This window comes from Apodemus sylvaticus, chromosome 6, assembly GCF_947179515.1.
Source record: "Apodemus sylvaticus chromosome 6, mApoSyl1.1, whole genome shotgun sequence".
Classification (NCBI taxonomy): Eukaryota; Metazoa; Chordata; class Mammalia; order Rodentia; family Muridae; genus Apodemus; species Apodemus sylvaticus.
The window spans coordinates 9,257,554-9,401,732 of NC_067477.1; the positions used below are offsets into that span (position 1 = coordinate 9,257,554).

General features: G+C 47.0%; 1 protein-coding gene, 3 long non-coding RNA genes, 1 other non-coding gene, 1 pseudogene and 5 gene segments (V, D, J or C); 9 read left to right on the forward strand and 2 right to left on the reverse strand.

Moving 5' to 3' along the window:
* The first annotated feature begins 13,559 nt into the window (after positions 1-13,559).
* On the forward strand, positions 13,560-21,705 carry LOC127686877 (uncharacterized). Of its 4 annotated transcripts, XR_007978255.1 has the most exons (4): positions 13,560-21,134; positions 21,170-21,321; positions 21,394-21,426; positions 21,656-21,705. It is a non-coding gene; the product is annotated as an uncharacterized LOC127686877 (long non-coding RNA). The 4 variants fall into 4 exon arrangements; XR_007978252.1 differs by having other exon boundaries at positions 21,170-21,612; positions 21,656-21,700; XR_007978254.1 differs by having other exon boundaries at positions 13,561-21,134; positions 21,170-21,426; positions 21,656-21,673.
* Positions 21,706-22,298: 593 nt separating this feature from the next.
* On the forward strand, positions 22,299-27,415 carry LOC127687801 (immunoglobulin heavy constant mu-like). The segment is given in 7 exon segments: positions 22,299-22,358; positions 23,255-23,648; positions 23,752-24,090; positions 24,348-24,665; positions 24,772-25,104; positions 26,904-27,019; positions 27,138-27,415. Coding segments are annotated over 7 exon segments (1,569 nt in total).
* A 2,080-nt stretch (positions 27,416-29,495) lies between these two features.
* On the forward strand, positions 29,496-40,058 carry LOC127686866 (Ig delta chain C region membrane-bound form-like). The segment is given in 5 exon segments: positions 29,496-29,814; positions 30,173-30,277; positions 31,895-32,215; positions 38,663-38,826; positions 39,081-40,058. Coding segments are annotated over 5 exon segments (861 nt in total).
* Positions 40,059-56,482: 16,424 nt separating this feature from the next.
* Positions 56,483-56,973, forward strand: LOC127686872 (transmembrane protein 60-like; annotated as a pseudogene).
* Positions 56,974-62,432: 5,459 nt separating this feature from the next.
* Positions 62,433-66,034, reverse strand: LOC127686880 (uncharacterized). The gene is made up of 2 exons (XR_007978260.1): positions 63,004-66,034; positions 62,433-62,832 (listed from the first exon to the last, which is right to left on the reverse strand). It is a non-coding gene; the product is annotated as an uncharacterized LOC127686880 (long non-coding RNA).
* A 1,371-nt stretch (positions 66,035-67,405) lies between these two features.
* Positions 67,406-78,910, forward strand: LOC127686864 (Ig gamma-3 chain C region-like). The segment is given in 7 exon segments: positions 67,406-67,747; positions 73,892-74,182; positions 74,546-74,593; positions 74,697-75,026; positions 75,139-75,453; positions 76,952-77,082; positions 77,608-78,910. Coding segments are annotated over 7 exon segments (1,365 nt in total).
* A 12,809-nt stretch (positions 78,911-91,719) lies between these two features.
* Positions 91,720-92,151, forward strand: LOC127686876 (HIG1 domain family member 1A, mitochondrial-like). The gene has a single exon (XM_052184863.1). It carries the CDS (start codon positions 91,781-91,783, stop codon positions 92,066-92,068), a length of 288 nt encoding a protein of 95 aa, XP_052040823.1. The 5' UTR covers positions 91,720-91,780; the 3' UTR covers positions 92,069-92,151.
* Positions 92,152-98,920: 6,769 nt separating this feature from the next.
* On the forward strand, positions 98,921-106,703 carry LOC127687802 (Ig gamma-1 chain C region secreted form-like). The segment is given in 5 exon segments: positions 98,921-99,026; positions 105,059-105,349; positions 105,689-105,733; positions 105,850-106,170; positions 106,287-106,703. Coding segments are annotated over 5 exon segments (1,086 nt in total).
* Positions 106,704-117,756: 11,053 nt separating this feature from the next.
* LOC127687803 (Ig gamma-2A chain C region, membrane-bound form-like) lies at positions 117,757-131,724 on the forward strand. The segment is given in 8 exon segments: positions 117,757-118,054; positions 120,218-120,529; positions 126,763-127,053; positions 127,374-127,433; positions 127,542-127,871; positions 127,984-128,286; positions 129,650-129,780; positions 130,272-131,724. Coding segments are annotated over 8 exon segments (1,809 nt in total).
* LOC127686879 (uncharacterized) lies at positions 122,785-124,749 on the reverse strand. 3 transcript variants are annotated; one of them, XR_007978258.1, is made up of 5 exons: positions 123,906-124,343; positions 123,466-123,856; positions 123,222-123,318; positions 122,929-123,026; positions 122,785-122,879 (listed from the first exon to the last, which is right to left on the reverse strand). It is a non-coding gene; the product is annotated as an uncharacterized LOC127686879 (long non-coding RNA). The 3 variants fall into 3 exon arrangements; XR_007978259.1 differs by lacking the exon at positions 122,785-122,879 and adding an exon at positions 124,350-124,749 and having other exon boundaries at positions 122,905-123,026; positions 123,906-124,149; XR_007978257.1 differs by lacking the exon at positions 122,785-122,879 and having other exon boundaries at positions 122,905-123,026.
* LOC127688259 (small nucleolar RNA SNORA40) lies at positions 125,558-125,683 on the forward strand. The gene has a single exon (XR_007978654.1). It is a non-coding gene; the product is annotated as a small nucleolar RNA SNORA40 (small nucleolar RNA).
* Positions 131,725-144,179: the final 12,455 nt, after the last annotated feature.

Here is a 144,179-nt window from a genome sequence, read left to right on the forward strand (position 1 = left end):
CATCTAAAGAGTATTTGGCAGGGGCCTTAACTCTAAGATGGTAAGCCAACACAGGCTACAGCCTGGGGTACACAACCAGCTTGCAATGTAGAGAGACCTTTAGTGCTGAACCCTCAAACCCTGAGTTCTGTGCTGGCCTATGATGGTTAGCATCAGAAACCCCTTTCCCAGCCGGTGCTGCTGTCCCTAGTCAGCTGACTGAACTGTTCTTTTGCTCCACCTATGTAGAAATCATGTGTCAGCAGGAAGCTTTGCAAATGTTGACCTCTGGTAGCTTTCTTCTCACCCTTCACCTGACAGTGAGCAACCGCAGGCAGACAGAAGCAGCGGTAAGTGGGACCCTGAACTGCGCCAGTCGCCATACAGATCTCAAAGATGGAGGCCCCTATGTGTTGCTGGTGGTCCAACTCTCACCATGGAATCAGAGATCCTTGACCTTGAAAACTAGAACTCTTGTAGCAACCAGGGACTGCAGCATTTTATCACCTCTCCTGTTTTCCATGCCATCTCTGCCTCCACTTCCCTTCTTCTTGCTCTGCCACTCTCAACTGTTCAGCTGCTCATTCAGCTGGCAGTGGCTGTTTCAAGGACTCGGGGTATCTGCATCTGTTAGAACAGGTTTAAGGATCCCGGGCACCCAGAAGGCTATCCAGGACCTGAGCACTAAGTGCAGCTAGGATCACTCAGGTGCAAGCAACCCCTCCCAGCTTGCAATCCAGCAATTGTGGTGAGTGTCCAACTGCTCTAGCAAATCCATCTGAAGAGGGTGTGGCAGGAGCCTTAAAGCTGGTGAGTCATCACAGCATGGGATATTCATGTGGGATCCAAGTTACCTCGTGTGGTTCTGGGGATTCAGGTGGGTATGTACTGGCTGTGGGCAGGCCCAAGGCCTTCACATAGAACCACTTCTTCAGCTGTGAAGTACAGGTTTCCAGGGCTTTGTGCTAAGAAACCAAGACCCAGGGCTTAGGACCAGAGAGGCTAATTGTAAGCAGGGATGTCCATGATCCCAGTACCAGGTATTAGAAAACACATACTTTTTGCAATTGAAGGCCAGCACCAGGGATTGAATATTGATGCTGGGACCTTCAAGAGCCCATCAGCACATAAGGTTGGTGGTATTGTGTAAGCAGGAAGTGTCAAGTTCCACGGAACCTTCAGCTGTCAAACTGTCCACTTCAATTCTCCCTGTTGCTTGCTATTAATTTTTTATGATTCCGGCTTACCTGCACTACTTATTGAAAGTAATGGGGACATGAGGGAGGTCCATAAAGAGAAGTTTTATTTGACCTGATGTTGTAACACTAGAAGAGATAACTCAGGCATGTCTTCTGGCCAAGTAGGGGAGCTGGAGTGGCCTATTTACATAGCCCAAGAAGGAATGTTTGGCCAATCACAGCATTCTTTTTGGATCAGCCACAGTCATTAAGGTTTGGTTCATCAATTGTAGTTTGCTGCCAGTTATGGTAGGCTTTTCAACACAGTGCTCTCTTTGGGCTGAGGTTTAAGAGGTTCATAGGAAAGACTTGGTACAAAGTGTGATGTTTAGTATTGTCAAGTTGACAAAATCTAAAATTTCTGGAAGATGTATTTGCAGGTGACTTTTATGATTGTCTTGATTACTCCAACTAATGTTAAAGTTAGACATATCTTACCTCCAGGTGGGACCATTTCCTGGGCAGAGAATTCTGAATTATGTGAAGTAGAGAAAGCAAGGTGAGCACCACTATGCATTCATTTCTGCTGCATGGTGTGTGGCTTGGGTCCTGGAACCCGGCCATGGCAGGTGGTGGGGGAGCGAGGAATAAAGAAAAGACAAACACTCATACACTGAAACTGAGATAAAGCTGAGTTCTTCAACCACTACTGCCATCGAGTGGGACCTCTGTGTGTTTGTAAGCATAGCAAGAAGGGCTTAGCTAGTCTCAATTGAAGGTATCTATAGTTAAGCAGTCTCTGGTTGTACAAATCTGACATGGGAAAGAGGCAGCTGTTAGTCTTTGCACGCATTGATCAATCATCAATAAAAACTCATACTCAGATTCTCAAAGAGAACTTTGCCACCCTGCTTCAGCCTGGTCCATATGTGTAATGGCTTTGCCAGTTTCCCATGGGTCCAAGACCTTGGAGTTCTCAATATGTTTGTGCTATGTCAACAATACACATTCACTCAGGATTTCACACTCTGGCTGCCTCCAATCCCTGAATATTTTGCTTCTTACTGCAGACATAATGTGACCAGTTACTTCAAGCTCCTGCTGTCTTGTCTTCCTCACCATTAGAGATAGTGCTTGGAACTGCTAGCAGAAATCAGCCTATCCTTCCTCAAGGTGCTTTTGTTAGGGCATTTTGTCAGAGCTACAAAAGAGTAATGGAGACAAATATTGGTACCAAGAATTAGGGGAGTCGTTGCAAGGATGAACCTGATATTGTTGTTCTTAGGGTACCAAAAATGTTTCTGTGGGAGGAATTTGGAGCTTTCGGTTTGAAAAGGCCTTGAATGCTGTAAGCAGAACTTAATTGTTTCTTCTTCTGGAAGCTTGGAATGCAAAAATAATTAGAAAAATTCGGACAATGGTCCCCCAGCTCACAAAGTAACAGAGATGAATAAGAAGTCCATCAGGACTCCCATAGGGACCATTTGTGTGATCTTTTAGCCAAGAGTTGGCCTTCATTCTGCTGTGTCCTGAGAACTTATGTAACACTAAATTTAAAGATCATAGATGAATTTATGTAGCAGAGCAAATTTTAAGCCAGGAGAGTATTCAGACTGGTGCCGGGAAAGCAGCTATAACTGTTAAAGAGATAATGTCACTGAAAAGAAGCCTCCTTAAGGAAGGTGTGCTGAGCATCTTATGAAGATGACAGATGACAGAAGATGAACTTCTAAATGTCATCCACATGGTAGTGGTTTTGGAATTATGAAAGATGCGAGACTGAGGAGGGTCACAGAGGCTTACTCCCTGTTTTCAAGAGTGACTCATGGTAAACAATGTGTGTCAGAGTCCATTCAAAGTGCTCCTGAGAGGTCACTGTGTGAGTCTGTGAGGGGGAAGCCCTCTCACTGCTTGTTGTCTTGTCTTACCCTCTTGCTCCAGTGCTGCTGATGCTGATTCCTTTGCTGACAATAGATCCAGAGTTTGCAAGTTTTTGTCATGGACTAAAGACCAGCTGCTATACAGAAACTTCAAGTGCTCCAGATTTAGATTTCTAAGGCATTCCTTCCTTTACACTGAATGCCTATTGGTCTTTGTGCCTCAGTGAGAAACAGCTATTCTGGGACTACTCTAGCTCTTGAGACTCCCATTCTCAAGGACAAAGTACCTGGTTCTCAGCATCTCAGGTGCACTTTGGCCATTGTTGCTGTTTGTGATAGTTTTATAAGAATAGTCTGCATAGGCTCCTATATTTGAATGTTTAGTTACCAGCACTATTTGAAAGGATTAGAAGGATTAAGGGGTATGGCCTTGTTGGAGGAAGTGTGTCACTGAGCTGAGCTTTGAGGTTTCAAGAGCCAAGGCCAAGCCCAGAGTCAGCCTATATATATATATATATATATATATATATGTGTGTGTGTGTGTGTGTGTGTGTGTGTGTGTGTGTCTAGGGATCAGGATGTAGATCTCTCAGCACTATTCCAGCACTCTGTGTGCTACCATGCTCCCTTCCATTAAGAAAATGTTCTAGAAACAGCCTCGGCCACCGTGCTTCATCTCCAGACAGTGCAGGAGGCCAGCTGTGCACCCAGAGGCCAGCTGTGAGGAGGCACCTTGCACTGGTGAGTCCGGCCCTGCAGAGCAGAGGATCCAGTACAGAGGCCTCTGGCAAGAGCCTTCTGGTCTCCGCCTTGGGATCGGGAACAACCTCAGCCACCACACCCCATCTCCAGGCAGTGCAGGAGGCCAACTGTGCACCCAGAGGCCAGCAAGAAAGAGGCAGCTTGCACTGGTGAGTCCAGCATTGGCAACAAGACCAACTAACACCAGTGAGACCTAGATAGCAAAAGGCAAATGCAGGAACGTTACTAACAGAAATCAAAGCAATATGGCAGCATCTGAACCCAATTCTCCATTAACAGCATGTCCTGGATACCCCAACACACAAGAAAAACAAGATTTGGATTTAAAATCACTGGTCATGATGCTGTTACAGGAACACATGAAGGACATAAATAAATCTCTTAAAGAAATTCAGGAGAAAATGGATCCAAAGTTAGAAGCCCTTACAAGGAAAACAAAAAAATCATTGAAAGAAATTCAGGAGAATACGGGTCAAAAGATAGAAGCCAATAAGGAGGAAACGCAAAAATCACTTAAAGAAATACAGGAGAACTTTGGTCAACAGGCTGAGGTCATGAAAGAGGAAACACAAAAATCTCTTAAAGAATTACAGGAAAACACAAACAAGCAAGTGAAGGAGCTGAGCAAAACCATCCAGGATCTAAAAACAGAAGTAGAAACAACTAAAAAATCGCAAAGGGAGACAACTTTGGAGATATAAAACATTGGGAAGAAATCAGGGGCCATAGATGCAAATATCAACAACAGAATACAAGAAATAGAAGAAAGAATGCAGATGTCGAAGATACCATAGAAACCATGGACTCAACAGTCAAAGAAAATGCAAAATGCAAATAGCTTGTAACCTAAAACATCCAGGAAATACAAAACACAATGAGAAGGCCAAACCTAAGGATTATAGGCATAGATGAGAGTGAAAATTTACAACTTAAAGGGCCAGCAAATATTTTCAATAAAATTATGGAAGAAAACTTCCCTAACCTAAAAAGATGCCCATGAATATACAAGAAGCCTACAGAACTCCAAACAGACTGGTCCAAAACAGAAATACCTCCTGTCACATCATAATCAAAGTCCCAAATGTACTAAACAAAGAATATTAAAGGCAGTAAGAGGAAAAAGGCCAAGTAACATATAAAGGAAGACCTATTAGAATCACACCAGATTTCTCACCAGAGACTATGAAAGCTAGAAGATCCTGGGCAGATCTCATGCAGACTCTAAGAGAACACAAATGCCAGCCAAAACTAATATACCAGCAAAACTCTCAATTACAATAGATGAAGAAACCAAGATATTCCATGGCAAAACCAAGTTCACCCAATATCTTTCCACAAACCCAGCCCTACAAAGGATAATAGGAGGAAAACACCAATACAAGGAGGGAAACTTCACCCTGGAAAAAGCAAGACACTAACCTTCTTTCGTCAAACCCAAAAGAAGATAACCAATCAAATATAAAAAATAACATCAAAAATGACAGGAAGTAATAATCACTATTCCTTAATATGTCTTAACATCAATGGACTCAAACCCCAATAAAAAGATATAGACTAACAGACTGGATACATAAACAGGACCCTACATTTTGCTGCATACAGGAAACACACCTCACTGTCAAAGACAAAAACCACCTTAGAGTAAAAGGCTGGAAGACAATTTTACAAAGAAAAGGTCTCAGGAAACAAGCTGGGAGTAGCCATTCTAATATCAGATAAAATTGACTTTCAACCAAAAGTCATCAAAAGAGACACTGAGGGCCACTTCTTGCTGGTCAAAGGAAAATACACCAAGAAGAACTCTCAATCCTGAACATCTATGTTCCAAATTCAAGAGCACCCTCATTCATAAAAGAAACTTTATTAAAGCTCAAAGCACACATTGCACCTAACACAATAATTGTGGGTGACTTCAACACTGCCCTTTCCTCAATGGACCGATCAGGAAAACAGAAACTAAACAGGGACACAGTGAAACTAACTTTGCTTTGGACCAATTAGATATAACAGATATATATAGAACATTTCATCCAAAAGCAAAAGAATATACTTTTTTCTCAGTACCTCATGGTACCTTCTCCAAAATTGATCATATAATTGGCCACAAGACGGACCTCAACAAATATAAGAAGATCGAAATAATCCCTTGCCTCTGATCAGATCACTATGGGGTAAAAGTGGTCTTCAATAGCAACAAAACCAACAGAAAGCCCACATACAATGGAAACTGAACAGTACTCTACTCAATAATAGCTTGGTCAAGGAAGAAATAAAGAAAGAAATCAAAGACTTTTTAGAATTTAATGAAAATGAAGACACAACATACCCAAATCTATGGGACAAAATGAAAGCAGTGCTAAGAGGAAAATTCATAGCTCTGAGTGCCTCCAAAAAGAAAATGGAGAGAGCATACACTAGCAGCTTAACAACACACCTGAAAGTCCTGGAACAAAAAGAAGCTAATTCACCCAGGAGGAGTAGAAGGCAGGAAATCATCAAACTCAGGGCTGAAATCAATCAAGTGGAAACAAAGAGAACCATACAAAGAATCAACAAAACCAGGAGCTGGTTCTTTGAGAAAATCAACAAGATAGATACACCCTTAGCCAGACTAACCAAAGGGCACAGAGAGAGTATCGAGATTAACAAAATTAGAAATGAAAAGGGAGATATAACAACAGAAACTGAGGAAATTCAAAAAAATCATCAAATCCTACTACAAAAGCGTATACTCAACACAACTGGAGAATCTGGAGAAAATGGACAGTTTCCTAGACAGATATCAAACACCAAAATTAAATCAGGATCAAATAGATCATCTAAACAATCCCATAACCCCTAAAGAAATAAAATGGGTCATAGAAAGTATCCCAACCCAAATAATCACAAGACCAGACAGCTTCAGTGCAGAATTCTATCAGACCTTCAAAGAAAACCTAACACCAATACTCTTCAAACCATTCCACAAAATAGAAACAGATGGAACACTACCCAACTCATTCTACAAAGCTATGAAGCCACAATTACGCTGATACCAAAACCACACAAAGATCCAACAAAGAAAGAGAACTTCAGGCCAATTTCCCTTATCAATATTGATGCAAAAATACTCAGTAAAATTCTTGCCAACCAAATCTAAGAACACATCAAAATGATCATCCACGGTGATCAAGTAGGCCTCATCCCAGGGATGCAGGGATGGTTCAATATAAGGAAATCCATCAATGCAATCCACTACATACACAAACTCAAAGAAAAAGAACCATATGATCATTTCATTAGATGCTAAAAAAAAGCATTTGACAAAATTCATCATCCCTTCATGCTAAAAGTCTTGGAAAGAACAGAAATTCAAGGCCCATACCTAAACATAGTAAAAACAATATACAGCAAACCGGTAGCCAACATCAAACTAAATGGGGAGAAGCTTGAAGCAATCCCACTAAAATCAGGGACTAGACAAGGCTGCCCTCTATCCATACGTTTTCAATATGGTACTTGAGGTACTAGCTAGAGCAATTAGACAACATAAGGAGGTCAAAGGGATACAAATTGGAAAGGAAGAAGTCAAACTATCACTATTTGCAGATGATATACTTAAGTGACCCAAAAAACTCCACCAGAGAACTCCTACAACTGACAACCAACTTCAACAAAGTGGCAGGTTATAAAATCAACTCAAGCAAATCAGTAGCCTTCCTATACTCAAAGGATAAGCAGGCTGAGAAAGAAATTAGGGAAGTGACATCCTTCACAATAGCCACAAAGTGACCAAACAAGTGAAAGATCTGTATGACAAGAAGTTCAAAAGTCTCTGAAGAAATAAATGGAAGAAGACCTCAGAAAATGGAAAAATATGCCAAGCTCATGGATTGGCAGGATTAATATAGTTAAAATGGCCATCTTGCCAAAAGAAATCTACAGATTCAATGAAATACCATTCAAAATCCCAACTAGTTCTTCCTAGAGTTAGAAAGAGCAATTCTCAAATTCATCTGGAATAACAAAAACCCAGGATAGCTAAAACTATTCTCAACAGCAAAAGAAATTCTGGGGGAATCAGTATCCCAGACTTCAAGCAATACTACAGAGCAATAGTGTTAAAAACTGCATGGTATTGGTACAGCGACAGGCAGGCGGATCAATTGAATAGGATTGAAGATCCAGAAATGAACCCACACACCTATGACCACTCAATCTTCTACAAAGGAGCTGAAAACATCCAGTGGAAAAAAGATAGCCTTTTCAACAAATGGTGCTGGTTCAATTGGAAGTCAGCATGCAGAAGAATGTGAATTGATCCATTCTTATCTCCTTGTACTAAGCTCAACTCCAAGTGGATCAAGGACCTCCACATAAAGCCAGACACTGAAACTAATAGAAAAGAAACTGAGGAAGACCCTTGAGGACATCTGTACAGGGTGAAAGTTCCTGAACAGAACACCAATAGCTTATGCTCTAAAATCAAGAATTGACAAATGGGATCTCATAAAATTACAAAGTAAGGCAAAGGACACCATCAAAAGGACAAATCAGCAACCAACAAATTGGGAAAAGCTCTTCACCAACCCTACATCTGACAGAGGGCTAATTTCCAATATATACAAAGAACTCAAGAAGTTAGACCCCAGAAAACCAAATAACCCTATTAAAAATGGGGTACAGAGCTAAACAAAGAATTTTCACCTGAAGAACTTAGAATGGCTGAGAAGCATCTTAAAAAATGTTCAACATCATCAGTCATTAGGGAAATGCAAATCAAAACAACCCTGAGATTTCACATCACACCAGTAAGAATGGCTAAGATTAAAAACTCAGGAGACAGCAGGTCTTGGCAAGGATGTGGAGAAAGAGGAACACTCCTCCACAGCTAGTGGGTTTGCAAGCTGGTACAACCACTCTAGAAATCAGTCTGGCGGTTCCTCAGAAAACTGGACACATCCCTTCCAGAGGACCCTGCTATGCCACTCCTGGGCATATACCCAGAGGATTCCCCGGCATGCAATAAGGACACAAGCTCCACTATGTTCATAGCAGCCCTATTTATAATAGCCAGAAGCTGGAAAGAACCCAGATGTCCCTCAATGGAGGAATGGATACAAAAATGTGGTATATAAACACAATGGAGTACTATTCAGCCATTAGAAACAATGAATTCATGAAATTCTTAGACAAGTGGATAAAGCTGGAGAACATCATACTAAGTGAAGTAACCCAGTCGAAAAGATCACTCATGGTATGCACTCACTGATAAGTGGATATTAGCCTAGAAACTTGGAATACCCAAGACATAATCCACATATCAAATGATGTCCAAGAAGAATGGAGGAGTGGCTCCTGGTTCTGGAAAGGCTCGGTGCAGCAGTGTAGGGCAATACCAGAATAGGGAAGTGGGAAGGGGTTGATGGGGGATGAGGGGAGGGAAGAGGGCTTATGGGAATTTCAGGGAGTGGGGTGCCAGGAAAGGGGAAATCATTTGAAATGTAAATAAAAATATTTTGAATATAAAAAATAAGTTCAAAGCAACAGTTTCACCTGGCCTTGCTTTATCATGGTGCATACCTGTGGCATCATCCTTGGACCTGGCCTAGAATGAATGTTTTTCTTTGATCACAAATTTGTCCCAGACTATTTCTCCTGTTAGTGTAATTGTGAAAGCTCATTGTATTTGTTATTATGCAGCTTTAACTTACTATTCTATGAGGAGAAGGCACATTCTAGTCTTGATCTTAACTTTAATATATATTCCTAGCAAAATAACCAAGACTATCTCCTTAAGTTTTTTCCTAAAATTAATTGAATCAAGCCAGGAATTCTTTTTTTTATTGAGTATACTCTTCATTTACACTGCCAGTGGTAAAACCTTTCCCAATTTCCCCCTCCCAAAAGCCCCCCTCCCCAACGATTCCCTACCCCTCCTCCTCCCCTGCCTCCATGTATATGCCCCTCTACCCAACACAGTCCCACCTCCCCCCAACTTCCTCCTCCCCCCATCTGTTTCCCTTTGTTGTGGACTCCATTGAGCCTTTACCTGACCAAAGACCACTCCTCCCACTAATGCCCAACAAGGCATTCCTCTGCCACATTTTTGGCTGGAACTATGTGTACCCCTTGGTTGATAATTCAGTCCCTGGGAGTCTTGGGGTGTCTGGGTGTCCGAAGTCATTGTTTTTCCCATGGGGCTATATACCCCTTCAGCTCCTCCGGACAACCCTCCAGATCCTCTGTTGGGGACCCCAAGCTCCGTCCAAGCTTGGTTGCTAGTTTCTGCTTCTGAATTTGTAAGACTCTGGCAGGGCCCCTCTGGAGACAGCCATGGCATGCTTCTTTTAGTACATGCTTCTCATCGTAGTGTCAGGGTTTGCTGACTATTTATAGGATGAATTCCCAGGTAGGGCACTCGCTGGGTGGCCTTCACTTCAGTCTCTGCTCCACACATTGCCTCCCTTGTTGCTCCTATGAGCATTGTGTTCCATTTCTCAGAGGAACCATAGCACCCTCACTTAAGTCCTCATTCTTCTTGAGCTTCCTGTGCTGGGTGAATTGCAAAAAAACAATGAATTCATGAAATTCTTAGGCAAATGGATGGAACTAGGAAGTGTCATCCTGAGCGAAGTATCTCAGTCACAAAAGAAAGCACATGGTATGCACTCACTAATAAGCGGATGCTAATTCAAACCAGGAATTCTATAAATTCATTTATTCATCTTAACATCATTAATTCATGAAAATTCATCTTCATGTTGATCTGCAGGAAATTTGAACAATAGAGTAGGATGATGCCCAAGAATCGTTAGGTTATATAATAATGGCAGGAAAGGCATATCAGCAACAAGGGTCAATCTTGGGGGAAGTTTCTGGCGCCATGTCTCTCCAAAGTGCACCCATGACAGCCGTGCTAAACAATGGGCCATCTCCAAAAAACTTACTTGCTTGCCATAGCCTTTCCTAGATGCCTTCTGTCATAGGATGGGGGAGGTTCCCAGGAGTCTATAGGGTGAACCTATCTGAGACTTCTAGCAGCAGGAGACATGGAAACTGATGTGGCCACCTCCTGTAGCCAGGCAGGACTTCCAACAGAGGGATAAGGACAACAACCCACCCACGAAACTTGTGACCTAAAATTTGTCCTGCCTATAAGATATTTAGGGATAAAGATGGAGCAGAGATTGGTGGAATGACCAACCAATGACTGGCCCAATTTGAGACCCATCCTGTGGGAGAGAGCCAGCCCCTGACACTCTTAATGATACTCTGCAATGCTTATAGACAGGAACCTAGCAAAACAGTCTCCTGAAAGGCTTCACCCATCAATGGGTGAAAACAGATGCAGAGACCCATAGCCAAACATCAGGCAGAGCTATGGGAGCCATGTCAAAGAGTAGGGAAGGGGATTGATCAAGCTGGAGGTGGTCAATGACACCACAAAAAGATCAACAGAGTCAACTAACTTGGGCCAATGGGGACTTACCAACCATGTAAGGGGCGGGGCTTAGGATTCTTACACATTTGTAGCAGGTGTGCAGCTTGGTCTTCATGTGTGTTCCCCTAACAATTGTAGTAGGAGCTGTTTCTGACTCTGTTGCCTGCCATTGGATCCCTTTCCCCTGCCTGGGCTGCCTTGTTTGGCCTTAGTAGGAAAGGATGTGCTTGGTCCTGATGTGACTTGATGTCCCTAGGCAGGCTGACATCCAAGGGGGCTCCCCATCTCTGAAGATAAGGGCAAGGGGTAATGGAGGGAGGGACTTGTGAGACTGGGACTGGGAGGAGAGAAGGGAGGCAACGGCAACTGGAATGATGTAATAAATGAATGGATAGATGGACGGATAGATAGATAGATAGATAGATAGATAGATAGATAGATAGATAGATGGATGCATGGATGGATAGATGATTAGATGATAGATAGAGATAGATAGAGATAGATAGATAGATAGATAGATAGATAGATAGATAGATAGATGCATGGATGGATAGATGATTAGATGATAGTTAGAGATAGATAGATAGATAGATAGATAGATAGATAGATAGATAGATAGATAGATAGATAGATAGATAGATAGATAGATAGATAGGTAGATAGATAGATAGATAGATAGATAGATAGATAGATAGATGGATGGATGCATGGATGGATAGATGATTAGATGATAGATAGAGATAGATAGATAGATAGATAGATAGATAGATAGATAGATAGATAGATAGATAGATAGATAGAAAAGGGAAAAAAGAAATGTAGCTAAGCAAGCCAGAGAGAAAGCTAAATAAGCAACATTCCTCCAAGACTTTTCCTTCAGCTCTGGCCTATGTTTCTGCCTTGACTTCCCTCAGTGATTGGTTGTAAGTTAAAAGGTGAAGTAAACCCTTTCTTTACCAAGTTGCTTTTGATTGTGATATTTATCACAGCAAGAGAAAAATCAAACTAAAACAAACATATGTATTTTTCCTGGCACATGCCCATAGTAGGGCAGAAATGATCTTCAGACCTAGACCTACTACGGAAGAGCCACACAGAGAGCAGAAGTGTAGATAGGTAGACTTACTGTATGATCATGATCCAAGTAGCTCTGAATAGGTGGGGAGCTAGAGGAAAGGCCAAAACTTCCTCTGGGAGGTCAGATCCTGTCACACTGTAGCCAACAAAGCATATTGCATCACAGGAAAGGACTAAGACCCAGGCAGGCAATAGTGTCTGTAGCTTAACTAGACTCTCTAGTAAGTGAGGAAGAAAGTTTGTGAGGGCCCAGACTGTGGGCTGGGAAGGAACCCCTGTCAGTAACTAAGGTACTACAGCAGGAGCAGTTGTTCCTTAGAAAGCCTGAGACAATTGTACTCCTTCTCTCAAGAGACCACCTAATATAGACCTGAGAGAACAGAGACTCTAGGAATAAATGAGGCTTGAGCATCTAAGATCTAGAGCTCATCTACAGAGCAGGATCCCAGCCAAGAGAACAAGGAAGACTAGCCCTCTCCTGTTCCCTACTCCTAGAGCTCCAAAACACAATATAGGGAAGGGAGCCTCCAGACCTCAGTCCATTCCCCATCCTGCTCATTCCATCTTCCCATGTCCCCAGGTCTCCAAGCTACAGACACTACCTTTCCTGTTCACCCACCTTTCTGTCTCCCTAGGTCCCCAGGCCATAGTCACCTCCCCCTCCTGCTTACCCTACCCTATCTATGCCCCCTTAGATGCTTACTTACCAGAGTCTCTTGTCTAGCCTGGGGCTGCAAGCATCTATACTCCCTAAGCACCTATGGCTGACCTGTAGACCCAGCTCTGAGCCAACTCACACAAGTAAATACAGACTCTCCCCTGTCTTGGGATGGCCCCCTGGGTCAGGAGGATACCACTGCCAAAAAACCTTCTCTTAGAGCACTGAAGTCCTCCCCTGTACCGTGCAGGACAGAGCTGAGACTCATTGCTGATAACCAGAGCTCTGGCAGTGACCAGGAGGGGACACATCCACCTTGGACACAGGAAACACAGCACCAGAGATGCTACCCCATCACCAGAGTTGAGTGACACTTTAGACTTTATTTGGGTCACTTTACTGCTGCAGAGGTGGGATCAGAAAGCAAAGAGCAGTCTGAGTACCTGAGAGGTACACTATAGAGGTACCCATGGTGAATAAGGTACCTCCATGGCTGCCCAGGGAGGGGCCCTGCCCCACCCCCACCATCACAGACCTTTCTCCATAGTTGATAAACAGCTCAAATACAAGTGAGTGACAGAAGGACTTCCATTTGTTCTTGTTTTAAAAAGAAGAAAAACCCCATAGGCTCTAGAGCTCTAGCTATTGTTTTGAGAAAAATCATTGGCCCCTGACTCAGGAGATGACTGGCAGTTTGGGGGTCGGACTATCCACACTCTGTGGCTAGTGTGAGGTTTAAGACTCAGAGTCCCTGTGGTCTGTGACTGGTGCAAGGTTTTGACTAAGCGGAGCACCACAGTGCTACCTGGGAGCACAGTGACTCATGGCTCAACAAAAACCTTCTGTTTGGAGCTTTCCAGGGGCAGCCTGAGCTATGAGGAAGCAGAGAGGCTTGAGAAATCAGATGGAGAAGAGAAGCTCTGAGAGGAAAGGTAGCTTTCTGGAGGGCAGGAGACAGTGCAGAGGAGAATGAATTACTGTGGACAGGTCTTGGATGGGGAAAGGATGCGCAAACACAGGCATCAGAAGGGTGGGTGCAGTGTCCCGCAAGGACTTACCAAGAGGATCCCAGGACAGAGCAGGCAGGTGGGGGTTATTGGAGGGCAGGGTAGGTTTAGCTCCCTCTCTCCTTTCCTTGCTCCTTCTCCTGTTTCCTTCTTCTCTTCTCTCTTTACAGGGTCTCACTACGCTAGCCAAGGTTAGCCTGAAAGATACCATCCTACAGGTGTGCCCATCCGGTTGAGTTAAGGTGGAGATCTCTCCAAACATCTGAGTTGTTGAGGCTTGGACCATGCTGGGGACACCAAGGGACTTTGGGCTGGGCTTAAATGGCCCTGGATGGAAGGTTACTTTACTGTGTCTATGATGTCTGGGGCTAGAGGACTCAGGTCACAGTCTCCTCAGGTGAGTTCTGCGTCTGGAGACTGTGCGGTTCAGGTGGGCCAAGGCAGGCCATGGCGAGAGTTTTAGTATAGGAACAGAGGCAGAACAGAGGCTGTGCTACTGGTACTTTGATGTTTGGGGCCAAGGAACCATGGTCACCGTCTCCTCAGGTAAGATCTCCTCTGTTGGCTCCTACCTTCTCTGACTGGGAATCAGCAAAGCCTCTGGGGTCTCTACTTAATCTGTGTCCGGTGCAGATGGGAGTCAAGTTTTTGTTTAGCCAGCAGCAGGGACCATGTCCCTGAGCAATGCTTTTGCTATCTGGGGCACTGGAACCCAGGTCATTGTCTGTTCGGGTAAGCTGGCTTTCTTTCTGCACCTTTCATTCTGAAACTGGAAAAGATATTCCCAGATCTCCCATGTTGGGCCATCTGCACACTCTGCATCCTGCAGAAGCTTTTCTGTAAGGACAGGGTCTCTGCTCCCAGGAAAAGAGGCAGGCAGAGGCTAGCCGCCTGTGGGACAATGACAGTCAGAGAAAATAGGCTTTTACATTGTTAGGCTGTGTGGGTAGATGTAGAAGTTTTTGTACACCCACTAAAGGGGTCTATGATAGTGTGATTACTTTGACTACTGGGGCCAAGGAACCATGGTCACCGTCTCCGCAGGTGAGTCCTTACAACCTCTCTCTTTTATTCAGCTTAGATAGATTTTGCTACATTTGTCAGGGGGAAATGTGTGTATCTGAATTTTAGCTCATGAAGGACTAGGGACACCTTGGGAGTAAGGAGGGTCTTTGGGGGCCCTGGCTGACACAGACAGACATCCTCAGCTCCCAGACATTATGGTCAGAGATTTAAAGGGATCCTGGCCACCACTGCCGCTGGGTCCCTCTCTTCTGTACTGCCTTTGCCCCTCACTGGGCTCCATCTGAGATAATCCTGGAGCCCTAGCCAAGGACCATTTATTGTCGGGGTCTTATCATTGTTGTCGCAATGTGAGGACTGGTTTGCTTACTGGGGACAAGGGACTCTGGTCACTGTCTCTTCAGGTGAGTCCTAATTTCTCCCGTTCTAAATGCATTGGGGGGTGGGGTGGGGGGATTCTGAGTATTCAGGACCAAGACTCCCTGAAAATAGGAGGCAAGATTCACGACCCCTTTGTCCCAAAGTTGAGACATGAGTCTGGGAATCTCTGCCTGCTGGTCTGTGGTGATATCAGAACTGAAGTATGAGGAAGGGTCCGGCAGAACTGAGGCTTGCAGTCTGGGGCAGACTCCTGTCCAGGGTCTGTCAGACTCTTATGAGAATTAGGGGCTGACAATTGATAGTGACAATTCCAGGGTCAGTGACTGTCCGGTTTCTCAGAGGTGAGGCTGAAATATAGGTCACCTTTAAGACTAAAGAGGGGTCCGGGGCCTTTCTGCCCAGGCAGGGAACAGAATGTGGAACAATGGCTTAAATGATTGATTCCTATCTAACACCAGAAGTCAGCATAATGTCAGAGTTGTCCAGGGGTGATTCTAGTCAGACTCTGGGGTTTTTGTGGGGTATGGAGGGAAAATCCACTATTGTGATTACTATGCTATGGACATCTGGGGTCAAGGGACCTCAGTCACCGTCTCCTCAGGTAAGAATGGCCTCTCCATGTCTTTATTTCTAACCTTTGCCTATGGAGTTTTCTGAGCATTGTAGACTAATCCTGGAGATTTGTCTCTGAGGGAGCCAGTGGGAGAGGCTGGGGACTAAACTGTCTAGGGATCTCAGAGCCTTGGAGATAGATATCCCCACACCTTTGGAAAACTAGGAATCTGTGTGATGGTGTTGGTGGAGTCCCTGGATGATGGGGCAGGGACTTTGGATCTCATTTGAGGGAGATGCTAAAAAGATCCCATGGCCGGAGGGATAGTTTGGACTGTGGTTGGAGATTTTTAGTTTTTAGAGTAACAGTATTAGCTGAGAAATGTACTTCAGGGCCACCTCTGTGACAGCATTTGTACAGTATCCATTGTACAGGGACAAAGAATGGCGTGGGATGATTTCTTTAGGTTTGTGAGGAATGTTCCGCACTAGATTGTTTAAAACTTCATTTGTTGGAAAGAGAACTGTCTTAGTGAATGAGGGAAGGGAGGAAGACATCTAGCCTCTTTCTCAAAAGGGTAGTTGCTATCCAGAGGAGTCTGGTGAAGCCTGCAAAAGTCCAGCTTTCAAAGGAACACAGAAGTGTGCATATGGGATATTAGAAGATGTTTTTACCCTTAAGGTGTTTCCTAAGAAAAATAGAATACTGTGACTTTAAAATGTGAGAGAGTTTTCAAGTATTCGTTTTTTTTTAAATGTCCAAAATTCTTATCACTCAATTTGAAGTTATGTTTGTGTAGAATTGATATTACTGGAAGTTTAAAAAAGGAATGGGAGTGAGGCTCTTTAGACCCTATTCAGAACTGACTTTTGACAATAATAAAGTTTAAAATATTTTAAATAAATTGAACAATGCTGAGTTGGAGTCAAGATGGCCGATCAGGACACCTGCAGCAGGTGGCAGGAAGCAGGTCATGTGGCAAGGCTATTTTGGGAAGGGAAAACAAAACCACTAAGTAAACTTCTAGCTGTGGTTTGAAGAAGTGGTTTTGAAATGCTCTGTCCAGCCCCACAGAACTGAAAGTCCAGGCTGAGCAAAACAACACCTGGGTAATTTGCATTTCTAAAATAAGCTGAGGATTCAGCCGAAACTGGAAAGGTCCTCTTTTAACTTAGTGAGTTCAATCTTTTAATTTTAGCTTGAGAAGTTCTAGTTTCCCCCAAACTTAAGCTTATTGACTTCTAAAATGTCTAGGATTCATTTTCCAAATTAGGCTATATAAGAAATTGAAGGACTTTAGTGTCTTTAATTTCTAATATATTTAGAAAACTTTTTTAAGTTACCTTATTAATCTTCCCTCTGACTATTGGTAGCCATTCAATTCTTTTCCAATACCCAAAGCATTTACAGTGACTTTGTTCATGATTTTATAAGTTAGTTTTGTTTTTTGTTTTGTTTTCTGTTTTGTTTTGTTTTGTTTTGTTTTTTGTTTTTTTGCTTTACTATTAAGACTTTGACATTCTGGTCAAAATGGCTTCATAAATCTTTTTCAAGACCATTTTCTGAGTATTCATTTTAAGAGAAATGCTTTTTTTTTTAATGAATGAGTGCAATTATCTAGACTTATTTCAGTTGAGCATGCTGGTTGGTGGTTGAGAGGACACTCTGTCAGTGCAGTGAGGGGTTCCTAAGCCAGTCTGCAGAGACATGCTCTGTGTGAACTCCCTCTGGCCCTGCTTATTGTTGGAGAACTGGTCAAAGGTCTGAGCCCAGGCTGCTGCTGGACAGGCCTGGACTTCGGGTCTTCCAGTGCTACCCAGACCTGGGAATAGATGGTTGTGGCTTCTGCCACCCATCTACCTGGCTGCTCATGGACCAGCCAGTCTTGATGGCTTTGAAGGAATGATTCCACACAAAGACTCTGGACATCCACGAAATCAGGCACCCAAACGGTAAGCCAGAGACAGCCACAGCTGTGGTTGCTGCTCTTAAAGCTTGTACATGTTTCTGCTTGAGAGGGACTGAGTCTTCTGTCATTGCTTTGTGGGGAGAAAGAGAGATTTGTGCGTCTTTTGAGTGCCATTGTCTGGGTCACTCATATTTAATTTTCTTTGAAAAGCCTGCAAAAAAATGTTAACCATTGATTACAGGGCTCATGGTACTTTGAGGAAATCTTAGGGAAAATGTATACAATTGTCTGGAATTATTTCAGTTAAGTGTATTGGTTGAGGTACTGGCGCTGTCCCTTCTTCAGTTATACATGTGGTTTTGAATTTTGAATCTATTCTGATTCTTCTTAGGCAGCAAATATAGATAAAATGGATACCTCAGTGGTTTTTAACGGTTGTTTTAATCTAGATGGAATTTAAATTGGAAGCTAAATTAGAATCAGTAAGGAGGGACCCAGGCTAAGAAGGCAATCCTGGGGTTCTAGAAGAAAAGATGTTTTTAGTTTTTATAGAAAACACTACTACATTCTTGATATACAACTCAATAGTCTAATGAATTTGAAGTTGCCAGTAAATCTATTTCCTGGTTGTTAAAGATGGTGTTGAACTACAGTGCTTGGATCTGAGGTCAGTGTGAGAGGGCAGGGGCTGGGATGTGAATACGCAGAAGGAAGGTCACAGCTGGACAGAACGGAGAGCGAATGGAGACCTACAGCCGAGGCTAGCAGATCTGCTGGACTAACTCTCCAGCCACAGTAAAGAACCAGAGAAGGCCAGATTAATAAAGCTTGCAGAGCAAAAGTCAGTGAACAGGGTTGAGAGCCCCAGTGAGCTGGGCTCCAGGAAGCATAGCTGAGCTGAGACAGGTGGGCTCCTCTGAGCTCTTCTAAAATGTGCTAAACTGGGGTACTCAGAGGGAAGCAAAGCAAAGCTTGAGTCTAAACAAGGTAGACCACAATGAGCTGGGGTGAGCTGGGCCTGCTAAGCTAAAAACTAGGCTGGCTTAACCAAGTAGAGCCAAACTGGAATGAACTGCATTGATCCAGGCTGAATAGAGGTAAACTCTACTGCCTACACCGGACTGTTCTGGGCTTGGATGAGCTGAGCTGGGCTGGGTGAGCTGAGCTGGGTGAGCTGAGCTGGGTGAGCTGAGCTGGGTGAGCTGAGCTGGGCTGGGTGAGCTGAGCTGGGTGAGCTGGGCTGGGTGAGCTGGGCTGGGTGAGCTGAGCTGAGCTGGGTGAGCTGGGGGAGTTGAGCTGAGCTGGGTGAGCTGAGCTGAGCTGGGCTGGGTGAGCTGAGCTGAGCTGAGCTGGGCTGAGCTGAGCTGGGTGAGCTGGGCTGAGCAGAGCTGAGCTGGGCTGAGCTGAGCTGGGTGAGCTGGGCTGAGCAGAGCTGAGCTGAGCTGAGCTGGGCTGAGCTGAGCTGGGTGAGCTGAGCTGAGCTGGGTGAGCTGGGCTGGGTGAGCTGAGCTGAGCTGGGCTGGGTGAGCTGAGCTGAGCTGAGCTGGGGGAGCTGAGCTGGGGGAGCTGAGCTGGACTGGGGTGAGCTGGGTGAGCTGAGCTGGGTGAGCTGAGCTGGGCTGGGTGAGCTGAGCTGGGCTGAGCTGGGTGAGCTGAGCTGAGCTGGGCTGGGTGAGCTGGGCTGGGTGAGCTGAGCTGAGCTGAGCTGGGTGAGCTGAGCTGGGTGAGCTGAGCTGAGCTGAGCTGAGCTGAGTGAGCTGAGCTGGGTGAGCTGAGCTGAGCTGAGCTGGGTGAGCTGAGCTGGGTGAGCTGGGCTGGGTGAGCTGAGCTGAGCTGGGCTGAGCTGGGTGAGCTGAGCTGAGCTGGGCTGGGTGAGCTAGGCTGGGGGAGCTGAGCTGAGCTGGGTGAGCTGAGCTGAGCTGAGCTGGGTGAGCTGAGCTGAGCTGGGCTGGGTGAGCTGAGCTGAGCTGGGTGAGCTGGGCTGGGTGAGCTGAGCTGAGCTGGGCTGGGTGAGCTGAGCTGAGCTGAGCTGGGGGAGCTGAGCTGGGGGAGCTGAGCTGGACTGGGGTGAGCTGGGTGAGCTGAGCTGGGTGAGCTGAGCTGGGCTGGGTGAGCTGAGCTGGGCTGAGCTGGGTGAGCTGAGCTGAGCTGGGCTGGGTGAGCTGGGCTGGGTGAGCTGAGCTGAGCTGAGCTGGGTGAGCTGAGCTGGGTGAGCTGAGCTGAGCTGAGCTGAGCTGAGTGAGCTGAGCTGGGTGAGCTGAGCTGAGCTGAGCTGGGTGAGCTGAGCTGGGTGAGCTGGGCTGGGTGAGCTGAGCTGAGCTGGGCTGGGTGAGCTGAGCTGGGTGAGCTGGGCTGGGTGAGCTGGGCTGGGTGAGCTGAGCTGAGCTGGGTGAGCTGGGGGAGTTGAGCTGAGCTGGGTGAGCTGAGCTGAGCTGGGCTGGGTGAGCTGAGCTGAGCTGAGCTGGGCTGAGCTGAGCTGGGTGAGCTGGGCTGAGCAGAGCTGAGCTGGGCTGAGCTGAGCTGGGTGAGCTGGGCTGAGCAGAGCTGAGCTGAGCTGAGCTGGGCTGAGCTGAGCTGGGTGAGCTGAGCTGAGCTGGGTGAGCTGGGCTGGGTGAGCTGAGCTGAGCTGGGCTGGGTGAGCTGAGCTGAGCTGAGCTGGGGGAGCTGAGCTGGGGGAGCTGAGCTGGACTGGGGTGAGCTGGGTGAGCTGAGCTGGGTGAGCTGAGCTGGGCTGGGTGAGCTGAGCTGGGCTGAGCTGGGTGAGCTGAGCTGAGCTGGGCTGGGTGAGCTGGGCTGGGTGAGCTGAGCTGAGCTGAGCTGGGTGAGCTGAGCTGGGTGAGCTGAGCTGAGCTGAGCTGAGCTGAGTGAGCTGAGCTGGGTGAGCTGAGCTGAGCTGAGCTGGGTGAGCTGAGCTGGGTGAGCTGGGCTGGGTGAGCTGAGCTGAGCTGGGCTGAGCTGGGTGAGCTGAGCTGAGCTGGGCTGGGTGAGCTAGGCTGGGGGAGCTGAGCTGAGCTGGGTGAGCTGAGCTGAGCTGAGCTGGGGGAGCTGAGCTGGGGGAGCTGAGCTGGACTGGGGTGAGCTGAGCTGGGCTGGGTGAGCTGAGCTGAGCTGAGCTGGGTGAGCTGAGCTTAGCTGGGCTGGGTGAGCTGAGCTGGGGGAGCTGAGCTGGACTGGGGTGAGCTGAGCTGGGCTGGGTGAGCTGAGCTGACCTGAGCTGGGGGAGCTGGGGGAGCTGAGCTGAGCTGAGCTGAGCTGGGGGAGCTGAGCTGAGCTGGGCTGGGTGAGCTGAGCTGAGCTGAGCTGGGTGAGCTGAGCTGAGCTGGGCTGGGCTGAGCTGAGGTGAGCTGAGCTGGGCTGGGTGAGCTGAGCTGAGCTGAGCTGGGGGAACTGGGGGAGCTGAGCTGAGCTGGGTGAGCTGGGCTGAGCTGAGCTGGGCTGGGTGAGCTGAGCTGAGCTGGGTGAGCTGGGCTGGGTGAGCTGAGCTGAGCTGGGTGAGCTGGGCTGGGTGAGCTGAGCTGAGCTGGGCTGGGTGAGCTGAGCTGAGCTGAGCTGGGTGAGCTGAGCTGAGCTGAGCTGGGTGAGCTGAGCTGAGCTGGGTGAGCTGGGCTGGGTGAGCTGAGCTGAGTTGGGCTGGGTGAGCTGAGCTGAGCTGAGCTGGGTGAGCTGAGCTGAGCTGGGCTGGGTGAGCTGAGCTGAGCTGAGCTGGGTGAGCTGAGCTGGGCTGGGTGAGCTGAGCTGAGCTGAGCTGGGGGAGCTGAGCTGGGGGAGCTGAGCTGGGCTGGGTGAGCTGGGCTGGGTGAGCTGAGCTGGGCTGGGCTGGGTGAGCTGAGCTGGGCTGGGTGAGCTGAGCTGAGCTGAGCTGGGGGAGCTGAGCTGGGGGAGCTGAGCTGGGCTGAGCTGAGCTGGACTGGGGTGAGCTGAGCTGGGCTGGGTGAGCTGGGCTGGGTGAGCTGAGCTGAGCTGGGTGAGCTGAGCTGAGCTGGGTGAGCTGAGCTGGGCTGGGTGAGCTGAGCTGAGCTGGGTGAGCTGAGCTGAGCTGAGTGAGCTGAGCTGGGCTGGGTGAGCTGAGCTGGGTGAGCTGAGCTGAGCTGAGCTGGGGGAGCTGAGCTGAGCTGGGGGAGCTGAGCTGGGCTGGGTGAGCTGAGCTGGGCTGGGTGAGCTGAGCTGGGGGAGCTGAGCTGAGCTGGGGGAGCTGAGCTGAGCTGGGGGAGCTGAGCTGGGCTGGGTGAGCTGAGCTGAGCTGGACTGGGGTGAGCTGGGCTAGCTGATGAGCTAGGCTTGAATGGGCAGGGCTGAGCTAGACTCAGATGTGCTAGACTGAGCTGGACTGGTGTAGGATGATCTGGACTGAACTGGGCCAGCTGATGGGCTGCGCTAGGTTGAAGTAGGCTCAGATGCATTCGGCAGAGCAGAGCTTGCTTGAGGTGGTTGGGCTGAGCTGAGCTAAGCTGGGCTCAGATGAGCTACTATGAACTGGGCTGAGGTGGCCTGGGACAACACGAACTGGGCTGAACTGAGTGCAGCCGGGGTAAACTGGTTTGAGCTGGACTACCTGCCTTGTGCCAAAATGAGCTAGGATAAACTGGGGATTATCAGGATTTAGATGAGCCGACTGAACTGTGCTGAGCTGGGCTGCTGCTGCGCTGCCATAGCTGAGCTGAGCTCAGATGAGGAAGGATGAGCTGGACTGAGCAAGGCTAGCCTGCTTGCACAGAGCTGAACTGACCTGTCCTGAGCTGAGCTGGACCAGCCTGGGCTGACTAGGTCTAAACTGATTTAAGATCAACAGGGATAATGTAACAGCTAATTTAAGTAGCCTGAGATGGGCAGGTCTGAGATTGAATGAGCAGAGTGGTTGGGGGAGCGAGGGGGGGGCGAACTGAATGAGTTTCACTAGGCCTGGACCAGTTAGGCTATGTGCTCTGTGCTATGGTGGAGTTTCAAGATGATTCCATAAGAGTCCCCACCACCACCACCACCACCACCACCACCATCATAACCCACCTTCCTCCTACCCTACACACCTGTCTGCTGTGTAAATCCAAGCTCTGCGTGCTGATAGAGAACCCTGAGCCCCATCCCCACATCACCCCCCCCCAACTGCCTACCTATTGCTTTGGAATGAGAATGGTTCTTTCAGCCAGTGTCTCAGAGGGGAGCAAAGCAGAGCAGGCCAAGGCTACTGAGAAGCCAGGATCTAGGCCTGTCCCTGAGAGCAAGTGTTCATGGCCCTGGAGCTGGCGACCCACCTACTCTAGAGGCATCTCTCCCTGTCTGGGAAGGCTTCCAAAGTCATGTTCCTGTGGCTAGAAGGCAGCTCCATAGCCCTGCCGCAGCTTTGTTCTGTAGACCAGGTTCACCCACTGCCGTGTCTAGCCCTGCCTACCCTAAGAGCAGCGGCATGGATGGGTCAGCAGAGTGTAGAGAGATCTCCTGTCTGACAGGAGGCAAGAAGACAGATTCTTATCCCTCCATTTCTCTTTTATCCCTCTCTGGTCCTCAGAGAGTCGGTCCTCCCCATCCGTCTTCCCCCTCGTCTCCTGCGAGAGCCCCCTGTCTGATGGCAATTTGGTGGCCATGGGCTGCCTGGCCCGGGACTTCCTGCCCAGCTCCATTTCCTTCTCCTGGAAGTTCCAAAACAACACTGACGTCAGCCAGGGTGTCAGAACCTTCCCAACACTGAGGACAGGGGGGAAGTTCACAGCCACCTCGCAGGTGTTGCTGTCTCCCAAGAACGTCCTTGAAGGTTCAGACGAATACCTGGTATGCAAAATCCACCACGACAGCAAAAACAAAGATCTGCGTGTACCCATTCCAGGTAAGAGCCAACCCCTCCCGGCGAGGGGCACAGGCACAGCCCAGAGGGAGCAGTGGGGCGGGGCTGAGGCCGAGCTGAGCTCACATCTAGACTTTCATTCCAGTGGTCACAGAGATGAGCCCCAACGTAAGTGTGTTCATTCCACCACGCGATGCCTTCTCTGGCCCTGCACCACGCAAGTCTAAGCTCATCTGCGAGGCCACCAACTTCAGTCCCAAACAGATCACAATATCCTGGCTACAGAATGGGAAGCCTGTGAAATCTGGCTTCAGCACAGATCCAGTGACCGTCGAGGACAAGGGATCCAGACCCCAAACCTACAAGGTCATAAGCACACTGACCATCTCTGAAAGCGACTGGCTGAACCTGAATGTGTACACCTGCCGTGTGGATCACAGGGGTCTCACCTTCTGGAAGAACGTGTCCTCCACGTGTGCTGCCAGTGAGTGGCCTATGCTAAGCCCAATGCCTAGCCCTCCCAGATTAGGGCAGCCCTTATGGCCAGTGCCCCCTAGACATGGTCATTTGTTCCTTGAACCTTGGCTCCCTAGAGTGACCAAGGACAAGGACAAGCAGTGGCAGCAGGGGGGTGAGGGACCAGCATCTTCCCTTAAGCAGGTCTGGAGGATGGAGACTAAGTTTTTTCCCAATTCACAACTAGACATGTCATAGCCTGACACTGTGTTCTCTTGGCTGCAGGTCCATCCACAGACATCCTAGCCTTCCCCATTCCCCCCTCATTTGCCGACATCTTCCTCACCAAGTCCGCTAACCTGTCCTGTCTGGTCACAAACCTGGCAACCTATGACACCCTGAATATCTCCTGGGCTTCCAAAAGTGGTGAGCCACTGGAAACCAGCACTAAAATCATGGAAAGCCACCCCAATGGCACCTTCAGTGCTGTGGGTGTGGCTAGTGTGTGTGTAGAAGACTGGAATAACAGGAAGGAATTTGTGTGTACCGTGACTCACAGGGACCTGCCTTCACCACAGAAGAAAAGTATCTCAAAACCCAACGGTAAGTATTCCCCCTTTCTTCCCCTCCAATTCCAGGGCCCTTCCTGTACCTCACAGGGAGGGTAGGTCCCCTTCCACCCTATCCTCATTACTGTCTTTGCTTACAGAGGTGGCCAAACAGCCACCTGCTGTGTACCTGCTGCCACCAGCCCGTGAGCAACTGGACCTGAGGGAGTCAGCCACAGTCACCTGCCTGGTGAAGGGCTTCTCTCCTGCAGACATCTTTGTGCAGTGGCTTCAGAGAGGGCAACCCTTGCCCCCAGAGAAGTTTGTGACCAGTGCCCCAATGCCAGAGCCCGGGGTCCCAGGCTTCTACTTCACCCACAGCATCCTGACTGTGACAGAGAAGGAATGGAACTCCGGAGAGACCTACACCTGTGTTGTAGGCCACGAGGCCCTGCCACACATGGTGACTGAGAGGACCGTGGACAAGTCCACCGGTAAACCCACACTGTACAATGTATCCCTGATCATGTCTGACACAGGCACCTGCTATTGACCATGCTAGCCCTCAACCAGGCAGGCCCTGGGGGTGCAGTTGCTCTGTGTATGCAAACTAACCATGTCAGAGTGAGATGCTGCATTTTATAAAAATTAGAAATAAAAAAAATCCATTCAAATGTCACTGGTTTTGATTATGTGGTGCTCATGCCTGCTAGGGCAACTGTTGCGTTAGGCTTGCTCTGCACACACCCTGCACACTTGCCTCCACCTTGGCCCATCCTCTACCTTGCCAGTTACCTCCTTGTGTGTAAACTCAGAAAAGCTTACAACAGACAGTGTGGTGAGCATGTCACTCCTCCAGCTATTTCTAGATATATGGCTGAAAGCTTGCCTACCCTGGTGCAGGCAGCATTCAGGCAAATGCATAGACATGCATGCATTCATACATAGATATACAGGTACACATGTATAGACACATGCATGAATCATGGGCACACAGACAAAGGTATACATGTATACACATGAGTTCATGCACACATGTATGCATGGACACTTACAAAAGCCTTTAGAGACGAATAGGCATAGACACACAACCATACACAGAAACAGATGCCAATATGCACGGTCATGTGTACACAGAAACAGACTATAGGCAAATACAAATGAACTACACAGACACAAAGACATGCATACACACATGTACAGAAGCATCTTTACATGTGTACGCTAACACGTGGACAGGCCTGGCACACAGATACACCTGGACTCTGACCAGGGCCTTAATCTCCAGAGGTCAGGGCTCAGAGAGCCTACACCAGTCTGGGTCACTGATACTCCTCAGGATCCCACTCTATGATTGGGGTAGATAGCCTCAGGAACAAAGTGTGCCTTTCTGTCTCAACATCACGGGACAGAAGATACTCTACTAACCACCCATGACAGAAAGTTAGCCTTTGCTGTGTCTCCATTAATAGAACACCTCAGAAGGCCAACGTGAGAGTGCCTAACCCACTCACACCTACCCTAATCCTAGACCAGAATGCAGAAAACATAATGCAATTGTCCAAAAGAAGCACACACACACACACACACACACACACACACACACACACACCAGCAAGGGGCCTCTGTAAGGAGTCACCACCCAATAACACTGCCTCTTTGAGCTCATATCCTGGACATTCTTCATATTCATATCCATTTGGGGCCTGGGTTTTAGATATCACCAAGGGCTTACCTTTACAGGGTCAGAGATCCCAATAAAAGCCCTGGTCCCACAGCCTCCCTCAGGTACCTGACTGTCTGTCTCTTGGTATCAAAACTCAACATTGCTGGCCAGGGTTAGGACAAGCAAGACACAGGAACTCTGATCAAAGACAGTCATGAGATGCCTGGGTCCTTCAGGAAGTAAGGAAAGAACCTCTGGTATCTGTGCTCTTACTCCTAAAGCCCAGGAGACAGGGAAACCTACTCTAAATTCTCAGTCTAAACAGCCCTGATGGTGCTACCTGCTCAGAGAAAGTCTGGAGCACACCAATATCATTATGGCATGGTTCCTGGGTCTGCCTTGGTTACCCATGTCCGTATGTTGTATCTGTCTTGCTTGCTTTGCTGCCCCAGGGCTCCTGGGACAAAGCTCCAAGTCAGTGTGTCCTCCAGCTTCACCTTTGCTGTGCCTCTGTCTAGCTTAAGCTATTAGGGTGACTAGTTAGCAGCAAGACTTCCCCAACCCTCAGGCAAATGCTCAATCGCCCCAAGGCTTGGCTTGATCCTCCTTCTGTGTGTCCCTTCACAGAGGGGGAGGTGAATGCTGAGGAGGAAGGCTTTGAGAACCTGTGGACCACTGCCTCCACCTTCATCGTCCTCTTCCTCCTGAGCCTCTTCTACAGCACCACCGTCACTCTGTTCAAGGTAGTGTTGTTGTGGGACTGAGGACACAGGGCAGGGACAGGGAGTCACCAGTCCTCACTGCCTCTACCTCTACTCCCTACAAGTGGACAGCAATTCATACTGTCTCTGTCACCTGCAGGTGAAATGACTCTCAGCATGGAAGGACATCAGAGACCAAGAGACCCTCCCACAGGGACACTACCTCTGGGCCTGGGTTACCTGCCTGCATGACTAGTAAACTTATTCCCACATCTTTCCTGTGTTACCCTCCAGCTTTGATCTCTGAGATGGTCATCTTTCTAGATTGACCAAAGACTTTTTGTCAACTTGTGCAACCTGAAGCAATGTCTGGACCACAGAGAGCTGTGCTGTACACAAATGTCACTTGGAAATAAATATTTTTATCTTGTGAACCCACTTTATTGTGAAGGAATTTATTCTGTTTTCAAACCTTTCCTGTGGTGTTGCCATCCCAAGGATTATTATGAATAGAGCTTGGGAACTGGAAATGGAGCAGTCCGACGGTACTTAAGGGAGAATGGGGGAAAGGAGGTGTGGAAGATGAAAGAGAGAGAGAGAGAGACAGAGAGAGAGAGAGAGAGAGAGAGAGAGAGAGAGAGAGAGCACTCTGGCAGCAAAATATAACACAAGCAGCCAATGGGCAGCACTCTCGCTTATCCACTCTGATGGAGGAAGGGAAGTATGGCAGAGAAATTCCAGGCCTGATCTCCCAAAAGCAGCAGACTCTGGAAAATAGCCTCTAGCCTTAGGTCTCTGCTCTGTCCCCAGCCCACCATCTTGGGCTGGTGTCGCTTCCAGCTAGTACAATACTTTGGGTCTTATCCCAAACCTTTGTAGTATGTGTGTGTGCCTTTGGGGAGTTGGGCGAGATCTCTAGGATGTTTGTAACCCTCCTGCAACATGACAAGCCCTCGGAATTAGTCAATAACTCAAGGACTCAAATTCTCTGTCTATAACAACTGTCGTATGACTATATGAAGAAATAGGATAAAGACACTGTAGTCACTCGAGAAGGACAGACAAAGGCCTGCTCACAGAACAAGGACAGAAAGAAGAGGGAGGCAGGTCATGGGAAGGAAGCACAGCAAATACAAGGTTAGGGGCATGCTGGTTACTCCCTTGTTCATCATGTGGACAGCCAGAGGAGCCCACAGACATGGGATGGCTGGGCTAACTGGCTACATCGAGAGGAGGACCCAGAAGCAGGGCACATGAGAAAACATCAGACCATGAGCGGAAACTGTGTAGATGCCAGGGTCCTAAAGAGAGTCTTTAAATACGTGTGTGGGGTAGCACCTTGGTGACAATCCCTTTCTGAGTTGGGATTCTAGTGGGATGCAGAGAGCAGGAAGTGTCTATTAGGAAACCACTGTAAAGATGATAGGACCCATCACCAAATTCCAGATATATTTTAGGCATTCACCTTGACACCTTCTCATACCAGCATCTGTTTTAGTTACCCTGGGCTGCTAGGGCAAAGACCCTCACATGGCAGTTTGAGCAGCAGAACTCTGTTCTTTCCCAGTTCTAGAGGCCAGGAGTCTGGGCTACAGCTAGCTGGTGTTCTCTGTGCAGCAGGGAGAATGTGTCACTGACTTCTAGCTCTGAAGCCACAGCATTTGACCAATCCTTGTCTCCTGGCACCACCATCCCAGTCCTTTGAACCTACTGCCATGTTTCAAGAGCCCAGTCCTACTGGGTTTGATGCCCACCCTGATTCAATATGAGTTCATCTCCACTAGATTCCACCCGCTATGACCTCAGAGCTAAAAGTCTGTGACAGATTCTCCCTGCTGCACAGAGGACACCAGTCTGCTGTAGCCCAGACTCCTGGCCTCTAGAACTAGGAAAGAACAGAGTTCTGCTGCTCAAACTGCCACGTGTGGCACTTTGCCCCAGCAGGCCAAGGGAATTAACATAGATGTTGGTATATGACATGGGGTACAGAGGTGACTCTGGAATTGGGTGATGAGCCCCGACAGCCCCACGTGAATGTTAGTTTCAGCAAGCAAGTCTACGAGGGGTTATGGGTCTATACCTATATCCTTTGCTTGTCTCTGGAATACTATAGAGTGGGACACTGAAAATATCTGATATCTCAGAACCTGAGAAGGAAGAGTAGGGCAGACAGAACCAAAGCCTGGCTTTAGAAAAGGAGTCAGGCTGCTCTGCTCAGGTGCTCTAAGCTGCCCGAGGGGCTATGAGAATATAGAAGGCTGGCTATTCCTGTCATAGTCACAGAAGAATTATACCCATAAAGGGGGTGGATCATTGGTTCTTAGAAGAGTAGGAGGTAGGTGTCTTCCCAAGAAGCCTGAGGGGGTTTCAGAAAAAGATGATGGTGATAGAGAGACAGCTCCTGAGGCTGACTGGCCATAGGGTTTCAAAGCCATTCTCCCCTGTCTGCCTGGGACTGAGTCGTTTTTATGAATCTGGAAAGAAGAGTGATATTGTCCAGACATCACCTTTGTCCCCAGTACCATGTCCTCAAAACTTTGCTATCTGTCTTACAGATCCTAAAAAGAATCCTGACATGTTCCTCCTCTCAGAGTGCGAAGCCCCAGAGAAAAATGCCTATGTGAACCTGATCTGTTTGGTAATTGGAATACAGCCATTGAGTATCACCTGGGAGACAAAGGCACAAATACATAAAAAGGTCTTCTTCACCACTAAACGTGAAAATAAATATATAATGGGCCTCTCTGTTTCTGTGCTGGCCTCAGAACTGAACCTCACCCACAAGTGCATCACAAACAACGAACCCGAAGGGCAAGAAAAAATTTTCAAGTTGCCTGGTAAGTATCCCTGGACCATGCAGAAGGGTCTTGTGGGACTTCCCATACCTACACTCAGCCAACCCCCAAAGAATGACTGAAGCAAGGACCCTCCTCTTCCTTACTCTTCCCCCATTCATTCCCTCCCTCTTCTTGGCTACTTTGTCAATGCAACATTTACATGCACACTTCGGAAACCCTGTACTAACCGTGCAAGGGGACATCTGGGCAAGCAAAGGCACTGGCTGTGCATGGTCCCTTCCCCACCAGTACTGTTCTGTCCTGTGGCCCTCCTCTCTCAGTGCCTTCTATTACCCTGGGCTCCTCAGAATATTCTGATCTCTCACAGTCACCTTTTGTCCATCTTCTTTAACTCCAGAGACATGGAATTCTCAATCCTCCCAGAAAACCACTCCAACTCTCCAAGCAAATGATCACTCCATAGAAGCCACCAAAGCTACTGCCGTGGAAAGGGGCAATGTAGGTAAGAAGTCCAGTGTGTCTTATGCCAACTCATCTGTTCAACCTTGGACCTCCTCCTCCTGGAAACCCTCCATGACTCTTTCTCTGTCAGTGTACATCCTAGGTAGAAAAGGGGTTATCAAAATGACTTCTGTACCTACTGCAAGCCAGGCCCTATATCCAGGCACCAGCAAATGCTGTCACCTAGCCCTGTGAAGCTGTCATCCTTTTTTGAGCTAATGCTAAACAGAGGAAGGACAAGCACAAAGACCTACCTGGCCCATAGGACCTGAGCTCTATGTATCTAAGCCAAACTGTGAGGTCCTCATGGATTCTGTAGGCATATGACCAGACAGACAACAGGACATCTCTGAGATGCATAATTATCTCATTAAAGGACTGGGGACCATCACACCTAGACTCAAGGACTTATCCTACCCCACATGCTACCCCCACCTCCTCTTAACTATATTGTCTCACTGTATCAGTTCCTAACTGGTAAGTCTTACCCTTACCCATCAGCAACCTCAAGAAGTTGCTGTTTGGAGAAGTTTACAATTTATGATTCCCCCCAAGCCTGAGTTTCTGTGTCAGCCTCTAGTACACTGAGAACAAACCCAGATCCCCATGTAACAGAGTAAAGAGATGTGGATTTACAGAAATACTTGAAAATCATACATCCAATTCTTGTGGTATAGCTGACCCTGGGACTACTGTTAGATCTATGACTCAGTAGCTGTGTAAGCCTGGAAATACAGATGTGAGTTTTAGAAGAATGTCCATGAACACTGAGAAAACTATGACATCTAAGAACTTCCAAGAGGGCAGACCTGGTCTCTAATAGATCAAGAACTAGAAACTGCCCAAAGAGAGCATGAGAAAGGAATATTAATGGAAAGAATGGCTCCCTTAGTACCTCCAAGGCCAGTGCCACTCTCAGAAGAGGAAGTCAGATTTCCTCATTTTTCAGGCTAAAGCAGGATCTGAGGGTTGGTTCCCTGGCACAGGTCAGAAAAGTCTCCACAACTCCAAGATAGCTATAGCATATGTGTCCTATAAATACAAGAGAAGGAAGAATCCCCTATTTCATCATCTCTACCCACTGGTTCACTGGCAATGCTTTCTAACCTAAGCACACACACACACACACACACACACACACACACACGCACATACACAGACACACATGCACAGAGCTTAGCTAGATTGGAATATAGAAAGCCTAGGATTGGCCTGGCCTTCAGGATACAGAATAGAGGACATAAAGAATTGATGGGGAACCAAAGAAACCTGTACTAACAAGAAGCCACACAGAAACAAAGCATGGGTCTGTTCAGGAGGCACTAGGCATCCTTAGGAGCTAGACAGTGACCAGAAGAAGCAATGTCTCCAGCATAGGCCTTTCCTCACCAAGCCCTTGGTTCCCAAGCAAGGGCAAACTTGTTTTCTAGATGAAACCTATCCCTACCCCACCCCAAGGCTGTCCAATGCCCCACTTAACCATATGTCCTCCCCCCAACATTGTTCAAGCCGTAACCATAGTCAGATAGGAAAGGGGATTTCCTCTGACCTCTCACACGTCTCTAGATACCTCCACCCAAGAATGACAGGATAAGGCTCTTACCACTCCTCCTTGCAGAGGCCACAGCACCCAGCAACCTCACTGTGAACATCCTGACCACATCCACCCATCCTGAGATGTCATCTTGGCTTCTGTGTGAAGTGTCTGGCTTCTACCCTAAAAAGATCCACCTCACGTGGCAGAGCAACCACAGTAAAAAGAACCTGACGAACTTTGTCACTGCACAACCCACCCTCCAGTCTGGGGTCAAATTTCAGACCTGGAGTGTCCTGAGACTACCCGCCGCTCTGAGCCCTTCAGTTGACACTTATACATGTGTGGTAGAACATGAGGCCTCCAAGACCAAGCTTAATGCCAGCAAGAGCCTAGAGATTACTGGTAAGTCACAGCCGGGTAAGAGGGTCAAGCAAGCACAGCACTGGGTACCTATGATAGAGAAATATTCCTGTTTGGGGAGAGGAGGTCTGCATTGTCTAGATAAGAGGAACACTGTGCCTATCTGTTTCAGTTTAGAAGACAGAACTACATAACACTTTACCCTTTCTACAACCTTACATCTTTTCGGTCCTCTCCTCTGTGGTGTTTACTGAATCCTGAAGAAAGTGATATAGATGTTTATTTATTTTCTAGGGCCACTGCTCCACAGAAACAGTCACTTTTTGTCAGCAGCTTGGCCCAGTGTGAATTTCCCCAATAACTGCTTCTGCTCACTGTGAGATGAAGCTTCCCTCCATAAGTAAAGTTGAAAGCTGTGGACATAAATGCAAATGCCTGCAATCCAGTTTAAGAAGTTCATGACATCCATCTAAACGAACAGTAGCAGTTACTTCTCTACTGGAGCCTCTAAACATCCCTGCCATAGCTTTTCCCTACTGCAGAATAGAGCTTAAATTGGATAGGAAAGAGGTTGGTTGCACCCATAAGTGCCATACCACTATTGCACATAAGTTCAATAAGCGCATCTTACATAGCAGGACAATTGGTGTAGCACTCAAAGTCCATGTTCACGAGAGAATGTTGGTGACAGCCTATATAACATCTCTCAGCACTGCAAACAAACAAACAAAAAATAAGACAGCCAGCAGGAAAGTAGCTTCCACTTCAGTCCTAGCCTGTATTCTCTATGTCTAACAGCCAAAGTTTGTGAAGTCTTTAGCAGTAGGAATTTAATATATTCTTCTGGCATTCGAGTAAAATCAATGGTGATAACTTTTGTGGCTTATGGCTCCTTGGGAGCCTCCCTGGACAATAATTTATGCAGAGGTAGCCCAGATCTACCACTGGGGCTTCCATTAAACAAACTTTGGATTGAGGGAGTGTCTTTTTCCACCTGCACATAGTGCCTCCTAGGATGTAACTCTTAATGAGTCACTGGTTTTTTTTCTATCAACCCAGCCCTTATAGGGCTGTAAGACAGGTGGAAACATCACTGGCTCCAGCTGTTCTCAGTCACACTCTTCCTATCAGTGTTTGTGAAATGGCTGCCCCTTCTACTGTCGATTTTCTATGGATGCCTATGTAGAACACTGGGTTGGGTGAAACCCTTAATGGTAGCTTTTCCCACTGCTTGCTTGTATAGAAATGCTTGGGGGAAGCATCCATGTACGGGAGAGCACATTCATCTTCCTCACTTGGGAGGCTTAGGTCTTTATGAAGCCGCCTGACATACGGGACAGGTAGGCTTGTATACCTGCCCATCATGTGTCCATGTGCTGACACCATAAGCAAGAACAGACCTCACCTGTTCACACAGCATGCAGAGGATTAGAATATTTCATGAGAATGCCAGAAGCTCTCATTACTTTCTGGCCTTCAAAGATTCACAGCACAGAGTTAGATTTTCGGTCAGTTTTTTCCTCTAGAAACTCTGACTTAACACAAATCTGGCCACGCTTTTTGAGGAACCTGTATAACACCCACTGTCTTCTCTCCCATCCTTTTTAAACATGTCCTCCCAAATGTTTTAGCACCTTGCCTACCCTACCTGTGCATTTTTCCTAAGTCATTCAGCTACTCTTAAATCACACCCTAGAAGCTCAACAAAGCCACTCTGAGTCCTGCTCAGGTAGCCCTCTCCTAACTCTGCAGCAAAAGCATTCCTACCCACTTCAGTGGGCACTAAACACCACTTCTCACATGTTTAGATTTTTTTGTTAAGACTTTAAATTATGTTTCAGTCATGTCTGTTGCTCATGGGTACCTCAGCCAGTAATAACTGAGTATTTCTGGTGTGTGCAGGTTTTTGTCTGTTTGTGTTTATATGCCAGGAAAAGCTATGTAGCACAGATCTAACTGCTGGTCCCCTTCCCTCAAGGTGTGGCTATTTCCTTTGAGTTAAAACATTCCCTCTTGGGGGAGTTAAATGTAGAGGGAATGATTTCCCATATGTTTCCTCGGATAAATGAAGCCTTTGTCTCAAGGAAGGAAAAATGGTTCTACCTCTTATTCTCTACTTCTTGATGGTGATTCTAGCCTCTTCCACGTCCGGTGTCTCCAAGCTACGAAGGAATCCAGCATGCTTTTCTCTCTTCGATCTCTTATCTTCATGGGTTAAGTTTTCAGATCACAGGAAAGGCTCTTTAGCACAGATCTAGTCTGAACTGTCTTTCCTTTATCCCCTGCCAGCTCTGAGAGATAGCAAGCCAGCATCTCCATCATAACCTTTCTTTTCTCTTCAGAATCACTGTGGGAGGCAGCATTGGTGCATCTTTTTTCCATTGTATTTCTTCATTACACGAGCGAGATTTTCTAGGCAGACAGCTTAGCCATAATTGCACATCTTAACACACACTGCAAGTGTCCCACAGACAGCTTGCTATGCCCTGCCATGTATACTATTTTCAAGGATTACAATATCTTCTCTAATCTGAAATCCATTCACTGAAACCACGTGTTGCAGGTCCAATTCAAGAAGGCATGCCACCTTATACCATGTAAAAGAAGATGGTCAGCCAAGGGCTACTCCAAAAATCCTCCTCTCTTAGACAGCTCAGACTAAGAAACAGGAGTTCCTATCACCCCTAGCAGGGAGCAAACAACTACTACGACTGGAAGCAGCATACCATCTCATACCATAAAAATGCTAGCTTCTCTCACACCTTAGACCTGAAGCAGGGAGTCCTCTGCCTCATTTCCTTCTCTTGTCTGCTGGAGAGCCTACAGGACCAAGGGCTGCTGTAAGCTTGACACAAGCTTGGGGTAGAAAGGTGTCAGACAGGCTTCACCTGAGGGGCCCTAAGTATGAGTGTGGTGGGATGCCACACATCACAGGCTGTGGGGGGCATCCTCAGGCATCATCATGGCTAGTCAAGATGTATGCCCCAGCATATCAATTTTAGGCGAGTCCTGTCCTCAGCATGGCCTTCAGAGCCTAGGCTCAAATCAGCCACACTTCCCCGGTTAGACCCTGGAAATGCCACAGTATTTCCACAACCTCTACACCCCAGTACACAAAATCGAGGGAGGGACCTAGTGAGACTACAGCAATCACATAAGGCCATGCCAGGCCCAGCCAAGCTACCCGCATACCAGCCTTGGCTCCAGGTTTTGAAAGCTTGGTCTGTTGTCTATGCCTCAGAATCTTCAGTCATGCCTGTTTCTGGCTGCACTGTACTGACTGAGAACAGAGGCTACAGCTCCACTGCTTCTCACGGCCTACCTCCCACCAGGTGGGGAAGGCTGGAGCCATTCCCGTTATGTGGTGCCTCATTAGTGCCTAAAGGAGCCTGGCCTAGGCTTGCCCCAGACTAGCCTTTTCTTTTCCCCTGTGGCATCGCTTCCTCAAAGGACACTAAGGTTTTCTCTTACTTGACTTCCTCAGGATCTCTCTACAGATTTTCACTGATGACTCCTCAGAGCTGGAGCCAGTCCAGCATGAGTACCCTCTGCCAACACTCACTCAGCATCCTTAGGAAGCTGGGACATTGGGTTGTCCCCACCTGCTTCTCTATCTGCTCCCCCACTTCCCCTTGTCCTGCCTGTTGATCTCCCCCTATTCCATGTTTCACATGTCTCAAGGTAGATACATCTGCCTGAGTCCCATACAACACTTCTCCATCACCCCAACTCCTGAGAACAATAATGTTCTTAGTTCTGTCAGCATTCCTCCTGAATGACTTCCCCTTGTCTCTGTGAAGCCAGTTCTGCCCCTCCCACCCATCCATCACCCTATGGCCAAGGCACTCTCATAAACACCCTCTTTCTACACAGATGCAGAAGAACATTTGATTATGCACAAAGGCCATGGTGAAAGGAAAATACCAAGTAAACTTTTAACATCACAATTTTATTTAAAACTACTAGAGAGTGCTCAGCAAAGCTCAGAGAGACTAAATCCCAGTTGAGAGAAAATGGTTATTTTATCCCATCTTAGGCACAGATAGACAGAGCACTGGGACATCTGTCATCACCAAGAAATTGGCCACATTTTTAATAAACACCTTAGCTGCCAAGAGGAATGAAAACACAGAAGAGTCCCAAACATCATCCACCTAACCTCCCACGTAGGACACTGCTAAGCAAGGAACACGTAGGAGCACAGTGTAGGCATAGCAGAATTTCCATCTTGTATCAACTCCAAGGCCTGATGAATATAAGGGTTATCCCAAAGTACCTAGGGGCAGAAGTCAACTATGATGCACCCAGCTCCAGCACAGCTCAGTTCCTAGTTCCAAAGAACAGGCCTTCATGCCTAGTAGATGAGAGGATAAGCACTTGCATTTCACCCCAGACTCTAGAGCCTGTGTATATACAATGCCTAGCGTGAAATCAGTAATTACAAGATACAAAAATGACTGATAACCAAGACAAAAACAGTACATGGAATTATACCTGAGGTATGTGAAATGTTGGGGAGGCATTCACAGTTTCCCTTGCTACAAGAAGTCCCAGAGCTTTGCAGCGTGTAAGCAGATCCCAACTTTCCCAGTCTTCTCAAAAAGCTGCTTCCGCTACTAGAGAACCCTCTCTCCCAGCCAACTGCTACTATTTATCACTTATCTGAGTTTTTCCCATGATTCTAGGGTGCTACCACCCCCTGCCTGAGTCAGATGGTCCTCCCAGGAGACCTGAAGTTTCTGCCCTTGCCTGAGACCTTTCTATGCTGAATGATCACCATGTCCACTGTCTGGTTAGCTTATTTGCCCCTGTGTTAAATTGCTTCATACTACATGTGACAAGAAAAGTTGTTTTTCCACTTCTCAATACACTGTAGAGAAGCACTTCTGTAAATTACAATGAGAAATGATCAAAAATAAATGAAACGAGCAAACATGAAGCTCTCCTATCTCTATGGGACCCGCCCCAAGGCTTCCTGTGGATGTCTGAAACCATGAGTGTTTCCAAGCCATGTGTCACTTCAGCCATCAGCCTGCGGCTGAGGTGGATCCTGACTGACAAACAGACAAGCATGTGGACAACTTGAAGCCTGGACAAAGAGAAGGCTGACATTCCAGGCAAAGCAAGAGACCATCACACTGTTCCAAAGTGTGTGATTTAGAACCAGAGAATTTCTTGTTTAAAATATACTCAAAAAGTTATAAAATATCAGCCAAGACTAGTCATAAAGCTTAAATCTGCGAGATAGGTAGATACATAGATAGATAGATAGATAGATACATACATACATACATACATACATACATACGTAGACATATAGATAGATGGGTAGATATACACACATGTCTATACATGAACATATGTGTGTATATGTATATGTATGGTGTGTGTGTGTGTGTGTGTGTGTGTGTGTGTGTGTGTACTGGTATGAGAGCAACAGATCCCCTGGAATTAAAGTTACAAATAGTTATGAGGTGCCAAGAAAGCTTTCCCATGTCTTGTTCTCCAACCGTAGGTAATTGAAATCAGAAACTACAGGCAAAGGAGTCTTCCAAGTATTTTTTATTGTGCTAAGATTCAGTGGTCTACAATATTCACATGATTTCAGTTTGATTTAGTAAAATGCTTTTAGGTCAACCCATCCACAGACCTCCTAGGGACTCCAGCTGAGCTTACGTATAACTTCAAACAGCACTTGTGGAATGGATACCCAGGCAGCCCTCTGACCCATGGTGTTTTCCTTAATTCTTCCTACCTGCTTGTTCTTGGACTTTCATGCCTTGAGTTGAGATGTACTTTCTGTGGAAATGTATTTCCCTACGTCTGTACATCAGCCACCACCCTTTCTGACCTCGGACCATACTTTGGTCTCCAGCTGGGATTTTCATATGCATGTTTATGGCATAACTGTCTTCTAGTCTCCTATTACCTTCTGGATTAGGTTGCCATGGCTAGGATGCTTTCCAATCTCTCCCTCCCCTTGCAAAGGCTCAGGACTCCTGACTCTGGAGTAGTACTTTTTTCTAATGCATGCACCACGAACGCTATTTTTTTCTTAGAATGTTACTCCCCCTTCTCTGCCTTTTTTATGACATATCTTTCTGAGAAAACCTACCAGATCTAGCACTGCTCTTTCTGGGTCTTCTTAAGTAGTAACCCATCTCCTGTACCATCCAGGTGGCAGTGGCATGGATTCACACCACGTTTGGATTCAGATCTTCCAATCCCATGCAGACCAATCTATGTGCGGGACTCCAGGACCCAGCAGGCTGGGACAGGGATTAGGGGTAGAGTTCTGTGGGGCAAAGCAGTTAGTAGGCACTTGGGACTGGAAGTGTTAAGTACTAACAGGAGAAAGGCATATGATCAAAACACTGTTGCTGGACATGAAAGCTATACCTTCAGGTTCAGTGTTCAGGAGACCAGGTTAATAAGGAATGGTCCTGCTGTAGGGTGGAGACCTTCTCATGAGCACTAGTTCTTCCCCAGGCACAGTCAACACCAACACCATCCCATACTCGTGCATCAAGGATGAGCAAAGCGACAGCTACATGGACCTAGAGGAGGAGAATGGCCTGTGGCCCACATTGTGCACCTTCGTGGCCCTCTTCCTGCTCACGCTGCTCTACAGTGGCTTCGTCACCTTCATCAAGGTGGGCCTCCTTCCACCTGCTTCTGAACCCTTACTGGGCACATGTAAGGTGCCCTTACAGGGGCATTCTGAAACCCATCAGCATTTCTGGGGTGGCTAGGGAGTGCATCAGTAATGGGGGGGACGGGCGCTGAGGGATGCACCAGTAATTGAGAGGCCATGGTCACCGTTCAGCTTCCGGGCCCTATGTAGCTCCAGGGACTTGCCCTCCTTCTCAGACAACAGCCTCTGTCTGACTTCAGTGTTTTCTGACAGGTGAAGTAGACCAGGACAGCAGAATCCTGCAACCACAGAGAAAAGTGCTTTCCCTCAACAAGAAGCCCACAAAGAAGATACCTTCTATGCAGAGAGAAACTCCAGGCCCTCCTCTCAATACCCACTCTCCATCTAGCCTCCCAGACTCAAAATGCCTGGCATCCTTGGCTATAGGCAAAGCAGGTGTTCTGTTGCTCCAGCCCTACTCATCGCTGTCCCCTGCCTCCCTCCAAGTCCCCATCATCCCATAAGCATGCTAAGGTTCACTCCACCTGTCTCCTGCTTGTTTGTTTGTTTGTTTGTTTGTTTGTTTGTTTGTTTGTTTCTGTGGTCTAAATAAACTCAAAGCACATGAGATCTGAGGCAAACAGTGGAGAAGCCACTAGGGAGGAGTATCAGAGTCACACTGAAGAAAATTATTCAGTGAACTAAGATACTATTCTCCTCCCACCTTAAACTCACAGTTGACTTCTCACATACACATAAGCATATACACATACACATGCACATGTTCACATCACAGTCCCTAAAACAATGTACACACATGCATAATAACAGAGGCAGATAGCATGAGAGCATGTGCATACCTACTCAGATGCACACAAATTTACACCAGAGCCTTAGGTGGAAGGAATGGGGACTGTGGTCGTTTGAATAAGAATGGCCCCCATAGGCTCATATAGTTGAACCCTTAGTCACCAGGGAGTGGAACTCTTTGATAGGATCAGAAGGATTAAGAGGCGGGTCCTTCCTGTAGAAAGTGTGTCACTGGAGCACAGGTAGGCTTTCAGGTTTCAAAAGCTCATGTCAGGATCAGTGTCTCTCTGTCTCTCCATGTCTGTCTGTCTCTTCAGAACTCTAGGTTATTTCTGCAGCACTCTGTCCATCAGCACGCCACCATGCTCCCCACCATGATGATAATGAACTAACCTCTGAAACTGTTAGCAAGCCTCAATTAAATGCCTTCTTTTATAAGAATTGTTGTGCCCATGGTGTCTCTTTAGAATGGAACAGTGACTGAGACGGGGAATAGTACATCTGCAAATTCCTAGTTTGTTCTGGCTCCTCATCTTACTACCTACACATGACCCTGAGTCCTTGTCTTTCCACTTCCTCCATCACAAACATTGACAGTACACACCTACATAAACTGAGATGGGTCGATGAAAGGAACTCAGAGAAGTTGGTACTAGGCAACATGTGGTAAGTGACACCCTCCTGTTACCTGCTGTGGGTTGGGTGTGTCCCCTAAATTCATGCTGATATCTTTATATTAATGTATCAGAAGGTAAGGAGATCACAAAGAGTCCTCATAACTGGGATTAGTGTGCTTATTAAGCAAGTCAGAAAGACCTTTCACCCAGACACAATGAAGCAGAGCTGCCCATAGATGTGGAAATGAGTCCTGTAGGGTATGGAAACTGCTAGAACCTTTGTCTTAGATCTTCAGACTCAGAATGATGAGGAGTACATTTCTGTTATTTATGATTCACTTGGTTCAAGGTATATTTTTGTAGGTACCCAAGTAGACCAAAGCCTCAGCCAACATCCTTTGGTATGATAAAGAGTCAAAACGAGACCCAGATTCATGTTTTACATCAACAGATGATAACATAGGGTGATGGGAAGGATCTCAGTGTCATCTCAATTCTCTTGCTCCCTTACTCTATCCTCTACTGTGTGGAGAGCAGGAAGGAGGATACATTAGGAGACAACACCTTCCCTTCACCATAGCTATTCCTCTCACTGTCTCCATTGATGAACTTGGATCCTATTAACATCTGTATTCCAAGCTCACAGCTCAGTGTACTGTGGTCTCATATTTTATATGCTGGCCTTGGGGCCAACCTTGCATTTCCTACTTAAGACATCCAAAGTGCATGCCTGTGTGTGCCTTAACCATGGCCCTCAGAGGTATCCTTGTCCTAGGTCTTGAATTTATCAACCTGGGGCCTAGTGTGGACAAAAACCAGATGATATTGACTGAAAGACCTTGAGATAAAGGTCAGAGGTGGCCCTGAGTGTGCTCACAAGAGTCCTCATGACAGACTGTAGGAGACATGATACCATATAATGTGATATCAAAGCCAGAGGCTGTGCTGCTGCTGGCTGTGAGGATAGAGCAATCAGCCACAGAACATGAAATGTAGCACCAGAAGTGAAAATGGAGGAAAATGAAGCTGCCCCAGCTAAGTGGCACTTAAAACTGCCATGATAAAGAACAACACCCCCCCTCCATTGACCTATTCCATTCTTCTAAGTATCTAGGTTCCTGAACATACTCTGAACACTCCTTCCCTTTCTCTTCTCTGTTCCTCTTCACCCTCACAGCAGATCCCACTTCGGTTCCTCAGTCTACCCAGATGCTACTTTGCCCTCAGTTTCCCAAAGCTATAGCAAACTGTGCCCTCATTGCACCTAGACCCTGCAGGCTGCAGCTTCAATGTTCACTCCACCCACCCTGCACTGCAGAGCCTCCCACCATGCTTCAAGGAGGTAACTGCAGAACCAGCCAGGCACGGGTCTTCCAAGACGCACAAAGCTTCCTGTGGAAGTCACAAAGGCAAGTCTTAATGGAGACCCAGGACATTGACTCTGACCCTGTGCTGGTGGACCCTTGTATGAAAACTTGACACAAGCTAATGTCGTCTGAGAAGAGGGAACCTCGATGGAGAAAATGCCTCCATAAGATCGGGCTGAAAGCAATCCTGTAGAGTATTTTCTTAATAACTTATTAATTTTGGTGTGCCCGCCCTACTCTGGGTGGTGCTATCCCTGGGGTGGTGGTCTTGAGTCCTATAAGAAAATAGGCTGAGCAAGCCATGGGGAGCAAGGCAGTAAGCAGCACTCTGCAGGGTCTCTGCATCAGTTGCTGCCCCCAGGTTCCTGCCCTACTTGAATTCCAGTCCTGGCTTCCTTCAGAGATGGATGCCAATCTGGAAAATGTAAGGCGAATAAATCCTTTCTTCTCCATCTTGCATTTGGCCATAATGTTTCATCACAGCAATGGTAACCCTAACTAAGGCAGATCCCAACCCCAACTTTTCTACTCCTGCTTGTTCCGGCTCTTAGGGTGCACATAGCATATACAGCCCTTGTTCTTCCCAGGCATCCAGACTCCCATGATGGGCATCGTGACAACCTCACTTCTTTGAAGCCAACTGACTACCCTAAGTGCAGCAGAACTCTTATCCCACCTTCCCTGTGAGAATACTATGCTGACCCCAGATTTCATCATGTAGTTAAGTCCAGGAAGGGGCATCTGCGAGGCTCCCAGAATAACCCCAGGATGAGATCATAGCCATATCTCCCTCATAGCCTCCCATTCCCACCATACACATGCCAGATCTCATCTCTGCTTAATTTTCTAAGGAGATTCTTTTTCTCTCTGTGGTCCAGCAGCAACTATCACTTGCCAAGTCACACAGGAAGACTCCAGTGACCACCACCCCAAGACCCCACTCTCCCCAGAGCATGGTCCGCTCTCCCCATAGGCTGCCATGGAAGCCACAAACATTTTTTAATATAATCTTCATTAACATTTCAAATGCTAAAACCTTTCCCGGTTTCCCCCCTCCCCAGAAAACTCCCACCCCTCTTCCCACTCCCTGTCTCCAAGTATATGCCCCTCCACCCGACCAACTCCCACCTCCTCCCCCACACCGGATTTCCCTTTGTTGGGGCATCTATTGAGCCTTCACCTGACCAAGGACCACTCCTCCCACTGATGCTTGACAAGGCATTCCTCTGCCATATTTTTGGCTAGAATGTTGTGATATCCCTTGATTGATGGTTTAGTCACTGGGAGTCCTGGGGCATCTAGGTGGCCAACATCATTGTTCTTCCCATGGGACTGTAAACCCCTTCAGCTCCTCCAGACTGCCCTCCAACTCCTCTATTGGGGATCCCACGCCCAGTCTAATGGTTGACTGCTAGCATCTGCCTCTGTATGTGTAATGTGTATCTTCCTCTGGGGAAGCCACAAACTTTAAACGATTGTCCCTTAAACTTCTGTTGTGTGCATGCACCACAGGTCAATGTGGTCCTTTCAAAGTACCAATCTGTTATGGCAACACACCACAAATTAAATTCCAGAAGCCCACTGGCCTTGAGATCTGAATAGCTTTTCAATTGCAGGTCTTGCTTATTCCCTGAGGCTCCCACACTTTCAAAACAGCATCCACACTACATCCCTTTGCAATGTGTCAGTGACCTCTTTATTCCTTGGCATCACTCCTGACACTACCCTCTTTCTCACCTGTCCATTTGGTTACTACTCTGGTTCTAGGACACAAAGGGCAAATTCGGGAGAATCAGAGGGCTGTGTGCAATGGATAAAGGAGAGAGTGAGTGAATCGTTAGCAACCTTAAGGGAGTCTGTGGGTCACAAGAGGCACTGGCTTCACAGCTGCCCTGAAACTACCCATCCCAGACTTCTAGAGAAAGCCATCTGGAAGAATAACAGTCACCACCCCTGTTGTCCCTAGGTAATGGCTTCCAGGTTTCTTTTTTCTGGCTTTGTGTTTGCAGTAGAGTTGACCAATAAGCCACTGGGTGTCAGGGAAAATATGGGATACCAAAATCCAAGGTCCAAACCCTGTAACCTCTCCTAAGAGTCTGTGTTGTTTGGTTCCTTGCAACTTTCCTAACTGAAAACTACACCATGATGTTTATGGTCATTGTCAAGCATAAAGAGCCAAAATTCATGGAGCACATGCCCAGCCCTGACATGTGAGCTCATAACCTGCACCCAGGACATGCCTCCCATGCCTCCTTTCCCCTCCCCCTTCAATTCAGGAATGTCAGATTATGCCGAAGCACTACACTACCGAAATCAACCCAGTGGAGTCATGTGACACACTCATGGCCCCTGGATTCCTGTAAACCTGTGGGTTGATGCCATTCCCACAGACAAAGCCACAAGCTGTAAATCAGTCCTGTGGCTCAGGCAGGAGCTCACAGATCATTCCCACCAACAGCCTCCTCACAGGTGGCTACCCAACAGAAGCATCTGTTTCCAGCTGTGGTAACAAACAGGACACACTCCTACCTACACTGAAAACAAAGCCTTCACCAACCACCAGCCTGGGACCCCTCTCTCAGCTTGAGGACTGAGACTTTAGTATGACTAGCAGAAGCTAGACTTCAGTGTAGAGTGAAAAGAATAAACAGACCTACAATTCTCCAAATGTGACTCTGCAGCCCACAGCGGGGCCACCATACAAATGCCCTGGCTGAATTTATTCTGGAATATATACAATTCAAATAGAATGGAGGATGAAAGAAACCATGAATACAAAAAGCAGATTATAGCTTGGAGGATCAATAAGACTGGAAGGAATTCTAGGGAATATGTATATTGTTTGTGGATGAATAAGTACTTTCTGAGAATACCAAAACATGGTTTAATAAAGTAAGACAGACATATTGAACCACAGAGAAAAGTTATTCAGTTTACATATTGGTCACAAGCCCCCCATCTTCTCCCAATCCCCCACACACAGAAGCTCCTTCCTCCTATCACCCCTCCCCATTTCCTCTGAGAAGGGGGAGGAACCCTGAGTATCAACTCACCACGGCACATCAAGTCATTGCAGGTCTAGCTGCATCCTATCCTGAGACGAGACAAGGCAGCCCAAGTATGGGAATGGGATCCACAGGAAAGCAACAGAGTCAGAGACAGTGGCCTGCGTGAAGAACAAGTTGTACACCAGCTACATATGTGAGGGATGGGGTCTAGATCCAGTCCTTGTATGCTCTTTAATTGGCGGTTCACTCTCTGAAAGCCCCCAAGGGCCCAGGTTAGTTGACTCTGTTGGTCTCCTTGTGGAGTTCCTATACACTTCCAGTCCCTGAATCCTTCTCCCAATTCTTCCACAAGACTCCCCAAAGCTCAGTCTAATGCTTGACTGAAAGTCTCTGAACCTGTTCAAGTCAGCTGCTGGATGAAGCCTCTCAGAGGACAGTTATGCTAGGCTCCTGACTGCAAACACACAGAGTATCATTAACAGTATCGGGGATTGGTTCTAGCCCATGGGATGGATTTCAAGTTGGGCCAGTTATTGGTTGGCCATTCCCTCAATCTCTGCTCCATCTTTGTCCTTCCACACTTTGCAGGCAAGACAAATTTGGGGTGGAATGTTTTATGTGTGGAGTGCTGTCTTTATCCCTCTACTAGCAGTCCTTCCAGTTTACAGAAGATGACCATGACAGGCTCCATGTGTCCCTTGGCTAGGAGTCTCAGCTAGATTCACTCCCATAGATTCCCTAAAGCCTCCCCAACTCCAGATCTCTGGCACATCCTAGAGATGTCCCTCCCCCTGCAAGCAACTTTTTTCCATTCTCTCTCCCAAACTCTCCCTACACATGATCTACCCCCTGCCTTTTCCTGGTCCATCCCCTGTCCTGTACAATGAATATTTTGTTTCCCCTTCTGCAGAAGATTCAAGCATCTCCCTGGGCCCTCCCTGTTATTTGGCATCTTTGGGTATGCAGAATATAGCATGGTTATCCTGTACTTTAGGGTTAATATCCAGTTAAAAGTAAGTATATACAATGCATGTCCTTTGGGGAGCTGGGTTACCTAACTCAGGATGATATTTTCTAGTCCCATCCATTTGCCTAAAAAATTCATGATGTCATTGTTTTTCATAGCTGACTAGTATCCCATTGTGTAGCAATTAAATGTGAACCACATTTCATTTATCCACTTTTCAGTTGAGGGGCATCTGGGTTGTTTCCAGTTTGCAGCTATTGTGAATAAAGCTGCTATGAACATAGTTAAGCAAGTGTCCTTGTGGTATGGAAAAGCATCATTTGAGTAAAGGCCCAGGAATGATATAGCTGGGTCTTGATGTAGAACCGTTCCCAATTTTCTGAGAAACTTCCAAGTGATTTCGAGTATGACTATACAAGTTTGCACTCTTGAATTCATTTGCTTAGAAATCTTTTTTCTCTTAGTATGATGTTCTCCAGCGCCATCCATTTGCCTAAGAATTTCATGAATTCATTGTTTCTAATGTCTGAATAGTACTCCATTGTGTATTTATACCACATTTTTTGCATCCACTCTTCTGTTTAGGGATACCTGGGTTCTTTCCAGCTTCTGGCTATTATAAATAGGGCTGATATTAACATAGTGAAGTATGCATCTTTATTACATGCTGTGGCATCCTCTGGGTATATGCCCAGGACTGGTATAGCAGGATCTTCCAGAAGTGACATGTCCAGTTTTCTAAGGAACCGCCAGACTGATTTCCAGAGTAGTTGTACCAATTTGCAACCCCACCAGCAGTGGAGGAGTGTTCCTCTTTCTCCACATCCTTGCCAACACCTGCTGTCTCCTGAGTTTTTTATCTTGGCCATTCTGACTGGTGTAAGGTGAAATCTCAGGGTTGTTTTGATTTGCATTTCCCTAATGACTAATGAAGTTGAGCATTTTTTAAGATGCTTCTCCGCCATCCAAAGTTCTTCAGGTGAGAATTCTTTGTTTAACTCTGTACCCCATTTTTTAATAGAGTTATTTGGTTTTCTGGAGTCTAACTTCTTGAGTTCTTTATATATATTAGATATTAGCTCTCTATCTGATATAGGGTTGGTGAAGATCTTTTCCCAATTTGTTGGTTGCTGATTTATCTTTTTGATGATGTCCTTTGCCTTACAGAACCTTTGTAATTTTATGAGGTCCCATTTGTCAATTCTTGATCTTAGAGCATACGCTATTGGTGATCTGTTCAGAAACTTTCCCCCTGTACCGATGTCCTCAACTGTCTTCCCCAGTTTCTTTTCTATTAGCTTCAGAGTGTCTGGCTTTATGTGGAGGTCTTTGATCCATTTGGAGTTGAACTTAGTACAAAGAGACAAAAATGAATCAATTCGCATTCTTCTGCATGCTGACCTCCAGTTGAACCAGCACCATTTGTTGAAAAGGCTATCTTTTTTCCATTGGATGTTTTCAGCCCCTTTGTTGAGGATCAAGTGGCCATAGGAGTGTGCGTTCATTTCTGGATCTTCAATCCTGTTCCATTGATCCTCCTGCCTGTCACTGTACCAATACCATGCAGTTTTTAACACTATTGCTCTGTAGTATTGCTTGAGGTCAGGGATACTGATTCCACCAGAATTTTTTTGTTGTTGAGAATAGTTTTAGCTATCCTGGGTTTTTTGTTATTCCAGATGAATTTGAGAATTGCTCTTTCTAACTCTGTGAAGAATTGAGTTGGGATTTTGATGGGTATTGCATTGAATCTGTATATTGCTTTTGGCAAAATGGCCATTTTAACTATATTAATCCTGCCGACCCATGAGCATGGGAGATTTTTTCCATTTTTTGAGGTCTTTTTCCATTTCCTTCTTCAGAGTCTTGAAGTTCTTGTCATACAAATCTTTCACATGTTTGGTAAGAGTCACCCCAAGGTACTTTATACTGTTTGTGGCTATTGTGAAGGGTGTCATTTCCCTAATTTCTTTCTCAGCCTGCTTATCCTTTGAGTATAGGAAGGCTACTGATTTGCTTGAGTTGATTTTATAACCTGCCACTTTGCTGAAGGAGTTCTCAGGTGGAGTTTTTTGGGTCACTTAGGTAGACTATCATATCATCCGCAAATAATGATAGTTTGACTTCTTCCTTTCCAATTTGTATCCCTTTGACCTCCTCTCCAATTATGTTGTCTAATTGCCCGAGCTAGTACCTCAAGTACAATATTGAAAAGATAAGGAGAAAGGGGGCAGCCCTGGCTAGTCCCTGATTTTAGTGGGATTGCTTCAAGGTTCTCTCCATTTAGTTTGATGCTGGCTACCGGTTTGCTGTATATTGCTTTTACTATGTTTAGTATGGGCCTTGAATTCCTGTTCTTTCCAAGACTTTAAGCATGAAAGGATGCTGAATTGTGTCAAATGCTTTTTCAGCATCCAATGAAATGACCATGTAGTTTTTTCTTTGAGTTTGTTTATGTAGTGGATTGCATTGATGGATTTCCGTATATTGAACCAACCCTGCATCCCTGGGATAAAGCCTACTTGATCATGGTGGATGATCGTTGTGATGTGTCCTTGGATTCAGTTGGCAAGAATTTTATTGAGTATTTTTGCATCGATGTTCATAAGGGAAATTGGTTTGAAGTTCTCTTTCTTTGTTGGATCTTTGTGTGGTTTTGGTATCAGTGTAATTTTGGCTTTGTAGAAGGAATTGGGTAGTGTTCCTTCTGTTTCTATTTTGTGGAAACCCAGTCTCAAAAGATCAATCATGGTATGCACTCACTAATAAGTGGATACTAACCTAGAAAACTGGAATACCCAAAACATAATCCACACATCAAATGAGGTACAAGAAGAACAGAGGAGTGGCCCCTTGTTCTGGAAAGACTCAGTGAAGCAGTATAGGGCAAAACCAGAACAGGGAAGTGGGAAGGGGTGGGTGGGATAACAGGGGGAGGGAAGGGGGCTTATGGGACTTTCGGGGAGTTGGGGGCTAGAAAAGGGAAATCATTTGAAATGTAAATTTAAAAAAAGAAATCTTTTTTGAACCCTTTTCTCTGAGGTAATGTTTATCTTTGTTGCTGAGGTGTGTTTCTTGTATGCATCTGAACGGATCCTACTTAAGCATCTACTCTATTAGCCTATATATTTTTATTAGGGAATTACATAATTGATATTGAGGGATATTAATGAGCAATGATTGTTAGATCCTGTTATATTGATGATGGTGGTAGTAGTATGCATGTGTGTGTGTCTGCATGTGGTGTGTGTGTGTGTGTGTGTGTGTGTGTGTGTGTGTTTCTCTTCTATTAGATTTAATTGTGTGAAATTTATTTCTTGTGTTTTCTTGGGTATAGTTAGTCTCTGTGTGTTGGAGTTTTTCTTTTAGTATCCCTGTAAGGCTGGCTTACTAGAAAGATATTGTTTAAATTTAGTTTGATCACGGAATATCTTGCTTTTCCCATCTATGATAATTGAAAGTTTTTCTGGCTATAGTAGTCAAAGCTGACATCTGTTGTCTCTTAAGGTCTGCAAAAGATATGCTCAGGCCTTTCTAGCTTTTAGAGTCTCTGTTGAGAAGTTGCATATAATTCTACAGGTTTGCCTTTATATGTTACTTAGCCTTTTTCCCTTAAAGCTTTCAATATTTTTCTTTGTTTTGTGGGTTTAGTGTTTTTATAATTATGTGGTAGAAGGATTTTCTTTTCTACTCCCATCTGTTTGGTATTCTCTAAGCTTCTTGTACATTTATATGCATCTCTTTCTGTAAGTTGGGGAAATTTTCTTCTATAATTTTGTTGAAGATAATTTCTGGTCCTTTGAGTTGGGAATCTTCTCCTTCTTCTATTCTTATTACTTTTAGGTTTTGTCCTTTCATACTGTGTGATTAGATTTAAGGCCATTTTCTTGTGCTTCTGATGTGGTAGGTTGTCCAGGGCTTTCTATAGTAGGATAGCTGGGTTCTTGTGGCTTTTGTCGATTGTGTTTATATGCTAGCATTGTAACCAGATTGTATTCATCTGGTTGTCCTTAGTGTTCACAGGTCTGATAGTCCCTGAGGGCAGCTGGCCTCCAGGGGTACAGGCAGAGTTGTGGCCTGGAAATAAATGCAGAGAGGACAAGGCAGAACTTACTGCTGCTGGGTTTTCCCATAGGGTCCACAAGGTAGGGAATTGTGGTGACGGAGCAGACCTGACAACTGTTGGATTTGCCCAGAGGGGCTGGCAGGCAGAGAATTGGGACAAAAGATCTCACCTTGTAGTCCCTGATGGCAGAAGTTCTCTGAGTTTTCAGGTAGAGGTGAGGGCCAAAAGGTGGCCCTCATGGCTTCTAGGCTTGCTTGGGGGATCCATCAGGCAGGGGCTTCAGGCCGGGGATCTCAGCATGAGACATCTCTAAAGTACATGGAAGCTCAAAAAAGAGAAAGTCTGGTATTCAAATTAAGGAATAGAGCCTATTCCAAAGGGCTTTCCTGAGAAACAGTTCACAGCATGGCTTCTCACTAAAGCAGTTGTGGATAGAGATGCAGGGTGCGGGCAAGACTATAGACCACATAGGTCATGGGTAGGCAGATAGGTATTTGAATATGAATATGAATGCAAATGTATGCAGGTGCAGATCCTTCCACAGATACAAAATGTGGTATAGGTAGATAAGGTGGAAACGAAGACAGGGGGTGCTCAGCAGCCAAAGTCTGGGACTTCAAAAAACATTCCTGCCATAAGACCACACACCACTTGTTTTTCTTGATTGAGTCAGGCTAGGGTGGAGAATGATCACACATATTTTCCAGAGCCAGCAGTGTCATTAGAAAGGGACTTTTTCTGGTCTTAGTGAGGAAAGTAAACAGTTATTTAACTAACTGTGCCATCCCATCCCACTTAAGATGCACTGTTACACTCTTCATTTTGTTTTCTCTGTAAGATACACATAATACTTACTCTTATCATGGGACACAGTGTGGTATCTGTGTTTACAACAACCCTGTTCACATCAGGGAATCAGCACTGCTGCCTCTTCATTATTCATTCACAGGCTCTTCTGACTCAAAAACAGGGATTTCAAAGAAAGTAAGGAGAGAATGCTCTACAATTTGCAGGGCAGAAGAGCTAAAGCTGCAGTTCCACAGTAATGGTCCATCTGAAGGTGGAGCTCCTCTTTGGGGTTCTCCCTCCATTTTCTCTTAAGGCCTTCAACAGGTTTAATGAGAACCACCCTCTCTATGAAGCACAAGAAAATGACCTTAAACCCAATCTTATAAAGATGATAGAGTCATTAAAAAAGGAAATGAATAAATCCCTTAATGAAATATACGACACATGGAGGGACCCATGGCTCCAGCCATATATGAAGCAGAGGATGGCCTTTTCTAGCATCAATGGGAGAAGAGAACCTTGGTCCTGTGTAGGCTTAATTTCCCAGGGTAGGGGGCAGGAGTGGGTGGGTGGGTGGGTGGGTGGGTGGGGCATATATTCATAGAAGCAGAAAGAGGGGGGATGGTATAGAGGGTTTCTGGGGGGAAAATCAGGAAAGGAGATAACATTTGAAACGTAAATAAATAAAATATTCAATAAAAAAATGTCTCATAAAAAGAAAAAGTATCACCTTCATATCAATGGAAGAATCCATACCATTCTATGTAACTCCAGAGTCCAGCTTTAGAAACAAGTAATTTTGATTGCGTATATCAATTGTCCTCCTGAGAGTATAAAAACAGGCCGAGTTTCTTTCAGTAGCCTACAAAACCATTTTCCCAAGAAAAACATCTGTGTTTATGATCATGTGCACTATTACAAGCTGACTTAAAATACAAAAAGAGAGAGAAAACAAATCCCTTAAAGATATACAGGAAAATACAATTAAACGGGTGAAAAAAATAAATAAAACTATGCAAGACCTGAAAGTAGAAATAAAAGCAATAGAGAAAACATGAAAACGTGAGGGGATCCTGGAGATGGAAAACCTAGGGAAGAGAACAGGAATAACAGATGAAAGCATCATCACAGAACACAGGAGATGGAAGAGAGAATCTCAGGTATAAAAAAAATACAATAGAAGAAATTGATATATAAGTCAAAGATAATGTTAAGTCTAAAAAATTCCTGACACAAACATTTAGGAAATTTGGGATACCATGAAAAGTCCTAACCTAAAAATAATAGGAATACAAGAAGGTGAAGGTCCTAGCTCCAAGGACCAGAAAAAAAATTCTCAACAAACTCTTAGAAGAAAATATACCCAACCTAAAGAAAGAAATGCCTATAAACATACATGAAGCTCATAGAACACCAATAGGCTGAACCAGAAAAGAAAAATCTGCCATATGACAATCAAAACACAAAATCTACAGAACAGACACAGAATATTGAAAATAGCAAGAGAGGAAGGCCAGGCAACATACAAAGGCAGACCTATCAGAATTACATCTGACTTCTCAACAGAGACTCTAAAAGCTAGAAGGACCTGGACAGATATCTTGCAGCCTCTTAAAAAAAGGGAGGGGGGGAAGCAAAATTATTATACCCAGCAAAACTCTCAATCACAAAGATGGACAAAATAAGATATTTCAAGACAAAACCAAATACAGACAATATCTATCCACAAACACAGCCCTACAGAAAATACTAGAAGGAAAATACATCCAAGAAAATGCAAGAAATAAATAATTCCATATCAGTAAAAACAAGCACACACACACACACACACACACACAAACTAACATCATCAAAATACCAGGAAATAACAATCACTGGTATTAAAATCTCTCAACATCAATGGGCTTAATTCCCTAATAAAAAGACTCAGGCTAACAGAATAGATGCAAAAACAGGATCATTCTGCTACATGCAAAAAACAAACCTTAGCAATAAAGATAGACATTACCTCAGAGTAAAGGGCTGAAAGAAGTTTTCCAAGCAAATGGACCCAAGAAGCAAGCTGAAGTAGTCATTCTATTATCTAATAAAATAGACTTTCAACCAAAGTTAATCAAAAGAGACTGGGAAGGATGCTCCATACTCATTAAAGGAAAAATTTAACAAAATGATATCTCAACCCTGGACATATATATTGCAAGCACAAGGGCACCCACATTTTTAAAAGAGAAACATTGCTAAAGCTTGAATCACACATCAAACCCCATTCATTAATAGTGGGAGACTTCAACACCCCACTCTCACCAACCTACAGGGCATCCAAACATAAAGTAAACAGAGAAATAATGAAACTAATGGATATTATGAATCAAATGAACATAACAGACATCAATAGAATATTTCACCAAAACTCAAAAAGAATATACCTTTTTCTCATTACCTCAGGCATCCTCCAAAGTTGACCTTATAGTTGGTCACAGACACAAGAAAATCAACACCTTGTATCTTATCAGATCTCCATGGATTAAAGCTTGATTTCAACAACAACAGAAATACCAAAAAGCATACACACTCATGGAAATTGAGCAACTCTCTTTAATGATCTCTGTGTCAGGAAATAAAGAATTTAAGGATTTTCTAGAATTTAATGAAAATGAAGTCATAACATACCCAAATTTATGATACATAATGAAAGCAGTGCTAAGAGGAAATTTCATAGCACTAAGTGCCTCCATAAAGAAATTAAAAAGTTCTTATTCATACCAGCAATTTAAAAGTATACCTGAAAGCTCTAGAAAAAAAAGCAAGCACAGCAAAGAGGAGTAGAAGGCAAGAAATAATAAAAATCATGGCTGTCCTATTTATAATAGCCAGAAGAACCCAGATGCCCCTCAATGGAAGAATGGATACAAAAAATGTGGTATATATACACAATGGAGTACTGTTCAGCCATTAGAAACAATGAATTCATGAAATTCTTAGACAAATGGATGGACATCATCCTAAGTGAGGTAACCCAGTCTCAAAAGAACACTCATGGTATGCACTCACTGAAAAGCGGATATTAGCCTAGAAGCTTGGAATACCCAAGACACAATCCACCCATCAAATGATGTCCAAGAAGAAGGAAGGAGAGGCCCCTGATTCTGGAAAGGCTCAGTGCAGCAGTGTAGGGGAATACCAGAACAGGGAAGTGGGAAGGGGTGGATGGGGGAACAGAGGGAGGGAAGAGGGCTTATGGGACTTGCGGGGGGGGGGTCAAGGAAAGGGGAAATCATTTGAAATATAAATAAAGAATATATCGAATAAAAAAATCAGGTCTGAAATCAATCTGTTATAGAGAAAACAATACAATAAATCAACAAAACAAAGAGCTGATTCTTTGAGAAAAATCAACAAGATGGACAAACCCTTAGCCAAACTAACCAGGAGACAGACAGTTCCCAAATAAACAAAATTAAGAATAAAAAGGAAAGCATGACAGACAATAGGTCTTACTTCAAAAGTCTGAACTCCGTAAAACTGGAAAATCCTAACAAAATGAAAGATTTTCTACACAGATACCACTTACCAAAGTTGAATCAAGATCAGGTATTTAAATAGCCCTATAACCTCTAAAAAAATAGCAGCAGCCATGAAAATCTTCCCTCCTCCCCCCCCCCAAAAAAACCAGGGACAGATGGTTTTAGTGAAGAATTCTAGACTTTCAAAGAAGAGCTAATTTCAATACTCCTCAAACTTTCCACAGACTAGAAACACTGCCAAACTCATTCTGAGTCCACTGTCACACTAATACCTAAACCACACAAAGACTCAACAAAGAAAGAGAACTTCAGACTAATTCCTCTTATGAACATTGATGCAAAAATACTCGATAAAATACTTGTGAACTGAATCCAGAAACACATCAAAGACAGCATCCATTAAGATCAAGTAGGCATTATCCCATGGATTCAGGGATGGTTCAATATACAAGAATCCATCAACATAATACACCATATAAACAAACTGAAAGAAAAAATTCACATGATTATCTCATTAGATGATTAAAAAGCCTTTGATAAAATCCAATTCCTCTTCATGATAAAAGTATTAGAGAAATCAGGAATACAGGGCATATACCTAATCATAATCAAAGCAATATACAGCAAGCAAATACTCATCATCGAGCTAAATGGAGAGAAACTTAAAGCAATTCCACTAAACTCACAGAGAAGACAAGTCTGCTCATTCTCTCCCTATCTATTCAATATAGTACTTGAAGTTCTAGCCAGAGCAATGAGACAACTAAAGGAGATCAAGGGGTTATAAATTGGAAAAGAAGTCAAAGTATACTATTTGCAGATGATATGATAGTACATATAGGTGACCCCAAAATTCTACCAGAAAATTCCTACAGATTATAAACCTTCAGCAAATGGATGGATACAAAATTAACTCAAGGAAATCAGTAGTCCTCCTTTATAAAAATGATAAACTGGTCAAGAAAGAAATTTGGGAAACAACATCCTTTACAATAGCCATAAATAATATAAAATATGTTTGTGTAACTATAATCATGCAAGTGACAAGACCTGCGTGACAAGATCTTCAAGTCCCTGAAGAAAGAAATTTTAGAAGATATTAAAAGATGGAAAGAGCCACCATGCTTATGGATAGGCAGGATTAACATGGTGAAAATGGCCATCTTACCAAAAGCAGTCTGCATATTCAATGCAATTTCCACCAAAACTCCAACACAATTTTTTATAGACCTTGAAAGAGCAATTCTCAACTTCATATGGAAAAACAAAAAACCCAGAATAACCAAAACAATCCTGGACAATAAAAGAACTTATGAGAACACACCATCCCTGACCTCAAGCTTTACTACATAGCAATAGTGATTTTTAAAAACTGTATGATTTTGGTACAGAAACAGACATATTGATCATTGGAATCAAATCGAAGACCAAGAAGTAAACCCACACACCTATGGTCACTGTTTTTTGATAAAAAAAAAAATCCAAAACCATACAGTGGAAAAAAGAAAACATCTTCTATAAATGGTGCTGGTATAACTGGATGTCTAAGTAGAAGAATGAAAATAGTTCCATATTTATCACCTTATACAAAGCTCAAGTCCAAGTGGACCAAGAACCTCAACATGAAACTGGATACACTAAATCTCATAGAAAAGAAAGTAGGAAATACCCTTGAACACGTTGGTGCAGGAGACAACTTCCCGAACAGTACACCAATGGCTCAGGCTATAAGATCAACAATTGATAAATGGGACCTCATGAAACTGCAAAGCTTCTGTAAGGCAAGGGACACAGTGTAATAGGAAAAATGGCCACCTACAGACTGGGAAAGGATCTTCACAAACCCTACATCTAACGAGGGCTATTATCCAAAGTTTATAAAGAACTCACAAAGTTAAACACCAACAGCCCAAATAACCCAAGTTTTAAGAATGGGGCACAGAACTAAACAGAGAATTCTCAAAGAACATACATGGGCTGGGCCTAGGCTTCCCTGCACATATGTAGCAGAAGTGTAGTTTGGTCTTCATGTTCATCCTGAACAACTAGAGCAGAGGCTATCCCAAAAGCTGTGGCTTGTATGTGAGATATGTTCTTCTAGCTGGGCTGCCTTGTCAAGCCTCAGTGAGAGAAGATGTACCTAGCCTCACAGAGACATGATGTACCAGGGTAGGGGAGTACCCAGGGGAGGCCCCACCCACTCAGAGGAGAAGTGGAAAGGGGAAGAATTGTGGGAGGGGGTAGCTGGGATGGGGCAGTGAGTAGGATGTAATGTGAATAAGCAAAATAATAAATTTCAAAAACATGAAAAAAGAAAAAAAATTAAAGAACCAGGCGAAACTATGTCTTTTCCTTAATTATATGAGGGCCTAAGAATTTAATGGGGGGAAAGTGTGGAAGAGGACTAAGATCCAAAGTGGATCTCCCGACCTTCGCTGCCCTCTCGGCTCTCCCACCAGCGCCAGCCGAGCTACCAGGGTGTGTCTCCCTTATTTCATCCCCGAAACAGCCTCTTTAAACTGTTTAAATGAGAATGTCCGTGGCTCAGAGAGTGCTCCTCTCCTGGCTTTTCACTTTACTCTTCCTCATCATGTTTGTGTTGAAACTGAGTGAGAAAGCACCGTGGAATTGGTTCCTCATATTTATTCCAGTCTGGATATTTGACACTATCCTTCTCGTCATGCTGATTGTGAAAATGGCTGGATAGTGTAAGTCTGGCTTTGACCCCCAACATAGACCAAACAATATTTAAAAAAAAAAAAAGTCTGGTGCCTCATTGCAATGTTACTTAAGTTAGCCTTCTGCCTCGCACTGTGTGCTAAACTGGAACAGTTTGCTACCATGAATCTTTCCTATGCCTGCATTCCTTTACGGGCCTTATTGGCTGGAGCTCTAACAGAACTTGGGTATAATGTCTTTTTTGTGAAAGACTGACCTCCGAGTACATTGTCTCATTTCTGTTGTTGTTCAACAAGCTATACAGCATTCCGAATGTTTGCAAGTTTCAAGAATAACAGAACCGAGGGAAAATACCAAGTGTAGTCTTGAACTACTATGAAACAGGATTGGTTCAGCACAAACTTGTAGCCAACCCTAAGCTAAATTATTCAGTATCTGAGTTGATATCTTTAATATCCCTGTGTAAATAAGGCTTGTTTCTGACCTCAAAAAAAATAAAAAATAAAAAAATAAAAGAACCACTTGAGGTACAATAATTTCCAACCTCAAATTGCTCTACAGAGCTAAAGTAATGAAAACAACATACGACTGGCCTTACGAATAGATACAGTGCAGAGCGGTAAAAACCCTAAGACACATGGGCTGGTCCATAGCCCTCAGCACATATGTACTAGAGGACTGCCTTGTCTGGCCTCGGTGGAAAAGGATATGCCTTATCCTGTAGAGACTAGATGCCCCAGGGAAGAGGGATGCAGGGCAGGGTGGGGTGGAGGTGGGTGGGTGGGTGAGTGCATGGGTGTGGGAGAGCACTCCCTCAGAGGCAAAGGGGAGGGGGCTGGGGTGAAAAACTTTTGTGGGGGAGGGAGACTGGGAAGGGAGGCAACATTTGGAATGTAAATAAAATGATTTTTAAAAAATAATAATAAATGAAAAAATAAAAATAAAAAAGAATAGGCACTGATCCATGGGATCAAACTGAAGACCCAGACATAAATCCACACACTTATGGACACCTGATTTTTGATAAATAGGCCAGAAATACACGCTGGAAAAAAGACAGCATCTTCAACAAATGGTGCTGGTCAAACTGGATGGCTGCATGTAAAAGAATCCAAATAGAACCATACTTATCTCCCCACAACAAAACTCAACTGTAAATGGATCAAAGTCCTCAACATAAAACCAGATACACTGAACTGAACAGAAGAGAAAGTGAGGAACAGCACTGAATTCATTTTGAGCAGAACACCATTAGCACGAGCACTCAAGTAAACAATTAATAAATAGGGCCTCATGAAACTGAGAAGCCTCTGTATGGCAAAGTACACCATCATTCAGACAAAGCAAAAGCTGACAGAATGGGAAAAGAGTTTTACCAATTCTTTAGAGGACTAATACCCAAAATATATAAAGAACTGAAAAAATGGAATCAAGAAAAAAAGTAATCCAATTTAAAGCACTTATTTAAACAGTATTCTCAAAAGAAGGAACTCAAAGGGGAGAGAAACATTTAAAGAAATACCCAACATTTTTAGTGATCAAGAAAATGCAAATCAAAAGTACTCTGAGGTTTCATTTTTACACTTGTCATAATATCTAATATAACAAAAATACCAAACCAAATGACAGCTCATATTAGTGAGGCTGTGGAGTAAGAGGAATACTCATTCATTGCTGGTGGCAATGCAAATTTATACAGCATCTATGAAAACCAGTATGACAGTTCCTCAGAACAGTGAGAATCAAGCTACCTCAAAATCCAACTACTCATGGGCACATACCCAAAGGATGCTTCGGTCTACCACAGAGACTCTTGCTCAACTATGATCATTGTTCTTCTATTCATAATATCCAGAAATTGGGACAAAAAACTATATATCCCAAAAGAATGGATAAAAAAAATGTGGCACATTTATAACATGAAGTTTTATTCAGCAATTAAAAATGTAATCGTGAAATTTTCAGATAAGTAGATAGAATTAGAAAAAAGTCATCCTGAATGGAATAATATAGACCCAGAAGTATGGTATGTATTTGTTTACATATAGTTGTTAAGTCCACAATAACCGATACATAATCTGTAGAGATCAGGTATAGACTAAAGGACTGGGTGCAGAGGGGACAGATACATCTCCCTACAAAAGAGAAGTAGAACAGATATTGGTGGATGGAGGGAGCTTGAACAGGAGGATCAAGTGGGGATGGGGTAGGAAGAAGGGTCAAGTGAGGGAATATAAGGAGTACTATTCAGCCATTAGAAACAATGAATCCATGAAATTCTTAGACAAATGGATGGAGCTGAAGAACATCATACTAAGTGAGGTAACCCAGTCTCAAAAGATCAATCATGGTATGCACTCACTGATAAGTGGATATTAGCCTAGAAACTTTGAATTCCCAGGACATAATCCACAAATTAAATGATGTCCAAAAAGAATGGAGGAGTGGCCCCTGGTTCTGGAAAGACTCAGTGCAAGAGTATAGGGGAATTCCAGAACAGGGAAGTAGGAAGGGGTGGATGGAAGAACAGGGGGACGGAAGAGGGTTTATGGGACTTGCAGGGAGTGGGGACCCAGAAAAGGGGAAATCATTTGAAATGTAAATAAAAAATATATCAATAAAAAAATAAAAAATAAAAAAAATTTTAAAAAAAAAGGAGAGACAGTTAAATTAATGGTCACTTGAGGGGTAGTATGGAAACCTAATACATTAGAAGCTTCCTAAGATATATACATTAATGACAATCTAAATGAAATTGCCAGATAATGGGGAATGAGACCCCCAACCTAGTTATCTCACCAAATGAAGCTTCCATTATCAGGACTAGGTTACACCTAACTGAGTTGTTGGCCAAAGGGATCTCCCTCGGAGTCCCCAAACAATCCAGGCTGTTGCCAAGATGGTAGATGTGGCCCCCATAGACTCCTAACAGTGGAGGCAGGGGCTGTCTCAGACTCTGTTGACTGATTCAGGGATCCTTTCTTCCTAGGACCACTGCATATATATTGCAGCTTTCAGTTCAGTAATTTATGGGAGTGTGTAAATGAATCTCTGAATCTTGTGTCTTCTCTTTGTCTCTTTTCATCCTGTTGGGTCGCCTTGTCCAGTTTTGATGTGATGGTTTTTGTTCTAGCTTAGCATCTTTTATTTGTTGCATTTTGTCATTATCTCTTAGAAGTCTGCTCTTTTCTAATGAGAGACAGAATGAGAGCGAATATAGATGGGAAGGGAGGGAGAGAAGTAGAGATAAGATAGAGATGTAATCGGGATATAGTATAGGAGAAAAGAATCTATTTTCAATAAAAGGAGAGACAATGAAAATAAATAAATAAAAGCCTCTTGTTCTCGATTCTCAGTGCTACTCTGAGTGTAGTCCCACCAGTCTGGAATAAAGACTTTCAATAAGCTCTAAACTGTGTCTGTGTGGTCATCTCTGGTGGCTTCCCTATAATAAGGCAACTATCTACAGTTAGCCTACCTGCTTCTCTGGCTGGAGATCTCATACTTAAAATGTTTCAATTGTATTAGAATTCCATATAACCCCTCAAATGGCCCTTAGTTATAGCCTATATTCCCTCCCTTATGCCTTTTTTCCTTCTCTTTCCTATTTGATTCTCCTGTTCCAATCCCCTTCCATCCATAACCATACATTCTATTTCCCCTTCCTAGGAAGAACCTTCCCTCTTTCCTAGTCCCTTACCTTTGTAGTTATATGAATTGTAGACTGCTTATGGAGACTTAACGGCTAACATCCATGTATAAGCAAGTACACACCTTATGTGTCTTTTACAGTCTCAGTTACCTCAATGAGGATGATTTTTTTCTCTAGTTCCCTTCATTTACCTGAAAGTTTCATGATTTCATTTTTAACAGCTAAATAATACTCCATTGTGTAGACGTACCGTATTTTCTTTAACCACTCATCTGTTGACAGACATCTAGGCTGTTTTCCTAGATGTTGTAAATAGAGCAGCAATGAACACGGTTGACCAAGTAGAATAGATGAGGTAGTCTTTATGACACAACACAGAGGGTGAGGATGTGGTAGAGACCAGTGTGGGGACAGCATTCATTTATTTTGGCAACAGTGAAATGTGAGTGAGGATGTAGTAGGGAAAGTGTGAAGATGGAGTGAAAAAGGTGAATGAAAACTTGTGAGAATTGAGAGAACACTGAGAGAAGATGGAGACAGCATGGTCAAGCAGAGTCATCACATGGTGGCAGCATGAGAGACCAGGTAAGAGAGAAAATTCACTGGGGCAGAGTGAGGATAGAGTGATACAGAGGGAATAACATGGCCAGTTTGAGGAAGCCATTGAGATAGTGTAGGAGACATAAGAAAGGTATGTAAGGACTGTAGGGACAGCATGGTGACAGTTTGAGGTCATCATAAGAGTAATGTAGCACATCACAGGGACAGTGAGAGGACAGTGCCTACCTTGTGTGTGTGACAGAAACCCTGTAGCACGCCATGAGTAGGAAGATGGTGATGAAGATGGTGATGGTGGTCCAGAGCTCATCCCCACGTACCATCCAGCTCCTGCTCTACACAGACAGAAGCAGTCAGGGTTTTTTTTTCAACAAGGGGATGCCATGGGTAATTTCTTTTGTGGCAAGGTGGGACATCAGGGCATACAGGAGAAAGGACCAGCTTTCTGCTTCTTGCCCTCTCTAGGCCAACAGCCCTCTTCCCTAACTGTTCTGGCTTAGTGCCTGGGTTCAATAAACACATTGAACCTAATGGTGCGACCTAGTTTATCCAGGAGTCCTCCCTGCCTGCCCTACCTCTCAGTTCTGGCTCCACCTGATCAAGAGTAAAGGCATGTACTCCTATAGGCAGTGGCTCAGCAATCTGCCTGACCCTCTGCATGTCTTTCAGTCACCTAGCCCAGAGGGCCACAGCTTGTGCCTAGAGATAGATGCCTCGATGTCACTGAAGTTTCACATCAGGAAGCAGGCCAGGCCACAATCTATAGGAAGTGTCAGCTGTGTAGATTAGAAGGTCGGGCCTTCAGAGGCAGATTGATCCTCAAAGACTGTGTGTGTAGGGAAAAAGAGTTCAGCTGCCCTCAGAAGTTGAGTGTTGTATTTGGCTTTGATGACACAAATATGAACATTGAAGTGGTGGTTAGGGATAATCTGACACCTAACAGGGAGTTGGTGTTTATGCAAGGTGCATCTGTGAGAACCTAGTATGTTAGACAAGTGCATGAGTGTACACATCTGTGTACAGATGGCATATGGGCTGAGTGATACTAAGTACAGTGGTCTAATGGATCAGGTATGTATCTGGTTGGCCTTCCTCTGAGGTAGCCAGAACATTTGCCTCAGTCCATTTGGAGCACAATTAGTTTCCCATAAATAGGCAGTATCCACACACATAGGCATCCCTATTCCTTTAGAGGCAAGGGTAGGCAAAGCAGGCTGTGCTGAGTGTGTTGGCCTTAATGGCTTATTGTACACATAGCCTAGATATGACTCTGCAGTGTCACAGAGACACTCTTTGTCAGGAAGGAGGATAGCGACAGATGGAAACAGTCAGGATGTGTATGTTCTTTGTGTTCCTTTCCTTAGGAGATTTTTTGGGGATGTCCCAGTTCAGCATAACTCTTCACAGACTGTAGGCAGAGAGGAGACAAGGCCCCTTGAACAAAACCTCCTCCCCTGTTGAGGGATGACCCCAGGCCTGGCCAGATATATACAATTGCTCTGAGTCTGATGGTACGGGCTTGGACACTGAGGACTCCATAGCAATTGACTTAGGCACATTGGTGTATCCTCGGAAAGAACCAAGACACTTTCACTGGGTCCCAGGGAAGTGATGGGTGGTTTATTTGTATGGAGAAAAGGAATACATCAGTTTCCCTAAGAATAAGAGGGCTTGCTGAGTGATGCATTCATTCATCCACAGACCAGGCAAGGGTTTTCTGTGTGTGGCCGTTGTGCAGAGACTCGTACCACAGAGCAAGTGAAATATTTCCCTCCTGCCTCATGATCTTGGCCATAGTAATGCTTCTGTAGAAGAAGGATGTACGAGAGTCCACAACTATGTTCTTGTAGTTCTGTCCAGGTTTTCCATGACTGTAACACTCCACATCAATGTCTCCAGGACAGAGAGCGTGATCATGCCAGTGAGACTGGCTTGTTCCTGTTGATCTGCTTCTTGGATGGAGGCTTCCCCAGGCACCTGGGCATGCCCTGTTGGAGAGAAAATCCATAGCAGTTGCTACCAAAGGAAAGAGTTTTGCCAACCGCAACACCCTGCCCATCACATCCTTGATACCATCTACCTCCCCTGCCCCTCCAGATCCCGCCTTCAACTTTACGGATTGTTTTCTCAGTGGAGACTGGGAAGGGCCCACTTTTGACCTTGCATTTGAATTCCTTGCCCCTCAGTCTTCTTGGCTGAAAATGCTGATCACCTGGAAGATATTGTTATATTGCTCCTTGCAGACCTATGTCTGAGCCATGTGCACCTGATTATTATTCATGAACCAGCTGAATTGGACCTCCTGGCTCAGGGACATAAATGTGATCTTAGAGGTCAAGGAGATCAGAAGTGCATCCTGGGACTTTAGATGACAGTTAAAGATAGATGCCCTCCTCCTAGGAATTCGGGAGCTCTTAAGGAGAAATGGAGATGGCTCAGGACCTGAGCCACCCTCCAGCCTGGATACTCTTCCTCATCCTGGAACTTGGAATCAAGGCTAAGTGATTCATCTGGACACATGGAACACTTGGTGAGCCTGGCCTCAGAAACCCCAGATATTCTATTAGGAAGAGTGGATACTAATAAGGTCTGAAAGAGAGAAGGCACCAAGCCAGGGAGGGGAAGAGCTTGACTCTGGTATAAGTTCAATTCAGGGTGCTTCTGAATATGATCTTTGACAAGAAGGGTGACCAGGTGATGGCATGTGAGCCTCCACCATGAAGGATCACTCCCTGAATGAAAGGAGCATAGACAGACTCCAGAAGACAGACAAACAGGAACTCCTATCAACTTGAACTAAGTTACCTTTCTTGGTAAGGGCTGCCCAGCCTGATTTGTCTAGGCAAGAGACAGCTAATGGATTCCTTAATTCCAAAGCCATCCTCTCACCAGTTTTCTTGACTACTTGGTCTTGCTGGCCAGGTAGACTGCATTGCAGATGAAATTTTGTTAGCCCAGGTTCTGGCAGGCTTACTCACTGAGCCACTGAGGAAGTAGATCCCAGACCGCAGAACAGGTAGGAAGATGTATACACCATTGAACAGGGAACATAGTCATTTCACTAGACAGGCCTCCATGATTCCAGTACATGGTCATCAGCTCAAGAAACTAGCCCTTAACCAGGTGTCCCCAGATCACCATGGAGCCAGAAATGTCCCCATAGCCAGGATTCAGAAAGAAAACATGGGGCTGTGGTCCTGGCTACAAGATAGTGGGGATATGTGAGTATCCTATCAGACATAACTGGGCCTAAGACCTTGGAAGCCATCTTCCTAATCCCTCCCGAGGCCTTGGCTCTTTACAAAGATTAGACAAAGTTCAACAACTGGGCTTGTTAGCATCAGATGTTCACCTGAATTACTCATCTACATTGTCTTAACCCCACTCCACTCCAGGATTTCCTGACTCGGCCATCTGTGTGACGTTCCCTCAGTAGACCCTCTGTTCACCTTCCTTGCCATCTTGGCTCCTGAAGTCCTGTGTCTCCCTTGTTCCTTCCCTGACGTGTTGCTGTCTGTAGTGATTTGAATGAGAATGGCCCCTGTAGACTCACATGTTTGAATCCTTGATTCCCAATCATAGAACTTTCTGGGTAGGATTAGGAGGTGTGGCCTTGTTGGAGAGGCTATGTCACTGAGAGCAGGTTTTGAGGTTTCAAAAGCCCATGCCATTCCCAGTTATCTCTCTCTACCTCGTGTTTGTAGATCAAGATGTAAGATTTCAGCTACTGCTCCATCTTCATACCTACCTGCCTGCTGTAATGCTCCCAGTCATGGTGACCATGCCCTCTAACCCTCTGAAATGGTAAGCCCCAAAGAAACATCTTCTTTTATAAGTTACCTTGATCTTAGTGTCTAATCATAGAAATAGAAAAGTAACTAAGAAAGAATTTGGTACCAAGGAGTGTGTTATTGATGTGGTATGCTAGAATTTTATTTATATTTTGACTATAATTTCCAGGAGGGAGTCATGCTCCATTCCAAGTGGACAGCTAAACTTGGCATTCTCAACTACGTGGCTATAGCTTTAGAGTCATGAAGGATACATAAGTAAAGAGGCTGTAGAATTTTCCTCTGTGCTGAGGAGTTTGTGAGGATGTGTTTGATGGGCCTCCCTGCATGGAGTCACTGACAGGCCATTGCATAAAGTTATAAAAGTGAAATCTGAATTGTATTGAAGACCCCATAATGCCAGAGATGTCAGAGCATGAGGTGGCTGCCAGGGAAGTATACATACAGAGAGACATGTGCGTGTGGTCAGCAAAGCTAGAAAGTTGAAGCCATTTAAACCCTTTGACATTAGACATGGAGCTACAGGATCTGGAGTTTGCCCTGCTGGGTTTCAGTCTTTCTTTGGTTGAGTATTTCCTCAATATACCCCAATTCCTCCCTTTGGGGATGATAATATATTTTCAGTATCATTGTATGCTGAAACTATGTAATTTGCTTTAGGATGTTATGGGAGCTTACAATCAGGAGATACCCTTGAGTCTCAGAAGAGACTTTAGATTTTGGGCTTTTAAATTGTGCTGAGACTTTAAAAATCTATAGGGACTTCTAACATAGGGCTAAATACATTTTGCATTATGATATGGCCAGCAACACAAGACAGCCAAGAGCCTATCTGGTGGTTTGAATGAGAACAGCTCCATAGACTCATGTTTAAATACTTGGTCTACAATTGGTGGAACTGTCTGAAAAGGATTAGAAGGTGTGGCCTTGTTGGAGGGACTATGTCACTGGGAACAGGTTTTGAGGCTTCAAAGGCCCATGCCATTCCCAGTTAGCTTGCTCTGCCTTGGGCGTGTGGATCAAGATGTAAGTTCTCAGCTACTACTTCAGTTTCCTGCCTCCCTACCAGCTGTCATGCACCCTGCCATAATGGTCATGAATTCCAACCCTTCGAACCTATCAATGCTAAATAAATGTTTTCTTTTATAAGTTACCTTGGTCACTTATACATGGTCACAACAATAGAAAAGTAACGCCGGGCGGTGGTGGCGCACGCCTGTAATCCCAGCACTCTGGGAGGCAGAGGCAAGCAGATTTCTGAGTTTGAGGCCAGCTTGGTCTACAGAGTGAGTTCCAGGACAGCCAAGGCTACACAGAGAAACCCTGTCTCGAAAAGACCAAAATCCAAAAAACAAAAAACAAACAAAAACAAAAAAAAACAAAAAACAAAAAAAAGAAAAGTAACTATGACAGTATCTGGCCTGATTAGTGGACCCCTGTTCTCAGGTCCCAGGAGCTCTTCACAAACTCAGGTCCATGACCAAGGTCATGCAGGCTAATCCATCTGAGCTGGGTTTGAGCTAAAGAGGGTGAACAAATCCCACTCCTAGACTCTTGGCTCCGATTCTGCACTGACACGATGCCCACTGGACAAAGCTCAGCCTGCCTGCTACTTTGATTCCTAAATCCGGGCTCTGGGCTCCAGCTTGACCTCAGCCCTCCTCGAATCTTCCTCCTTGGCTCCTGAAGTTCACACTCAGCCAGCCTGTCCTGAACCTTCGCGGCATGGGCATCCCTGGCCTGGCCTGACTTCCCCTGATGTCTCTGTGCTTCTTGTCCTCTGCAGGGCATTTTTCTAATGGGAACCCAATGATCTCACTCTAGCTCCCCTACTGCCTCTTCTCTTACCCTGAACCCCACACTCACCCTGCCTTCTCCTGTGTCACTGCCTCCAGTGTCTCTACACCCAAGGAACTCTCTCTTTTCAGGAAACTTCAGCCTTCAAATTTAGAGTATATCCGCACTCTTGAAAAGGATGGCCATATTCCTATCCCCTGTGATCCTGGTGCACCGCTGCATCCCCTGAACTCTGCAGACCTACCCCCCCCCCTTCTTCCTAACCTGCATTTCGCTCTCTGACACATGCCTCTCTGGTCCCTTCCTTCTCCCCATGCAGTCCACTCCTCTGTGCACCCAACATTGCTGTATCAGTTTTACCCCTTCCTGTCCCTGATTCAGTGGGGTCTCCATCCTCTGAACAACCCATATTTTTCCTTTGCCATAGGCAGCCCCAGGGGCCTTCTCTGCCTAGGTCCCCTCTCGGTATAGCCAAAGGTCCCTCCTGGCCACCAGCACAGGTTCCTTCTATGGAAACCCTAACCCTAACCCCTAACCCTTGCCATCCCTTGATGTAAAGTCAAGTCTTTAACCCCTTCTGTTCACTATCTGACTCATATTCTGTGTTCTGCCCACTTTCAGTCTCCCCATTGTCTTCCCTAAATCACAGATTGGACAGGATTTCCCTAAAGAAGCACTGTTGGGAGAGGACAAGGAGATAATGCCTTCATATCTGGGCTTTTACCTGAATAAGAAGCCTCCCTCTCCAGGGAGGAGGTAAAGATAGAGTGACCAGTCTCAGCCAGTCCAGGGACCTAAGGAAGTTATGAGCACAGAGAAGCAGGTAAGGGCCAGGCTTCCTGATTTCTCCCCTGGGTCCCAAGGGAACTAGCTCATCCACCCCCACCCATGCACGTGATACAGCTTCAACCTAGACTAGACTCCCCTTATCCCCTGACACAGAAACCCCTAAAGAAAGGGGAACTTTAGGTACTACCTTCAGCCGCCCAGTTTCAATCCTGTTATTAGCCTGTGCAGAGATGATGGGCGTGGGGTGGCATTCAGACCTTTGTGACAATTGGGCTGCAACTCCTGAGAGGAAAGATCCTACAGCTAAGCTCCTGTCAGTCATGGACCAGCGCAAGAAAAGAGACGGTCACTTTCATATTTCCCATGTGTGAGTTGCATCAGCCATCAAAGGAGAGTACAGTGGGAGGAGAAGGCCAGGAAACCTGGATCAGCAATGGATTTTGGCAGAACAAAACAACAAACAACCCACGAAAGAATGGGAAGGAGTTGAGATACCAGACTGTGGAGGGGTCCATCTGCTGCACAGGTAAGATGACAACCTGAACAACGTTGACCTAGCAGGGTCCAGGGATGCCACAGGGTGCATCATGGGCCAGTGGTTCTGAACACACACACACACAGCAACTCCTACTGCCACCACCATCACCCCGAGTCAGCCTCAAGATGACGGGATACATCAGGAGGAGTATGAAATGAACTTGGTCTGTCTGGAGTCTGGTAGGAGCAAATCATCTGAGTCAGCAGAGAGGAGGTGCCCAGAGGGGCAGAAGCAGAAACCTGCAGGGCTAACAAAGGAGAGCTGATAGAAGAAAGTAGGCTGGGGGATCCAAAGCTCGTCCAAGAGGGACTCTAAGCCTGCTGGGGAAGCCGAGAGTGTGGTGTCTCTAAGGCTTAGGAATCAAGCTCAGTGCTGAAAAGGCCAGATGAAGAGCCAAGTTTGAAGCTAAGACTGGCAGGAAGAAGTCTAAGAGACTCCTGAGAACAGGTGGGACAGCCACAGGAGAGCTGTGGAGGCTGGGCATTTGGGAGGACAAAGGCAGACCTGGGAGCTCAGGGAATTATGAAACAGCAGAGAAGTGAGGCACCTAGGCTTTCAAGGTGCCAGTAAAGCAGCCAAGGGAGAGCGTAATGGCTAAGCCATCATGTGGGAGCTAGTGTAGCTGGGAATATGGGAAGATAGACTGACCAGCTCAGGAGATCTAGAGAAGGCACATAAGGAGTCTGACTGAGCAGCCATAGTGGGGCTGTGGGAGCTGGGAGTGTGGACAACCAAGCTGAGAAGCTAAAGGAGAACAAGGATAAGTGAGGGTACCAGGGTGTGAGCTACAGGGGAGCTGAGCAGGTGGGAAAATGGAGGGCCAAAGCTGAGAATCTACAGGGAGCCAGGTGGCAGCTTCGGGATAGTCCTAGACGTTCAGGAAAACAGGCTGAGACAGACAGATGCTACAGGGAAGCTGAAGCAGGTGAGAACAGGAAGAACCAGACTGAACAGCTCCAGGGATCCCGGAGGTGTTCTGGGGGTCATGGAAACCTTGGGAGCTCAGGAAAGCAGGCTGAGCACCTATCTACCTACAGCAGAGCTGAGGCAGCTCTGGGGAGCTGGGGTAGATGGGGTATGGGGACCAGTCTGTGCAGCTACAGGTGAGCTGGGGTAGGAGGGATGTGGGGCCCAGGCTATGCAGTTACAGGGGAGCTGGGGTAGGTGGGATGTGGGGACCAGGGTGGGCAGCTACAGGGGAGCTGGGGTAGGTGGAATGTGGGGACCAGGGTGAGCAGTTACAGGTGAGCTGGGGTAGGAGGGATGTGGGGACCAGGCTGTGCAGTTACAGAGGAGCTGGGGTAGGAGGGATGTGGGGACCAGGGTGGGCAGTTACAGGGGAGCTGGGGTAGGAGGGATGTGGGAACCAAGCTGTGCAGCTACAGGTGAGCTGGGGTAGGAGGGATGTGGGGACCAGGCTGGGCAGTTACAGGGGAGCTGGGGTAGGAGGGATGTGGGGACCAGGCTGGACAGCTTGGGGAGCTGGGGTAGGTGGGATGTGGGGACCAGGCTGTGCAGTTACAGGGAAGCTGGGGTAGGAAGGGTGTGGGGACCAGGCTGGGCAGCTACAGGTGAGCTGGGGTAGGTGGGGTATGGGGACCAGGCTGGGCAGCTACAGGTGAGCTGGGGTAGGTGGGGTGTGGGGACCAGGCTGGGCAGTTACAGGTGAGCTGGGGTAGGTGGGATGTGGGGACCAGGCTGGGCAGCTTGGGGAGCTGGGGTAGGTTTGATGTGGGGACCAGGCTGTGCAGTTACAGATGAGCTGGGGTAGGTGGGGTGTGGGGACCAGGCTGGGCAGCTACAGGTGAGCTGGGGTAGGTGGGGTGTGGGGACCAGGCTGTGCAGCTACAGGTGAGCTGGGGTAGGAGGGATGTGGGGACCAGGCTGTGCAGCTACAGGTGAGCTGGGGTAGGTTGGGTGTGGGGACCAGGCTGGGCAGTTACAGGTGAGCTGGGGTAGGAGGGATGTGGGGACCAGGCTGGGCAGTTACAGGTGAGCTGGGGTAGGAGGGATGTGGGGACCAGGCTGTGCAGCTACAGGTGAGCTGGGGTAGGAGGGATGCAGGACCAGGCTGTGCAGCTACAGGTGAGCCGGGGTAGGTGGGATGTGGGGACCAGGCTGTGCAGCTACAGGTGAGCTGGGGTAGGTGGGATGTGGGGACCAGGCTGGGCAGTTACAGGTGAGCTGGGGTAGGTGGGGTGTGGGGACCAGGCTGGGCAGCTTGGGGAGCTGGGGTAGGAGGGATGTGGGGACCAGGCTGTGCAGCTACAGGTGAGCTGGGGTAGGTGGGATGTGGGGACCAGGCTGGGCAGTTACAGGTGAGCTGGGGTAGGTGGGGTGTGGGGACCAGGCTGGGCAGCTTGGGGAGCTGGGGTAGGAGGGATGTGGGGACCAGGCTGTGCAGCTACAGGTGAGCTGGGGTAGGTGGGGTGTGGGGACCAGGCTGTGCAGCTACAGGTGAGCTGGGGTAGGAGGGATGTGGGGACCAGGCTGGGCAGTTACAGGTAAGCTGGGGTAGGTGGGATGTGGGGACCAGGCTGGGCAGTTACAGGTGAGCTGGGGTAGGTGGGGTGTGGGGACCAGGCTGGGCAGCTTGGGGAGCTGGGGTAGGAGGGATGTGGGGACCAGGCTGTGCAGTTACAGGGGAGCTGGGGTAGGAGGAATGTGGGGACCAGGGTGGGCAGTTACAGGTGAGCCGGGGTAGGTGGGATGTGGGGACCAGGCTGTGCAGCTACAGGTGAGCTGGGGTAGGTGGGATGTGGGGACCAGGCTGGGCAGTTACAGGTGAGCTGGGGTAGGTGGGGTGTGGGGACCAGGCTGTGCAGCTACAGGGGAACTGGGGTAGGAGGGATGTGGGGACCAGGGTGGGCAGTTACAGGGGAGCTGGGGTAGGTGGGATGTGGGGACCAGGCTGTGCAGTTACAGGTGAGCTGGGGTAGGAGGGATGTGGGGACCAGGCTGTGCAGTTACAGGTGAGCTGGGGTAGGAGGGGTGTGGGGACCAGGCTGGGCAGTTACAGGGGAGCTGGGGTAGGAGGGGTGTGGGGACCAGGCTGGGCAGCTTGGGGAGCTGGGGTAGGAGGGATGTGGGGACCAGGCTGGGCAGTTACAGGGGAGCTGGGGTAGGAGGGATGTGGGGACCAGGCTGTGCAGTTACAGGGGAGCTGGGGTAGGAGGGATGTGGGGACCAGGCTGGGCAGCTTGGGGAGCTGGGGTAGGAGGGATGTGGGGACCAGGCTGGGCAGTTACAAGGGAGCTGGGGTAGGTGGGGTGTGGGGACCAGGCTGTGCAGTTACAGGGGAGCTGGGGCAGGAGGGATGTGGGGACCAGGCTGGACAGCTTGGGAAGCTGGGGTAGGTGGGATGTGGGGACCAGGGTGGGCAGCTACAGGGGAGCTGGGGTAGGTGGGGTGTGGGGCCAGGCTGGGCAGTTACAGGTGAGCTGGGGTAGGTGGGATGTGGGGACCAGGCTGGGCAGCTTGGGGAGCTGGGGTAGGTGGGATGTGGGGACCAGGCTGGGCAGTTACAGGGGTGCTGGGGTAGGAGAGATGCAGGACCAGGCTGGGCAGCTTGGGGAGCTGGGGTAGGTGGGATGTGGGGACCAGGCTGGACAGTTACAGGGGAGCTGGGGTAGGTGGGATGTGGGGCCCAGGCTGGACAGCTTGGGGAGCTGGGGTAGGAGGGATGTGGGGACCAGGGTGGGCAGTTACAGGGGAGCTGGGGTAGGTGGGATGTGGGGACCAGGCTGGGCAGCTACAGGGGAGCTGGGGTAGGTGGCGTGTGGGGACCAGGCTGGGCAGCTACAGGGGAGCTGGGGTAGGAGGGATGTGGGGACCAGGCTGGGCAGTTACAAGGGAGCTGGGGTAGGTGGGGTGTGGGGACCAGGCTGTGCAGTTACAGGTGAGCTGGGGTAGGAGGGATGTGGGGACCAGGCTGGACAGCTTGGGGAGCTGGGGTAGGAGGGATGTGGGGACCAGGCTGGGCAGCTTGGGGGAGATGAGGGGGATGGAAATGTTAATAACCTGCCTGAAGAGCCACAGGGGAGCTGGGGCTGTGAGATCACAGGGTCCCAGGTTATGCAGCTCCTGGTCAGGGTAGGAGATAATTCCTGAGCAGAGGAACCAAGCAGGTAGGACAGATTGAGTAGCTACAGGGGAAAAGATTAATAGGAGTTGAAGGGACCATGCTGAATTATCTACAAGGTGTCTGGAAAAGGTGAGAGTTTGGGTAGGGGGTTCAGATCAAGCTAAGGTTCTGGGGCAGATGGGAGTGTGGGAAAGTGGAATGAGGTATTACAAGGGAACCAGGACAGGTGGTTGTGTGGGAAGCCAGTGTGAGTGACCACAGTGTACTGAAGCAGGTTGTAGTGCTACGGTACCAGATCAAGCACAGGAACTCGGTAGGTCTAGCCAGGGCAACTAGGAATGCTCTGTCAGGGGCGTACACATGAACCAGCCAGAGGCGGTTGAAGACCTGAGATGGCTCAGGCAGTGGTGACAGCTGTGGACTTGGGAATCCAGTGAGGTAGAAGAACCGGAGACAGCTCCAGGGAAACCAGTAATCTCACCTCCCGGTCGTCTCACCTCCCTGCTGTGGCGGCTCTCCGGTAGCCGCTCCACACCTCATAGATAGTAAGAGCTGGGTTCAGATACAGCACTGTGTGCAAGAACTAGACAGTGGGAGGAATCATGGAGAAAGGAAAAGAGAAAGTGCCCGGAGTCTGTTAACTCACAGGCAAAGAGAGAATCAGTAATGAGGGACCAGAAGGGCCTTGCCTGAGCAGGGCAGGGAAAGTCCCTAAGGCTAACCACTCTCAAAAAGACCATACAGACAGCAGTTCTCAGTCCGGGGGGGGGGGGGGGGCACTTGGTTCCTGGAGATGAAGGGTAACTTACCATAGGAAGGTCAAACTTGCTACAGCCATTGAGTATACAGAGTTGGTTGGATGCATAGAGGGGAGGGAGGAAGGCGACACATCAGAGTCTGAGCAGTGGGAACCAGCAATTGTGGTTCAAAGAAGGATGACTGAAGCTGAGAGGAGACCTGGGTTGGAGAGGACACAGCCTGACAGCCAATTTCCTCGTGAATGGTAGCATATCCTAAACTCAAGGGCTCATGGCTTCTAGAAAGAAATGGGGGACTCATTGGCATCTGGAGACACTGGCACTGGAGGCAGTGACATAGGAGAAGGCAGAGGTGAATGTGGGGTTCAGGGTAAGAGAAGAGGCAGTAGGGGAGCTAGAGCTGAGATCATTGGGTTCCCATTAGAAAAATGTCCTGCAGAGGACAAGAAGCACAGAGACATCCAGGGAAGTCAGGCCAGGCCAGGGATGCCCATGCCGCTAAGGTTCAGGACAGGCTGGCTGAGTGTGAACCTCAGAAGCCAAGGAGGAAGATTCGAGGAGGGCTGAGGTCAAGCTGGAGCCCAGAGCCCGGATTTAGGAATCAAAGTAGCAGGCAGGCTGAGCTTTGTCCAGTGGGCATCGTGTCAGTGCAGAATCAGAGCCAAGAGTCTAGGAGTGGGATTTGTTCACCCTCTTTAGCTCAAACCCAGCTCAGATGGATTAGCCTGCATGGCCATGGTCATGGACCTGAGTTTGTGAAGAGCTCCTGGGACCTGAGAACAGGGGCCACCATTTTAAAACGGATGACACACATGAGCGCACGCACGCACGCGCGCACTGACACACACACACACACACAGAGGGATCAAAGGACCAACAGGACAGCAGGAACCAACATGGCAGGACAGGCAGAGCAAGGAAAGGAAATGAAGGCTCCACTGAGGAGAAACATGAATGATGTCTACAGCTTCAAGACACAGGGCAAGAGACTGTAGAACAGGACATAGAAACCACACGAAGAGCTGCTCTACCAGCTTTCTGAAAATAGGTTCGGGATAAAACTGGGCTCAGAAATTCTACTGGTCAAGCCCAGCTGGTGATCCTGGGGTAGAGAGGGTCTAAGGTGACGCACTTGGAACTATCAAAGTGTCTATATGATGCCCGTGCCTAGGTGATACATCCTACATGCTCTTTGCAGAAGCCTGGCATCCTTGTAGGACCAAGGACAGAACTCTTCCAAGTGCATGGTCCAGCCTGTCTGATAACCTCGCATGTCTTCCTCTCTTGCAGGCAGAGCAACAGCCCCATCTGTCTATCCCTTGGTTCCTGGCTGTGGTGACTCATCTGGATCCTTAGTGATGCTAGGATGCCTTGCCAAAGGCTATTTCCCTGAGCCAGTAACCGTAAAATGGAACTCTGGATCCCTGACCAGCGGTGTGCACACCTTCCCAGCTGTCCTGCAGTCTGGATTCTACTCCCTCAGCAGCTCAGTGGCTGTACCCTCCAGCACCTGGCCCAGCCAGACCATCACCTGCAACGTAGCCCACCCGGCCAGCAAAACTGAGTTGATCAAGAGAATTGGTAAGAGGGTAACCAAGGGAGATGAAATTTAACCAAGAGGTCAGGCTGGGGTCAATCTCTTGTATAGAACAATCAAACTGAACAGACCTTGGCAGAGAGGCAATACTAATCAGGGCAGTGAGGTTCCTTTGTGTCTACCTCCTAGAAGCCTCTTTTCATGTTCCTCATACTCAGAAAGTAGTCCTCTGGGATGGCTATCAGTATTTCACATCATGGACAAACAGAAGTAGACCTGAGTCTCAACCTGTCATGATCATATCCAGGAACATCTTGACCTGAGCCAATACTAGGACCAGCTTTCTCCTCCCTGGATTGGTGCCTTCTCTCCTCCAAACCCATTAATGCCAAGTCTTTTCTCTGCAGAGCCCAGAATACCCAAGCCCAGCCCCCCCACAAATATCCCGTGCCCACGTAAGTCATTTGAATCTCCTTTAGTCCCAGGACATGATTGTCCCAAACAGCCACACATTGGAGGATGGCATAGTTGCTAACCCATCCTATCTCTCCCCACCAGCTGGTTGCATCTTGCCTGGACCATCTGTCTTCATCTTCCCTCCAAAGCCCAAGGATACACTCATGGTCTCCCTGACCCCCAAAGTCACGTGTGTGGTTGTGGACGTGAGTGGGGATGATCCAGATGTCCAGTTCAGCTGGTTTGTGGACAACGTAGAAGTACACACAGCTCAGACGCAGCCCCGTGAGGAGCAGTACAACAACACCTTCCGGGTGGTCAGTGCCCTCCCCATCCAGCACCAGGACTGGATAAGGGGCAAGGAGTACACATGCAAGGTCTACAACAAAGCCCTCCCAGCCCCCATCGAGAGGACCATCTCTAAGCCCAAAGGTGGGAGTTGCAGGCCAACTGCATGGGGGCTGGGATGGGCGTAAGAATAAATGCCTGTGTGGACAGCCCTCCACTTTAGCCATGACCTCTGTGTCTGCTTCTAACCCCACAGGGATAGCCCGGACACCTAAAGTATATACCATGCCTCCACCTCGTGAACAAATGTCCAAGAAGGAGGTCAGTCTGACCTGCTTGGTCACCAACTTTTTCTCTGAAGCCATCAGTGTGGAGTGGGAAAGGAATGGGGAGCTGGAGCAGAACTACAAGAACACCCCACCCATCCTGGACTCAGATGGGACCTACTTCCTCTACAGCAAGCTCACTGTGGATACAGACAGTTGGTTGCAAGGAGAAACTTTTACCTGCTCTGTGGTGCATGAGGCTCTTCATAACCACTACACACAGAAGACCCTGTACCGCTCCCCTGGTAAATGAACACAGTACCTAGCCAGAACTCAGGTCTTACAAGACACTGTTTCCAGCCCTAACCCGTAACCCTATAAATAAAGCACCCAGAGATGGGACCCTGTGAGATAATCCTGGCTCTTTATGTGGCACATAGTTCATGATATACTTCAGCCACAGGCTGTGGCATCTGGCCAGGGTTCAAGGTGTAAGTTAACATCCAAAAAAGAGCAAGGTCTTATACTGCCAGACCCAGAACATGCAAGTGTACCTGTCCTTGCCAAAGATCATCCTTCTCTGGATAGCAAGTTTGGCCCAAGAGGCCCTCTCCATACTCTTCCCCACAACCAGCAACTGTCCTGTGATAGGACTAAAGATAGCATATCTAACCCTAGAAAATATCCAAAGAAAGGAACGCAGAAAGTGCATCCCACCTCAACACAAACCCCACCTTCATTTATCTGTCCTTCCCTCTACCATGACTCCCCTACCTTGACCAAGGAGGTCTCTGTGTGCATTACATAGACCAGCTGGGGCACGGACAAACGGGAAGACTCTTATTCATACATGAAGTCCATTCATCTTGTCCAGGCCTCCAGAGACAGGGCTAGGGATGACCACTCTTGAGGACAACATCTCCCATATAACATTCACTCACACATAAGTTCCAAGACACTAAGAGACCTATAACCCTAGCTGCCCACAAGGAAGTGACTACTCAGATACCCACATAGATGCTGAGGGCAGAACTATTAGAACATGAGCATCACTCAACCCACATGTTACCTTCAAGCCTACATACACCCACTGATACCTCACCTAGGCAGCCTGAATAGCATCCAAGCCCATCTTAGTATCAGGATATCCCTAAACACTACCTAAATGTCCACATTTGGACCAGTGCAGATGAAATAGCTCTCATGGGCACCTAACTGTTTTCCCCTAACACACACAAGTACATCCAGAGCCAGTCTGTCCCTCTATCCCTAAGCCCCTCTTTATCCCATGCAGTTAATACTCTCCTATAGCTGTATATCCTGACTCACTTCCCAGTGTGGACCTTCTAGGAAGCCCGGGCATCACCAAATGCAGGCCCTAACCTCCCTCTGGCCCTCTGCACTCAGTCACCAGGAAAGGGCCAGTAGCTCAGGCAGGCTACAGAGCAACTACCTACAGGCGTGGCAGGCTGCAGAGCAACTACCTACAGGCATCTCAAGCCTTGAATCAGCCTAGCCAGCCCCAGTACTGAGGGATGGGACAGACAAAAAGGGCTCCTGCACAGTACAGGTCACCACCAGGACCACAGTGTCTGACTGAGCCCAGGGACAAATCTTCAGCATTTTGGGGAGCTGAGGTTTCTGGTCCAGAGAGAACAGAAAGGAGAGATGGCCCTAGGGAGGGTCTTCTGGCTAAGTCAGGCTGCAGCTTTCTCCTGGACCTCTGTGAAGCCCCTCTGCCAAACATGGAATGGTCCTACCCCCATCTTGTCAGGACAAACACTGACTGCCCTCTCTGTCCAGAGCTGGAACTGAATGAGACCTGTGCTGAGACCCAGGACGGGGAGCTGGACGGGCTCTGGACGACCATCACCATCTTCATCAGCCTCTTCCTGCTCAGCATGTGCTACAGCGCCGCTGTCACACTCTTCAAGGTCGGCCCTGTTTCCCCCACCATCCCTACAATATCAACACTATACTCAAGCTGTCTCCATAGTGATTCATGTTGTCCCTACCTGTCCCATACTGTTTCAAGGTCTTTCCCGTGTCATCATATGTCATCTTCCACATAGTCATATCCTGTCCTCGCACCACCCTTTCTTTCCCTGTCCCTCTGTTCTATACTGTGCCCACACTGTCCATGCTGTCCCTAGTTTGTCTTGGTGCTCCCTCAAGTTGTCACCCACCCTATCCATACACTGTCCCCCATATGATTCCTATGCTGTCCCCCACCCTATTCACACCTGGTCCTTACCAGATCCCTGTGCTGTCCCTACAATGCCCCTTGCTATAGCTGTACACCATTTCAAAACTCTACTCACACCATGCCTTACGATGTCACTGTCTTATCCTCACTCTAAATGTATGCCATCCCAAGATGTGGGAGCTGCTCTGCCTTAGTGTTCAAGATGGAGGGGACTGTGGTCAGGCACATCACATCTCACTTTTGCATCTCACAGGTGAAGTGGATCTTCTCCTCGGTGGTTCAGGTGAAGCAGACGACAACAATCCCTGACTACAGGAACATGATTGGGCAAGGCGCCTAGCTTGTCTCTTCAGAAGGTGCCAGAGCTTGCAAGCCCTCTAGGGCCAAGTCCATGCTGCTGACACAGCAGGTTACACTGCCTTCTCATCTCAGCATCCTTTAATCTTATGGCTCTGACTCTGCTACCCACATCCCTTCCACTTTTGGAGGAGCATGTGGAGAGCAGGCTTTGCCTCAGACCATAGCCAAAAGAACCCAAGCACCACTACCACAGCCAGAACAATGGATGGGGTCAAAACTGCTGTTTCTTCTACATGGTGTCCAGTCCTCAGCCAGGTGCTCTCCCAGGATGGGCAGCATCACCTGCATCCATTTAGATGCAGATGACCCTTAGAGCCAACCCTGTCTACACAGTCCTCTGAAAAACACACTTCTCTGAGAGAAGAGGAAGCTTCCATATGTCTCTGCAGCTGAGAAGGCCCCAAAGGGACCTCTCTGGGAAGGACTGCCAAAGGTGACTCTAATGGCCTTCCCCGGACCAGTGCCCTGCCATGTTTTCACTCCTTGGAAGGTAAGATGGGGTTCCTTGTGAAGACCCCTTTTCCTGCCCTCCATACAACATGATGAAATCTCAGATGCAAGATCCCACCAGAGACACTGCTGACCCCACAGCTTGAAGACCCGGGCACTGTGACCTCACTGGATGACCTAGAGAGACGCGCACAGGACCTGAGTTTCATAGCTGCTGTTGGGTCCTAGCAGGTGCAGAAGCCACTGAGCAAAGACTGACAACCCAGAAAAGCCTGCAGGAGAAGAGCGTGATGGACAGAGCCGGGTCAGTCCCGAAGGCAGTCCAGGAGCAACACGGGGGAAATGAGAGGGGTGCTTAAAAGCAGGCAGGAATGGGCCTTTCCTGCAGCCTGACATCCAGACTGGGCCACTGACAGCAGAGAACACCAGTTAGAGTAGACAGCCATGGAGAGAGCCCAGGCCTGGGGCTCTGAGGCTGACTGACCGCTGGCACTGGAGAGGCACTGTGACTGTTTCTCCATTTCATATCAAGGTAAATGCCAGGCCAGAGTCCCCAAAAATGACAAAGGAGAGACTCAGGTAGGATTATGGTGATTCCTGGCTCTTAGGGGACTCCAAGAGATGTTCACTGACAAGAAGCTTAGCTTTGCCAGCTTTTTCTTTAAATTTTCTTGAGCCCAGTCACGTCTTTAATGTCCCTCTTCATCTTTTTTAATAATAATAAAACATCCTTCAACATTGTACAACTCACTGTGTTCTTCCTATGTGGGCCAGCCGCCACTATCCTTGTAAAGAAATCACATGCACACGCATACACACACACCCACACACTCACACACACACACATACACACTCACACACACACTCACACACACACTCACACACACACTCACCCACACACTCACACATACACTCACACACACACTCACACATACACACACACAGACATACACACTCACACACACACACACACACTGTCACACACACACTCATATATACACACTAACACACTCACACACATGTATACACACACCCACACACTCACACATACACTCACACACACTCACACACACACTCACACACACACTCACACATACAGACACACACACTCATATATACACACTAACACACTCACACACATGCATACATGCACACGCACACACATACCATGCTAACATCCCCAAAGCACTACCCACCCAGCATTCTACTCTCAGTCTCAAGTCTCCTCCAACTATCCCATAATCAGGCAGGGATGATCAGTGAGTGGGAATTACTCTGGATTTGCAGGCCTTGGTGGCCATGAGGGAGGGGCAGTCAGGAAGCAGAAGATAGGTAACACCTACGTGAGAGGAACAGATACTATAGCTTGAGAGTGGATTATAGCCTGGTAACTTGCAGTAGAGAAGGCAGTCCAGGGAAAGTGGCCTCCCTTTGCACTGGTACAGGGTGGCAGCCTTTGTAAGGCAGAACCAGGATCTGGAGAAAGAAAGATGGAGCTCAGTAGTGTCAGGGTGGTCTGTTCTCACTGCATCCCCAAGCTGGAGTTTTGCAGCTGGAACATCTAAGACACAGGGTCAGCTGTTAGATGCTGTTTGGATCTACGTAGGCCCTGGCAGAGGATTGTGATGGAGACTCGGGGGATGGACTGGCCAGAAGACCCATGCAGCTGCAGCAGCAGTGTAGACCTGGCTAGCAATGCAGCTGCAGCTTCTGCTGTTGTGAGAGAAGAGTTCTACCTGGGACTGGGAAGCATCTGATTCCTGTACGTGGTGTTTCTGCTCTGGCAGCCGCACAGTGACAGGCAGTAAAGTGTGCCATTTGACTCACAACCAGTACCTACTGCACAGTGAGCTGCAGGGAGTCTGGGCTAAAGGCAGATGCTCGGACCGTAGTTATGGTTACAGAGTGGTGGGACCCGGGGTAAAAGGGAAAGTCTCTGTCCTGGACCTCTGAGAGCTAACCAGGCCTCTGTGTGTCTCGGGACCAGAATATAACCAGACCAGCCTCACTCTAAAGTAAGCAAGACAGGACTAAGCTCTTTACGTTCACAACATTTAATTTTTGAGACACTGGCAAGACAGGCAACTTCCCTGAGGCCTTACAGTAAAAGCAGGCTTCTCCCCCCTGCCTCTTGGGGACATTTTGACCTCTCTGGCAGGCTGAGAAAAGTACAGTCAGGCTAATAACTGTTCATTCCATGGCTAAGAAGCCTGATCTGGAAGAGACTCATCACAATTCATCTCTCCAGGGCACCTAGGCTGAACCTGAGTAGTTTTAAGCCATTCATCTTCCAATAGAGTTTCCATTGGCTGCTAGAACATATCATGGCTTGGACAGCAGAGCACCAGTCACTCCCAGCTCTGGAAGTCAAGAATTTGGGATATGGCATCTGTGGTTAGAGTTTTCCATGCTGCAAAAAGAATCTGTCCTATGCCCCACCTAGCTGTGCGGTAATGGCATTCAACCATCCCTTCTCTTGTAGAAGCAATACACTATCCACTGACTAACTGTTACAGTCTCCTCCCTGTGTGTGCATCTGTGTACAAACTGCCCCTCTCCGGGTACCTAGTCCTACTGTGTTTGATACCCCACACTAATTGAGTGCCAAACTCAGTAGGCAAATGTAGTCATACATTAGTGTCCTGAGCTTAGGACATCAACACTTACTGCTGTGACCAAATAAGTGTCAGAAAACAAAAAGTGACTTATTTGGGCTCACATTTTGAGAGACATCAATCCATCATGATGAAGATGATGCAGAGACGAGATGCTCTGTGGAGACTGGTGCAGACACCAGATTCTTGTTACTTGCTACAGCCAGGACACTGAGATATTAGGCTTTAACCAGAGCCAAGCAATAACACTATCCCTGACCACATGGTTGTATATCTGTCAGGCCTTGGACACACAGGCAAGGAGTATCTATTGTAGCAAGTACATCTTGCCCTTCAACTATCAATAGCCACTTCCATGAACACTGCTCTCAAGGTAGGCCTGGATCCTGGATATTGACCCCTGTTCCAGGGTCAAGCCTAGATCCTGGCTCCCAACATTCTTTCTCATGACAAGGCTATATCTTGGCTCATAGCATACACGTGGAATTCAGAAGCTGTCCAGGGACAGATGCAGTTCCAAATTTATACCCTAAGTGACTTACTTCCTCTATTAGGTTCTCTCTATCATCACCACCTCCCATAACACCGTTCTGAATCCATCAACCCAGGGAGTTGACCCACTGATCAGTTCAGAGCTCTCAAATCTAATCACCTCTGAAAAGCCCTTCATAGACAAACATCTAACAAATGCTACCACTTAATCTAATCAAGATGACAAGCAAATGAACCATTACATCAGAAAAGGAGGAATCTTGGCACAGCTCCTGCCTCAGTTTCCAACCTGCTGCCTTGTCCCAGGGATATCAAACTTAACACCCACATTTCCCACCTGTCTTAATTAGGGTTTCTATTTTGATGAAACACCATGAGCAAAAAGCAAGTTGGGGAGGAAAGGGTTTATTTGACTTACACTTCTGCATTGCTGATCACCACTGAAGGAAGTCAGGACAGGAACTCAAACAGGACAGGATCTTGGAGGCAGGAGCTGATGCAGAGGCCATGGAGGGATCTTGCTTACCGGCTTGCTTCCCATGACTTACTCAGCCTGTTTTCTTATAGAACCCAGGACTACTAGCCCAGGGATGTCACCACCCATCTTAGGCTGGGTCCTCCCCATTGATAACTGATTGAAAATGCCTTACAGTTCATCTCATGGAGGCGTTTCCTCAACTGAAGCTCCTTTATCTCTGATGATTCTAGCTTATGTCAAGTTGACACACAAAAACATCAGTCAGTACACTATGCAACTGTGTGGCCAAAGCCTTAGTCCCTTAAAAGCCTTCAGTCTCTCCCCAGTCTATCTGTATCTGGGCCTGTATCTATCTATTAACCATCCTTCTGCAATTGGAGCTGTAGCTATAAAATTTCTATGTATCATCCATTTGCCATTTATGTCTAAATTCTGTGGTCCCTCTGCTGTCTGCCTGTATATATATATATATATATCATATATATCTCCATCATCCTCTACATCTATCATCTACTGTTTATATCTATCCCCTATCTATCACCCATCCATCATCTGAACCTTGCTCTGCTTCTCTGAAGAACCTTGGGCACTTCTCTATGACACTCTGGAAAAGCCTAAACTTGATGTAATTTCATCCATAATGACTGGACACATTTACTTCAAGCAGAATACTAGCTTATTTCTTTTTATGGAAAATTCTGTGTATGTCAGGCTGGCCTCTGACTTTTTATGTAATCAAAGATCACTTCAAATTTCTGAACAATCAGCCTTCACATATACAGTATCAGAATTAGAGGCCTGCATTCACTACACCTGGCTTACACGATGACAGTGATCAAACCTAAAGCTTTCCACTACTGTTAAGCATGTATTGTTCTAACCAAGATATTTCCCAGAACCAATACTTTGATGACGTCTTGTTGTGGTATAGTCAACAGAGAAGACTATTTGGGCATGGATTTAAGGCAATAGAAAGTCTTTATTAGCCAGCCTGGTGTTCAGGATCCCAGTGTTGCCCTGAGCCTTTCTTGGGGAGAGATTTTAAGTACAAAAACTGTTCTGGGTTGACATACTTCAGTTAACAAGAACAGTAAGCCAGAAGCAGGAGCCAAAAATCAAGGTGAATACATTTACAAACTTTCCTAGAACTGTATGGACTTTAATGGATTAGGTCTTTGTTTTAGTATTAGCAAGTGGTGTTCTTGTCTTAGTTAGGGCTTTACTGCTGTGAAGAAACTATGACCAAGGCAACTCTTAGAAGGACAACATTAATTGGGACTGGCTTACAGGTTCAGAGGTTCAGTCCATTATCATCAAGGGTGGGATCATGGCAGCACCCAGGCAGGCAAAGTGCAGGAGGAATTGAGAGTTCATCATCTTGTTCTGAAGGCAAACAGAAGATTGGCTTCAAGGCAGCTAGGATGAGGGTCTTAAAGCCCATGCCTACAGTGACACACCTATTCCAAAAAGGTCACACCTCCTAGTAGTGCCACTCCTTGAGACAAGCATATATAAAGGACCACACTCCACTCCCTGGCCCCCAAAGCCTTGTTCAAACAGGTAAGTCTATGGGAGCCATACCTAGCCATAGAATGATTAAAAAACTACATTTAGTCCATCTTCCAAAGTTCTCATAGGGTCTCAACAATAGTAAAAGTCCAAGGTTCAAAGTCTCTTCTGAGAGTCATCCAATCACATAACTGTAATCCCCAAAGCAAGATAGGAAACCAGCTGGGCAAACTCCAAACTCTGCATCTCCATCTGACATCAAAGCAGTCTTCAGATCACCAACTCCTTTTTCATCTTTGTTGACTGCAACAGACTTCTTTCTCTTGGGCTGATTCTATTACCTGTTAGCAGTGTTCCTCAACAGATATCCCATACCTCTGGCATCTATGGGTCTCCAAGTCAACTTCAACTAAACAGTTTCTTTCTTATTGGATATTCTTTAGTTACATTTCAAATGTTATCCCCTTCCCCAGTTTCCCCTTTCTGGAAAGCCCCATCCCATGCCTCCTCCCCCTGCTTCTATGAGGGCATTACTCCACCTAACCCACTCCCACTTCCGCACCTTAAATTCCTCTACACTGGGGCATCTATCAAGCCTTCATAGGACCAAGGGCCTCTCCTCCCAATGATTCCCAAAAGACAATCCTCTGCTACATATGCAGTCAGAGCCATGTGTACCCCTTGGTTGATGGCTTAGTCCCTGGGAGCACTTGGGGGTCTGATTGGTGGAAATTGTTGCTCTTCCTATGAGGTTGAAAACTCTTTCAGCTCTGTTAGTCTTTTCTCTAATTCCTCCATTGGGGACCCTACGCTCAGTCTAATGGTTGGTTGTAAGCATCTGACTCTGTATTTGTAAGGCTATGGCAGGGCCTCTCAGGAGACAGCCATATCAGGTTCCTGTCAGCAAGCATTTCTTGGAATTCACAGAGTGTCTAGATTTGTTGATTGTATATGGAATGAATCCCCAGGTGGGGCAGCCTCTGAATGGCCTTTTCTTCAGTCTCTGCTCTATACTTTATCTATATATATGCTCCGGTGTTCCCCTTCTCAAAAGAACCAAAGTATCCATACCTTGGTCTTCGGCTTTTGAGCTTCATGTAGTCTGTGATCCAGACTACAGTCTAATGTCCACTTATCAGTGAGTGCATACTATGTGTGTTCTTTTGTGATTGGGTTACCTCACAAAGGATGGTATTTTCTAGTTCCATCCATTTGCTTAAGAATTTCATGAATTCAGTGTTTTTAATAGCTGAATAGTACTCCATTGTGTAAATATACCACATTTTCTGTATCCATTCCTCTATTAAGGGACATCTGGGTTCTCTCCGGCTTCTGGCTATTATAAATATGTGAACAAATTCACTAAATTAGTGAATACTTGAAGCATTCACTGGTTTCATAACCCAAGTTCCCAAGTCCATATTTCACCAAGAAACATGGCCAGACCTGCCACAGCAACACCCGAATCCTGGTACCACTTTCTGTATTGGGTCAGTATTCTATTGCTGTGAAGAAACACCATAATCACTGAAACTCTGATAAAACAAAAGCATTTAGTCGGAGCTTGATATAGAGGCTTAGTCCATTATCAGCATGACAAGAAGCACATTGGCATGTAGGGAGACATGATTGTGCAAAAGAGCTGAGAGTTCTGCATGCGAATCAGCAGGCAGGAGCAAGATAGCAACATTGGACATGGCTTGGACACTTGAAACCCCAATGCACACCCCAGTGACACACTTCCTACAACATGTAAGCTTAAATTTTTCAAAACCTACTTCAATAAGCATTCTTAAATGTTTCAACCTCTCCTCTTGGCCACTACCCACACACACATACAGAGGTAGTGAAAACATAATGGTTAATGGGGGTTGTGAACCTATTCTGTGAAATAGTTCTTTGGGGCTGTTCCAATCTTTGTTGTCAGAAGTAAAGTCCTCTAGAAAAGCACCAACATTAATCATCAACAGCAGCTCGGTCCAGAAGAAACCATGAGGCACCATCAATCAGCCCCAGTCCACAAAAGCTGCAAAGAGCCACTAGATTATCATGTGAAGTTCTTTGATGAGTTGATTTCTACAAAGTAAAGACAATCAAAACCAACAGTGTAATTCAAAGTGAGCAAGGCCATAGCTTCATCATTGAAAACAAGCAAGGCAGAGAAAGGTGAACCAATGCCAGAGCATCCTCCCACTGTCTATGGGGTCATATTTATATTCATGCTAAACATCATGGGTCCTCTTGTTGCAGGAAATATTAAAAAACGTGAACCCACCAACTCTCCTGCTCCACCAGGCCACAACACCATGTCCCAATGGGGTCCCACTCAATGCCGAGCTAGTCTCTCCCAGCTAGCTCCCACACAATGCCTACACGTCCCACAGTCTGCCATTTACCAGGTAGAAGCATGACTCTTAATGTTTAATTAGTTAGCCAATTCGATTTGTGTATATTTTGTGGGGAGCGGGCACAGCAGCCAGTCTAAAATGGCGCCTGGGCTGGTTGCCAAGTCACATCACTCAGCAACGCTCCCCCACGTTCCCCTTTAAGAGTCACTTATGCACTGGAGAAGTACGCATGTGCCCTTTGACCGTCATATTAGGCCACGCCCGGGCCATCGTCTTGATCTTATCATGAGCCTCCACGTGGCGGTCGCTGATTGGTGCAGGCTGGAATATAACTGGAGCAACGGGCTAGGATCGGGGGCTTCCTGAAGTAACGTTCCTGAATAAATTGCCTCGAGAAGAGTCTCCTATGTCATCTCCTTTATTCAGCTGGAGGGATTTGGTAGTGATGAGTGGTGGCCCGTATGGGGATCTCAGAACTTGTCACAGTCAGGGCAGCTAGCTGGTAAGTTCCCAGGTAAGTGGGACGAGTGAAAGTTCTTGGGTTAAGAGACAATAAGGTTCCAGGTTTGGACTATAACTCATTATGGGTAACATATCTTCTAATAGATCTTTGCTTGCAACGCTTAAGAGCCTGTTAGAAGCAAAAGGGTTAGAATTGAAAGAATCTACATTGCAAAAATTTCTTTGGGCTGTGGATGAAGTTGCTCCCTGGTTCGCTGTCTCAGGACATTTGATTCTCCCTAGCTGGGATAAGTTGGGAAAGGATATAGATTTTGCTAGGGAGCAAGGAATTGTACATCCAGGTACGCAATTGATATGGAAGCTCGTTCATTCTTGCCTTGTAGATCAAGAAGGGGAGTGTACAATCAGAAACATGGCCCGATCTCTGGCCTCCAATGCACTGGAAGCAGTTGGCCCGCCCAGGCGAGCAACCGCAGGAAGCACAGGACTCGACCTCTATTCCACCACCTGACTCATATTAACACCTAAGATGGGACCTCAATAAATTGGGACTGATTTTAAAGGGCCCTTGCCACCAAACACTGTAGGCTTATTAATAGGAAGAAGCTCAGTTACCATGCAAGGTTTAATTATTCATCCTGGAGTGATTGATTCAGATTTTACAGGTACAGTCAAAATCATGGCTTCTTGCCCTAGAGGAGTGTTTGCAGTTTCACCCAGTGATAGGATAGCTCAATTGTTAATTCTGCCCAGTTGCCATGGACTCTTTCCTTCTCATAACAAACAAAGAGAAAATAAAGGGTTTGGCTCTTCAGGAGGTTCTGCAGTATATTGCTCCTTGGAGCTGGGAGCTCGACCTTTGCTTTCCTTAGAAATTAATGGTAAAAATCATACTTGGGCTCCTAGATACTGGAGCTGATAAAAGTATAATCAGTAAAAAAGACTGGCCAAAGAATTGGCCTTTGCAAATATCAGATCAAATGTTAAGAGGCTTAGGATATGCACAAGAACCAGAAAGGAGTACACAAATTTTGAGGTGGAAAGATGAGGAAAGCCATGTTGGGGAGTTTCAACCATATGTTCTGGAAGTTCCTATTTCCCTGTGGGGAAGAGACCTCTTGAATGAAATGGAATATGTACTCTCCAATGGGAGGGGTGTATAGCTTACAATCACAACAAATGATGCAGAAGATGGGACATAGATCTGAACAAGGGTTGGGAAAATATTCGCACCTCCCCGATCCCTGTAACATCTAAAGAACCCATGAGAAAGGGATTGGGTTTTTTCCTAGGGGCCACTGGGAAGGCTCTCCCCATTACATGGAAGTCTGAGGATCCAGTATGGGTTCCTCAGTGGCCTTTACCCTCAGAAAAAATATGGGCCGTCCACGAGTTAGTGCAGGAACAATTGAGCATGGGCCATATTCAAGCTTCTACCTCTCCTTGGAATACCCCAATTTTTGTTATTAAGAAGAAGTCAGGAAAATGGAGGCTCTTACATGATTTACGAGCAATTAATAAGCAAATGATGCCCATGGGCCCAGTGCAAAGAGGTCTGCCTCTTCCATCCACTTTGCCAAAGCAGTGGCCTTTGATAGTTACTGATATCAAAGATTTTTTTTCTATTCCACTCTATGAGAAAGATACGCAAAGGTTTGCTTTTACAGTTCTCTCAATAAATCATGCATCTCCAGATTTATGTTATGAATGGGTGGTTTTACCTCAAGGAATGGCAAATAGTCCCACCATATGTCAATTATATGTTAGTAAATCTTTAGAAAATGTGAGGCAGCACTTTCCTAAGCTTACATGTTTGCACTATATGGATGATATTCTGTTATCTGGGCCTTCTGAAGAGATGTTGAAGGAAACTTATCAAGTGATGATACAGGATCTTAAGAAAAGAAATTTATATATGGCACCTGAAAAGGTTCAAAAGGATCAGGTAGTTAATTATTTGGGAGCCAAAGTATATCCTGATATGGTGCAACCTCAAAAGATTAGTTTAAGAACAGATCATTTGCATACCTTAAATGATTTCCAGAAATTATTAGGAGATATACAGTGGGTTCGTCCCTATCTAAAATTAACAAATAAAGAATTACAACCCCTGTATGATATTTTGCCAGGAGACCCAGATTTGACTTCTCATCGTTCTTTAACAAAGAATGCTAAAAAGGCTTTGAGTCTTGTGGAATCACATATTGAGCAGGCTGCTCTTGCCAGGCGAGAAGTGAATTCCCCTATTTTGTTATGTATCTTACCCACTGAAGTACAACCTACAGCAGTGCTATGGCAACATGTTCCCTTGTTGTGGGTACATCCTAGAATTTCTCCAGCTAAAATGTTGTCTCATTATCCTACCGCTGTTGCTCTGTTAGCGTTAATGGGAATTCAACAATGTTTGCAGTATTTTGGATCAGAGCCTGAAGTCTAATTATTCCCTATTCCTCTCAACAATTCGAAGTACTTACAGTCAAGTTGATGACTGGCCTATAGTGTACTGTATGTTTGGTGGCACTATTGATAATCATTATCCCAAGGATCCATTGTTACAATTGGTTAAAGAACATCCCATAATATTTCCAAAAAGGACATCTACTGTGCCTTTGAAAGGTAGCCCTGTAATATATACTGATGGCTCAAAGACAGGAGTGGGAGCTCATGTTCTTTCTGGCTCGCCAGCAGTAGTTATTTCATTCCCACCTGCATTGCCACAGGTAATTGAGCTGCAAATAGTAATGTGTGTCTTTGAACGGTTTCTTGGTTCCTTCAATTTGATTTCTGATTCTTTATATGTTCTCAATATATTAAAACATTTGGAGATTACTGAAAAAATAAATTTGAAAAGTACTATTGGGGATTTATTGGTTCAATTACAAGCCATGATTTGGCAAAGAGATCATCCATTTTTGTACAACATATTAGAGCACATACTGGATTGCCAGGACCACTGGCTGAAGGTAATGATTTGGCAGATAGAGTCACTCGCTCTATTTTTGTGTTTTTTAATTCCACCCCTTTTGATTGTGCTCAAAAGTTTCATTCCAATTTTCATGTAAATTCAAAGATGTTAATAGCTAAATTTAAGATCACTAGGGCAGAAGCCAGGGATACAGTAAAAAGTTGTACCTCCTGTGCCCCTTTACTTCCTCAAGCCTCTTTGGGTGTTAATCCACGAGGCTTGCACCCTTTGCATGTTTGGCAGATGGATGTGACTCATATGCCAGAATTCGGAAGATTAAGATTTGTGCATGTTTCTTTTTTTTTTTTTGAGTTTTTCTTCAGACATTTATTCTATATATGATGATTAATTTATACATCAAACATCTTAAATCCAAAGCTAATTTTTAAAATTATATTTAATATGAAGATAGAATCTAAATGTCATTAAGATATGTGAACTTTGAGTAAATAAGAAACACCGCACCACATGATGAGCTTCATACAGTCAGATGAAGGATTTAGGTGGAAAAACATAGTTCTCTATATAAAAAAATTTAAATCTTCTGCCTTAGATACAAGTCTTTATTCTCCACTCTTCTCAAGGATTCCAACATTTTAGACATTGCCCTATCAGTTTCTTTTTTTTAATATTTTTATTTTCTATATTCTTTGTTTACATTCCAAATGATTTCAACTTTCCTGGATCCCCGCTCCCCATATGTCCCATAAACCTTCTTCTCTCCATCCCTTCTCCAATCACCTCCCTCCTTTTTCTCTGTCCTTATATTCCCTTCCCATGCTAGATCAATCCTTTCCAGGATCAGGAGCCTCTCCATACTTCTTCATGGGAGTTATTTGTTATGCAATTTGTGCCTTGGGTATTCGGGGCTTCTGGGATAATTAATATCCACTTATCAGAGACTGCATTCCATGTGTATTCTTTTGTGATTGGGTTACCTCACTTAGGATGATATTTTCCAGATCAAACCATTTGCCTAAAAATTTTGTGAATTCATTGTTTCTAATTGCTGAGTAGTATTCCATTGTGTAAATATACCACATTTTATGTATCAATTCCTCCTTTGAGGGGCATCTGGGTTCTTTCCAGCTTCTGACTATTATAAATAAGGCTGCTATGAACATAATGGAGCATGTGTCTTTATTGCATGCCGCGGAATCCTTTGGGTATATGCCCAGGAGAGGTATAGCAGGGTCCTCCGGAAGTGTCATGTCCAGTTTTCTGAGGAACCTCCAGACTGATTTCCACAATGGTTGTACCATCTTACAGCCCCACCAGCAGTGGAGGAGTGTTCCTCTTTCTCCACATCCTCACCAACACCTGCTGTCTCCTGAGTTTTTGATCTTAGCCATTCTGACTGGTGTAAGGTGAAATCTCAGGGTTGTTTTGATCTGCATTTCCCTAATGACTAATGATGTTGAGCACTTCTTAAGGTGCCTCTCGGCCATCTGAATTTCTTCAGGTGAAAATTCTTTGTTTAGATTCGTACCCCATTTTTTAATAGGGTTATTTGGTTCCCTGGGGTCTAACTTCTTGAGTTCTTTATATATATTGGATATTAGCTCTCTATCAGATGTAAGGTTGGTGAATATCCTTTCCCAATTTGATGGTTGCTATTTTGTCCTTTTAACAGTGTCCTTTTCCTTACAGAAACTTTGTAATGTTATGAGGTCCCATTTGTCAATTCTTGATCTTAAAGCATAAGCTATTGGTGATCTGTTCAGGAACTTTTCCCCTGTGCCCATGTCCTCAAGGGTCTTCCCCAATTTCTTTTCTATTACTTTCAGTGTGTCTGGTTTTACATGGAGGTCCTTGATCCACTTGGAGTGAAGTTTAGTACATGGAGATAAGAATGGATCAATTCGCATTCTTCTGCGTGCTGACCTCCAATTGATCCAGCACCATTTGTTGAAAAGGCTATCTTTTTTCCACTGGATGTTTTTGGCTCCTTTGTCGAAGATCAAGTGACCATAGGTGTGTGGATTCATTTCTGGATCTTCAATTCTATTCCATTGGTCCACTTGTCTGTCACTGTGCCAATACCATGCAGTTTTTAACACTATTGCTCTGTAGTATTGCTTGAAGTCAGGGATACTGATTCCCCCAGAATTTCTTTTGTTGTTGAGAATAGTTTTAGCTATCCTGGGTTTCTTGTTATTCCAGATGAATTTGAGAATTGCTTTTTCTAACTCTGTGAAGAACTGAGTTGGGATTTTGATGGGGATTGCATTGAATCTGTAGATTGCTTTTGGCAAGATGGCCATTTTAACTATATTAATCCTGCCAATCCACGAGCATGGCAGATTTTTCCATTTTCTGAGATCTTCAATTTCCTTCTTCAGAGACCTGAAGTTCTTGTCATATAGATCTTTCACTTGTTTGGTTACAGTCATACCAAGATAATTTATATTATTTGTGGCTATTTTGAAGGGTGTCATTTACCTAACTTCTTTCTCAGCCTGCTTATCCTCTGAGTATAGGAAGGCAACTGATTTGCTTGAGTTGATTTTATAACCAGCCACTTTGCTGAAGTTGTTTATCAGCTGTAGGAGTTCTCTGGTGGAGGTTTTTGGGTCACTTAAGTAGACTATCATGTCATCTGCAAATAGTGATAATTTGACTTCTTCCTTTCCAATTTGTATCCCCTTGACCTCCTGATGTTGTCTAATTGCTATAGCTAGTGGCAGCCAGAAGCCAGCAGGACAGTAAGGGACGCCGTGTCTAGGAAGACTCTTTAAGAAACCACAATGTCATCCAACACAGACCTTTCTCTCTCTTCATATGATGAAGGTCAGGGGTCTAAGTTTATCTGGAAAGCTAAGGAGACACTGTTTGTCTCCATTGGGATGGCGGGCTTTGCAGCAATTGTGGCATATGGATTATACAAGCTGAAGAGCAGGGGAAACACGAACATGTCCATTCACTTGATCCACATGCGGGTAGCCGCCCCGGGCTTTGTGGTGGGAGCCATGACTCTTGGTATGGGCTATTGCATGTATCAGGAATTCTGGGCCAAACCTAAGCCTAAGCCTTAGAAGAGCTGCTGCCTTGGTCTGGGAAGTGCCTGCTTTAGTTAGACGTCTCATATTGAGGTTATGTGTTTGTGTCTGCAATAAATAACATGTGGGTTTCGACAAAATACAGTATTGAATATTGGTTTACTTTCTTGCCAGTTTGATTTGCCTGGTTACCGAATTGTTAGTGACTGATCCACTAACTTGGTCACTCAGGGGGGTCAAGGTAACACAGAAGAAATCTGTCACCTGAAAGTAGTTGGTCATGTGCTTGCCTTACACCTTTATGATGAAAGTTTTTATAAGAAGGGCAGCTGCTGGAAAAGATCTTCACCAATCCTACATCAGATAGAGGGCTAATATCCAATATATATAAAGAACTCAAGAAGTTAGACTCCAGAAAACCAAACAACCCTATTAAAAAATGGGGTACAGAGTTAAACAAAGAATTCTCACCTGAAGAACTTCGGATGGCGGAGAAGCATCTTAAAAAATGCTCAACTTCATTAGTCATTAGGGAAATGTAAATCAAAACAACCCTGAGATTTCACCTTACACCAGTCAGAATGGCTAAGATTAAAAATTCAGGAGACAGCAGGTGTTGGAGAGGGTGTGGAGAAAGAGGAACACTCCTCCACTGCTGGTGGGGTTGCAAATTGGTACAACCACTCTGGAAATCAGTCTGGCGGTTCCTCAGAAAACTGGGCACCTCACTTCTAGAAGATCCTGCTATACCACTCTTGGGCATATACCCAGAGGATTCCCCACCATGTAATAAGGATACATGCTCTACTATGTTCATAGCAGCCCTATTTATAATTGCCAGAAGTTGGAAAGAACCCAGGTATCCCTGAACAGAAGAGTGGATGCAAAAAATGTGGTATATCTACACAATGGAGTACTATTCAGCCATTAGAAACAATGAATTCATGAAATTCTTAGGCAAATGGATGGAGCTAGAGAACATCATACTAAGTGAGGTAACCCAGACTCAAAAGGTAAATCATGGTATGCACTCACTAATAAGTGGATATTAACCTAGAAACCTGGAATACCCAAAACATAATAAACACATCAAATGAGGTACAAGAAGAAAGGAGGAGTGGCCCCTTGTTCTGGAAAGACTCAGTGAAGCAGTATTCAGCAAAACCAGAACGAGGAAGTGGGAAAGGGTGGGTGGGAGGACAGGGGGAGAGAAGGGGGCTTACGGGACTTTCATGGAGTGGGGAGGCTAGGAAAGGGGAAATCATTTGAAATGTAAATAAAAAATATATCGAATAAAATAAAATTTAAAAAAAAAGAAGAAGGGCAGCTGCCAGTGGAGAGTAGGCCGTGCTGCCGTGCTGCCATGCTCTGGGAGGGTGTCAGCGAAGAATCCTGTTTGTCCTGGTTCATTTATTTTGTCTGCCTGTGGGTTGACTTCAGAACTTTGAGTTTTAATGTTTGCTGGCTTCTGAAAACACTTTCCAAAGAGTCCATGAAATATAATTAACTTAAAGCCCCTATAATTCAGGAGGGAGAGGTGTGTGTGTGTGTGTGTGTGTGTACAACAACCTGGAAAGCTGCTAAGAACTGCAGAGAAGCAGTATTTATTAGAATCACACTTATAAACTAATTGTGGGTTCTGGTTTAGCTCTTTTATAATTGCAAAGTTATATTTTTGCTGCTTGGTAATAGGCTAATTCTTAAACGTCTTAAAATAGAGGTATTTTGTTTCTTTTTTTGTGGTGCTGGGCATTAAATGCAGGGTCACACAAAGGCCAAACAAGTGCTGTACACTGAGTTGAGTCCCTGCAGAAGTAGGTACTGTGATGTAATACAAGGACAAAGGAAACACACGGTCTGATGCAGGCCGTGTGGCTACTTGGTAAGAATCATGTCTATTAAAGTACCAAATGAGGTAAACAGTGGGTGGCCTGGTGTTTCAAGACATTACACACAAACTTGGGTATACAGAATGTCAAGTGCACTGTAAAATCCCTGTCCAACCCAGACTTACATTCCATAGAGACAAGATATCATATGTAATGTTATTAAAATAAGTCTGAACATTAAAAAAAATGAGGTACAGTGGTCTGGAGGAGCTGAAGGGGTTTACAGCCCCATGGGAAGAGCAAAGATCTCAACCACCCAGATGCCCCAGGCATCCCAGGGACTAAACTATCAACCAAGGGGTACACATGGTTCCAGCCAAAAATGTGGCAGAGGAATGCCTTGTTGGGCATCAGTGGGAGGAGTGGTTCATGGCCAGGTAAAGGCGCAACATAGGGAAATCAAAGGGGGATGTAGGAGAGGTTCGGGTGGGAGGAGGGGTTGGGGGCCTTTGGGGAGGGAGGAAATCAGCAAAGATTTGCCATTGGAAATGTAAAAGAAGATGATATCCAATAAATAATTTTTAAAAAAAAAATGTGGTACAGAGCTGAAAAAGAATTCTCAACTGGAGAATAGTGGATGGCTGAGAAACACCTAAAGAAATGTTCAACATCCTTAATTATCAGGGAAGTGCAAATCATAACAACCCTGAGATTCCATCTACACCACGCAGAATGGCTAAGATCTAAAACTCAGGGAACAACAGATACTGGAGAGCATGGGGAGAAAGAGGAACACTCCTCCATTGCTGATGGGATTGCAAGATGGTAAAAGCACTCTCAAAATCAGTTTGCTGGTTCCTCAGAAAATTGGACATAATACTCCCTTAGGACCAAGCTATACCACTCCTGGGCATATACCCAGAAGGTGCTCCAACATGTAATAAGGACACATGATCCACTATGTTCATAGCTGCCTTATTTCTAATAGCCAGAAGCTGGAAAGAACGCAGATGTCCATCCACAGAGGAATGGATACAGAAAATGTAGTACATTTGCACAATGAAGTACTACTCAGCTATTAAGAACAATAAATTCATGAAATTCTTAGGCAAATGGATGGAGGTAGAAAATATCATCCTGAGTGAGGTAACCCAATCACAAAAGAACACACATGGTATGCACTCACTGATAAGTGGATAATAGCCTAAAAGCTCTGAATACCCAAAATAAAATTCACAGACCACATCAAGCTCAAGAAGAAGGAAGACCAAAGTATAGAAATGCTAGCTCTTCTTCACAGGGGGAACAAAATACCCATGAAAGGAGATCCAAGACAAACTGTGAAGCAGAGACTGATGGAAAGGCCATCCAGACATGGCCCCACCATAGAATTCATCTCATATACAGTTACCAAACACAGACACTATTGTGAATGCCAACAAGTGCTTGCTGACAGGCTCCTGGCATAGCTGTCTCCTGAGAGGCTCTGCCAGTGCCTGAAAACATACAGCGTGGGATGCTCTCAGCGAACCTTTGGACTGAGCACAGGATCCCCAATGCAGGAGCTAGAGAAAGGACCCAAGGACCTCAAGGGGTTTGTAGCCCCATAGGAGGAAAAACAATAGACACCCCATCCCCAGAGCTCTCAGGGGCTAAACCACCAACCAAAGAGTACACATGGAGGGACCCATGACTCTCAGTGCATATGTAGCTGTGAATAGCCTTGTCAGACATCAATGAGAGGAGAGGCCCTTGGTCCTGTGAAGGCTTGTGGCCCCAGTGTAGGGGAATGCCAGGACAGGGAGGTGGGAGTGAGTGGGTTAGGGAGCAGGAGGAGGGGTGTTGGGATAGGCGTTTTTAGAGGGGAAGTGAGTAAAGGAGATAATATTTGAAATGAAAATAAAGAAAATATCTAATTTAAAAGAGAGAGAGAAATAAAAAAGACTATTACCCTAGCTACCTGGAAGTCAGCATTCTGCTAGCAGCCTTCAAATGAGGATATAGAACTCTCAGCTCTGGCTGAACCACGCCTACCTGGATGCTGCCATGCTCCCACCTTGATGATAATGGACTAAACTCTGAGCCTGTAAGCCAGCCCCTATGAAATGTTGTCTTTATAAGAATTGCCTTGGTCATAGTGTCTGTTCACAGCAGTAAAGCCCGAACTAAGACGGGCCACATGTAAGCTTAGATTTTTCTAAACGTAGTTTAATAAGGTTTTTTAAACTGTTCAATCACCCTTTCAGCCCAACAAACACCAGAGACAGTGGACGAATCATTGATAAGAAATGGAGGTTGTGAACCTGTTTAGAAGTAGTCACTGGGGCTCTTCCAGTCTTCATTGTCAGCTTTCCAGTCCCCTAGAAAAACACCAACAAAATCATCAATGACAGCTCCATCCATTAAAAGTCATTAGGCTCCACCAATCAGCCTAACTAAACAGAGGCATCACCAGAATATCAGATTAGACCCTACCTGGATATGATTCTGGGTAGGTCAAGACATACAGTCCATCTCTCTGTGTCCATGTTACTCAACATGAGCATTTGTCCCAGAAAATTGCTCCTTCAACAGGAGGGGCATGAGCAGAGGTCCCCAGGAGAGACAGACATTAATCCTTCTCTTGGCTTAGGACTCGTACCTGGCTGTTTAGATGGCCCAGGCATCACTTCCAGGGAACCTTTATTTTCCCTCACCATACTCTCCCTAATGTTCCTGTCCACATTGTTCTGCTTGCTGGGTGGACTCTGTTGCAGGTAACACTCTGGATGGGCCAGTATAGGAGACAGAGAGGTTCATGTGCTCACAGACAATCACTGGGGAATCTAGGAATGTTAAACACAGAGTTGACTCTAACAAGGGAGAGATTGTACAACTTGTTTCCCTCCAAGAAGGCTGAGAATTGAGATAGTAAATACCCTGGTGAAATCTGCACTAACTGTATGACTGAGACCACATCAGATCCCCACCCTACACCCCTGAAGTTATCTCATGAATAGAGTTAATAAGCAGAGCCTATCATTACACACAAGGTGGCGTTTATATTTTTGAAAAGATTTAAATCCATCTCAATAGTTGTACCTTATGTTTATGGTACGTAAGGGGTTGAGTTAATTATCATCAGCAATCATTTTTCCAAATGATGTTGTACTTGACTGTGCCCAACATAAAATTCCCAGTGTCAAACACTAGAAGTTAAAACCAACACAGTCTACTGAGTCATGTTAAACTGCAATTCCTTCTCACTTTACACAGACTTAAACTGCTGACCCTCTTTGCAGAGATACACACAGGCTAGGTAGTGGTGGCCATAATCAATGAGCTACTGAAGGAATAGAGCCCAGAAGATAAGTCACATGAAAGGTCATAGGATGTGGCTCCAGATTTCTAGGCCGTGATCACTGATGAGGCAACCAAGAGTCACTGCAGAGCCAGATGTGTCCCCATACACAGGATAATTATAAGATGGATGGTGCCATGACACTTGCTGCAAGAGACAGAGTGTGTCTGTGATCACACTGCCAGACCCCGGCACTTGTAAAGATAATCCTCAAACCTCCCAGGGCCCTAGACTTCTACAACTATGAAGCAAGGTCCAGAACTGGGTCCGTGAGCATCACATGCAAACCTGACTGACTATTGGTCCACCTACCTAATCTTAATGCATTTAACCAATGACTCATCGGACTATGGCAGGCCTGTGGCTCTCTGAACGCATCTCCATTCATACTCCACTTCCAGAATGCTGATAGACCAGTGTTCCAGGGAAGCTCTCTACCACCACTCTGATGCCTTTTCCTGCAGAGCTTCATGGTTACAGAGAAGATCTATCTTAATATTCAATGACCAACCACTACCAGAGAAACTCAGGGGCCTCCAACCACTTCCTCAGCTGTGCCAACCCTTGGATCTTGCTACTACTCAGGTACCTTGTCCCATTCTCACCTATTGATCCATTACACCCATGATGATTCTTGTTCTAAGGTCCCCTGAGCTCGCAACAGTCTCGAAGGCCCAGTACCTGTGTTGGGCTGAAGGCTGTATCTTCTCAAGTTGGCCCTGATACAGGCAGCACCCTACACTCATGTGTATTGACACACATCCTACCCTGAGATTTTCCTAGAGGAGCCTCCTCCTCAGGCTTTGTTCCTCCCTAGCCAGGCCAAGTTCCAAAATCTGTGTTCTGGGTCTCAGCCTTGAACCTCATAACTTGGGTCTTCTGCTTACAGAGATTCATCCCAGCATCGTATGCTGCAATTTCTCTGCATTGGTGGCCCTGACCCAGACCTAACCTCCCTGACTGGCACTCTTTTCCTTGTGCTCAACATAGCAATCTTTCCAATGAGACCCTCATATCCTCCTATCTCCCCATGTCTTTCTCTTACCCTTCACAACACCTTTTTCCTTCTCTTCTCATGCTGTTTCTAAGATCACTGTTTCTAAGCCCAGAGAAATATCTTCTCCTCCCAGCAGTCCTAGTCCTTTGGGATGGGTGGACACCGATTATTGGAGAAGCTGGCCATTCTCATGCTATCTCAGAATCTGTGCCCATCCTTCTATGCCTAAGGTGCTGTGGCCTCCCATACACACTATGTGTAACTAACACCTCCTGGAAAGACCTTAAATGCACTCCTTCCTCTACTGTGTAGGATCTGCTGCCCTCTTCATAGCACTGATACAGCAAGTTTGATGTCCTTGTTCTATATCCTCATGAGTTGAGCCCTCGGGACCAGAACTGGAATTACTGATTACACAACTGTAAACCATCAGGTTGCCATGACAGTGCCTCTATTAGGGACCTTTGGGACCCAGCCCCTTCTTAATTTATCCAAGGCTTTCTCCTGAGTCTCAGCATGCTTCTGTCTGTAGATAAATTTTCCTCTGCTTGGAAACTCAGTCATTGCCTGGAGTCACTTCTACAGTGCATTCAGGTTAGACTCCCATACTCTGTCACAGAACTCAGCCTCTGTGCCTCAGTCAAATCTGGGTTTTCTTGAGATAGCACTAACTGGAGACAGGCACAGAAGGCTGTGCCTCCAAAGCTGAACTTAGATCCGACATGAACAAGAGGCCCAGTTCCTATGAAACCTCTCCAATGAGGTGGTCAGGAAAGAGTGGGCATAATCACTCAGCCTTAGCCAGCCCAGGGACCCCCGAAGGCCCAGGTGCAGAGAGAAATAGGAGCACAGCTTCCTACCTTGTCCTCTAAGTCTCATGGGTACCGCCTCACCCTCCCCCCACACATCCACATAAAGTAAAATCAGTCAGGTTTGGACTCCCCCTCACCCCCTGACACAGAAACCCCCAGAATAAAGGGGAACCTCAGGAAATGCTTTATGCCACCCACTGTCAATCCTGTTCTTAGTCAATCACAGGGTGGAAAGAGGGTGACATTCACCTTGATGGGACAAAGGCTGTGACTCTGGGAAAGACAAGAGAAGGGCAGGACCAAAACAGGAAGAGAGACAGCTGCTTTCATAGCTTCCACATGCCACTGGGGTCATCAGGGAAAGGAACAGCACGAGGAGAACAAGTCACAGACTGCAGGCATCTGTGGCCCTTCCAGATCTTTCAGCATCCTATCACAGGAGATAGGGAAGGGGCTGACAGACCAGCCCAGGCAGAGGAAGCCTCTGTGTTGAACCGATAAGGTGATTGCCTGCAGCCTGCTGTCCACCAGGCAGACTCTGGGAGTGTGTCAGTGACAAACACAGTCATCTAGAACTGGACAGCCCCACAGACAACGTCCTGAGCCCAAGGAGATGATGGAATATATGAAGGAACCTGAGGAATGAGTTTGGCCTGGACTACAGGTTGATAAAACCAAGGCAGCTGAGCCCTGTGGTAAGTGACCAGGGCAGGGAGGAGGGAGGGAGCATCCAGGAGCAGGTCTAGGAAAGCCTTCAAGTCAGCAGGGAAAAGAGAAAGTAGTCCCTCTAGATTCCAGGATCAATCTCAGCACTGGGATAAGAGGAACTAAGGGAATGGAGGAAACCTGACTGAAGAAAGAAAAGAAAGCTAGAGGGAACCCTAAGCTGTTCTGAGGGAACTCAGGGTAGGTGGGGGATTCTGGAGAGTCAGGGGGACTCTAGAGCTCAGGACAGGAGACTGAGAATCTGCAAGAGAGTTAAGGCTTGTAAGAGTGTGGGGATCCAGGCTCAGGACCTAACAGAGGGCCAGGAGAAGTAGAAGTGTGGGAATCCAGGCTCAGTAGCTCTAGGGGAGCCAAGACAGGTGGAACTAGGGGATCCAGGGAGAGCAGCTACAAGGGAACCACAAAAGGTAGAAGTGTGGGGATCCAGGCTCAGTAGTTCTAGGGGAGCCAGGGCAGGTGGAATTGGGAGAATCCAGGCTCAGCACCTAACAGGGGGCCCGGAGAGATGGAAGTGTGGGGATCCAGGTTCAGTAACTATAGGGGAGCCAGGACAGGTGGAACTGGGGGGAATCTGGGCTCAGGACCTAAGAGGGGGCCAGGAGAGGTGGAAGTGTTCGGATCCAGGTTCAGTAGCTATAAGGGAGCCAAGACAGGTGGAACTGGGGGAATCCAGGAAGAGCAGCTACAAGGAAACCACAACAGGGGGAAGTGTGGGGATCCAGGCTCAGTAGCTCTAGGGTAGCCAGGGCAGGTGGAACTGGGAGAATCCAGGCTCAGCACCTAACAGGGGGCCAAGAGAGATGGAAGTGTGGGGATCCAGGTTCAGTAGTTACAGGGGAGCCAGGACAGGTGGAACTGGGGAAATCCAGGCTCAGTACCTAAGAGGGGGCCAGGAGAGGTGGAAATGTGCGGATCCAGGCACAGTAGCTCTAGGGGAGCCAGGAGAGGTGGAAGTGTGTGGATCCAGGTTCAGTAGCTATAGGGGAGCCAGGACAAGTGGAACTGAAGGAATCCAGGCTCAGCACCTAACAAGCACCTAACAGGGGGCCAGGACAGGTGGAAGTGTGGGGATCCAGGCACAGTAGCTCTAGGGGAGCCAGGACAGATGGAAATGTGGGGATACAGACAGAGCAGCTATTGGGGAGCCAGGACTCGTGGAAGTGTGGGGATCCAGGCACAGTAGCTACAGGGGAGCCTGGTCAGGTAGAAGTGTGGAGATCCAGGCAGAACAACGATAGCGGAGCCAGGACAGGTGGAAGTGTGGGGATCCAAGCTGAGTAGCTACTGGGGAGCCAGGCTAGGTTGAACTGGCCTAATCCAGGGAGAGCAGCTACAAGGGAGCCAGGACAGGGAGAACTGTGGGGATTCAAGCACAGTAGCTACAGAGAAGCCAGGAAAGGTGGAACTGTGGGGATTCAGGCACAGTAGCTATAGGGGTGGCAGGGCAGTTGGAACTGGGCTAATCCAAAGAGAGCAGCTACAATGGAACCAGGACAGGTGGAAGTGTGGGGATCCAAGCTGAGTAGCTACAGGGGAGCCAGGATAGGCTGAACTGGAGTCATCCAGGGAGAGCAGCTACAAGGGAGCCAGGACAGGGAGAACTGTGGGGATTCAAGCACAGTAGCTCTAGGGGAGCCAGGGCAGGTGGAACTGGGAGAATCCAGGCTCAGCACCTAACAGGGGGACAGGAGAGATGGAAGTGTGGGGATCCAGGTTCAGTAACTATAGGGGAGCCAGGTCAGGTGGAACTGGGGGAATCCAGGCTCAGTACCTAAGAGGGGGCCAGGAGAGGTGGAAGTGTGCGGATCCAGGCACAGTAACTCTAGGGGAGCCAGGACAGGTGGAAAAGGGGGAATCCGGGAGAGCAGCTACAAGGGAACCACAACAGGTGGAAGTGTGGGGATCCAGGCTCAGTAGCTCTAGGGGAGCCAGGACAGGTGGAAGTGTGAGGATCCAAGCTGAGTAGCTACAGGGGAACCAGGCTAGGTTGAACTGGCATAATCCAGGGAGAGTAGCTACAAGGGAGCCAGGACAGGGAGAACTGTGGGGATTCAGGCACAGTAGCTACAGGGAAGCCAGGAAAGGTGGAACTGTGGGGATTCAGGCACAGTAGCTATAGGGGTGGCAGGGCAGTTGGAACTGGGCTAATCCAAAGAGAGCAGCTACAATGGAACCAGGACAGGTGGAAGTGTGGGGATCCAGGCTGAGCAGCTGGAGGGTAGCTGGGGTGGGCAGAGGTGGAGGTCCAGGCTGAGCAGCTCAAGCTTAGCAGGGTAGGTGGAGCTGGGGTACAACAAGGCTAAGAACACACAGGGAGCAGGGTCTACTGGGTAGGTAGAGATCCAGGCTGGATAGGCACAGGGGAGCTGAGTGAGGGAGTAGTGCAGGATTTTAGGCTTAGAAGTCACAGGGAATCTGAGGACAGTGAGAGTATGGGCATCCTAGCTGAAAAAAGACCAGGGAGGAGGAGATGATGGGGGTCAAGGGTACCTGGGAAGCAGCCATAGGAGAGCTGAGGCACTGGGGAGGGTCCTGCTCCAGGCTGCGCAGCTGCAGGGAATCTGGGGCTATCAGGTCAGTGGGAGACAGGCTGAGCAGCTACAGAGGATCAGGGAAGGTGGAACTGTGAGGAGTCAGGCTGAGCTGCTACAGGAGAGCTGAAGCTATTAGGTATGTGGAGGTCCAACCAGAGCAGCTACTGGGTAGCTGGGATAACTGGGCCTGCAGAACCATGCTAAGCAGACACAGGGAGTAGGTTCTAGTCTGCATAGGAGTGGGGATCCAGGCACAGTACACTCAGAAGAGAAGATGTAGAAATTAATGGAGGTTTCTAGACCTAGCTGTAACAGGAAAATGGAGACCTGTGGGAGTGTGTGTATCCTAGCTGAAAAAATGCCTTAGAGCTGAAGCTGATGGGTATAAAAGGGATGAGCCTGAGCAGCTGTAGAGTTTCTGAGGTAGATGGGGATGTGGGGAGGCAGGCTGAGCTGCTGCAAGGGCAGTGTGGCAGATGGAGTATTACAAGACCAAGCTGCCGGAATACTGAGGCAAGTGGGAGTGTAAGGTTCCAGAATGATCAACTGCAGGGCAGCTGAGGCAGGGAAGAGTGTGGGTAACCAGACTGATCAGTGGTAGGAGAGCCAGGGTAGTGAGCGTTCTGTTAGAGGGGGCTCACAGAATGGAAATAGGAACTAGGAAACCAATATGAGCACCTACAACAGAACTAAGGCAGGTCAGGGTGGAGGGGAGGAGCAGGGCAGATGGAGTAGAAGAGCTTCTGGTTGAACAGTGGAAGCAGGTGGCACTGTGTAGGGACCGCTGAATGAGACCCCAGGCAGGGCCAGGTCACAGCCCGGAGCCCATTACCTGGACTTAGGAATGACTCTGCTGGAACCAGGGCCAGGGATGGTGAGGAACACTGCTGAGGTAAAATGGTAGAAAGCCAATGGGAGAGGAGAAGGAGAAGTAATGTTTGCTTCATGCTGGAGGGCTGGATGGGGAAACAGCCAGGAGGTCTAGGCTGCAGCTGACCCAGCTGTCTGCTCTGAGGGCAGGGACAGGCATGCGCTTCTGTGAGCTCAAGAAGCCAGGGCAGCAGGACAAAGGGGGCCTAGCAGGGCAAGGACGCTTCTAGAGCTGGGATCAGGGGGAGAGAGCAGGACCCATAGTCCAGGAGGTCATAGATAGTAGGAACTCTACAGGGGATGGACCTTGGGAAAGAGTAGGTGTCCAGTGGAGGGAGTGTTCAGGAGGCAAGCCCAGTGACAACACAGATCAGGGCTCCTGTAAGGCTGCATGGGCAGTAGGTAGCCCAAGTCCTAGTAGGAAGGGAAAAGACAGACACCCAATGAGGTCACCTCTAGCAGGGGCTGACTGAGGGACTCTACTCAGGACAGATAGGCAGAGCTGAAGGACCCTCAGACACTGCAAAATGCTGAGCTGATGCAGGCACCAAGAATAGCTGAGGGCTAAGAGAAAACAGTCTAGGGGATGGGAGGGCCTCAGGAAGGGCCTTTGGCTGAGCAGGAACAAGGACTCGGAAATCCTGGGGCTGACATTGCCAAAGAAATAAACAGCTGCAGCTCTTTAATCCGGAGCTCTAGCTGTGATCCAGACAGAGTGTGGAAACACAAGGCAGGAAGATCAAATCTATCCCCCAGAAGTACATGGGATACAGGGTCAATCTACAAAAGGAAGGGAGCGTGACAATCACAGGCTGAGCAGGAGATGGCAGAGTTCAGGTGCAGTAGAGACTAGCACGACCCTGGAGATAAGGATCCGAGGGACAGAAGGGATAAGCCAGCAGAGGTGATGGCCAGAGGCATGAGAAAAATGGCGGTGGTGTCCAAACTCAAGACCATGTGCTTCTAAAAAGGGAAAGGCAATTTTCTTGGTTTGATAACACATGTGTCATCCATAGCCAGAACCCAGGGCACTGTGAAGACAACAGAGGAAGAAAAGAGAAGCCAAGGCTGAGTTCACTGATTTCTCCTTAGTGAGCCGGCACTGCAAGAAGGTGGCAGGCACTGAGCAGCCAGGCCAGCCAAAGAGGACCATACTGAGTCCCTGGAAAGTGAGGTGCTGGGTGTGATCTTTAAGAGCTGGGAGAAAGAATTGAGGAAAACCAACAGAAAGAGTTGTGTCAGAGCACGTGTTTAGGAGCCTGGGTCGATTTCATAGGAGATAGGCCTGGAGGAAAATCCCAGAGGGTTGTATATGGGCAGGAAGTGAATCCTGACCCAAAAACAGAGAGTGCTAAAGCAACTTAGCTCAAAGCCAACTAAACATGACAATACCTGGAAAACAAAGATAAGGCCAGAGCTCTTGGACTATGAAGAGTTCAGGGAACCTAAAAACAGGGGCCATCCATGAATAAGACAAGGCAGCTAGAAGCAGGCTAGGAAATGCTAAGAGCCAACATGGCTGGGCAGGCAAAGGCAAGAAGGACAGCAGTTTGCAGGAAATGCTGACCTCAGTCTGTGCTTCAGTGTTGTCCAGATTGTGTGCAGTCATATGGCCAAGGTGAAAGAAGTTTCACAGTGGAACACAGATGTCCCCATCAGACAGCTGGTCGGGGAACACAAATACACATGCTGGAAAGATGGTGGGGCACGTTCCTGAAAGTGTATTAGGAATGGAACTGGACTCAAAGGCTCAGGTCATCAGGTCTGATCTGGCCTGGTGATCCTGATGTTCACAGGCATGATTGCTGGATATCACCCACTCCATGCAGAGAGCCAGGGACTTGGGGAGGGTGCCAAAGAGGCCTTCTAGGTGCTTTGGTCTAGCCCTGTCTGATGGCATATATACTTTTTCTTGTAGCCAAACCAACACCCCCATCTGTCTATCCCCTGGCTCCTGGAGCTACTGTCACAACCAACTCCATGGTGACCCTGGGATGCCTGGTCAAAGGCTTTTTCCCTGAGCCAGTGACTGTGACCTGGAACTCTGGAGCCCTGTCCAGCGGTGTGCACACCTACCCAGCTGCCCTGCAGTCTGGACTCTACACTCTCAGCAGTACCGTGACTGTACCCTCCAGCACCTGGCCCAGCCAGACTGTCACCTGCAATGTAGACCACCCGGCCAGCAGCACCAAGGTGGACAAGACCATTGGTGAGAGGACACCAGGGGAGGAGGGACTCAATAGAGATGAGGCTCAAGCCATTAGCCTACCTAACCCAACCAGGCTGGGCAGCCATAAACAGGAAATGGACCTCAGCCCAGGAGACTATATATACTTCCTTGTGTACCTTCTGGAGATTTCTATGTCCTTTACACTCATTTATTAATATTCTGGGTCCTGACATACAGAGACAGACAGGTATAAGCTTGCCAAAAGTCATACCCATGAACAGCCTGGGATGTTCCCACATCAAAGCCAAATTTTCCCTACATCCATCCTTGGGCATTCTCACCTCCAGAACCCAATAACACACAAATTTCTCTCTGCAGTGCCCAGGGACCCCAAAGGTGGTTGCAAGCCCTGCAAGTGTGCAGGTAAGTCAGTAGGACTTTCACTCTGGCCCCAGATGCAAGAAGTGCCCTTAGGTGCCCACGGTGGAGAGTGGCCCAGATATTGACCTATCATCATCTTTCTTCTTCTTCTTCTACAGTTCCAGAAGTATCATCTGTATTCCTCTTCCCCCCAAATCCCAAGGATGTGCTCACCATCACTCTGACTCCTAAGGTCACATGTGTTGTGGTAGACATTAGCCAGGATGATCCTGAGGTCCAGTTCAGTTGGTTTGTAGATGACATGGAAGTGCACACGGCTCAGACTCAACAACGGGAGGACCAGTTCAACAGCACTTTCCGCTCAGTCAGTCAACTCCAAATCCAGCACCAGGACTGGCTCAGTGGCAAGGAGTTCACATGCAAGGTCAACAGTGAGGCTTTCCCTGCCCCCATCGAGAAAACCATCTCCAAAGACAAAGGTGGGAGCTGCAGTGTGTGTGATGTAGAGGCTATGACAGACCATAGGCAGAGCTTGACATAAGCAGACTACTGCCCTGTCAGTGACCTCTGTGCTGACCCCTCTCTGTACCCACAGGCAGACCACGGGCTCCTCAGGTGTACACCATGCCACCTCCCAGGGAGCAGATGACACAGAATGTAGTCAGTCTGACCTGCATGGTATTGGGCTTCTTCCCTGAAGACATTGCTGTGGAGTGGCAGAGGAACGGGCAGCCAGAGGAGAACTACAAGAACACTGAGCCCACTGTGGACACGGATGGTTCTTACTTCCTCTACAGCAAGCTCGATGTGAAGAAGAACATTTGGGAGAGGGGAGATACCTTCACCTGCTCTGTGTTACATGAGGCCCTGCACAACCACCACACTGAGAAGAGCCTCACCCAATCTCCTGGTAAATGACCCCAGTGTCCTGTGAGCACTCTGGTCCTGAGGGACTCTGACACCTACCTCCACCCTTTCCTCATGTAAATAAAGCATCCAGCATGGCCTAGGATCCTGCAATAATGTCCTCGTTCTTTCTGAGATACAAAGTCTAGTTAGGTAATGGGCTGTCGGGGCTTCATGGTTTTCAGCCTAAAATGTGACTAAGGAAAAAACATAGGCCTGCACTGCCACACCCAGCTCTTTTGAATTTGCCTGACATGGAAAGAATTGACCTCTCACTGGAAGGTGAAGGCTTATCCCCAGGCAGTCCCATTTACTCGCCTTTCCTCTAGATTGCACTTTGTCTCTTCTGGGCACAGAGGGTGATTAATAAACACCCACAGTAAGGAAGACACAACCTCCAGCTCCCTCCCTCTGTCCTTACCCCTCTTCCTGGCCATCATCTCACTGAGGGCACTGAATAGATACATGTGGTCACAGGCTTGCAGCCGGACCCTTGCTGTCTCTCCGCTCAGCTTTCCAGAGGCTAAGTCTATGTGGTATGGTGATGATACAGGGAGATCTCCCTGCTATCTCAGTGCTGTCAGATTCCCAAATGGAGGATGGACATGGACACATTAAAACCCGCCTGCTGAAGGACACACGACCTACAAGGCCCATATGTGCAAAAATGCACACATCTACACATGCACAGGCACATGGACACACACCCATGGGCACACACATACACACATACAGAGAATCACACACTGGAAAATGACATAAGGCTCCTACACATTGCTCAAAGATCAAAAAAATGTGCCAGGTCCACCCACAAGATCATGCTCAGCATGTACATGTGGGACAACTGACAAAGATAAAACTTTTCTATGCCAAGGTAGCCCTCAACCCTCCTCACACACCCCTCGGGCCAAATCTGTCCCTGACCCTCAGCCTGGTGCCCATAAGTCACACAGTTGACAGTCCTCCAAGCTGTATAACTTACATTACTACCCTGGGTGTACTTACTCTGAAGTACAGTCATCACAGCGAAAGGCCCTGCGATCACTCTGGCCCTCTGTTCTTGGTCATCAGAGAATAGACAGAAGATCAGGCAAACTACACAGACACTACCCACAAGAGACTCTGGCCCTGACTCAGCCTAGCCAGTCTCCAAACTGAAGGCTGGGGCACACAGAATGAGCTCCTGCACAGGCCAGGCCAGCATCAGGTCCAGGGTGTCTGGCTGAGCCCAGAGACAAATGGCAGCACTTTGGGGAGCTGAGGTTTCTGGTCCAGAGAGAACAGAAAGGGGAGGTTGCCCAGGAGGGTCTGTTGGCCAAGTCGGGCTACAGCTTTCCCCTGGGCCTCCACACAGCCTTCTGTCACACAGAGAATGGTCCTAGCCCCACCTTGTTGGGACTAACACTGACTGCCCTCTCTGTTCAGGGCTGGAACTGGACAACACCTGTGCTGAGGCCCAGGAAGGGGAGCTGGACGGGCTCTGGACAACCATCAGCATCTTCATCAGCCTCTTCCTGCTCAGTGTGTGCTACAGCGCTGCTGTCACACTCTTCAAGGTCAGCCACACGGTCCTTGTGATGACCTATGCCCCACACTGTCCCATGGAATTGGCCACAGTCTTACATGCTGTGCAATGCTGTCGACACTTCTGAATGCACAGTCTAGCAATGTCCAATGCAGTCTCCATGATGCCCCATACTGTCCCCATCCTATACCTGTGCTGCATCCTACTGTCCCCATTCTGTCTGTTGCTCCCTGCCATGGTGTTGTCTGTATTTTCATGCTTTCCTCACACTGTTCCTAGTGTCCCATACTGCCCATGTTGTGCAACACATTGTCCTCACTATGTTTGCACACAGCCCCACACTCAAACTTGCAACCCCATAAGGCTGCCTTTTATCCCAATAACATCCGTGCACATTTGTCCACTGTCTTCTGAATTCCCATGTTGTTCCCACACTGTTAGTGTCTAATGCACTCTCCCAGCTGTACCTTATTCCATCTGTCTCACCTCATCACCCATTCTGTCCTTGTACTAACCCCAGCCTATCACCACACTGTCCCTATGCAGTGACCATATGGCCCTCATACTGTCCCATGTTGTATCCGCATCCTGGTCCCATGATGTCCAAGGATCTGTCCCACACTATTCCCCATTGGTGCACACAATTCCCCTACTCCTTCCCTCTCTGGTCCCCATGCCATCCTGCAGAATCCTGCATGGCTGGAAAGGGGCTCTAGGAATGGGTACTTGCCTAGCTGAGCTACCTATCTGGAGGGGACTTCAGGTGGGAGGGTCCTTGATTTACTCACAGGTCAGAATGCAGTCCTGATCTTGCCTTATTCATCCTGCCCCACAGGTAAAGTGGATCTTCTCCTCAGTGGTGGGGCTGAAGCAGACACTGGCTCCTGAATACAAGAACATGATTGGACAAGGGCCCTAGGCCAGCTCCTGTAATGGCAGTGGATTTCCCAGACCCTGAAGGACCCTGTCCAACATGCCAAGCAGCCTGACTCAAATCACCCTGTCTGCTCACTTCACTGCCCTCTGACCCTGAGAATCAGCTACTCTCAACTCTTCCTTCTTTGGAGGACTATGTGGACATTAGATTCCTACAGACCACAGCCACCAAGATTAAAACACCATCACAGCAGCACCAAAGACACTGGAAAGAGGCAGAAGGGTCTTAGTTTCTTCAATAGTATATCCAAACTGTTGGGACAGAAGAATCACTGAAGAAGAAACAAGTGACCACTGACCAGTTGGCAAGGGACCAACCTTGGAACCAGATCTTTCCTCATCATCTTCTAAAACACAAGAGTTGATGATAGAAGATACAATTTTTAGATCCCCAAAATGAGGCAGATGTTATCCAGGCCACAAAGACCAGGACAGCCATGGCCCAACTTAAGCTGACTGAATTATTCCAGTGGCCTTGGCATCACCATGGCCTTCCAGGTTCCTTCTTACCACTTCCATGAACCCTCAGATATGGAAAAGGTCTGTGTTTCTCAGGGTCTTGGGGACAAAATGATCCGAATGTGGGGATCCTTATGAAGATCCTTCTTCTCATCACAGGTGCAGTGCACTGGATTGTGATGCCAAGGAAGAAATTCACAGACAATCCTGACCCTACAGTCCTGAGACATAGACTTTACCCCCTATCTCGAATTTTCAACTGTACTCTGGGGCCACAAAAGAGGAGGGCCTGGGCTTCATGGCCTCTGTGTAGCCCTAGCAGGTACAGAGGCCACTGAGCAGGGTTTGGGTGACCGGCAAGGACCTCCTGGAGAGGGACCTGAGGAGCAGGTTCCAATCGGGCCAAGAAGGAAGAAGAACAATAGAGGTGAAGGACACTGGAAAGAGCCACGGTCCAGCAGGCTCATTCTCCAGACCTGATATCTGCCTGGGACTCTTACCATAGCTAGTGACAGCTGGAGCAGAAGTCCAAAGAGTTACCACGCCCTGGAGCCTCAGGCTGCTACAGACGTCCAATACCTGTTTCTCCACCGCTTCTCAGACAATGAGAAATCAGAGTCTCCAGACAGGAAGAAAAAGAAAGGCAGGAAAGAAAAATGAGCACCTGCCTTACTATGACTGGCAGGAAGTTCTCAAAGGACTCAGGGCTTTGGCTTCTAACTTCCTGTAGATCATTGATGTCTTCAAGGTGTCTATCTGCTTTGTTGGTTTTATTTGTTCGTTTTGTATCTTGTCAATAAAACATTTTTCAAATATTCCGCAATCTCTGTGTTCTTCCTATGCAAACCAGCCCTGGCACTTGGAAACATGGCACAGTTCTGATGACCAGTAAGCCATTCAAAACACACTATCTCTCCTGGTCCTGTGTCCTACCAGATCTCCTCTAAGGGTCCCATTACTGCTGGACTCTGCTTCCCTGTACCACATAGGTCCTCAAGCCGCTCTCCCTGTGGGCAGTTTCTTCCCAGCTAGAAGCTGCCCTCTGACTGCTCAGGCCTGGCCTCCCACACCAGCCACACAAACTAAGAAGCGTGCGCCTCACAGAGACCTCAGGTTCAGTGATAAGAAACAAAGGAAATACTCCAGAGTCAGGGAAAAGAAAGATTATACAGGAGCTGCTGCCAAGTGTCTCTGGTCTGATGGGCTTGTCTGTGTCCTACCAAGGTTGGATTCTGTCTTCCCATGGAGTCAAGGAGACACTGGCTCCATGACCTGAGATAGCACTGTAGAGGGGCCCAGAAATATGCTTCTGGAATGTAGGAGTTTTAGCATCAATGGAGAGCTAAGGTACGCAATCGAAGGCCTCCTAAGCAAACACCCAAAACAGGAGCCAGGTGCCGGCACTGAGTTCTCAGGTGGAATTTAGATGTCTTAGCTATATCCTTGACTCTTAGAGACTGTTCAAGTCTGTATAACCTCTAGTGGTGTCAATATGAGGAAACTCAACTGGGCTGGACTGGTCAAGAGAAGATCCTGCCAGGACAGTGACAGTGGGGGACAGAATCCATTGCAGCCTCTGGTGTTGGGAAAGACATGTTCTACCTAGGACTGAGGAACAGCTGATTCCCATGAGTGACACTGCTGCTGGGGAAGCCATGGGGAGATGGACACTGGAGGTGTTTATAGGTCGTGCACAGACAGTTGCATGGGGCCTGGGCTTTGGCCAAGTGTTCTGGGCAGATGCCACAAAGCTAGGCACTTAGGACACGGAACTGGGAATTAGGACAGTGGAGCCCACAGTACAAAGAGGACAGCTGCCCTAACTCCAAAAAAAGCTCTTTAATCATCCACAAACCTCTGCTTACTGTGCAACCAAACATCCCCCCCGCAAAGCAAGGGAGGAAGGATGTAGAGATGGTGAATTTAGAGAATATTTAGGCCTGGGACAGTTTTCTTGCTCTGATAAGAGGAACTATAGGTTTTGTCTCATAGTTCAAGTGCGCAGTCTGTCACAGCAGGATTCTGGTTTCGTTTCTGTCACAGTGATAAAGTACCCTGACAACAGCAGTTTTACTCAGCCTGCAGTTTCGGTCTATCACCATGGAAAGTGAGAGCAGGAACCTGAGGTCACTGGTCACTTCCACAGTGACGAACAGAGAGAGGGGTGCGCAGGTGCCACTACCCAGTGACACGTGATGTTAGGAAAGAAATCTGGCAGGGATAGAAGAGGAAATGGAGGAGAGGGAATAAGGACGGATTTATATATTACAAGTATTATGGAATTCCCTAACAAAGAAGAAATATACTGCACAAATGGCCCAGCAGGAAAAGGCACTGTGTGTGACGCTCCTCAGTGGGTTATGAAGTGCTGATGACGGAGCCCAAGCACACTGAAAACCCAGGAGCTGAATTTGATCACCATGACCCATACAGCAGAGGGTAAATGAATTGATTGCCAAAAGCTGTCCTCCATATGTACACTGTGATATGTGCATGCACACACATGTACACAATTACACATAGACACATTCAACATAAACAAAACACACATATGCTCACACACAACATGCACACACACAACACACACACTCACACACATACATATACATACATAGTACACCACAAACACCTATACGCACCACACACACACACACACATATATTCACACACATACAATCATACAAGGACACATTCAACATAAACACAACACAACACACACAACACCACACACACATACACACACACATACACACACACTCACACACATATACATATATACACACAGTACACCACAAACACCTATACACACCACACATACATAGTCACACACCACAATCATACATGGACATATTCAACATAAACACAATACACCACACACAATATCATACACACACATACGCACACCACACACACATACATACTCACATCACACACACACACACACCACACATACACACTTACACACACACACATACACATACCAACACACACACACACACACACACACACACACACACGCACGCACGCATATGTGCACACACATACTCACACACTTGCACACACAAATGTAATAATTTTTTAAGGACTGCATTCTTTTTCTCTCTTTCTGCAGGTGCTTGTCTCCCGTGCTGAATGTGTCCATGCTCCCAACCCACTTTATGAGAAGTGAGGCATAACCATGCCACGGCCTCAGTGTGGTACTGACTTAAAATTTCCCCCAACAAGGAAACTATTCTATTCCTTCTGAACATAGCCAGATACCTCCCCAGGATGTAGCACAGGTCATCGTGTCTTTCAATGTTTCCTGTACTGGGCTTTCTCTTCCCATGGCATCCATGTAAGTTATCCCTAAAGATGCCACATCCTTCCCTGCTCTGGCAAATCTGTCCACCTTACATTTTAAGTTCCTGGAGTAGGTATATCCGAAGAAAGAACTTATTTACATCCAAAGAACATATACATTTCATATAGTTCCTTTTGTTCTGGTTATTGATTCCACTGGGTCCACAAGTTGTGTTTGGACCTCACAGTGACAAACCTTTCCTTAACTTCCAATTTTATCTCTGTCTATCTCTCTGTGTCTGTTTCTCTCTGTCTCTCTGTCTCTGTCTCTGTCTCTGTCTCTGTCTCTCTCTCTCTCTCTCTGTCTCTCTCTCTCTCTCTCTCTCTGTGTGTGTGTGTGTGTGTGTGTGTGTGTGTGTACACGAGGGAAGGTCAGGAAATGCATCTGATCCCTGAATCTGAAGTACAGGAGGCTGTGAACCACCTGGCCATCTACAGAGAGCCAACCTCGGGGTCCTCCACAAGGGCAACACAGCTCTTAACTGCTCAGCCATCTCTCCAGCACCCCAATTTTCTTTTGAGGCCTTGAATGTTATACAGAATAAACTCAGCCAGGGCACACCCAGCACAGCACAGCATAGACAATACAGCCACAGCTAGAGATTTGGAGAACTGGGCATCCTTCCAGCTGGGCACTGTGACCTGGTTTCTGCTAAATTGGAGCTTCAATCCCCAAGATGAAGGAATGGAGTGTGCCGGGTGACGCCGCAGGCCTGAGCCCTTGCTTTCGGTGTGAGCAAGCATGTGTCCTGTTTGTTACCACAGCTAGAAGCAGATGCGTCTGCTGAGAAGCGTCTGTGATAAAGAGTTGTGAAGCGTGGCAACCACGGCAGCCCACGTGACAAGGCTTACAGACTGTGGTGCGGTGCTGAGAAGAACAACAACCAGCAGCCCTAGGGCGACTCCAGGGCCACAAGGTCATCATGCGTGTGGAGCAGATGGATTTCAGTTGACACCTCTATCGCCCAGGAAGAGCCATGCGGAAGGCATGCCTTTGAGATGCTGTGTATAAATGAGCTCAAGCAGCAAGGTTAGGGCTATGCCTGGGAGCCCTGGCATAGACGGGTTTGCTAGAGTGGTGGGACCACAAATACCATGGTGCAATTTTTATCTTCTGTGTGGAGAAAAGCTCCAGAACAGGCTGTCAGAACCAAATCAAGGAGTTTCCATCCCCGAAACCGGCCATGAGGCTCCAGCCTCGGTACCCGATGGAGTACCTGGAGCTGGCTACATACTGTGTGTGTGGATGGGGTCTCTGATGAAAAACATCAAGCCAGAAACCCAGAAAGGAATCTGGACACAGCCTCCCAGTGGCCACAATCCTTCCAGGAAGACTTTCTCCGGTAGGCTGAGGCAGACAGTCTTGGGGAAGGTGTGTCATCCAGTATCTCTAGTGACTACCTTGCAGATCCTGAGAAATATTTGCTGACCAGCATGGTCATTTGTCTACTCACTATTTCAGGGTTTTTTTTTCAAGTGTGTGTGTGTGTGTGTGTGTGTGTGTGTGTGTGTGTGTGTGTGTGTGTGTGTGTGTTGGTAGGAGAGCACAGAACACAGAGAAATCAGAGGACTCTCAAGAGTCAGTTCTCTCTCTCCAACATGTGGGTCCTCGATAGAGAGCATCAGCGCCCTTACCTGCCGAGCCATCATGCCGGCTCATTCATCCAGTCATCTACTGCGTCATCTATCCATCCATCTGGCTCTCCTGAGACAAGAGACCTTTGCCCTCCAATCCCTGCAGTCAACTTTGAAAGCACATTGACCGTGGTGGGCACATAAGAGTGAGAGCAGTGCCAGAGAGGGCTCCGGGCACAGAGACACTGCCCGTATCTTACAGAGGGTGACGATCTAAGGACTGCTTTGGAAGCCTTAGGGGATCAGGCAAGGCCTCTGGCGTAGCAGAGATCCAGCACACCAGAGACTGCAGCCCTGCAGGGAAGGGCACTGGATGGAGGGTGATGGTCACTGCTTGGTCACAGAGAAAGGCAGGGACTTCTCATGGGATCCCTCAGGAAAGAGATCTGGTGTATCTGGAAGGAGAGATGTCAGGAAGATGCTCCAAAGCCTTCTGAAAGCTTCAGCTTCTGCCATCCTTCCTGAGAGTCTCTAGGTTGGTACCCTAAAGCTTTCCAGGGGGACAACCCTCTCCTGGTGGGATTAAGCTACTGCGAGGGCCTCAGGTTTTTTTCTTCCACATTTGAGTTGTTACTCATGTGAGGCAAATAAAATTACCCCTGTTTTCCCATCAATGTCTCACCATTTGAATCTAGTAGGGTGAGCAAGAACCCAAGGCAGGAGAACTGATCACTTCCATATAGCTCTAAATTCATGTCCAAGTGACTGGCTTCCTCCATCAGCCCCTCCCCCACCATCAGCATCTCCCAATATAGCCATTATATTCTGAAAACATCCACCAAGGACTTGACCCATTGGCTAGTTCAGAGCTCTCAAGATCTAACAGTCTCTAGAAAGTCCTGCATAGACACCTCCACAGAAACCCTATCACGTAATCTAGTCAAGGGGACAACCACATCAACCATAATATCAAACAAGGATCTTACCACGGCCACATCAGCTCTACCTCAGATTCCATCCTACTGCCTTGTCCAGGGATATCAAACTTAACACCAACATTTCCAGCCCAACTGTGTGGCCAGTCCCTTAAAAGTCTTCATTTCCTCCCCAGCCTCTCTGTATCTGGGTTCATATCTGTCTAAAGAACCACCCTTCTGCAACAGGAGCTGTAGCTATAAATTTTGTGTGTGTCATTTATCTGTTGTGTATGTCTGCCATTTGCCTTCTCTGTTCCTCTGTTATCTGCCTATCACCTCCATCCTCATCACACACACACACACACACACACACACACACACACACGAATGTGCACACACACACACACAGCACACAGCTGAAATGCAGGATATATATGTATACATGTATGTGTGTGTGTGTATACAGTTGATATGTGGGATATATGTATATATATGTATGTGCATATATTATTTATATACACAGTTGATATGCAGAATATATATAGTTGATATGAAGTATATATGTGTGTATGTAAGTGTATATACTGTATATATATATATACACACATATATAGTTGATATGCAGGATATATGTATGTTTATATACTATATACACACAGTTGATATGCAGAATATAAGCAGTTCATATGCAAGATATGGAAATTTATATACAGTTGATATGCAGGATATATATATGTATATATGTATATATATATATATAGTTGATATACAGGATATATATGCAGTTGATATGCAGGATATATGTGTGTATATATGTATGTGTATCTACTGTATATATATGTATATATACAGCTGATATGCAGAATATATATATAAACAGTTGATATACAGGATATATATACATATATATATATATATATACAGTGATATTGATATGCAAGATATATACTTAATATGCAGGACATATATGTACAGTTGATATAAAGGAGATATATATAGATATACATCATATACATATACACATGTATATATGCACATACACATGCACATACACATATACATATACATAATCCGTTCATCATCTGACACTTGTTCTGCTTCTCTAAAGAACCTAGGTTACTCACTAGGGTACTCATCTCTGTGACTTTGGGGGAAAAATGCCTGGTATGGTGTCGGACACCCATGATGTCTGGACTGTACTTGTTTGTAAGTTTGTTTCAAGGGGGGACAAGTGTTTTGATGGTGTCTGTTTTACTCAGGGGGAAACTCTGGTAGCAAGAGCTACCTGGAGAAAAGTCTGTCTCTAGCACAGGCTTGTCTTGCTTCAGTCTTCTACCTACTGCAATGTGTTTGTCCTCTCAGGGATTTGGGTCCAATGAACAGGTTCCTTCTAGAACATGGTTGGCCTGTGACTCACCCTATCTTGGATGTCCACCTAATTTCTAATCCACATCTCACCCTGGTCAGAAAATTCCTTATGAGTCAGAGGCATGGTGTAAGTTTATAAGTAACTGAGAGTCTGAAGGACTCACAGGCATGGAATGTCCCTGTTTCCAAGGCTTGGGTTTCATGGAGAGATGGATGGCCATGATCATTGCTTAAAACAGAGTGCAGACTTATAATGTCAGAGGGCACAAAGTCCAGAAGGCAGTGTAGCCTAGGTATTTCACAGATAAGCAGAATGGATAAAATTTAAGTGAACTGGCAATCCTGAGCCCTCCATACCTGCACAGTCATGTTCCTATAATTGGAGGTGATCTTCTGTTTCCACTCCACCACCATAGAAAAGTTCCACTTCACCTGTTGGGCAGGTGATGAGATGGACCAAGACTAGGGCCCTGTAACTCTGTCTGGATGAACCAGAGACATCTCCTGTTACATAGGAGCCTGTCAGGTGGTGTGGGGACCAGAAAGAAGTCAGGGGTGTGGGATATGGGGATAGAATGGGGACAAGGTAGCATCATGGTGTAACCAAAGGTACCATGAGGACAGTGTGTGGGCAGAGTCTAGACAGTGAAAAGAACTTGGAGAACAGCATCTGCAGCATGGGAGAGTGTAGGAAGGTGTGACAACACTGTGAAGACATCGTGAGAAGGACACGCGGGGTAGCAAGGGAGAAACTGTGGGACACAAACAGCTTGGTGGGGAATTAACATGAGACACTAGAGGAGTGGTTCTCAACCTTTCCAGGGCTGCATCCTTTAATACCTCATGTTGTGGTGACCTCTGACTCATTGTTGCTTCATAACTCTAAGTGTGTTATCTCTATGAATATATCAGGTATTCAGAGAGGCTACCCATGGTATAAGAACCACTGTTCTAAGGGGTTATAAAGGCCACCATGGGAACAGTGTGGAGACACTAGAAAGGCAGCGTGGTGACAATATTGTGATAGCATTGGGATGATGTGGGGTCTTGTGAGGATAGGGTTGAGACAGCAGAGTAAACAGCATAGGACAGCTTGGGACATTGTGGGAACAGAAGGAAAACAGTGCAGGAATAATGCAGCCAACCTTGTAGAGTGTGTCAGAGGCGCTGTAGCCCACGCTGAGCAGGAAGAGGCTGATGAAGATGGTGATGGTCGTCCAGAGCCTTTCCAGCTCCCCATCCTGGACCTCATCAGCACAGGTCTTGTCCAGTCTGAACAGACAGGCCAGTCAGTCTTTGTCCCAACAAGGGCTGAGGCAATTCCCTGCATGGCAGGTAGGTCAGCAGGGAGGCCCAGGAGAATGTACCCACTGGCCTGGACCAGTAGACTCTCCCTGGGACCAGCTTTCTGCCTCTCTGAACCAGTAGCCCACGTTCTCCCCACTACTCCAGTCCAAGTTCTGGACTCAGCCGGATACACTAAACCTGATGGCAATCTGGACTGTACAGGAACCCTTCCTATCTGTTCTGCTCCTACAATCTGAGGCTGTCTGTGCTGAGTCAAAACCTGTGGCCTCTGACCCTCTGCCTAGTCCCTCATGACCAAACCCAGTAAGCTAGTGTAATGGTAGACCCTATGCCTGGTGATGCCTGGCCTTCAGCGGTCCACACCAGGAAGTAAATCAGACCACTTGGCTATGTGGGAAGGGGACTGTCATCTCTATGAGATGGAAGCATGGGTCTGAAGGTCCAGGGGCAGATTGACATGATAGAGTGTGTATTGTAGGACTGGTAAAGGTGCCTTTGGAATGGTTTGACAGTTGTGTCTATCTCAGCTGAGCCATATGTGAAGAAGAGACTTAGAGAGGGCCTGGTGACTTTCTGGGTCTAAGTGATATAGCGGGAGCTCCTATGAGGTCTCTGTGTGCAAGGCTTGTGCCTATGCTCATGCACACTCGTGTACAAGTCTGTGTAAGTGCCATGTGGGCTGACTGATGGTCATCAATTCGATGGGCACTAGAGTCATCTAATGGCTCTGAATTCTGCATTCACATGTCTTCAAGATATGAGATGGAGGTGTCTAGCCCAGAAACCTAGTCTCAAGGAGGAGAGTCATGGGCAAAGGTAAATAGACAGAATCTAGTGCTTTGACCTGAGGTGGCCTCCCTGGGCACAACTGTTCATCCTGGTTGATCTAGAGAAGAAAATGACATAAGCCCAACCTCCAATGGACCATACCTCTGCTGAACATCCTCTCATAAATTTTCTCTTTCAAAGTCCATCTTGGTACTTCTGTCTCTCTTAGGTCACATTGCAGGTAATGGCCTGGCTGGTCCAGATGCTGGCAGGCATAATTACTGACCTCCTGAAGTAGCACAGCCTGAACCACAGGACAAATGTTAAGTTGCACATATCACTGAACAAAGCTCAGGACTTCCAAGACATGTTTACTGGCTGAGGGAAGCAGCCCTTGTCCAAACAACCCAAGCAGTCATGGGAACCAGGGAATCAATGGACAGGGCCATGGTTCTGGCTGCAAAGGGGGGATGTGAACATACTGCCCAGCCTAGAGAAGCCCTTTCCTCCATAAAGCCCTGGGTCCTCTAGGGTGGGATGTATTCCTACTCTCCATGAACCTAACCAGTCTCTATTCCTTCCAACCATAGCCCCTACTCTTAGTCCCAGGATCCTGCTTTACACCCCCATCCTTACACTGTACCCAGCCCTGCCACCATCTGATCTTGTCCCCAATGGGCTCTTTTCTTCTGATCTATAGGGTTAACTACTCTGAGTGTTCCCACTGTTTCCTGTTCCTGTGAGACCCCAGGATCAGAATTGTGGACCATTTCATCAGAAATGAAACCCACGTAATTCCAGCCTCCAGAGACCTTCCCTCTGTATAGCCTCTCTTAGTTTAGCAAAGAGCTACTTCTGGACCCCCACCCAGCTTCTCTCTGCAGCCTTATGACCCACTGCTTGTAAGCACAGCGGAAGCCCAAACCCTTTCTCCTCTCCACATGACTTCCACTCCGTGTTCTGCACTCTCACTCCAGACTTCACTTTCCTCCTTGAGCCACAGACACTGCTGAGCTCTGGAGAGATAGCACTAGATGGAGAGAGAATGACAGAAGCTGCCACCTAAGCTGGGTATAGGTCAGACCTGAGTGAAAGTCTTCTCCAAATAGGTGGTCAGGGGAGTGGACGTAGTCACTCAACCCCAGGCATCCCAGGAACCATGGGTTGTCACAGAGAGGCCTCACTTCTTCTATGGGTCTCAAGAGGACCACATCACCCACCCCTATATGAGGTAACCTAGACCATGTTTGGACTCCCCCTGCTCTCCCCCTACCCCAAACACTGAAACCAGCAGAAGAAAGAGGAACTTCAGGAAGTGTCCCGTGTCACCCAGTTTCAATCCTGTTCTTAGTCTGTACTGGGTTGGGAGAAGTGTGGTGTTCACACCTCTGGGGCAAGGACTGTGAATCCTGGAAGGATGAGACAAGCTCAGAGCCGGGCTGTCAGAGGCACAGTGCCAAGGCCAGAAGAGCAGCAGTCTTCTTCACAAGGCTCCACGCGTGAGTGTGGTCAGCAGGGAAGCTGGAGAAAGCTGCAGCCTAGGGAGAACACAGGGTCTTTCAAGACCTAATAGACTGCAGATCACAGGAGGCTTGGAAGGAGCTGACAGATCAGCCCCACCAGAGGGGCCTGTCTGTTGCAGACCTGCAGCCTGGTGCCAATCAGGCAGACTCCAGAGTTCCCACAGGCAGAAGAACAGACCACAAAAGCTGCACACATCTACGGACAACCAGAGTAAGCCTCAAGAAGCTAATGGGATAGACCCAGAAACCTGAGGGTCTGGGATGGCCTTGAGGCTGGTGGACCCAGGACAGATGAACCAGCAGAGAAAAGAAAAACAAGCAGAGCAAGGGGAGGGCAGAAGCCTACAGAGTTGAAAGAGTGAGTAAAGAGGGAATGGGAAAGGTTCAGCTGGGAAGACCGATAACCTACTAGAGAGAGCTAGAGTAAGAGTGGATGCCCTGGTGCTCAGAGATCAAGACCAGCATTGGAGAGCAGATTCCAGGAATGAAGCCCAAAGAGGTAAATTTCTCAAGAGAAAGTCTACTAGTGGAACTGTGGAGACCAGCAGTACAGCTATAGGTAGGGACCAGGCAGTACCTCTGTAGGTGGGGACCAGGCAGTACCTCTGTAGGTGGGGACCAGGCAGTACCTCTGTAGGTGGGGACCAGGCAGTACCTCTGTAGGTGGGGACCAGGCAGTACCTCTGTAGGTGGGGACCAGGCAGTAGATATGCGGGCAGAGTCCAGGCACTACAGATGCAGGTAGGGACAAGGCAGTACAGCTTTTGGTTGAGCTAAGGACAGTAAGAGTGGTAGAGAGCCATGGTAGCTCCAAAATCTCAGAAGCCTGGAAGAGCAGCTATGGGGAATCTGGGGCTGGTGGAAATCAGGAGGACCAAACAAAACAGCTATAGGTAAGCTGGAGCTGGTGGAGGCACAGGAAATAAGCTAAGGAGCTGCAGAGTAAGATTAAGAGGGCTCCAAGGTAGAGAAAAAGCTTCATAGGAGTTCTAGAAAGAAAGGAGTTGGGAATGCAGGCTGAGCATCTGTAAAGTTACTGTGGCAGTTGTCAGAGTCTGGGTCTCAGAGCTAACTAGGGACTTAGAGAACCAATCTGAGCAGCTATGGGGGGGTGGGGATAATAGGAGTGTGGGGGACCAGAGCTAGCAGCTCTGGGGGAGCTGGGGATGGTAGGAATGTGGGGAACCAGACCTAGCAGCTATGGGGAAGCTGGGGATGGTAGGAATGTGGGGGACCAGACCTAGCAGCTAGGAGAGAACTGGGGATGGTAGGAATGTGGGGGACCAGACCTAGCAGCTATGGGGGAGCTGGGGATGGTAGGAATGTGGGGGACCATAACTAGCAGCTAGGAGGGAACTGGGGATGGTAGGAATGTGGGGGACCAGACCTAGCAGCTAGGAGGGAACTGGGGATGGTAGGAATGTGGGGAACCAGACCCAGCAGCTATGGGGGAGCTGTGGAAGGAAGAAATATGAGGGACCAGACCTAACTGCTCTGGGGGTTCTGGGGATGGTAGGAATGTGGGGAACCAGACCCAGCAGCTATGGGGGAGCTGTGGATGGAAGAAATATGGGGGACCAGACCAAGCTGCTCTGGGGGAGCTGGGGATGATAGGAATGTTGGGGACCAGACCCAGCAGCTATGGGGGATCTGGGGATGGTAGGAATGTGGGGGACCAGACCTAGCAGCTATGGGGGAGCTGGGGATGGTAGGAATGTGGGGGACCAGACCCAGCAGCTATGGGGGAGCTGGGGGTGGTAGGAATGTGGGGGACCAAACCCAGGAGCTAGGAGGGAACTGGGGATGGTAGGAATGTGGGGAACCAGTCCTAGCAGCTAGGAGGGAACTGGGGATGGTAGGAATATGGGGACCAGACCTAGCAGCTATGGGGAAGCTGGGGATGGTAGGAATGTGGGGGACCAAACCCAGGAGCTAGGAGGGAACTGGGGATGGTAGGAATGTGGGGAACCAGACCTAGCAGCTAGGAGGGAACTGGGGATGGTAGGAATGTGGGGAACCAAACCTAGCAGCTAGGAGGGAACTGGGGGTGTTAGGAATGTGGGGAATCAGACCTAGAAGCTAGGAGGGAACTGGGGATGGTAGGAATGTGGGGGACCAGACTTAGCAGCTATGGGGGAGCTGGGGATGGTAGGAATGTGGGGATCAGACCTAGCAGCTATGGGGGAGCTGTGGAAGGAAGAAATATGGGGGACCAGACCTAGCTGCTCTGGAGAAGCTGGGGATGGTAGGAATGTGGGGAACCAGACCCAGCAGCTATGGGGGAGCTGGGGATGGTAGGAATGTGGGGGACCAGACCCAGCAGCTATGGGGGAGCTGTAGATGGAAGAAATATGTGGGACCAGACCTAGCTGCACTGGGGGAGCTGGGGATGGTAGGAATGTTGGGGACCAGACCCAGCAACTATGGGGGAGCTGGGGATGGTAGGAATGTGGGGGACCAGACCCAGCAGCTATGGGGGAGCTGGGGATGGTAGGAATGTGGGGGACCAGACCCAGCAGCTATGGGGGAGCTGGGGATGGTAGGAATGTGGGGGACCAGACCTAGCAGCTATGGGGGAGCTGGGGATGGTAGGAATGTGGGGGACCAGACCCAGCAGCTATGGGGGAGCTGGGGATGGTAGGAATGTGGGGGACCAAACCCAGGAGCTAGGAGGGAACTGGGGATAGTAGGAATGTGGGGAACCAGTCCTAGCAGCTAGGAGGGAACTGGGGATGGTAGGAATGTGGGGAACCAGACCCAGCAGCTAGGAGGGAACTGGGGGTGGTAGGAATATGGGGACTAGACCTAGCAGCTATGGGGAAGCTGGGGATGGTAGAAATGTGGGGAACCAAACCTAGCAGCTAAGAGGGAACTGGGGATGTTAGGAATGTGGGGGATCAGACCTAGAAGCTAGGAGGGAACTGGGGATGGTAGGAATGTGGGGAACCAGTCCTAGCAGCTAGGAGGGAACTGGGGATGGTAGGAATGTGGGGATCAGACCTAGCAGCTATAAAGGAGCTGGGGATGGTAGGAATGTGGGGGACCAGACCTAGCTGCTCTAGGGGAGCTGGGGATGGTAGGAATATGGGGAACCAGTCCTAGCAGCTATGGGGGAGCTGGGGATGGTAGGAATGTGGGGGACCAGACCCAGCAGCTAGGAGAGAACTGGGGATGATAGGAATGTGGGGTACCAGACCTAGCAGCTCTGGGGGAGCTGGGGATGGTAGGAATATGGGGACCAGACCTAGAAGCTATGGGGGAGCTGGGGGTGGTAGGAATGTGGGGGACCAGATCCAGCAGCTATGGGGGAACTGGGGATGGTAGAAATATGGGGGACCAGACCTAGCAGCTAGGAGAGAACTGGGGATGGTAGGAATGTGGGGTACCAGACCTAGCAGCTATGGGAGAGCTGGGGGTGGTAGGAATGTGGGGGACCAGATCCAGCAGCTATGGGGGAACTGGGGATGGTAGGAATGTGGGGAACCAGTCCTAGCAACTAGGAGGGAACTGGGGATGATAGGAATGTGGGGTACCAGACCTAGCAGCTAGGAGGAAGCTGGGGATGGTAGGAATGTGGGGGACTAGACCTAGCAGCTAGGGGGAAGCTGGGGATGGTAGGAATGTGGGGAACCAGTCCTAGCAACTAGGAGGGAACTGGGGATGGTAAGAATGTGGGGACCAGACCTAGCAGCTATGGGGGAGCTGGGGGTGGTAGGAATGTGGGGGACCAGATCCAGCAGCTATGGGGGAACTGGGGATGGTAGGAATGTGGGGAACCAGTCCTAGCAACTAGGAGGGAACTGGGGATGGTAGGAATGTGGGGAACCAGTCCTAGCAACGCAACTAAGAGGGAACTGGGGATGGTAGGAATGTGGGGGACCAGACCTAGCAGCTATGGGGGAGCTGGGGGTGGTAGGAATGTGGGGGACCAGACCCAGGAGCTAGGAGGGAACTGGGGATGGTAGGAATGTGGGGTACCATACCTAGAAGCTAGGAGGGAACTGGGGATGGTAGGAATGGGGGGACCAGACCTAGCAGCTAGGAGGGAACTGGGGATGGTAGGAATGTGGGGACCAGACCTAGCAGCTATGGGGGAGCTGGGGATAGTAGGAATGTGGGGGACCAGACCTAGCAGCTATGGGGAAACTGGGGGTGGTAGGAATGTGGGGGACCAGATCTAGCAGTTATGGGGGAGCTGGGGATGGTAGGAATGTGGGGACCAGACCTAGCAGCTATGGGGGAGTTGGGAGTGGTAGGAATGGGGGGGACCAGACCTAGCAGCTATGAAGAGTCTTGGTCAGGTGTGGGTGGTTTTAAGGGATTAGACCTAGTTGGTATGGTGCAGCTGGGGCAGGTAAGAGTGTGATGAATCTACCATGAAACACCTGAGGCAGGTAGGCGTGTAAGGGACCAGATGTGTCAGCTAAGGAGAACTGGGATAAGTGGGAGTTATAAGGGACCAGATTCAGTAGCTTTGGTAGAACTTTGGACGGTAGGTACGCATGCAGAAAATCTATGGCGCAACTGAAACCAGTGGAGTGTGAGGGACCAGACCCAGCAACTATGGGAAACCTGGGGAGAGCATGGATATGAGGGACCAGGGCCAGCAGTTCAAACAGCAAAGCTGTCCCCTGAAAGCTTCCAGAGCTGAGAGATCTCACAGGAGCATGTGAGATCTGCAGGGTCTGGGAGCTCACCTCAGAGGGTGAAGTCCCGTGCAAAGCTCTGCTCAGGAGTTCTTCAGGAAGAGAGAACATGCCGGGGCACTCGGGAAGTGACAAGGTTGCCCCCTTACACACCTGGTGGAACAGGTGAGAGTGAGGGCTCAGGCAGACAGAGTAGCTGTGTGTGAGCAGGTGGGGAAGAGGAGAGAGGACAGGAAGAGAAGAGAAAAGGGGTGCCAAAGACTTGGGGGCTCTATGGAATTCAGGCTGCAGAGAGTCCTGGGGGCCAGGAAAGTTGTCTGATTGGGCAGGAGCGTAGGCAGGAAAGGGCCCTGGCACTGACATTCCCGGAGAAACCATGTGGGTTAAAGCTCTCGTATCAGACAGAGGCCCTAACGCTGATCCTGGAAACTTATGGGAACATAAGGAAGAGGTAAAACTTCTTATGACAGAGTGAAGCAGCCTGTGTTGACCCACAGAAGAGAAGTGTGGTGACTCTCAGAGTTTAAGCAGGGTATTGTAGTGTCCAGGACAGGTGGAAAGACCAGAAAGGTCCTTGGAGTAAGAATGAATTGAGCATTCGTGTGTGGTTTTGTCTGATGAAAGCAAAGGCAGGGAAAATCGGTGACAAGCTAATTCTCTTTTGCAACCGAGAACTCATTGTTCAATAGGAGTATTGATACAAACAAGAAAAAAATATGAGCTGGGCAGGGGTGGCGCATGCCTTTAATCCCAGCGCTTTGGAGGAAGAGAGGGGGGGGCGGTTTCTGAGTTCGAAGCCAGCCTGGTCTACAGAGTGAGTTCCAGGACAGCCAGGGCTACATAGAGAAACCCTGTCTTAAAAAAAAAAAAAAAAAAAAAAAAAAAAAAAAAAAAAACAAGAGAGAGAGAAGGAGAGAGAGAGAGAGAGAGAGAGAGAGAGAGAGAGAGAGAGAGAGAGAGACTATTATAAATGAAAAAAATGAACCAGAATCAAAAGGGATAGAAGGGATAGAAGACAAGATGTCTTCTGGAAGAATGCAGCATACACTCCTATTTCAAGGGCTACTGGTAAGAGACAGGGGCTGTCCTGGGGCCTGGCAACATTAGCACTATCAGGGAGGACACAGGGCAGTGTGAAGAACGAGGAAGGGGAAGGTGGCTGAGCTTCTCAGGTTCTCGACAGGACTGAGCTGCCTAGAACAAGGTAGAACAGATAGTGACCAGCTAGGTCAAGACAGAAAGGTTGCCCACACGCAGAAGGTGTGGGGTGGGGGTGGTTGGGGGGTGACCCTCAGGGGCAGGGACCAAGGTCTAAGGAGAGCTCAAGTCACAGATGGAGACCTAGAACACAGACTGAAGCCAGAGCTTCAGCGAGCGTGGGAGACTGAATAGGGGCTTCTGAAGGGCCTTGTCACTGAAAGATCAGGGTTCACGGCAGACTGGAGAGATAGCTCAGTGGTTAAAAGCAATGGCTGCTCTTCCAGAAGACCCAGGTTCAGTTCCCAACAACCACATGGCATCTTAGAACTATCTGTAAGAAACTGCAGTTTCTGGGTATTCAGCACCTTCTTCTACCTGCTCAGGGCACATACATATTACACAAATACATACATCTAAAATAAAATTCATTTAAAAAATTAAGGTCAGAATGCAGGGTCTGGATGTGGAAGCAGCTGGCCCTGCTTGTCTCAGAGCAACTGGAGAAGACAGTCTTTAGAGCAAAGCTAAGACCCAGAGCCTCTCCAGATATCTGAGGCCACCCATGTCAGAAAAGCTCACACGTCCTCCTCTCTTGCAGCCACAACAACACGCCCATCTGTCTATCCACTGGCCCCTGCATGTGGTGATACAACTGGCTCCCCAGTGACCCTGGGATGCCTGGTCAAGGGCTTTTTCCCTGAGCCAGTGACCGTGACCTGGAACTCTGGATCCCTGACCAGCGGTGTGCACACCTTCCCAGCTGTCCTGCAGTCTGGACTCTACACTCTCAGCAGCTCAGTGGCTGTACCCTCCGGTACCTGGCCCGAACAGACCATCACCTGCAACGTAGACCACCCGGCCAGCAGCACCAAGGTGGACAAGATCATTGGTGAGAGGACACCAGGGGAAGAGATGCTCACTAGAGATGAGGCTCAAGCCATTAGCCTACCTAACCCAACCAGGCTGGGCAGCCATCACCAGGAAATGGACCTCAGCCCAGGAGAGAAGGAGATAACTGTCTCTGCCTCCCTCCTGGACACCTCTAACTGTGACCACCGACCCTCTATGACATTATCCTCTAGGATATATGCCCTTGTCATTTCTAGGATCATCCTGGCCTATGCCCATACCCAGGGACAAACTCTCCTCTTCCTAGTTTGGTACCTTCTCTCCTTCAAACCCCAGTAACATCCAGCCTTCTCTCTGCAGAGCCCAGAGGCCCGCCCACACCTGCCACAACTCCATGTCCTAAGTGTATCAAATGCCCAGGTAAGTCACTAGAACTAGAGTCTACTCCCAGGAGGATGACAAGTGCTATTAACATTCCTCACCAGAGGGTAAGCTGTGTACACACCCATTTCCATCTCTCCTCATCAGCTCCTGAACTCTTGGGTGGGCCATCCGTCTTCATCTTCCCCCCAAAGCCCAAGGATGCACTCATGATCACCCAGAATGCCAAGGTCACGTGTGTGGTGGTGGACGTGAGCGAGGATGATCCAGATGTCCAGTTCAACTGGTTTGTGAACAACGTAGAAGTACACACAGCTCAGACGCAGCCCCGTCAGGAGCAGTACAACAGCACCTTCCGGGTGGTCAGTGCCCTCCCCATCCAGCACCAGGACTGGATAAGTGGCAAGGAGTTCAAATGCAAGGTCTACAACAAAGCCCTCCCAGCCCCCATCGAGAGGACCATCTCTAAGCCCAAAGGTGGGAGTTGCAGGCCAACTGCATGGGGGCTGGGATGGGCGTAAGAATAAATGCCTGTGTGGACAGCCCTCCACTTTAGCCATGACCTCTGTGTCTGCTTCTAACCCCACAGGGATAGTCAGAGCACCACAGGTATACGTCTTGCCTCCACCAGCAGAACAGATGACCAAGAAAGAGGTCATTTTGACCTGTGTAGTCATAGGCTTCCTCCCTGAAGACATTGATGTGGAGTGGAAAACAGAGCAGAGCTACAAGAACACCCCACCAGTCCTGGACTCTGACGGCTCCTACTTCATATACAGCAAGCTTAAAGTGGAAAGGAAGCGATGGGAGCAAGGAAAGGCCTTCACCTGCGAAGTGATACATGAGGGGCTGCACAACCGTCACACGGAGAAGAGCATCTCCCGATCTCTGGGTAACTGAGCTCAGCACCCAGAAAGCTCTCAGGTCCTAAGGGACACTGACAGCCATCTCCACCCTTCCCTTGTATAAATAAAGCACCCAGTACTGCCTTGGGACCCTGTAAAACTGTCCTGGTTCTTTCCAAGCTATAGTGCCTAGGTCACGGGCTGAGAGGTCTGGTCAGGGTTTGAGGACAGAGTTGTCTTTGGGAAGAGAAGGAGGTTCCCACACTCCAGTTCATTCTGGCCTAGAGTGTTGGGACTTAGCTTTAGGCAGTGCTATTTCCTTGGCTTCACACTAACCAGCAGCTACCAGACAGAGAGATACACCTAGGAAACCTCCAAGAGGAAAGCACACAAACCCCACCTCACACGATCTGTTCCTCTCCCCCTGCCCTACTTCTCTACCCAGGGTTTTCTCTGAGTCTATTGTAGAGGCACACATGGCCGGGGGCACGCCAGAGACACTTGCCGTCCCTATACTCAACTCAGACAGCTTTGTATGGATTAGGGCTGCACACCCATACAGACTGCCCACTCATTCCTATGCCACGTGGGACTGAGGCGGCGGCTCTTACTGCACCAAGGAAGAGAGTATTAGATAGCCACATGCAGGCTGAATCCTGACCCATTCAAATCAGCACGCTGAACATCATCCAGTCCATATAGCACACATATCCACATGCACATGTGCACACACACACACACACACACACATTAATACAGTGGGACCTTGTCTGTGTTCCCTGCACAGCACCTACATCCAGCAATGTATCAGCATACCCACAACCAAAAGTTCAATGCTCGTCTTTCTGCTGTCACAGACACAGCTTTCCTCTTCTGAGGCCACTGCATTCTATGCTAAGCCAGAGCTGTCTCTGGTACCTCAGGGTCATGTTTCTACCCCCACATGAATTACACAACCCATTGCCATAGTGCTCTGAATCACTTCACACTGGAACTTTCCTGAGATCAAGACCATCCACAGGCTCTGCTGGTGACGGGAAACAGGCAAAGGGTCAGGTCAACAGTATAGTCACTGTCTACTGGGATCACAGGCCCAGCTGACCCTTTACCTTCTCCTGTACTGAATGAAGGAATGAAAAACGAGGCAAACAGACAGGGCCCTTGCACAATCCAGGCGACTATGAGATCCCTTGTGTCGGGCAAACCCCAAGGCATTATTGGAGTCAGGTGGAGGGAGCTGAGACTGGTGTCCTAGAGGGAAAGAAAGGAAAGCAGGACCCAGGGAGGGTCAACTGTCTCAGCCCGGCTGGAGCTATCCCCTATGACTCCATGTAGACCCACTTGCCACACAGGGAACCTCTCCCAGTTCCCACCTTGTTGGGAAAAACACTGACTGCCCTCTCTGTTCAGGGCTGGATCTGGACAACACCTGTGCTGAGGCCCAGGACGGGGAGCTGGACGGGCTCTGGACAACCATCACCATCTTCATCAGCCTCTTCCTGCTCAGCGTGTGCTACAGCGCCTCTGTCACACTCTACAAGGTTGGCACTGTCCCCCACCATCTGGTGTGATGTCTGCACTGACCCCATAATGTCCTCTCACTCCTCCCCTGATGTAGTAGGATGCTCCTTTGCTGTCCCCACGCTGTCCCACCCACCATTTCCACCATTCCCTGAGCCATCCCACATTGCTCTATGTGACTCCACATACCGTCTGCCCTTCTGTCTCTCCTGTGTGATCTTCATACCATCTTATTAAAACCCCTTGCATTCCACACTACCCTTCATGAGGTCCACACTGTCTACCACACAACCATCTTGACATCCCCATCACCCTCACCATGGCCCAAGGTACTCTTTGAACTATCCTCATACTGTGTCTGCCTCAACTCCAACGATGTCTCCACCATGACTGCTTGCTATCCTCAGTCTCCTTTCTGTATAAAAGAACTGCAGGAGGGACTGCCTCTCTCTTGCCGACAGGATTGAAGGACCTAAGCATGGATGTGGTCTCTACCTCTTCCTTCCCACAGGTAAAGTGGATCTTCTCCTCAGTGGTGGAGCTGAAGCAGACAATCTCCCCTGACTACCGAAACATGATTGGGCAGGGAGCCTAGGCCACTTCCTGTGGGATAAGCAGATCTTCCTAGGCCCTGCAGAACCCCATCCATCCGACTGTGCAGCCTAACATGGAGGCCCACACTGCCGTCTTGACACCAACACCCTCTAGCCTTATGACTCTCTGATCCAGAACTCTCGATGGTCTTCCCTTTGGAGGACCATGTGGACAGCAGGCTTTACCCCAGACACAAACAACTCTTCCTCAGCAGTTGCCAAATAACTGATTGGAGCCAGAAGAACCCTCTCCATCCAAACCGGCACCAGGGTACCTGAGATCTCAGAATGCTTACCTAAGAGGAGCTGGGAGTCCGTGTTGCCTGAGTTCAGATGCATGAGAATCAGGCATGGTGTTGGCCTTCGCCACACATCTTCATCAGAAATGGATCTTCCCAGGAAGGGCAGCATTTTAGATCCTTAAGAGGAGACATCTGCTAGGAAGACCAGTGTCCCCATAGCCCAAGTGTTCATTCTGGTAGCCTTTGCATCAGCTACACTTGGCCAGCTTCCTTCCTGGTGCTTCTGTGAACCCTGGGCTGGGAAAAGGGTCTGTGATGCTCACTGTGGGGACTAGCCTCCTGAAGACGACGCAGACTTCTCTCCCTGCTACCCACTCAACACGCCGGATTCTCAGACGCAGCATCCAATCCACAGACACCATTGACCACACAACCTCAAGGCAAGGCCACTGCCACCTCCACAGAGACTCCATCCACACTGCAGAAGAGGCAAAAGGACTGTTTTGTGTAGCCTCCGCAAAGCCCTAGCAGGGGCAAATGCATTCACCACTGAGTACTAGTTAGGTGACCAGGCAGGAATACCTCCACGGGAGGGCCCTCATGAGAAGATTCCTGTTGGACTCAAGAAAATAGGGGTGGGGGGAAAGGATCAATGGGGGAGAGATGTGAACAGATCATTAGACGAAAGCCATGAGCTTTCCTGCCAGGTCTATCCTGCAGGCCTGGTGTCCAGACTGGACCACCTACAACAGAAAACATCAGTTGCAATGGACGTCTAGGAGAACCAACCTGGAATACCAGGGTGACTGTAGCAGATGGAGAGTGGCCCAGTATCTACTTCTCCATTATCTCTCATGGCCAATAAGAAGCCAGAGTCACCAGACAGAAAGAAAGAGTGAGCTCCAGTGCTCCAGCTTTTCTGTGACTGATAGGAATGCTAAGAGAGCTTGGACCTCTAACAGCTTCTTTTTTCTAGAGATGTGAATGTCTTTAAGCTTCTCTCTCTCTCTTTCTCTCTCTCTCTCTCTGTGTGTGTGTGTGTGTGTGTGTGTGTGCGTGTGTGTGTGTGTACTCACACGCTGTTGTTTTTGGCATTTTAAACAATAAAACAGTCTTTTAATGTTTTGTATCTCATGGTGCTCCTTCTGTGTGGATCAGCCCTAACACCCGGGAACAGGACACAATTAAACAGACCAGTGAGTCATGCACACGCCTCTACCTCCTTCCCGGTCCTGTCCCCTCAGGACTCCCAAAGGGGGGGGCCTCACAGCCACCTCTACCTCCTTCCTGGTCCTGTCCCCCCAGGGATCCCTTGGGGGGTGGCTCACAGCTGGGTTCCAGCCCTGACAATGCCACCAAGAGCTCAGGTATCTCCTCCACACAGAAAAGTTTTTTCCCAGCTGGAGGCTGCCCTGCTGCCGTGGGCAGGCTGTGGAGCAGGGCTGATATCAGGATGGGCTAGCCAGGCAAAGCCTCCCACGACAGCTGTGAAGCACGTGGCTCTCACTGACCTTAGGCTACTAAGAATTCAGCAAAGGACATGGATCCAGCTACCTCCATAGCTGACGCTTATTGTCTTAAGCCATGGTCAGAGAAGTTCCAGGTCAGGCATTGACAGGGTGGGTTCTCAGCAGGGCTCTTCTTGCCTGATAGGTGCCTTCTCCTCCATGTGAACTCACGGGCTCTCCATCTGTGTGTATCTGTGTCCTGATCTCTTCTCATAAGAGCACAGTCAGGCTGGAAGAGGTACACCCTAGCCCTCATTATAACTTACCAGTTTATGATCTTGTCTACAAACATAGACATAGTCTGAGGTCCTGGTGGCTTAAGTGTCAATTGTGAGTCTTCTGGGGATAGAATTTAGTCCACATTTGCTCTCCCTGTGGCCTCCAAAAGTTCACATCCTTCCTACATAGAATGCCCTTCCCCCACCCCATGCCAACATCCCAAAGTCTCACCCATCCCAAATCTCCTCTATCCCAAATCTCCTCCTCCTAAGGTCTACTAGTCAATTAAGGATCAGATGGTGTTGGATTTCTTCTGAGGTAGGATTCAGCCCACCTATCAAGGCTGTCGGGAGGAAAGGGAAGGAGAGGCAGAGGAGAGATGTATAGCATGATGAACTAGGCAGACTGATAATGTGCTGTGGAAAAAGAAGCTGAGGGCAAGTGGGGTCCACTTCCACTCACGCCAAGGTGATAGTTTCTAAGGGAGAGTGAGGGATTTGGAGAGAGAAGTGAAGGCTCCACGAAGAACCAAGAAAAAGATCATAGAGGTGGCCTGGTGTTTGCAATGTCTGTTTTCTGTAATGGTTGACATCAGGATTCTGTCCTACTGTACAAATCAAGGGATACAGGTTCCTCATCTTTATATGGCGTTGTGGAAGAAGTTGGGCCCAGACAGATGCTCCTGGGACATAGAAAATATAGGCATCTGCAGATGATTCACAACCAAAGGCAGCCTCATCAGACGCCCCAAGAGCAGAAGTCAGAGGCTGACTGAGCAGTCAGCACTTCCCAACATTTCCCAGGTGGCTTCTGTTAGCTGAGACATCTTAGGATGTGGCCTTGGCTGTTAGACACTATCTGCTCAGGTCTGTGTAGGTGACAGTAGAGGCCAAATGACGGAGATTCGGGACAGGACAAGTGACAGAGGATCATGTGAACAAAGCAGCAGCAGAGACAGAAGCCAGGCTGGCCAGCACCATGGTGGCCTCCACGGGGCAGTTCTGCTTTACCCAGGACAGAAAAGAGCCTAGTCATGCGAATGCCGTTACTCCTGTGGGAGTCACACAGTCAGGCAGTGGAGCCTGGGGTCAGCCCTCATTCTCTTTCACTTCAGTCACCTAACCAACTCCATGGCCAGTGAGACCAGTGAGACCAGTGAGGTCCTGTCCGCGCTTCCCCCTAGGTTGGCTCTCTTTCTCCAGTTGTCTTCTCTGGAGCAAGTGTTGGCCTCCAGCTGCTTCCGATTATTTTTAAACATATGCATGTGTACTTGAGTGTGCCTGAGTGTGCGTCTCTGTGTGTGTGCCATGTGCATGCAAGCACACATAGAAGTGAGAAGAGGCGTCAGATCCCCTGGAACTGGAATTATAGATGGTTGTACACCATGTAGGCAGTAGGAATTGGACCCATATCCTCTGCAAGACCAGTAAATGTTCTTAACTACAGAGGCATTGCTCCAGCCCTGCCTCAACCTCTTACTGGAAGACGGTCCCAAACCAAAACTGAGCACATGGTCTCAAGAAGAAGAGATTTGCCACCTCCAAACCCTCCCGCTCATCTCTGCCTAGGTATAGCCCCGCACCATCCTCCACCACCTCCTGGTGTCCCTCGGCAGGAGCTTACCACAGGAAGTGCCATAACCTCCTAACCCCTTACACCTCCACCAGCACTATAAACATAGACACAACCACTGGACACAACTGCTGACCCCCATCTCTGAGACCAACTGATTTCAAGCTGTGTTTTACTGGATGCGTCCATCTAGTAAAACCTACCTGAGTCCTGCCCTCCCCGCCTCTGTTGTATAACATACATGGTATGTGTCCTGTGTCATAACATGTTTGTGTGACATTCATACCCCTTATAACCAAACTTTGATATGTGTGTGAGACATCCCCACATGACATATGTGTTGGACATATACGATATAGCTTTTATGACACACGTGTGAAACTTCTAAAGAGGACATCAATTGCGGAATACCTGTGCTAGCTAGTAGCCAGGACTGCCCAGGAAGCTACTGACTCTTGACCCACTTGCATTCTGTCACAGTCTGGGAATCGTAACATGACAGAAACACCAATTGCAGCACCAGGTCTGCATGAGATGTGACATTTGCACACACATGACATGTGCACACACAAACCTCATGAAAACTGTCTCAGAACACACAGACAGACATGTCCACATGGGCATCACAGTGTGGTATCATGTAGTAGCCACAGCACAGGGACTATACATGACAAAGTCAGACAAGTATTTTCAAGAGCATACATGTTTGCTGATTCCAAGCACCCCAGGCCTCAGGTTCAGCACTGGCCATCTTGACACACTGCCCATATCTCAAGCTTTGCACACACAGTGGAGACTGGACTCCCTGCCTGCGTTTAACCCACTACCTTCAGCACATCACCAACATTTCTTCCATGACTGCCCCCATTCCACCCAGCATGGAGCCCCACTACTGTGCTAGCCTAGTTCACTCAATGACCATGGGTGTCCATCCTCCAGTGAAACACAAGCTCCGGGGACAGGAATGTCCCTCCAGACCCATGTTCCTGCAGGTCTCTTCAACTGCTGAGCATTCATGATGAAGTCACACCAGGTCCCTCACCCCTAACTAGCCTTCTAACCTGGCACAGTTATGTGCTGGGAACTAAGAGGATGGTCAAAGTAGGATTTGATGCTGGTCAGCTGTGCGGACCATGTGCTGACCTTCACACCTATCACATAACCATGGGATCTGTCCCCAAGGCGGGATACAGATACCACCTAGAGGAAGGAGACCAAGTGTGTGGGGCTCCCGCATAGCAGGTGTGGGAGAAGCAGGCTGCAGGGCACAAAGGCTATGCTGGACTTAGCGAAGCCATCCTCCCCTCTTTCTGCCCAAGCACATATTTATTCTAGTTTCAGCTCCCTCAGTGTTCACTCCATGCTCAAGCGTCTGTCTGTGAGAGGAAGAGCCCAGCCTCAGTCAGGATGTGCATGAGAGCAGCCACAGTGTGAGTCCACATGGTGGTTCTGTTCTTTTGCCGCAGAATGTCATGTTCCAGAAGAACTTGTTCCTTTGACCTATGCCCCAGAAAAGAGACCAAACTCTGTGGTAGACACAGGCTCAAGAACGAACAAGAAGAGGTTGTTGTTTTTCTACAGGTGAAGCTCGTTGTCACACTTATCCCTGGCAAAGCTATGCCATCCAAACACTAGTCCTGGTTGTAATTACATATTTAGAAATATACATAAATATATGTGCTAGACAACAGTTAAAGAAATACAATGTTGGAGGGAGGAGATGAAAGTTGGAAATGATATAATAATTGTATTTTAATACCAAAGATAAAATATATGTTTTATTTCTGGTCCTGGGCTAAGGGTATAGTTCAATTGTTAAAGTATTTACATGGCATGCAGGAAGCCCTGGATCTGATCTCCGTAAATAAACCAAATGTGGTTATTTGTGCATACCTGTAATCCCGATACTCCAAAGGCAATCACAGGAGGATCAGGCCTTTGAAATCATTCTTGGCTACATTGCAAATTAGAGACCAACCTTATCTTCAATAATAATAATAATCCTGACCTTCCACTTGAAGTAAATGTATCCAGTAACTGTACCTAATACCACACCATGTTAGATTTTATTTCAGGGTTTCAGAGAAAGTACCCAAGGTTCTCCAGAGAAGCACAAGTTGTGGGAGACAGTGGAGAGAGGGTCGGTAGATGAACCCATGAACAACATACGACAGAGCTGGTGGACCATAAGGATGATAGGTTGGTAGAAACAGAGGGATAACACATAATAGAGACTTTATGGTTCACCTGGACTGGGCTAAGGGATGGAATGGCTGTGGGGATGTCTGTGAAGGACTTTCCAGGGGTGTTAGATCTTAGGGGCTCTGATTTAACCCCTTGGTGGAGTCAGAACACAGTGGCACTATAGAAAATGCTGAACAGGAGGAAGAATACCAGGTAGAGGGAGCAGGTTCCTGTGGGTGTGTACGGGTCGTTCTCTCTGACCCTGGCACTGTATTCCCATTATCTCTACTTCCCATCAGTCAAGAAACAGCCTCTTCCACACAACCCCGCTGCCATGGTGGCCCTAAACACATAATGCCAAACAAAAGTAGATCTTCCCTGCCCCTTAAGTTTCTTTGAGGTATCTGGTCATCCTGACTCCCAGCTCCAAGTCGCACAGAGGGCTCATGTGGACAAGCATTCCCACCTCTACACTTTTTCTATCACAAATCGCTGGCTCTTTGAGAAATTTCAGAGAGCTAAAGAATGGCTCCCTTAACTTAGTGCCAGACAACCTCCTTCTTCAGAGACAGATTGGACTTCTGAGGAATTCAACTTTGCGTACCAAGAAGCTCCCGGGTTCTCAGCCACTCTGGAATGCAGGTAGTCATTGTTGGAGTACCAACCAGCTGTGTAAGTTGAACTGATTGAACTTATAAAATCCCTTTACTTTAACATATTGGCACATGTGTGCATGGAGATGGAGGATCTCTCTCTCTCTCTCTCTCTCTCTCTCTCTCTCTCTCTCTCTCTCTCTCTCTCTCTCTCTCTCTCCCTCTCTCTCTCTCTCATTGGTTCTGTAGAAACACACCACCAATCTTCCTTCTTATGTCTCAGTTATTACTTTCCACCATAATGAATTCTCTTATTATGCTGCTTTTTTCTTAAAAAATAAAAAATAAATAAGAATGCACAAAGAGAACTGTAATTATATTAATATTAAAATATTTAAATCTTTTTTCTTTCCAAAAATAAGTAAAAATATGAAAATAAAAAATAATAGTAAACCATAAATAAAAAAGACTGGCTCCCTTAGCTCTGATGGCCCTGGGTTCAATAGACTCACCTGCTGGCTTGCAAACCCAGAGGTTCATGGCGCTGAGCCTGAAGACCTGGTGGTGTGCTGCTTCTGGCATGGAGAATGCCGGCACCCAGGAACTAAGTGGCTGCTTCTGGGCTTCAGAACTCCTTCCTCTGCATCACCCCCTAAATCCAACTCTTCCCAGCTTGTCATCTTCTCAATATTTCCACCGTCCTTCCTCACCTCAGATTCTGGCAGATGCTGCCCCCAATGGCTCAATGGCTCTTCAACTGCTTCTTGCCACTGTCACCCTCAGAGCTGGAAGTCCGGAGCCTTGTCTGCTCTTTGTAGAGTAACACAGCCTACTCTGCCCATGACAAAGACCGTAAGGAGTCTTGGAGACCATTTGGGAAAAGTCTTTACCAGGACCTAATGTTGCACATGTGGATCAGGAGAGAAGCCTCAAAAACTAGTGGGGTACATACTGTTTGTAGAGACAGAATTGGGTCCGTGATATGCTCGTACATGGATTATACGTCCAACAAGCACAGCCCTGTGTGTGCTCAGCTTCTGGCTCCACCAATCACAGCCTTCCCATATGAACCCAGCACAAGCCTTGCAGAAGCACATATTGCAGGTCTCAGATAGGTCCAGCTTTCTCTCTGACAATAACCAGGATTGTATTTACTTATTTCTTTATTATTTCTTTTTATTTTTTTATTTATTATTTTACATCCCACTCATTGCACCCTCCCAGTCATCCCCTCCCATAATCCTTTCCCCATTCCCCCTCCATGTCTCCTCTGAGCTGGTGGAGCCTCCCTACCCCCCACTGTGTATCCCCAAACCCTAATAATCAGGGGTTTTGAGCCACCAGGGAAGATGTTCTTCCTCCTCTCTGACCTTGTTGAGAGCGGCTATTCCAAGGTCCTCTGGAGCTGCATGTGAAGGCACTTGAGGTCGAAGATGAAGTGGAGTTTTCCAGTCATGGGCAGGCTGGAGCCCTGGTAACTAGAGCAAAGCTGAGGCTTCAGCAGCAGCCATGATCGCAGGATACCTTGCAGCTCAAATATGACTTCCTCGGGGCTCCGTACAGTATTCAAAGCATCTAGAATCCCATGATGACAGTTCTACCAGTCTCTAAAAGAAACCTGAGACAAATAGAAACAGGAAAAGACCAACTTCAGTACATCAAAAGGTCAAATCAGCCTAGTGCCCAACGGCTCATTTTACATGAAGAAAAGGTGAACACTACACTATTCCCAGTAAAGGCCTGTTGTTACACTGACATCCTTGGCATCCCTTAACAGATGATCTTCAGGAGAGCTGAGAAGTCTCATCTATTACTCCTCCACCCAGCCACCAAATTAGCACTGTTCTAAGGCACACTTCTGAAACTCACAGAGCAACTGGAGAGTTGGGGTAGCCATCAGACCCTTCCCTGACCCCTCAAGATGCGATCACACCCACAACCACACACATGAGTTCACAGACACTAACAGACACAGTGCATCTTAGACCTGGCCCATTCAGGAATAGATCTGTCACAGTCTCTTGAGTAAAGGAGCCACCCAAGGGAATGGATAAAGGAAGACTGGATCCCAGTGGAGCCCTGGCCACGAGAGGAGATGGAACGAAGGCTAGGGAGGGCAAGACAAGGTCACTAAAGCCACTGTGCTGCCGGGGCCACTGTGAACACTGATGGGCAGAAAGGGATCAGCCTGTGGACGGGAGGGGGAGGGGCAAGGATGATGCCTGTAAAACAGAAGAGTCGCAATGGAGTCAGTGGCAGGAAAGACAGAGAGCGCCCAGATAGTCCTAAGACTTAAGAAGTTGCAACTGCCAGATAGTTAAACAGGGCGGTGGCAGCTGCAGTGGCAACGGTGGCAGCAGCAGCTTGTCCAGAGGAGAAGGCCACCACCAGTGGAACCAAGGCGACAGGATCCAGGCAGGCCCTGTGCCCACTACCACTGGCCACCACCAGTCAGCCAAGATGCGAGCGGCGGCGGCGGAGTTACAGGGCTTTTCACCGCACTGAAGCCACATTAAACCTCTGCCTCCCACCAACCAGTTACGGGAGGCTCTCCACCATCTTGGCTCCCAGACGCCAGAGAGATCTGACAGCCCCAGGTACGCAGACACAGTCAGAGGCTAACATCGCTTGGGTCTAAGCCTGACAGGTATTGGCCTGCACCCAGGCCCTGGGCAGCTCGGTAGGCCATCTGTGTGCCAACCTGGCCAGGACATTGTTTACCCAGCAGACTGTCCAGCACTGGCGGGGGGCATGAGGTGCCATTTTGGCTACTGGACGCCAGAGAGCTCTAACAGACAAAGCCAGTTAACAGACATAGCCCAAGGCTAACATCTCGGGGAGGTCTAAGCCCGACAGGTGTTGGCTTGCACCCATAGGGCAGCTCGGTGGGCAACTTGAGTGCCAACCCAGCCAGGAGGTTGTCTGCCCAGCAGACTGCCCAGAATTTGTAGGGGTGTGCGGCACCATCTTGGTTCCCTGACAGAACCAGTTAGCAGACATAGCCCGAAGCAAACATTTCTCGAGCCTAAGCCTGTCAGGCCTTTGCCTGGACTCAGGGCCTGAGCAGCTAGGCTAGCCGGGTGTGTACCAACCCGGCTGGGGGATCGGCTGCCTGGCAGAGTGTTCAGCACTCGGAAAATGTCCCCACAGCATCCACCATCATCACTCCCTGAAGGAGCAAACGGGCATCACCTGGTTCACAGAGACAATCTGGGGCAAGGCACACTAGGGGTCCAAGGGCACCCAAGAGGAGGGCAGCACATCAGCAAGCTGTGCCAGGGGAAACCCAGCCATCCAGTGTTGAGGAAATAGACTTACAGTCTCACAGGAGGCTCAAACACCAGCCAGTGACAACAAGACCAACTAACGCCAGAGATAACAAGATGGCAAAAGGCAAATGTAGGAACACTACTAACAGAAATCTAGGCAATATGGCAGTGTCTGAAGCCAACTCTCTAACAACAGCAAGTCCTGGATACCCCCAACACACCAAAAAAACAAGATTTAGATTTAAAATCACTGTTCATGATGCTGCTGGAGGAACACAAAAAGGACATAAATGAATCTCTTTTAAAAAAAATACAGGGGAACATGAATAAGTTAGAAACCCATATAATGAAAACACAAAAATAACTTAAAGAAATGCAGGAGAATAAGGCTCAAGAGATAAAAGCCAATAAAGAAGAAACGCAAAAAAAAAAAAAAAAAAAAAAAAAAAAACCTTAAAGAAATGCAGGAGAATGTAACTAAAATGGCAGAAGTCATGAAAGAAGAAACACAAAAATCTCTTAAAGAATTAAAGGAAACCACAAACAAACAAATGAAGGAACTGAACAAAACCATCCTGGATCTAAAAACAGAAGTAGAAACAGCTAAGAAATCACAAAGGGAGACAACTTTGGAGATAGAAAACCTTGGGAAGAAATCAGGGGCCATAGATGCAAATATCAACAACAGAATACGAGAGATGGAAGAAAGAATCTCAGATGCCGAAGATACCATAGAAACCATGGACTCAACAGTCAAAGAAAATGCAAAATGCAAAAAGCTTGTAACCTAAAACATCCAGGAAATCCAAAACACAATGAGAAGACCAAACCTAAGGATTATAGGTATAGATGAGAGTGAAGATTTACAACTGAAAGGGCCGGCAAATATCTTCAAGAAAATTATGGAAGAAAACTTCCCTAACCTAAAGAGAGAGATGCCCATGAATATAGAAGAAGCCTATAGAACTCCAAATAGACTGGACCAGATCAGAAATACCTCCTTTCACATAATAATCAAAACCCCAAATGTACTAAACAAAGAAAGAATATTGAAGGCAGTAAGAGAAAAAGGCCAAGTTACATATAAAGTAAGACTTATCATAATTACACCAGACTTCTCACCAGAGACCATGAAAGCTAAAAGATCCTGGGCAGATCTCATGCAGACTCTAAGAGAACACAAATGTCAGCCAAGACTACTATACCCAGCAAAACTTTCAATCACCATAGATAGAGAAAAGAATATATTCCATGACAAAACCAAATTTACACAATATCTTTCCACAAACCCAGACCTACAAAGAATAACAGGAGGAATACAAGGAGGGAAACTACACGCTGGAAAAAGCAAGATAGTAACCTTCCTTCATCAAACCCAAAAGAAGATAACCACTCAAATATAAAAATAACACTGAAATGACAGGAAGTAATAATCACTATTCCTTAATTTCTCTTAACATAAATGGACTCAGTTCCCCAATAAAAAGACATAGACTAACAGACTGGATAAGGAAATAAGACCCTACATTTTGCTGCATACAGGAAACACACCTTAGTGTCAAAGACAAAAACTACCTTAGAGTAAAAGGCTGGAAAACAATTTTACAAGCCAGTGGTCTCAGGAAATGAGCCGGAGCAGCCATTCTAATAGCAGATAAAATTGACTTTTAACCTAAAGTCATCAAAAGAGACACAGAAGGACACTTTTTGCTGGTCAAAGGAAAAATCCACCAAGAAGAACTCTCAATTCTGAACATATATGTGCCAAATGCAAGGGACCTTCATTCGTAAAAGAAACTTTACTAAAGCTCAAAGCACACATTGCACTTAACAAAATAATTGTGAGTGACTTCAACACTCCACTCTTCTCAATGGACAAATCAGGAAAACAGAAACAAAACAGGAACACAGTAAAACATATTGAAGCTTTGGACCAATTGGATTTAAGTGACATTTATAGAACATTTCGCCCTAAAGCAAAAAAAATACCTTTTTCTCAGCACCTCATGGTACCTTCTCCAAAATCGACCATATAATTAGTCACAAGACAGACCTCAACAAATATAAGAAGATCGAAATAATCCCATGCCTCCTATCAGATCACTATGGAGTAAGAGTAGACTTGAATAGCAACAAAAACAACAGAAAGCGCACATACACATGGAAACTGAACAGTACTCAATGATACCTTGGTCAAGGAAGAAATAAAACAAGGAATCAAAGACCTTTTAGAATTTAATAAAAATGAAGGCACAATATACCCAAATCTTTGGGACACAATGAAAGCAGTGCTAAAAGGAAAACTCAAAGCCCTGAGTACCTCCAAAAAGAAACAGGAGAGAGCATACACTAGCAGCTTAATGGCACACATGAAAGCCCTGGAACAAAAAGAAACTAATTTACCCAGGAGGAGGAGAAGACAGGGAATCATCAAACTCAGGGCTTAAATCAATCAAGTAGAAACTAAGAGAACCATACAAAGAATCAACAAATCCAAGAACTGGTTCTTTGAGAAAATCAACAAGATAGATAAATCCTGAGCCAGACTGACCAAAGGGCACAGAGACAGTATACAAATTAACAAAATTAGAAATGAAAAGGGAGATATAACAACAGAAAATGAAGAAATTCAAAAAAATCATCAGATCTTACTACCAAAGCCTTTACTCAACACAAATGGAGAATCTGGAGGAAATGGACAATTTCCTAGACAGATACCAAATACCAAAATTAAATCAAGACCAAATAGATCATCTAAACAGGCCCATACCCCTAAAGAAATAGAAGGGGTCATAGAAAGTCTTCCAACCAAAAAAGCACAGGACCAGATGGTTTCAGTGCAGAATTCTATCAGACCTTCAAAGAAGACCTAACACCAATACTCTTCAAACTATTCCACAAAATTGAAACAGAAGGAACACTACCCAACTCATTCTATGAAGCCATGAAGCCACAATTAAGCTGATACCAAAGCCACACAAAGATCCAGCAAAGAAAGAGAACTTCAGACCAATTTCCCTTAAGAACATCGATGCAAAAATACTCAATAAAATTCTTGCCAACCGAATCCAAGAACACATCAAAACGATCATCCACCATGATCAAGTAGGCTTTATCCCAGGGATGAAGGGATGGCTCAATATACGGAAATCCATCAATGCAATCCACTACATAAACAAACTCAAAGAAAAATCACATAGTCATTTCATTAGATGCTGAAAAAGCATTTGACAAAATTCAGCATCCTTTCATCCTTAAAGTCTTGGAAAGAACAGGTATTCAAGGCCCATACCTAAATTTAGTAAAAGCAATATACAGCAAACCAGTAGCCAACATCAAACTAGATGGAGAGAAACTTGAAGCAATCCCACTAAAATCAGGGCCTAGACAAGGCTGTCCTCTCTCTCTTTATCTTTTCAATATTGTACTTGAGGTACTAGCTAGGGCAATTGGACAACATAGGTAGGTCAAAGGGATACAAATTGGAAAGGAAGAAGTTAAACTATCACTATTTGCAGGTGATCTGATAGTCTACCTAAATGACCCAAAAAACTCCACCAGAGAACTCCTCCTAATAAACAACTTCAGCAAAGTGGCAGGTTATAAAATCAACTCAAGCAAATCAGTATCCTTCTATACTCAAAGGATAAGCAGGCTGAGAAAGAAATTAGGGAAATGACACCCTTCACAATAGCCACAAACAATATAAAGCACCTTGGTATGACTCTGACCAAACAAGTGAAAAATCTGTATGACAAGAACTTCAAGTCTCTGAAGAAGGAAATGGAAGAAGACCTCAGAAAATGGAAAAATCTCCCATGCTCATGGATTGGCAGGATTAATATAGTTAAAATGACCATTTTGCCAAAAGCAATATACCTATCAAAATCCCAACTCAGTTCTTCATAGAGTTAAAAAGAGCAATTCTCAAATTCATCTGGAATAGCAAAAAACCCAGGATAGCTAAAACTATTCTCAATAACAAAAAAATTCTGGTGGAATCAGTATCCCTGACCTCAAGCAATACTACAGAGCAATAGTGTTAAAAAGTGCATGGTATTGGTATGGTGACAGGCAGGTGGATCAAAGGAATAGGATTGAAGATCCAGAAATGAACCCACACACCTATGGACACTTGATCCTTGACAAAGGGGCTGAAAACATCCAATGGAAAAAAGATAGCCTTTTCAACAAATGGTGCTAAGTCAACTGGAGGTCAGCATGCAGAAGAATGCCAAT

Coding starts and splice junctions, on each gene's coding strand:
- LOC127686876 (XM_052184863.1), top strand. CDS start 91,781: ATGTCATCCAACACAGACCTTTCTCTCTCTTCATATGATGAAGGTCAG.